Source organism: Ursus americanus, chromosome 14 (assembly GCF_024610735.1).
Source record: "Ursus americanus isolate L20-20 chromosome 14, mUrsAme1.1.p, whole genome shotgun sequence".
Classification (NCBI taxonomy): domain Eukaryota; kingdom Metazoa; phylum Chordata; class Mammalia; order Carnivora; family Ursidae; genus Ursus; species Ursus americanus.
In genome coordinates, this window is record NC_142140.1 from 45898527 (window position 1) to 46015883 (window position 117357).

Here is a 117357-nt window from a genome sequence, read left to right on the forward strand (position 1 = left end):
AAACCATAAGGAAGCTGAAGGAAGGGCAAGGAAGTTCAGATTTTTTTCCCCAGGATGGTCATTCCAAAGCCTTTAGACTGGTCAAAAATAAGTTCTTGTTACTGTTACAGACTACAGGTGAACCGCCCTTAGCTTTGGGGGCCAAGCAGCTGGGAAATCTAATCTCGGGCTGGTTAGCCTGGGGGATAGGGCCAAGTGCTAGGCCCTCAGAGGACAGAGCCAGGGGCCAGGACCACACACAAAGCCACATAGCACAGTGGTTAGAGCACGGACTCTGGAGGCAGAGGGTCCAAATGACTCCATCAGCTACTCTCCGTGTACCCACCTCAGAAGACTGCTGTAATGTTTTAGGATAACAGTTGTCACCCAAGGCAATTCTGTCCCCCAGGAGGCAGTTTGGCAATGTTTAGAGACACTTTGGTCAGCACACCTGGATGCTGGGGTACTACTGGCATCTAGTGGGTAGAGCCAGGGATGCTGTTAAACACCCTACAACACACACAGGATGGCCCCTCGCGAAAGAGAACAATCCAGCCCCGCGTCAACAACGGTGAGGCTGAGAAACCCTGTGTCAAGGAGTAGGGAGCACTTTCGTATTTTAGCACACAGTAAGTGCCAGGTACGCGTTGACTACTGTTATTAACCACCGTGGAGTTTCCAGCCTCCTGCCTCACCAGCAAATCCTGATTACCAGCTGCATGCTCTGCATGCCCTGCTTCAGAGAACGTAGTGGCTTTGCAGCCCCATTCATGCTCAACCTTCAATCAGTCAAGTCCCGCTTTAGCTGGCTCTGTCTCCCCCTGAGACCAAGGTCTCCTTGAGGGTGAGAACCCAGGCTCAGCTGGTGCGGGGCTAGGCAGCGCTTGGCTCGGAATAAATCTGTGCCTTTGAGAGGACCTGCTGTTGAAAGACCCAAACATCATTCTAGGTGCCAGGAACATGGCAGAGAATAAAAACAGACTGAATCCTTGCCCTTGTGGATCTGAGGCTTAAGTGGGGAGGGGGGTGGGGAATAAAGAAACATATCCAGCAGGAAGTTTTTTACCAGTGAAGGGATGTAACAGGGTTTTGCAACAGGGTAGAGGGGAAGCTGCTTTCTGAGTTGGGGGTCAGGTGGCCAGTTGAAACCTGAAACACAAGAATAAACGTTGAGTCACATTATACACCTTCAATTTTTGTCAGTTGTACCTTAATGAAGCTGGGAAAGAAAAGATGGGATGAGTGAATGAAGAAATGTATTTTCACAAATCTGAACCACACAGAAAATACTCTGGCTGGTTCCCAAAGTCCAATACAAGTGTCCAAAGTCTGATACAAATTACCTTGGCCTGGTAATTTTAGATGGCACATGGAGGAATGTTTTCAATTCATTTTCTATTTTATGAATTTTATGTATTTATGTTAAATGAGAGATTGGTTTCGACTTATAGAAGAAAAAAAATAGACTCACCCTAGACATCAAATCTATAGCCTTGTGGGTATAATAAAAGTTACATAAATTTTGCTTAAAAATAAATAAGTCTTGGGGCGCCTGGGTGACACAGCGGTTAAGCGTCTGCCTTCGGCTCAGGGCTTGATCCCGGCGTTGTGGGATCGAGCCCCAGATCAGGCTCCTCCGCTATGAGCCTGCTTCTTCCTCTCCCACTCCCCCTGCTTGTGTTCCCTCTCTCGCTGGCTGTCTCTATCTCTGTCGAATAAATAAATAAAATCTTTTAAATAAATAAATAAATAAATAAATAAATAAATAAATAAATAAATAAGTCAGTCTTGGGGCACCTGGGTGGCTCAGTTGGTTAAGCATCTGCCTTTGACTCAGATTGTGATCCTGGGGTCCTAGGATTGATTCCAGGATTGGGGGGGATGCTCAGCAGGGAGTCTGCTTCTCCATCTCCCTTTGCCCCTCCCCCCCACTTGTACACGCTCTGTAGCTCAAATGAATAAATAAAATCTTTTTTTAATCAAATAAAATAAACCTTCAAAGGAAGACCACTGAAAGAAAACTATTAAGTAATAAAAAGGTAGTACATAGAGCAAAACCAGTGTCAGATGATTGGGAATGTGTAAAATTTCCGTATCAGAAGCCATCTGTCTGGATTAAGACAAAGATGGAAGATGAGGTCAAAGAGTCCCAAATTCAAGTTTGGGAACTATTGGGGGACCAATCACTCTCAAATTCCAAAAAACAAGGCACGGCAGAGCTCAAAACTTTGAGGAAATTTTAAAGCCAGTGTAAGACGCCCACTTGTCCTGGTAGGTGATAAACTTGGCTGATGCCTGTATCCCTCTTCATTTCAGGAATGTTCTCTCTCCCTGGGTGTTGGGCCATCCATGAGAGTAAGAGAGGGCAGTGTTTCTAAGGGAAAAAGGGGCAATACAAATAATTGAAGCTTTGCTGCTTGAAGGAGGCAGAAGGGAAGGCTACGTGAAGGATGTGACATCCGAGCTGGGACTTGAGAGAGAGGTTGGATTTCAACAGATGCAGAAGAGGGGGTGGGGCTTGGGCACAGAGAAACCCGAGGGTGTGGCTGGGTAGGTGGCTCTCTCTGGCCTTGGGGTGTGAGAGGTGAGGAGGGGTACAGGAGCGGATGTGAAGGGCCTTGAAAATTAGTCCAAGTGGCTGAGGGTTGATCTGGCAGGCAATGGGGGGCCATGGATGGTGCTTGAACAGGGGAGGAGCCCCCTCTAATTGGTTTATTCTAAAGCACATTGGAGCTTATTGATTTTGTTAGGGATGTGGATTATTTTAAAGATTTATTTATTTGAGAGAGAGAGAGAGTACATGAGTTGCGGGGGGAGAGGGGCATAGGAAGAAGAGAAGCAGACTCCCTTCTGGGTGCAGAGCCCAACACAGGGCTGGATCCCAGGACCCTGAGGTCATGACCTGAGCCGAAATCAAGAGTCAGAAGCTCAGTGGACTGAGCCACCCAGGACCCCAGGGTTGTGGATTTTGGGGGGATGTGGAGAACATCTGCATTGGTGGCTGGCTGGATGTGGGGTTTCAGGCAGCAGAGGAGGAGAGGAATAGAGTAGAGGGGGGGTCAGCCCAGTGTCTCTGCCCTCAGAGAGATGGAGACAAGGAAGGAGAAGCAAGCAGAAGAGCCTGGGGATGAGGAGTCACTGAAAGTAGGCTTCCTAGCCATGTTACATTGGGCAGGTCACGCGGCCACTGTTAGCCTCCATCCCTGTACAAAGAAAATGGAGGCGATGACCCCAAGAGGAAGTGGTGTTTACAGGGTGCTCGGCCCCATGCTCGGCACAGACCAAGAGCCAGACAAACATCAGCACTTGGAGTGTGTGGTTTGATGTGGACTATCCCAGCTGTTCTCAACTGGGGCAGATTATCCCCCTAGGGGACATTTGGCAATGTCCAGAGATACTTTTGGTTGTCACGTTGTGGAGGGGGAGGACCTACTATAATGCACAGTGCAGCCCCCACCCCAGAGAATGATCCCGCCCCAGACGTCAGCAGTGCTGAGGCTGAGAAGCCCTGTCTGCCAAGGAGAGGCACCAGGAGGCCGCTGGGCCCATCATGAGAAGTGCATCTCTGAGTCACCTGTCCTGGGAAGACACAAACGCCCAGGGAGTGGATCAGTGAGGTCACCCGGGAGGCGGTGGACAGAGAATGGGCAGACAGAAGCATGGATCACAGCTGCGTTTAGAGAGAGGGCAGGCAGAGGCATGGAGCTGGAGGGAGAGGTGAGCCACATCTGGGAGGTTGAGGAAAAGCGGTAATAGATACAGTCACCATCACCTGTGTCCAGAGGCCAAGGCACCCAGGGCCTGGGAAGGGACAGGGCTCTGTGGTTCCCAGGCACCAGAGTCCTCTGCCTGGTGACAACCAACGAACTATAATCTAAGTGGGAGGATAAAACGTGGAGGCAGTGGCCAGATTAGGGAGATGGTACCAGAAAAACGTGTGGAAGTGGACAAAGGAGGGGAAGGAGTGGGGGGAAGAGCTTTTCCCGGGCCTCCAGAAGCTCACAGCAGACTTTTTGGGGGCAGAGACAAAAAGAAGAGCAATCTCCTCCAACACTGTTGGTGAAGATATAAAATGGTGCAGCCGCTATGAAAAACAGTGTAGCGGTTCCTCAAAAAGCTAAACATAGAATTGCCATATGAGCCAGCAATTCCACTCCTAAGTATATAACCAGAAGAATTGAGAAGAGGGATGCAACGTCCCTGCATGTTCATATGTCCACACATACTCAGAGCACATTCACGGTCGCCAAAAGACAGAAACAACCCAACTATCCACCAACGAGAAATCAAGAAACAAATGTGGTCCATCCGTATGGTGGAATATTACTCAGTCATAAAAAGGAATGAGGCCCTGACACACACTACTCCATGGGTGAACCTCGAAAACATCATGCTGAGTGAAAGAAGCCAGGCACAAAAGGTCACACATTCTATGACTGCATTTCTGTGAAATGTCTGGAAGAGGTAAACCCATGGAGACGGAACACATTAGGGATGGCCAGTGACTGGGGGAGGGGACAGTGAGGAGTGAAGCCCATATCCAAGGAGAATGAGTGCAGGAACTCCTCTTGCGATGATGGAAAAATTTTGGAACTAGACAGCAATATTGTGCCTGTGGTTGCACAATATTTGTGAATGTACTAATGCTGCTGAATTATATGCTTCAAGATGGTTAACTTTATATTATGTGAATTTCACCTCAATAAAAGAGAGAGAGAGAGAGGGAGTTCCAGCAGGAAACAGAACATGCAAAGGGGGTAATTTTAAAAGAGTTTAATAAAAACACTATTTCAAAAAGATAGCGCAGCCAGGAACCATTACCACCCCAGAGCCCTGGGACCTGGGGCTATGGGGTGAAAGCAGTTGCTGGAACCTGACTTGATAGGGCTATGTGCCGAGAAAGGACTGCCTGGCAAGAGCTGTTGGTTGAGGGACACAGGCAGCCTGCATGGACCACACAGAGGAGGAGATGAGATATTAATACCTGACCTCAATTTCCTCCCTCCCTCCAATGCCTGCTGTGGCTCCCTATTGGCCTAACCCAACCGGAAGCCATAAAGCAAAGGTTGAGTGGTCCATGCAAGTCTGCCTCCCAGGACACAAAACAGAGGGCAGAAGGGTGGAGACAAGGCAGAAGATAATTCAGAGATTGGAAGCAAAGACCAGAGCAGTTCTGGGGTGCGGGGTGAATGAAGAAGCAAACAGCCCCTTCCAACTCATCACTCGCCACACTCTTGCTCGCTGCCACTTGCAGCCATTCTGCCAAACCCTTCAAGGCCAGCTCTCCCACCTCAAAGCCTTTGCACATGCTCTTCCCTCTGCCTGGAATTCTATTCCCTCTCACCTGCTCAGCCAACTCCTACCTCTCCTTCAGGTATCAGCTCAAAGGCCATTTTCTGAGGGCTTCCCTAACTCCTGGGCTCAGTTCAAGCCCACACTCGATGCAGCCACAGGCCCCGTGTGTCCTCAGCCACAGCAAACTCGCCCTTGGCATGGTTTGTTTAGCTGTGAGCTCTGTGCGGGTAGACAGGCTGTCTCGCACTCCCTGCCTTTTCCCCAGCCCCCGCTGGCCCAGAGCGCGTTTTCATTCAGCAAACACCAAGCTCCCACCAAGTACCAGGCGTTGTTCAACAGTGGAGATTCAATAAAGCATGACTAGAAACACATAAGCAAAAAGGTTATTCTGTGGGGTGTGCTGTGGGGAACGATCCCGCGAGGTAAGGGGGTGAGGGGCGGGGGGCGGGGATATCTTTGAGCAGAGACCAGAGGCGGGACCGTGCCTGAGCCCAGCGAGGCCGGAGCCGAGTGAGCGAGGGAGAGAGTGGGAGGAGACAAGGAGCTGGGAGGCGACCGGACTGATCGTGCCGACTGGGAGGCACTTTGCGTTTTCCTCTGGGGAAGGGTGGTGCCGCGGAGGGTTCTGCCGACGAGGATGCTGACTTCGCCGGAGCCTGACTCCGATTTCACCGGCTCCCTGCGCCTCTAATGCGCCGACGAAAGGGGGCGCCAGAGCGGCGGGAGGAGCGAGGGGAGGAGGCTGTGGCTCGGGACCCGCCCAGCCGCCCTGGAGGGACCGCGTTGTGAAAGGTGTAGAATCGGGGGTTTGTTTAGAGGTGACGGAACTTGCTGACAGAGGGAATGTGGGTGTGAGCGAAGGAAGTAAGTAAGGGGTGACGCCAAGGGTTGGGGCCTGGGCCACATCTAGGCTGGCGTTTGCAAGGGAGGAATGGAGACTAGAGGAGAAGGAAGGAGAGGATGGAGAGAAAGACGGCAAATGGGAAGAGAGGGAAAAGAGGAGATGGTCACAATAAGGAGTCAGGTGGGGGCAGGACACCCCTCGGGGCCGGCGGCGGGAGGAGAGGCCCTGGTCCTCAGACGCTAGAGAGATGAACACACGTTCCCCCTAGAATTGGGGGTTGCTGCTGGGGAGCAGGGAGCTGGGAGGACCGAGGTGGAAGGACACTGCCCTGGGGTGGGTACGGGCGGAGGGGGTGGGGAACAAGGTTACTTCTCACCAGGTATGGCTGGGGAGGTGTCCTTCCTGGGCTCTGCCTGGAGTGACCCAGCCCCCTCCCTTCCTCCACACACACCTGTCTCCATTTCCCCAAGTTGGTGGGGGATTAACCTCCAACACCCTCCACCGGGGCCCAGGGACAGGGGATCTGCGAAGTGCAGGCGAAAAGGTACTGCTGGCATCAACGATACCTCATTCCGACTTCCACTCAGCCAATCAGATTCCACCCTCCTAACCCTCAGACCATCAGAGTCTGCCTTCCCTTCTTTCGCTCAGACACGCCTCTCCCGCTTCACAGACAACTAGACTCCACCTTGGTGCTCCTTAGACAGATTGAACTACTCACCCCTCAGCGAATCAGGCTCGGCCCTCCCCACATACCTCAGCCTATCAGAAACAAGTCTTTCGTCCCTCGGCCGATAAGAATGCCCCTTTAGAAGAAGCCTGTGGGTGTCTAGGCCAGGGTCCACCACTTACCGGATCTGTGGCATCTCTGTGCCTCTTCCTTTTCAGCTGTAAGCTGAAGGTGCTCCTCTTCCTTCTTTCGTAGGGTGGGCCTGAGGCTCCCACCTGAAAGTGATCTCTTCCTAAATATATGCTGTGTAACTATGTGTTATTATTTCTCCTCCCTCCCTCAAGTCCCCCAAAGCTGTTTCCTCTGCTGGATTGCCCCTGCCTCCCGGACCCAACCCTATTTATCCTCCAAAACCCAGCAGCAACAGCCCTCTCTTCCAGGAACTTTTCTTTTTTTTTTTTTTTTAAAGATTTTATTTATTTATGTGACAGAGAGACAGCCAGCGAGAGAGGGAACACAGCAGGCGAGTGAGAGAGGAAGAAGCAGGCTCATAGCAGAGGAGCCTGATGTGGGGCTCGATCCCATAACGCCGGGATCACGCCCTGAGCCGAAGGCAGACGCTTTAACGACTGCGCTACCCAGGCGCCCCTTCCAGGAACTTTACTATGCCCCCTTCCCAAGCTGTACCCAGCGGCCCCTCTGGCTCTTCCAGCTAACCTAGTCATGACCACGTGGGGTAGTGTCTGGCTGCACTGTCCCCGCTCCCCGCCAGCGCCCCCTCCCCACCCCCCCGCCGGACCCCCGTTGGAAATCTCAGAGCCCAGAGCTTGGACCTTTATGGGGCCCCAAAATCTCCCACCATGAGGGTGGGCACAAAATATTGGTGTCATTTGAATACCTGCTGACCAACTGAGTCAATGAACAAATCGATTTCAATATCGATCAGCATTGGACTCTGCGAGATCATTAAAACCCTTAAAAATCATAAAAGATGAGTTCATCTTTTCAGGAGAGGCTTGGAGCCATAGTTTTCACCAGATTTGGTGGGGGAAAGGGGGAGATTAAGCACTTTGTTTTACAAATTGGAGTCCCAGAGAGAGGCAGTAACCTGCCCAAATCACACAGGCTGGTAGGAACAGAGTCAGGAATTGAAGTCCTGTGGCCCACCTGAGGAGCTTCCCAGGACTTGGAGGCTGAGCATAAGAAGGTACTCATCCTCATGATCCAGTTTAGGAGGGAGGAAAAGTCATATTTATAAGAAGAAGCCCAATGGTCAGTCAGTTGAACACCTGAATGCCCTGTGCCAGGCACTGGTCTTAGCCCTGGGGATGAGGCACTGAGCAGGACAGGTCCCTGCTCCCATGGAGTTTCCATCTGAGTGGGGGAGGTAACGATAAATAAATAAATGCATAAGAGAAATAAACAAATGAATAAGATACTGTCAGGTAAGGATCTTAGTAAATAGAATGAGCTCATAAGGAGGGACCGGGAACCTAGTTTACATAGGTGGTCAGGGCTAGGCTTCTAGGAGGAAGTAATGTGATTCAGGAAGTGATCCCTGAATGATAGGAAGACATGAATTGGAGCATTCCAAGCAAAGTGAGCAACAAGTGCAAAGGCCCTGGGGCAGGATGAGGGTGGCATCCTCAAGGAGCAAGAGGCCAGTGGGCTGGAATAAGGAACCCATGAGGAGAGGAGATTAGAAGGGTTGGTAGAAGCCAGATCCTAAAAGTTCTAGTGTATGCACCGCAGAAAGGAGAGGGAAGGGAGAAGGGTGCCCCACAACAGAGGGACCAGTAGGAGACGATGCCTGGAAGCCAGGAAGTGCCTGGCCCGTGCCTGTTTGGGGCACCGGAAGTCAGCCTGCCTCCTGCTGTGCTGATACAAACTGTAGAACGGAGAGGAGGAGTGAGTGGGTTGGGGCAAAGGTGACCTGCATCAGGGAACCAGTTGTGGTTCATGACCACAGGCTACCCCAGGCTGATTCAGCAAGATTCTGTGTTGTCAAAGGTCAGCTCCCCAAAGCACAAAGCAGCCTAGCAGCAAATTGTCCCCAACCCCGGAGGACCTCCCTTAGAAATTTCTCCTCACTAGCTTCCAGAAAGGTTAAGCTTCAGAAAATTTCTCAAAAATGCTTGTAGGGTGGATCCAGTCACCAACTGCTGTGTGACTTTTGGCAAGTTACTTCACCCCCCTAGGCCTCAGCTGACCACTTTTTTGTCTGTTTGATCCACTGTAAATCAAAGGCATAATACAGGTACCACCCCCTGCCTACCCTAACCATTCTGATTCTCCACAATAAGGGAAGGGCTTGGATTATGACCATTTACAGGTAGAGGGATGGAGGCTTGGAGGAAGGAAACAACTTGCCCAAGCTGAGAGTTGAACCCAAATCTGTCAGATTCCAGAGATGGGGAGACTCTGGAGGTTCCAATCTTAAGCTCCTCCTTAGCAAGTGTCCAGCACCCAGTGGTCACTAAGCAGACAGTGGTTCTTCTGATGGTCATCAGCCTCAGGATGGTGTGGGGCCACCTCTCCCAGCCTCAGTTTCCTTGACTGCCAAATGGGGACTCAGAATTCTTCACTTGGAATTCTCTCTTCACCAGCTTTGTGAGGCAACAGATATAACGTGTTCGGTGGTCCCTCAAAAAGTTAAACTTAGAGGTACCATATGACCCAGCAATTCCACTTCTAGGTGGAGACCCCAAAGAATTAAAAACAGTGTTCAAACAAGTACCAGTTCACACACATTCACAGCAGCACTCTTCACAATAGCCAAATGTGGAAACACCCCCAAGATGTCCCTGAAATTATGAATGGATAAACGAAATGTCCTATATACACGCAAAGCAATGTCATTCAGCTGTACAAAGAAACGGAGCCCTGACACACACTATACAACGTGGACGAACCTCAGAAGCATTACACTGAATGAAAGAAACCAGTCACCAAAGCCACGGAGTGTACGCTCCCATTTATATGAAATGTCCAGAATAGGCCATTCTTAGAGATGAAAAGCAGAGTGGTGGTTGCCAGGGCTGAGGGGAGGGGAAATGGGAAGTGATTATGTAATCAGTACGGAGTTTCCGTCTGGGGTGATGAAAATGTTCTGGAACCAGATAGAGGTGATGGTTGCACAACACTGTAAATGTACTAAATGCCATTGAACTATTCTCTTTATAATGATTAATTTTACGTTACATGAATTTCACTGCAATAATAAACACATAGCAAATAAATAAGTGGTGGGAAGTGGGTTGATATGATTTTATATCACTGATTCCTTTGCTAAAGCCATGAGATAGACACATGATTATTGTCATTTTAGAGTTGGACAAATCAAGGCACAGAGGGGAGGTGCTCCACCTGGGGAGTGGGGAAGACTAAGTGGGATGTGGGGTCTCCCTGACCTCAAGCAGGTTGCACTCCTCTGCCTTGGAGCCGTGCAGGTGACAGGCACCCACAATGAGTTTACCACCCTTGGGCACAGGTGACTCAGCCAGAGGGCAGACAGCAGAACCCAGGGTATTGGCCAGCTTGACCTGGTTCTTTTTCCCCGGCCCAGGAGGAGACAGCAAGGGAGGCCCAGGGCTTAGGAGCTGTCCTTTATTCAGATAGGAAACCTGTTATTGTCACCTGTCCCTGCCCAGTCCTGTACTGAATGCCCTAAGAAGACTTAGCCGTGGAGCCAGATCTCACAAAGCTCGAAGTCTAGAGAGTATAGAGTTGGACACAGACACTCCCAACCTCTCAGTATCAGGGCTGAGCCAAAGAAAGGAGCCTGGAGCTGGAAAAGCCAAGAGGAGAAAGCCAGGGGAGAGGGGAAGGCCTCCTGGAAACCGGGATATTGGAGATAGGTTTTGAAGAATGTATAGGAGTCTGTAGGAGTCCACCAGAGTGAATGAAAAAGTTTCACTAGTGGGAAGGCAAAGAGATCTAAGCCCTGGGGAGGAGAAATTGATAATATCTGGCAAAATTGTATGTGCATTTATCCACTTAGGGCAATATATCCCAATGACTCCCTTGCAAAACAAAACAAAAAAAGATAAATGAACATGGCTTTTCATAACAGCACTATTTAAAATATCAAAAGACTGGATATAGCCCATAAGCCCATCAATAGGGAATGGTTGAATAAACCAAGACACAGCCACATGATGCAGTCCTATGCAGCTTGTAAAAAGGGATGAGGAGTATCTATTCTGGCATGGAGAGATCTCCAGGAAACAGTGTTAAGCGGAAAACAGGGAAGTGGAGACTATATATATATATATATATATATATATATATATATATATACACACACACACACTAGTGTTTTTAAAATGGAACAATGGACCATGAAAAAATTATAAATGATTACCTGAGGAGGAGGGAAAGAACATGATGAAAGGTAAATGAATAGAAGCTAGATGTTTCTCTATATACCTTGTTTTGTTGTTTTGACTTTAGAACCATGCAAAGATCTTACATAATTCTAAGGTAATACTAGACTTAAAAAATAATTCCCTCGCTTCACACCCATTAGGATGGCTATTATAAAAAAGAAAACAACAAATGTTGGCAAGAATGTAAAGACATTGGAACCCCTGTGAACCACTGGTGGGAATGTAAAATGGTGCAGCCACTGAGGAAAACAGTCTGGCAATTTCCTAAAAAATTAAACATACAATTACCACATGATCCAGCAATTCCACCTCTGGGTATATACCCAAAAGAAATGAAAGCAGGAACTCAACTCAAGCAGATATCTGTACACTCTTGTTCACAGCAGCACTACTCACAATAGCCCTAAGTGGAAACAACCCAAACATCCATCAACGAACGAATGAATGGATAAACGAAATGTGGTCTATCTCGACAACGGAATATTGTTCAGCCTTGAAAAGGGAAAAAACGGGGGCGCCTGTGTGGCTCAGTCAGTTGCGCATCTGCCTTCAGCTCAGATCATGATCCTGAGGTCCTGGGATAGAGCCCCACATCGGACTCCCTGCTCAGCGGGGAGCCTGCTTCTCCCTCTCCCTCTGCAGTTCCCCCTGCTTGTGCTCTCCCTCTCATTCTCTCTCTCTCAGATAAATAAATAAAATCTTAAAAAAAAAATAAGAGTCCAACTCTTGATTTTGGCTCAGGTCACGATCTCAGGGTCGTGAGATCAAGCCCCGAGTTGGGCTCCCCGCTAGGTGTGGAGCTTGCTTGGGATTCTCTCTCTCTCTCCCTCTGCCCCTCCCTTCCATTCATTTGCTCGCTCTCTCTCTCTCTCTCTCTCTCTTTCTCTTTCTCTAAAAAAAAAAGGAAAAACGTCTGACCCAGGCTACAACATGGATAAACCTTGTGGACATTATGCTAAGTGAAAGCAGCCAGCCACAAAAGGACAAACACTGTATGATCCCACTTATATAAGACCCCTAGTGTAGTCAGATTCATAGAGACAAACTAGAATGGTGGTTGTCGGGGGCTGGGGTGGGGGAGGGGAAGGTCATGTTTGGCGGTTAGGGACAGAGTTTCTGTTTGGGAAGATGAGAAAGTTCTCAAGATGGATATGGTGATGGTTGTATAACAATGTGAATGCACTTACTGCTTCTGAACTGCGCACATAAAATGGTTAAAATGATAATATTTATATTATGCATATTTTACCTCAATAAGAAAAAAGTAACGTGGCATTACCTCATTTGAAAGACCCAGCTGCTCTAAATTGAATTTGTTATAATACAATATTTCAGAGATATTTTTAAACAGAAGGGTGGAATAGTGAGATGAATTTTTCAATAATCATAACAGATTAATAATAATAATTACAATATTAATCCTGTTATTTTAGAGGTTTTCTAATTACATAATGTTTCTTGTTGCACATTAGTGCATAATCTTATCATGAGGTGTTGTTTTTATTGTTGTTGCTGTTGTAAGTTAAAACTTCCTGCGCTCAAAAAAAAAATTCCCTAAAAATTAAAATTTCTGGTTAATGGTGCAAATGTGCAGAAACTATTTCCAGTGACGCTATAGCACAGTAATTTGATAGCACACCCACAGTGGGATATGCCCAAAGGCAGAAAAGAACCAGAAAGAGCAAGGCTTAAACCGGCTTTCAATAATCATATTGTTTCAGGCACTGTTGGCACATTACTCGAAGATTGATATGTGAGATTGTGGAATGAAGCAAATTGAGAATTTGGATTTTCAGTGTGGGAAAAAGAAAATGCAGGCATAAGATTGATCCGTTTAAGTAAAAGCTATATAATTCTGAAGAGGAATTTGGAATCATCAGCACGAATTCATGATGTATTTTATTTAAAAAATGGTACGGGGAAGGGCCCCTAGGTGACTCAGTCAGTTAAGCACCCAACTCTTGATTTCCGCTCAGGTCATGATCTCCGGAGTGGTGAGAGCAAGCCCCACGTCTGGTTCCACACAGGCCACACGGCGTGGAGCCTACTTGGGAGTCTCTCTCTCCTTCTCTCCCTCTCACTCTGCCCCTCCCACCCTCCGCTCACGCCCACACCCTCTCTGACTCTCTCAAAAAAAATTAATAAATCAATAAATAAGTAAAAAATTAATTATTATTTCTGTCCAGTGAAAAGTCCTAGAAACAACTAACCCAACAGCCATGAGCACCCTTATCACCTTGATGGCTATTTCTAAGTACCACTTTCCAATCAAAGGAAGAAGGCTCCCTGGGGAAATGGTTGATTCCCAGGCCTGTGGCAGGAAATGTACAAGATATTCCTGGAATATCTTGTTACATCATAAAGCAAGAAACAGTCCTGTCAAAAGAACTCAGGAGTCAAAGTGAAGAGGCTCCCACTGGCCAAAGAAAGGATAATAATTTGATTATCAGTAATGATTATCAGTAATGATAAAAAAAAAAACCCTGCAACACGGGGCGCCTGGGTGGCTCAGTCATTAAGCGTCTGCCTTCGGCTCAGGGTGTGACTGGTATTGAGCCCCGCATCGGGCTCCTTGCTCCGCTGGGAGCCTGCTTCTTCCTCTCCCACTCCCCCTGCTTGTGTTCCCTCTCTCGCTGGCTGTCTCTCTCTCTGGCAAATAAATAAAATCTTAAAAAAGAAACAAACCCTGCAACATATTCACACATTTCAATAGTTTAAGTCCACAAATTTGTAAAAATAATGTGGGGAGAGGGAAATCTCATTATCTACCTTTGGAGGATGTTAAGGAGGTCAGCAATGACTTTGAAAACCAGGGAAGAAAAGATATCAAGCATTGATCTTGTCTTTCCATGTGAATTGTGCCACTGGGTAGCCAAATGGTAGATGAGAGGATGTTTCTCCCTCCAGAGGTATTCCAGCTAATAAATGAACAAGGAATAAATCATCCCAATATCACTCTGTTGTAGCTGCTAATGGATTAACAGGTCTAGGCAATGATCACCAACAGCAGAGAACATCACAGAAGAGAGACAGCAGGTGGCAGTTATGGAAGAAATAAGATGGCTCATGAGTTGACAGGTGTCAATTCCATGATGGATACATATGGGGATTCATTATGTAATTCTCTCTACTTTCGAATATGTTTGAAATTTTCTGTTTAGAAAATAATGGTTAAAGCCCTTTGCCCTGTGTCATTCTCGCAAAGCAGGGTGACAACAGCTAGGAGCCGTAGGCTCTCAGTAAATATTCCCCAGGGTGTACCAACATCTGGCCCCATTTACCCCACACTCATTCTTGGCCTCTAGCATACCGCCGAGGGCTGAGCTCAAGATTTCACTATAATATCTCATGTCCTCAGTTACAAAACTCCCTCCTCTCCAGTTCCAGGTGTTGAGAGCTTACATCTTACCTCTATTCTAAGATGCAACTGAACTCCGTCAGGGACGGTGGAATCACCCCGGCTGGAGGCTGTGGGGTCATTGGCTCACACCCACAACTTTGCTTTCCCTTTGGCAAATTGGGTTCGACCAATTCTTGGGGCTGGCCCGCCTGGCTTCGGTGATCTGGATGTAGTTCCAGACTCGCTGAAGGCCCAGCCCTCAGGCCCAGCTGGCTGCTGTGGGGGGCAAGGCCAGCAGGGAAGTCTTGGCTTGGACTAGTGCCCCAGATGCAGAAATAATACATGTCCGTGAGTCCAGACTCATTAGGAAGCGAGACTCCGACCATCACAGATTATCCTGTGGGCTGGACCTCTGCTGGGGAGGCTGGGGCCGGTGGGTGGGTGGGCAGAAACTACTCGTTGCGTGCTTTCCACATGCAAGGACAGTCCTCAGCACATAGGACCACCTCATTCAGCACCCCAAATAACCCTATGAGGTTGGTACTATTCTCCCATTTTAGAGAGAGACAAAATGAGAGTTAGAGATTAAGCCACTCACTCCAGCTAGTAAGCGGCAGAGTGAGAATTTGAACTTGGGTTAACCGGCTCAGCAGGGGTCAGCAAACTTTATTAAAAGTCCACATACATCTGAGGGAAATGAAATCACTATTCCAAAGAGATCTCTGCACCCACATGGTCACTGCAGCAGGATTCACTATCGCCAAGACATGGAATCGACCTAAGAGTCCCTCAGGGAATGAACAGAGTTTTTTAAAAGGTGGCGAATGTAAACTAGGGAGTATTATTCAGCCATAGGAAAAAAGAAGGAAATCCTGCAACAATGTGAATGGCAGTTAAGGGCATTATGCTAAGGGAAATAAGCTGGACAAAGACAAATACCGTGTGATCTCACTTATACGTAGAACCTAAAAAAAAATCAAAAGAACTCATAGAAGCAGTAGAGTAGTAGTTGTCAGAGGTTGAGGATGGGGAAATGGGAAGACGGGTCAAAGGGTACAAACTTCTAGGGGTGCCTGGGTGGCTCAGTCGTTAAGCGTCTGCCTTCGGCCCAGGGCGTGATCCCCGCGTTCTGGGATCGAGCCCCACATCAGGCTCTTCTGCTGGGAGCCTGCTTCTTCCTCTCCCACTCCCCCTGCTTGTGTTCCCTCTCTCGCTGGCTGTCTCTCTCTCTGTCAAATGAATAAATAAAATCTTTTTTTAAAAAAAGGGTATAAACTTCTAGACAGAAGATAAATAAGGTCTGAGCATCTAATGTACTGCATGGTGAATAGTTAACAGGACTGTATTGTACACTTGAAAGTTGCTGAGACAGTGGATCTTTTTTTTTTTTTAAGATTTTATTTATTCATTTGACAGAGAGAGAGACAGCCCGCGAGGGAGGGAACACAAGCAGGGGGAGTGGGAGAGGAAGAAGCAGGCTCCCAGCCGAGCAGGGAGCCCGATGCGGGGCTCGATCCCCAGACCCTGGGATCAGGCCCTGAGCCGAAGGCAGACGCTTAACAACAGAGCCACCCAGGTGCCCCCAAACAGTGGATCTTAAAAGTCCTCACCACACACACACACAAAAGATAACTAAGTGAGGTGATGGGATGTCTTAACTAACCTTATTGTGGTAAACATGTTGCAATATACATAGATCAAATCATCATATTGCACAGCTTAAACTTTACTCAGTGTTACATGTCAATCATATCTCGATAACCCTGGGGGAGGGGGAAGCCATGTACCAAATATTTCCGTTTTGCAGGCCAGATGGTCTCTGCTCGCCAAGAGACAACTCGGCCATGGTAGCATGAGGACAGTCATAGACAATACGTAAATGATGGGGGAGGATGTGTTCCTGTGATTTGTTTACATACCCTTGTGTATTTGTTTATTTACGTAAACAAATGGTGGCACATCCAGACAATGGAGTATTATTCACCCATAAAAAAGAATGATTCACCATAAGAAGCACCGAGTCACACCACAACACAGATGAACCTCAGAAACGTTATCCTGAGTGGAAAAAAACAGCCAGACACCAAAACTCACATAGTGTCTGATCCCATGTACGTGAAACGTCCAGAACAGGGCAAACTCATAGGGACAGAAAGCAGGTCAGTGGTTCCCAGAAGCCAGGCGATAATGACAGTGACTGCTAGTGGGTACATGGGGTTTTATTTCAGGGTGATGGAAATGTTCTGGAACTAGACAGAGTTGATGACTGCACAACATTATGAATGTAGTATGTGCTATAGAATGATACACTTTTAAATGGTTCATTTCATATTAGGTGAATTTCACCATGAAAAAAACCCAAAAGCAAAAAAATAGATCGTCTACAAAACAGACGGCCAGCCCAGTCATTGGCGGACTCCTGCTCTATATCCCTTTGCAAAACCCAGAGCTGAATAAAACACCGCAGATGTATAAAATCTTAGCTTAAAGGCCCACACACTGCAGTTTTTATTATTAATAATTATTATCAGGGTCTTCATGACTGCTTTTCTGCTTACCAAAGTGAACATTATTAACTCTGACGTTGGCCCCAAGCCCAGTCTTGCCCCAAGTTCCTCTTCCTCTGGCCCCTGGCCATGATACCACCTTCACTTTGGATCCACAGCCCAGGGCTCTGTCTGTCTGTGTCAATGCTACCTCCATTAGAGCTGTTCCCAGGCCCCGGACAATGACTATTTTCTTGAGACTAGTGGTCTGTCTGCAACCTGGAGGGGCCTTGACCTACCCTGGCAGATGGTCCTCATGAGGTGTAAGGGAAGCAGGGGTGGGGAGTGGTGATTCATCATGGGAATCCCAGCCTTTCTGCTAACTCCCAGGCGCAGCACAGACCAGGCACTTTGGTGTGTGGGTGTCTGCGCATGTGTGTCTGCACGTGTGTGTGTGTGTGTGTGTGTGTGTGTGTGTGTGTGTGTGTTTCACAGCCCAATCCCCAACTGACCCCACATCCTCAATCAGGCCGTTTGTGCATTGAGCAATCCCTCCCTGCCACCCACCTGTTCCCTGTCCTATGCCAGATACTTCTAGGCACCCTAAGAGGACTTGGCATCTCCCAGTTTGGGGGAGATAGAACTGGACAGAGAAACGCCTAGCCCTGTATGGATGGGTCTGAGTCAAAGGGAGGCACCCCAGGATAGAGAGCCAGGATGAGAAAAAGGGGAACCAGGAGTAATCCGGGAGGCTTCCTGGAGGAAGGGTCCTATCCCAGGACACAAATCCCAGACCGACTCTAAGGGAAATGCTGGCCAGCCATGACATGCCCCTGGCTTGAACTCTACCTAGACTCTGCCACCAATTCCAAGCTTCAAAAGGGAATCAAGGCTGTCCGGATGGCTGGCCCAGGAATTCTTGGGTGTGAAGTCTGCAAACACTTCCCATGTGAATTACTCTGACCCTGACCCAGCCACAGGATAGACGAAACCTGTTTCACCCTTGGAGCACTCCCCAGGTTCCAGCTGTGTGACCTTGAGCAAGTTACTTAACCTCCCTGAGCTTACCTTCCTGCTGCGTAAAATGAGCATAAATGGATGGTGACATAAAACGGGAAGGGTCCCCTGGGGCTGCAATCAGTGGGAGCCACAGAGGGACAAACCCAGGGTCCCTAATGCCAAGGCAAGGTCATTCCCAGACCAGGTGGACACTAGGTGGGGATCTCCTCAGCCACTCCTCCACATTCTGAGCACAAAGACAGGTCAGGATTCCTGATTTTGACTTTCACCTCTGGCTCCAATATGCCTCAACACAGGGCTGTTCCTGATCCTGTCTTTCTCTGAAAAGTTGGTATTTTGTTTTTCATGGATTTTTTGCATTCACTTTGGTCTTTTAAGATATCACATTAAAATATGACTTGATGACAGATTTTTAGCACCACCTTAAATTTTGCACCCTAGGCAAATGCCTTCCTCTCCTCACTCAGTTCTCCCACCAGATGGACACACAGTCCAGGCAGAGCCCACCTCCCTTCCCTGTGCCCCTGTCCCCAAATCCTTAGAAACTGGAACTCAGAGATTTCCTTGGAATCCCCTGGGGAGTGGCCTCCGTTCCCTCCCTACCAAGCCCCTGACTCCCTGAGCCCCCACTGTGTGATGCTGGATCCCCAGAGACAGGGCACTCTATATCTGTGAAAGGCCCCCCACCCCCACCCTGGGGAATCCCAGATTTGGCTCGACCTGGGCATTCCCTGGCCCGCCCAAGGCCTGCCCCATGCTGAGTCCCCAGCCTGGTGGGTCTCCTGGAAACTCCCCAAGCTGGTTTCGGGGTGGGAGGCCCACAGTGAAGCAATTCCCACCACAGCCCCAACCCCTTGGGGCCCATCCCACCTGACTCCGGAATAAAGGGGAGGCAGGTTCATTTCTACAGGACTCAGCCACCCGCACCGCACGGGAAAAGAGGAGGACCCCTCACTGTCAACCCAGGTGAGCCCAGAAGCCAGCTCCTGGGACAAAGCCAGGGTCCTGAATGCTCCGGCCCAATCCCTGCTCTCAGCTACCTCTGGTTGCTTGGGACCAGGACCTGGAACTGGGTCAGAGGTGACAGCTCCTGATCAGAGCAGGCCTCAGCAAACAATCCCCAGCCGCTGTACCCACCCTCTGCCTGAGCCTGTGTGCTGACAGAAAAGAAAGCAGGAGGCAGTACCAACCCCAGATCGCTCCTTCTCTCCCCTCCCCCAGCACAGCCGGTCTTACCAGTTTGGCGGGCACCTGAGAGTCCCCTCTGGTGGCCAGCTGCAGCTCCAGAACAATAATTATAGGAAGGGGTAAGGCTTGCTGGACTGGCCTCAGTCTACCTCTCTTGGGAATGGGCAGTGTTTGTTGGAGTCTAAACTACGTGGCCTCCAGACCCCTCCGGGGTTGGGCCTGGCTTGCTGACCCTCGACCTCAGCCTGGGAGGGACAAGATAGAATGGGGGAGCCCCTGAAATCCAGATGACCTTGACCCGGGGCACTCTGTCCCCATGCTGCCGCTACCTCCCGCCCACAGCTGTGCCAGGGGCAGCCGTGTCATTCACCGCTGGACTTTGACCATAGCCAAAGGCGCCACTCAGGTCTCCAAGCCTATCTCCTTCCAGTTCTGCCAAGGTCTCCGCTGAGGTCAACTGGACATGTCCCTCGGAAGCTGGAACCCCACAATGGTGGCCCAGCGTGTCCTCTGGATCCTGCTCGGATTGCTGCTGCAGCTGAAACCAGGGACAGGTGGGTCAGGAGGCAGAGACCCGGGGCCCGGACCCAGTTCTGTAGGAATGTACCGCTGCCCCCTGTGTGTCCAGCCCTGCATAGGCTAAGGCTGGAGACCCCAGGAGGCCCCTGTCTCAAAGAACCTCCAGTCTCCAGATACTCCCCACAGGGTCAGAACAGGAGCTGGGGGAAGGACTTGGGGCCAGAAGAGCAAAAATAAGGAAAGTTTCCTGGAGGAGGGGGCATAGATTTAGGACAGGATGAAGGGAAAAAAATTTTACTTGTTAGAGAAACAGGAAAGGGCATTTTAGGCAAAGAGAAGAACAAAGCTATAAAGGAATCATAGTGCGGACTATCTGGAGAAGAACCTGGATTCTGGACAGTGTAAGGATTAAAACTTCCTGGATTCAAATCCTGCCTCCGCCACTTCCTAGCTGTGTGACCCCAGGCAGATGATTCAACCTCTCTGTTCTCATTAGGGTCGTTGTGAAGATTAAATGGGTTAAGTTATATAAGTCACCTAGAATGGTGCCTGGCACGTAGTAAATGTTTCACAAATGTTAGCTATCATTCAACATCCCACCCAGCTCTGAGCCCAGCATTCTTGGGTTCCAGGTTCAGCCACTGACATTTCCCTCACTGGGCACAGGCCCACTCTCTCCTCCCTGCCCATCCTTAGGGACACTTTTCCTTCTAAAATCCCCCCAACTCCAACCCATCGAGAAACACTGTCCATTCCCCCCCCTCAAAACACCTGGGAACTCTTCCCATTTTTGTCCATCCCACTGCTACCACCCTGGCTTCGGCCACCTTCATCGCTTACCCCCACACTGTCTCTCCTTCCCTACTCTAGCCTCCCTCAAATCCACATGGTAGCCACAGGAGCAATCTTAGAATACCAACCAGGCCATGTCTCTCTCCTGCTCATGAACTGCCACGGCTTCCCAGTGCTCACTGATCATCTAAGCTCTTTAAACCAGTTTCTGTGCCTCAGGACAGTGGTGGGGATCACAGGTTTGTCCAATGAGGAGCTGGGGGCACTGAGAAAATGTGGAAACAGCAGGGGGAGGAACAGAGGGTGCTGGGTCACTGGGCTAATGTTGTCCCTCCCCCAGCAGCAACCCTGCCCCTGCTCATGGACTCTGTCATCCAGGCCCTGGCAGAGCTCGAGCAGAAGGTACCAGCCACCAACACCAGCCACACTGCTTCTGCATGGCTGCTGTTCGCCCAGGACTCTGGCCGCCACGATCTCCTCCATCACTTCCTGCTGGAGGGGCGGACTCTCCAGGCCACCAAGCTGGATCCCCAGCAACTGAGCCCAGAGCTTCTCGGCCTGACCAAGGACGTGGCCCAACATGGTATTCGGGGCAGGCAGGAATACGGAGTGGTGCTGGCACCCGATGGCTCAACGGTGGCTGTGGAGCCTCTTCTGGCGGGGCTGGAGGCAGGGCTACAGGGGCACAGGGTTGTACACCTGCCCTTGGACAGCACAGCCACGCCTCTGGAGGCTGGAGCCACCTTTCCAGACACTGGAGCCGTGGTTTCAGATGTAAGAGCCACATCCCCAAGACTCAGGGATGGCCCCCCAGATGGCACCTCTGCAGAGGTTGGAGCCATGCCTCCAAATATTAGAGCCACAGATCTAGATGTCAAACCCACCTCTCCAGGTGTTAGACTTGGCTCTCCAGATGTCCCAGTCACCGCTCCAGATGTCCAAGCCTCTTCACCAGGTGCCAAAGCCAGGTCCCCGACCACTGTGGACAGTCTCCTGGTGGTCACCCTGGCCAGAGACCTGGGTCTGGCCTTCCTCCAGAGCCCTCAGACCTGGAGCCATTCAGGCCTGGGGACTGAGGGCTGCTGGGACCAGCTATCTGCCCCCCGGGCCTTCACACTCTTAGACTCCAGGGCATCGCCAGTCACCATGGCCTTCCTCAATGGGGCCCTGGATGGGGCCCTCCTTGGAGATTATCTAAGCCGAACCCCTGAGCCACGGCCACCTCTCAGCAACCTACTGAGCCAATACTATGGAGCTGGGGTGGCTGGAGATTCAGGACTTCGCAGCAACTTCCGGCGGCAGAACGCAGCTGCTCTGACTTCAGCCCCCACCTTGACCCAGCAGGTATGGGGGGCCCTCATCCTGCTACAGAGGCTGGAGCCAACACACCCTCATCTGCGGGGCATGAGCCAAGAGCAGCTGGCAGAGGTAGCCACCAATGCTACCAAGGAATTCACTGAGGCCTTCCTGGGTGAGAAGGGCCCCCCCCCCCGTGACCTCCCCCCTCACAGATAGACACTTAGCCTTATGTGGTCAGGGGGATCCAGGACTGGAGGATTCCAGAGGGGGAAATGGAAGTTCAGGCTGGGGAGCCAGGGCAGCTGTACAGGTAAGGAGACGCTAGATTTGGGTCTTAAAGGATGAATAAAAGCTCACCAAAAAAAAAAAAAAAAGGAGTGGGGGAAGGTAGAGGGTATTCCAGGAGGTGGGCTCAGCATATGCAAAGGCACAGATGTTCAAATGGAAGTTCAGCCAGTTACTCCTGTGCATCTTTAGGGAAGTTGCTTCACCTCTCTGAACCTCACCTTGTTCAGTGAAGCCTGGGAAAATCATTGCTTCCTCTTGGACGTGCTGGGTGGGTTAAGAAAGATGAAGCAGGTAAAGCAAGTAGCACACAATTAGAGTACGATAAATGGGGCTGAGATTCCTCTTTTCTCACTGTGGCCGTCCCTCCCCAGAACTCAGAGAAGAACCAGCTGGAGAGTGTCGGGTCCTGGATTATAAAGGGCCTCAAAATAAGAGCTAAAATTCTTGGGGTTCATCCTCAAGGTGATGGGAAGCATAGCAGATATTCCAATAGGATTGAGATGCTGTTAATTTTACTTAAGTTAGATCCCCATGGGGGCCGGTGTGGTGCGAGATAGAAATGGCCTCAAATCTGGAGCGAGGCTGGTGGGATGGTCCACATGTGCACTCTAATGGGGGTGCAGGCAGCAGGCAGCAGGCAGAAAAACGTTGGCTGACCCCAGCCGTGGACTCCCTTCTCCGCAGCGTGCCCAGCCATCCACCCACGTTGCCGCTGGGGCGCCGCGCCCTATCGGGGCAGACCCAGGCCGCTGCAGCTGCCACTCGGGTTCTTGTATGTGCACCACACATACGTGCCCGCGCCACCCTGCACGGATTTCGCGCACTGCGCCGCCGACATGCGCTCTATGCAGCGCTTCCATCAAGATACTCGGGGTTGGGACGACATTGGCTACAGGTAAACTGAGCCCGCAGGCTCCCGAACCTTTTAGGGTAGAGCCTGGGTGGGCGGAACCTGCCCCAGGGGGCGGGGCTTGGATCGGAGCCAACGGGGTAAGACGGAGGAGGAGCTTGGAGATGGGTGGAGCCAAAGGGGAGAGGGGGCGTGGCCCCGACGCCGGTCCTGGCTTTAGCAGTGGGATTCTTGGGTCTGGGGTAGGTACTAGGAAAGGAGGCAGGACCTGAGAAAGGAGCAGGACCCGTGGTAAGAGCCGGATCTGGGTCGGAGCATAGATGGACTATGACCTAAGACAGAAAAGGTCTCTGAACTGGGCAGCAGCTGTACTTGAGACAGTGTGGAAAGGGCTGGGTAGAAAGGGAGTGGCCAATGCTGACGGACAGATCCAGAGAAACTGGATAGTTTCTGCAGTGGCAGTTGGGGAGTGGGAAGAGGAAGGACCGGGCAGAGCCAGAGCGACCAGGCTGGACTTGGGTCAGAGGTGGCCATTGGCTCAGGTCCAGAACTGGGGTAGGGGACCAGATGAAAGGCGGGGCCTCCCTCACCCCGCGTGGTGCCTGTTTCCTCCTCCCCTCTACAGTTTCGTGATAGGCTCAGACGGCTATGTGTACGAGGGCCGCGGCTGGCACTTGGTGGGCGCGCACACGCTCGGCCACAACTCTCTCGGCTTCGGCGTGGCCTTCGTGGGCAACTACACTGCGGAGCTGCCTGCGAAGGCTGCGCTTCACACCGTGCAGGACGTGCTCCCTGGCTGCGCAGTGCGCGCTGGCCTCCTACGGCCAGACTATGCACTGCTTGGCCACCGCCAGCTGGTGAGCACTGACTGCCCTGGGGACGCGCTCTTCAACCTGCTGCGCACCTGGCCGCGCTTCGCTGCGGTGAGTACGAGACCCCTCACTACCTCAACGTGTGGCGCATCTTTCCGCACAAGTTCAGAGCGCGGCCTGACTCCTTACTGTAGCCCCTATGCCCACACAGCCTCAGCCAGGCTCCTGGTCCCCCTTGCAGTCCATCCATTCAGGCAACCTAGGCTCCGATTTCACTTGTTTTACTTGGAACAAGCCCCTCTCCGCTGTCCGCCTGTACAACGTCAGCTCAGCCCTGACCCAGCCAGTTTGTCCTTTACCCAGGCCCAACACCTCTGCCCTCCCCCAAAAAAGCAGGGACTCTGACCCTACAGCAGCCCTTCTGCCTACACAACGTCACCCAGACTACCCAACCTTGGCCTCACTCCTGTCCCCTACCCAAAGGGCCCTCTGTCCACACAACACTAACTTAGCCTGTGACCCTCAACAGAAAACCCCTCTGCCTGCACAACCTCTGTGAGCCCCTAACGCTGTGCTGCAGTCCTCTGCCCAATCTCAGCCCTGAGGAGGCTTGCTCAGCCTCAGCCTCCCTGACCCCTGATGACAGCTTTTATGAAGGAGCAATCTATGTCCAGCCACCACAACCTTGGCCTGATGATCCCACCCAGCCCCTGACCTCGATTACCAAAACATCTCTGTATTCACACCTGCATAATCTCATGTTAGCTGCACACTGCCACACTGTTTGACCTGCGCCCTGACCAGCAGTCAGTGTTGTACCCTCCCCCTCACTTTGTCCCCCACCCCCACCCCGTCCTCTTCCCTATCCAGGGTCCCACCGTGACAGGGGCAGGCCCCCACTCCCCAAGCCTCACACTCCCCTGTCCTTTCTTTCTTTCTTTCTTTCTTTCTTTCTTTCTTTCTTTCTTTCTTTCTTTCTTTCTTTCTTTTCTTTTCTTCTTTTTTTTTTTTTGATTTTATTTATTTATTTGACAGAGACAGTGAGAGAGCACAAACAGGGGGAACAGGAGAGGGAGAGGGAGAACCAGGCTTCCTGCTGAGCAGGGAGCCCAATGAGGGGCTTGATCCCGGGACCCTAGGATCATGACCTGAGCCAAAGGCAGACGCTTAACCATCTGAGCCACGCAGGAACCCCTCCCGTCTTTTCTAGAATGTGAAACCAAGAACAGCCAGGAGGGCCTCCAGGAGATTCAAAAGGAAGCCACCTCCAAAGATCCTGCCAGCCACAGACCTCCAATAAAGAGACAGTGGAAAGAAAGCCTGTATCTACGCATCATCTGTGTTTGCACACGTTGTCTTTTTTTTTTTAAGATTTTATTTATTTATTTATTTATTTATTTATTTATTTATTTATGAGAGAGAACGAGTGGCGGGGAGGGGCGGAGGGAGACGGAGAAGCAGGCTCCCCACTGGGCAGGGATCCTTGACAATTCCAGGACCCTGGGATCATGAGCTGAGCCAAAGGCAGATGCTTAACCTGCTGAGCCACCCAGGTGCCCTGCACATGTTGTCTTAATTCGTGTTTGCCTAGAAGCAAACTGGAGACAAGAATTTCAGTGCAAGTAGTTTGGGAGGTGAAGCTGATCCCAGGACATATCACTTGGGAAATAAGGAAGACAGGTAGGGAAGGGAAGGCAGCCAGGAAAGGGTACTTTATCAAGTAAGCTGGCACTGAGGGGATGTGGAGCTCAATCCCACTGGGGACCTCTGGGGGACAGTGTAAGAGACACACCTCAGAGTCATATTGATCCCAGGGAGCTGGGGTATTGATCCTCCAACCCTCATCGTCATTAAGGGCTGATCTCAGGGAGGTATTAATTCTCTGGCACTTTGGGGCTGCCGCTTATTGTATGGGGAGAGTGGACTCTATCGTCAGAGAAAGACCTCCAGCAAAAATGCAGGGAGTTGGGAGAGGATCAGCATTCAGCGAAGCAGGAAAGGCTCAGGGATACATCGGAACATGGGGAAAATCTATGAGTGTGTGTGCAGTGAATGGCTCGAGTACGGTATGAAGGAGGTGGGCATACCTAAGGTGTGTGCATCTGTGTGAACATGTCCAGTTCCAGGGAAAGGTCTTTGGCCCTCATGGAAGATCCTACTCCTTGGAACAGGTTATAGAATGTGTAAGGCACAGGGCAAAATGAAAATGCAGGGCTCCTTGTTCGAAAAGCAGGAACTTCAAGACAGCAACAGCAAAGCATTAAATCGAGCACAGTGTGGTGCCCTTCTGAGTGTGGGGGTCCTGGATGACTGCCCGGGCCACATGCCCATGAAAGTGGTCATCCTGTGAATTCTGGTCATCCTTGCCTTTGCACAAACTGTTCCTCCTATCTGGCATGCTCATCCCACGGTCAGCTCCTTATGCTTTGGGCCACAAGTGTCACCTCTTCAGGGAGGCCCTCCTGGATTTTTCCACTTGTGCTCAGCCTCTGCTCTAGTCTATTTTCCTCCACGTCCTCCTCACCAGCTAGAAATGTCCTGCATTGATGTTCAGGATCTGTTTCCCTCACTGGACTGTGAGCTCCAGGAGGGCAAGAACCAAGTTTGTTTAGTTCCCTGTGGCTTCTCCAGCACCTAGTACATAGTAGGCACTCAGGAAACATTTATTAAGTAAACATAGGCTCCCATTATGAACCTTCTGGAGCTAATATTATCATCTTGTTGTACAAATAAGGAAACCGAGGTTCAGAGAGAGGAAGTGACTTGCCTGAGGTCACACAGCGAGAGAAGGACCAGCTGGCACTGGAACCCACTCCTGGGCCAGGATTCAACTGAGTCTCATGCTGACTCATTCACTTCTTAGAACAGCATTTGCCCACCTCTTTTTACAAGTAAACACTTATTGAAGTACAACAGAGATATAGGAAGATACAGGAGAGGGCACTGAACTGTATAGCTCAGTAAATTTTCACAATAGAACACACCCTGTAACCACCACCCACCCAGTTCAAGAAACAGGACATGTTTAATGTGTTATGTGACTTTCACCACCATTAGGAAAGAAAAAAAAAAAAAGATCAATTCCGAGAAGCTTCCCTCGTGCTCCCCTACCCTCTTCCAAAGGAAGATAACATCCTGACTTGTTCCACACAGTTTTGCCTCCTTTGCGACTTTATATAAAAGGGACCACATGGTATTGACTCTTTACCGTTTGTGATTCATCCAAGTTCAATCATCCCGCGGTTTGCTCATTTCGTTGCTGCATGGCATTCCACTGTGGAAGAGATCACAATGGATCTATTCCACAGTAGATAGATACTTGGGTTGCCTCCGGTTTGGGGTTATTACAAGGAGCACTAGTGGGCACGTCTATTGGGTGTAACCGCTGGGCCAGAGGAGAGATGTATGGTCAATGTTAGGAGATCATGCCAGTATTCCAACCTAGGTGAATTGATCTACACTCTGCCCAGCAGTGGAGAAGAGCTTCAGGTGCCCTGTATTCTCACCAGCACTTGGTCAGTCGGTACCCATTTTGCAGAGACGGCATCTGAGGCTCAGAGAGAGGCATTGCTGCCCCCTGGTCAATGAGAGATTCCGGGTCCTGCTCTGTCACCTCCTCTGCCTCCCGCATCCTGCCCCCACTGTGCCCTCCCAGCCTGGCTGTGGGGTGGGGTGGGACAGACAGGGTCACGTGGAGTTGCGTTCAGCGGGAGGAAGCCAGGCAGGGTGAAGACGGCTGCCGATTTTGGGGCTGGTCGGGGAAATCAAGGTAAGGGAGGGAGTGCATGTGGCCACTGAGGGGGTTCCCTGGGGGCGGAGCTGAGAGTGGGGAGGGGGGCAAGATGAGGACTGCATGTGGGAACACCCTGGGCAGAACTGTCACCCTCTTGTCCCCCAGGAGAACCCCCGCCATGGACCCGCCATCACCGCACAAGGCCTCCCAAACCCAGCCTGCAGCAGCTTCGTCCCTGCTAACCTCCTACCGCTGGCACACAGGGGGCGATGGGGAGAAAGTAGCTGGAGGGTCCCGCTGGGGCCGACTTGCAGGCTGGGGGAGGGCGCTAAGCCACCAGGAGCCCGGGGTCAGCAGCCAGCCTGCCTCTCGCTCACTGTTCCGTCGCGTCCTCTCTGCGCCCCCCAAGGAGTCACGCACAAGCCGCCTTCGCCTATCCAAGACCCTCTGGGGAAGGCATAAGAGCCTGCCGCTGGAGCCAGGACCAGAACCAGAGGCCCCAGGTACATGGTTCCCCCACCCAGGCTGGGAGGCCGGATGCTGGTTTTGTCTGCCTCCGGAGCATCAGCCCTACAGACACAGGAAGTTGTGGGGAGTGCAAAAGCCCAACAGGAAGTGGCTGGGGCCCAGCTGCCCTCTTCCCTCTTCCCCCTCACACAGGGACTGAGGGGTGGGGGGAGTGGCCAGGGACCTGTGGGCTGAGGGTCCATCCTGGGGAAGGGAGAGGGAAGAGACTGAGGGTGGTACTGTCCAGATGCCAAAAGGCTCTTGGCCCCAGTGGGTCTCTCCTCATATCCAATAGCCCAGGCTCATTCTCTCCTGCCCGGATCCCCCTCAGCCGCCTCCTGCTCTCCTGCCCTCTGGACTCCGTATCTTCAGTTTCTCCACCTCTTTGAACCTCAGCTTCTCCATCACTTAAATGGGGATCATAATTCCTACCTTAAAGCATATATTATGTCATTCACTCATATTCATTCATTCATTCATTCATTCATTCAAACGAGGTCTGTTGGGCATTTATGACAGGCCAGGCCTTGATTTAGGCACTAAGGGCACAGCAGTAAACAAAACAGATGAAATGGCCTGCCCCATGTAGCTCACAGTGTAGTGGGTATGACAGACAGTAAACAAGTAAACCAAAAACGACAGATGGGGCTATTCCATAGAAGGGTCTAGAAGAGTAAGGGATGCCATGAAGATTGGAGTTGAGGAATGTGGCACTAGCCCAGGGCCCAGCATGCCTTAAGTGATCTATTAACAAGTGGAGTATTTAGTCCCCTGATGGGAAAACGATAGGACAGACAGGTGATCTGGGAGGGTTGATTTAGTCCGTCTATTCCAGGAGGCTTATTTCCCACTGTTCATATTCCCATTTTTCAGAGGCATCCCTTCAATCCCCTCCAGGGTATCAGGTATTGCCCACTCCATAGGATCCAGAGAGAGTTCTCCAACAAGCAGGACTGTTCCTCCCCCCCCTGCTCAAACACCTCCCATGGTTCCCCATTACCCCCAGGATAAAATCTCCAATTCTCTAACTGGCACCCAAGGTTCTGTACCAGTCTCATCCTGGATCTTCCCCTTCTAGCCTCTGAGCCCACTGGGCCCTTCCTGCCTTTCCTGGGCCTTGCCATCTCTGATGCTTTGCCCAAGCTGTTCCTACCCTTGTCCCCTCCATCTCTGTCAAAATCCAACATGCTGTTCAAAACCCAGTGCAAACCTACTATCTCTGGAGGCTTTCCCTATCCCACTGCACCACCACCTGTCCCTACCCTTATCTTTTTTCTATTCCTTTCTCAAATTTTGAATGCTTTCCACCTTAGATTAGTTATTTATGTAAAGAACCAAGATGCTGTCTTATTGTTTAACCTCTTGGACTTACCTACCTACGGTCTTATTTAAGAGAAGATGTTTACGTCTGAAGCCCAGGTCAACCACTCACAAGCTGTATGACACTGGGCAAGTCACTCAACCTCTCTGGTTTTCAGTCTCCTCCTTGGCAAAATGGGGGTGATAATAGCCCTTGAATGGCTTTGGAGGATTAAATGAGAGAAGGCATGTGGAGCAGTGAACCCAGTACAGGGCACACGTGTCCACTACCCATGGCCTGCGGGGACAAGGACAAAAGAGGGGTGGAAACTGGTCCAACAACAACCCGACATGGCTGCTGGGTGGGTTGGGGTTGGGGGGAGAGGAGACACCTGGGAGGGAACCCCTGATGAGCCTCTGTGAATGGAGAGGGTACTCTGAGGGAGAGGAAAGGACTCCCAGGTTCCCAGCACCTACTCCTCTACCCAGAGCCTGAGCCAGAGCCAGAGACACCTGCCCCACAGATCCCTGAGGCCCCCACACCTGATGTACCCATCTGGAACATTGGGGCCTTCACCCTGCTCGATGGGAAGCTGGTGCTGCTTGGGGGTGAGGAGGAGGTGAGAAGGGGCACAGGGGTGAAGGGAGGGAAGAAGAGGGTGGGAAGAAGACAGAAGGGGGGGAGGGGAGGATAATGGAAAGTGTCTGCCTCTCCTTCTATCTGCCTGCGTGCCTCCCCTTTATGACTACCCACTTTTACGGACAACAGGGTCCTCGCCGGCCCAGGGCAGGGAGTGCTAGCTCTGAGGGCAGCATCCAGGTAGCCATGGGGGCCCTCAGGGATTCAGGTAAGTTTCAGAGGTGAGGAGGGCTGGGGCATTTGGGAGCATGTCAAGTGGGGCAGAATTCAAGATGATCCCATCCCCCAACCTTCCACCGCTGACTACCTACAGATCGGATCCCTGGAAAGACTGAACCAGAGGCTGCTGGCCCCAACCAGGTCCACAACGTTCGGGTGAGGCATTCACTGGGAGGTGGTGGGGAGAGCAAAGACTCTCAGACCCTCAGAGATGAAAGGGGGCTCTTACTGGGTGATCTTGGACAGGTCACTTTTTTGGCCTCAGTGTCCCTATCAGTCAAATGGAACTAATGAGAGAAACCCGCCCCAACCAGGGCTGTTTATGAGAAGTCAATAGAGAATGCAGAAAAGCATAGGATTGGTGCTTTAGAAAAAGGAGCTGCTGGTTGCCTTTATTATTACTGCTAATACAGCCTGAGCTCGTGGCCCCCCCAAACCAGCAAACCACCCAGGACATCCTGGGGGGAAAGAAGTTGAGGAGGAAGAATAAGATTCTGTCCAGCTGATATCCCCCTTCCCACAGGGATTGCTCAAGCGGCTGAAAGAGAAGAAAAAGGCCAGGTCAGAGATTGGAGCCAGTGCCTCCCAGTATGGGTAAGAGTCTCTGAGGGGCAGAAGGGGCTGGGATTCAACATTGCCCCCTCCACCTCCACCTGCCTATCATTCCCACCTTCACCAAATACCTCCTATAGCCCCCTCTGTCTCCTGCCCCATGTTGAGCAATGCTGGAGCCACCCCTCGCCTGAAGGGTGGGGGCAGAGTCTAACACACTAACTCTAAATCAGGAACTAAGTCAACCCCCTGGGCTGGGAGTGTCAGGGAAGGGACCACTCAGCTGAGATCTGAAGGATGGATGGAAGTTCGCCAGGCTGAGGGACAGGAAAAGCATTCCAGGCTAGGAAACAGGGTGTACAAAGGCCAAGAGGCCAGATGAAGTGACAAAAAGAAGGCCAGGACCACTGGAGTTCAGAGAAAGGAGTTAAGTGGAGGGAAATGTGGTCAGAAGGTGACAAGGACTGTACTGTATAAGGTAACACAGGCCACCATGAGGAATTGAGTTTTTATCCTAAAAGCGATGGGTTCAAGTCCAATTTAGGTTCAAGTTCATCCTGGCCTCCCTCCACCCTTCAAGCTATGGGGGGTGGGTTGGTGGGGAGGAGGGAAGAATGACCACTTGTTCAACCGTCCCCTCCCAAGAACCCCCAGTGCTCTGGGATCTCGGGAATCGTTGGCCACCCTCTCTGAGCTGGACCTGGGTGCCGAGCGGGATGTGAGGGTCTGGCCACTGCACTCCAGCCTCCTGGAGGAGCCCCACTGCTTCCAGGTAAATGCAGACAACTCTCCACCTCACCCCGACCCTTTGGTTCTACCCTTGGCCTAACCGCACCCTTGGGTCCCCATCTCCAACAGGTAACGTGGACGGGCGGGAGCCGCTGCTTCTCTTGTCGCTCCGCCGCTGAGAGAGACCGCTGGATCGAGGACCTTCGTCGCCACTTCCAGCCCAGCCAGGTCAGTACAGCAAGTAAGTTGGACGTGGAGGTCCCGCCCACAGCCCGGGTCCCGCCCTCTCCCCAACCCAAACCCCCGCCCGCGCCCTAACCCTGCCCCTTTGACACACCTGCCCGCTAACATCTTTGCAACACTCTGAGACCCTCCTCAGCTTCCGTCTATTAACAGCCGCTGATAAAACAACCTGGTCCCTTCTATTCAATCCTGGACCTCTTTGCACCCAAAGCCCCGCCTACCAGGCAAACGCCAAGTCCCCATCCCGCAGCTACCCCAACATATCCTGGAGCCCGGAACTCTCCGCGAGAGCCCAGAAAAGCTAGTGGGCTTTCGCAGAACCACCTTGAGAGCGCCGTGGCCCCTGTCTTCCCCCAACGGCCCAGCGATCTCCCTGGGGACACGGTGCCCCACGTCGAGCACCGACGCGTCCCCCAACCCACTCCGGTCCGCAGGACAACTTGGAGCGGGAAGAGACGTGGTTGAGCGTGTGGGTGCACGAGGCAAAGGGACTGCCCCGAGCGGCGGCGGGGACAGCAGGCGTGCGCGCCGAGCTCTGGCTGGACGGCGCTCTACTGGCGCGCACAGCGCCGCGGGCTGGCCCGGGCCCGCTCTTCTGGGCCGAACGCTTCCACTTCGAGGCGCTGCCGCCGGCGCGTCGCCTGTCGTTGCGGCTGCGCGGAGCTGGCCCGGGGGGAGCGGCGCTAGGCCGCGTGGCACTGGCACTAGAAGAGTTGGGCGTCCCCCGCGCTCCCGCAGCTGGTCTGGAGAGCTGGTTCCCGCTACTCGGGGCTCCCGCAGGAGCCGCGCTGCGGGCGCGGATCCGGGCGCGGCGCCTGCGCGTGCTGCCGTCCGAGCGCTACAAGGAGCTGGCGGAGTTCCTCACCTTCCACTACGCGCGCCTCTGCGGGGCGCTGGAGTCCGCGCTGTCTGCCCAGGCCAAGGAGGAGCTGGCGGCTGCCATGGTGCGAGTGCTGCAGGCCACCGGCCGGGCGCAGGTGCGGCGCTGCGACGGGGCGGACCCGAGTGACCAGAGGCTGACTGATCGCTCGCTCCGGGGAGCAGGGTGTGGGGGGACCGGTGGCTCAGGACCCCGGCGGCACAGACGAGGGGCGTGGCACGATGAGGGGAGGGGCCTGAACTGAGCTTCTGGGCTGAAAGATTTAAATTCCTGCTGTGTAGGCTGGAGGTTCCGACCTCGTGAGCCCTAGCAGTGAGGACCCGGCCCCAGCACCAGCTAGGAGGGGGCAGGGCCTGTGTCCCAGGTGTGAGTGATTGCCCAAGAGCTCGTATTCCCCCTGGCTCAGTCAGCTTCCCGCTCAATGTGAACCGCACTGTCCTCAGGCACTGGTGACAGACCTGGGCACCGCAGAGCTGGCACGCAGTGGAGGCCGTGAGGCCCTGCTCTTCCGGGAAAACACATTGGCCACCAAGGCCATCGATGAGTACATGAAGCTGGTGGCACAGGATTACCTCCAAGAGACTCTGGGTGAGCCAGACGGTGGATGTCAGAAGCCATCTGGGAGGGCTAGGAAACCCCAAGGGGGAGATCTGGGAGTTCCTAGGTAACCTGGATGCTGGTAGTGGGTGGCACCTTTGGGGGTGCTGGAACCCTGGAGGCAACTGGGGGCTCCCCCAGAGATGTTAGGTGTCTCCGGAGGAAGCTGGAGACAAAGTTGGAGGCTGAGTGTGGTGGATTCTGGTGGTCACAGCCCTGGCCTCTTGTCTGTCTGTGCTGACAGGGCAGGTCGTGCAGCGTCTCTGTGCCTCCAGTGAAGACTGTGAGGTGGACCCCAGCAAGTGCCCAGCCCCAGAGCTGCCACAGCACCAGACCAGACTGCGACACAATTGTGAGGAAGTCTTCCAAAACATCATCCACTCCTACAAGTGAGAATCAGGACCCCAGCACCTGAGCCTAGCCCTACTTCTCAGCCACTGTGCTAATAACCCTGACCCCCAGGGTTTCCAAATAAAAACAGGATGTCGGGTGAAATGGGATGCATGCAACATTTGGGACATACTTATACTAAAAAATTATTCATTTTTATCTGAAATTCCAGTTTAACTGTCCTGAAGTTTTGTTTGCTGAATCTGGTAACCCAATCCCCATGTCATGTCAATTTGGGGTTATTGACTCCAAGTAACCTGGGACCCAATTCCTTGTCCTCTAGCTACAGGAGACCCCATACCTTAATTCCATGCTACTTGACCCCAGTTAACATAGGACCTCAATCATGACCTCTGATTCCAGGTGATGCTAAAACCCCCGATCCCATGACCCTTGATCTTAAATGACCCTGTACCCCAAATTCCATGCAACTGATCACAAGAAACCTGGGATTCCAATTCCTTAAACTCTGACCCCAGGTTAACCTCTATGTTCAGTCCCACGTCACTTGGGACATCAATACCATAATTTCTGAATCTAGATGACTCTGTAACCTCAAGCCTATCCTACTTCATTTTATGTAGTCTGGCACCCCAATCTCATGTTCCTTTATAGCTACCTCCCAAGAATATGGACTGTATCCCCATGTGAACTTGTATCCCCACCTCCCAGATTACTGACTCCAGCGGTCACCACAATAACCACACCATAAATCCTGACCCCAAACATTATTATCCCCAATGTCTCCAATCCTGGAACCCACAGTTCAGGTGATTCCTGACTTCTGACCTTAGGACCTTGATATGAATATGACCTTTATGTCCATACCCTCCCCCTTTGACCATGGCCTCTTCTGCCCCAGCTGGTTTCCGGCAGAGCTGGGCACCGTGTTCTCAGGCTGGCGAGAAGCATGCAAGGCACGTGGCTCTGAGGCACTGGGCCCCCGACTGGTGTGTGCCTCTCTCTTCTTGCGGCTCCTGTGTCCTGCCATCCTGGCACCCAGCCTCTTTGGTCTGGCACCAGAGCACCCTGCACCTGGCCCAGCCCGTGCTCTCACACTGATCGCCAAGGTCATCCAGAACCTCGCCAACAGTGCCCCGTAGGTGCCAGGAGGCTGCGGGGGGGCATGCCAGGGCAGTGGGGTGGCAGATGCCTGGTCTGACCCATCCGATCCGACCTTTGCCCAGGTTTGGTGAGAAGGAGGCCTACATGGGCTTCATGAATAGCTTTCTGGAGGATCATGGACCAGCCATGCAACGTTTCCTGGACCAAGTGGCCATGGTGGATGTGGATGCAGCACCCAGTGGCTACCAGGGCAGCAGTGACTTAGCCCTCCAGCTGGCAGTCCTGCACGCCCAGCTCTGTACCATCTTTGCTGAACTTGACCAGGTATGGCCAGAGCCCAGGGTATGGGGTAGTAAGGCAAGAGGGCAGGGAGCCTATGGTGCTAGAGAGCTTGCTTACTATCCTCCCTACATGCCCATCAGGCAACCCGTGACAGCCTGGAACCGCTGCCTACCATCCTGAGAGCCATTGAGGAGGGCCGGCCTGTACCTGTGACTGTGCCGATGAGACTCCCACCACCCCCAGCCCAAGTTCACTCCAGGTAGCCTGTCTGCCTCAGGTCTGGCCCAGTTCTGATGGGTTAGAGCAGGGGCAGGACCAAAGGCAAGTAAAGGGTCAGACCCGGGCCAGAGGAGAAGACAAGATCATGTCAGGGGTCAGGAACAGCAGTCACCTTGGGATTCACTGTCAGAAACTGTTGCATAAAGGTAAGAGTCTGGAGGTGGGGTCACCCAAGGGATCAGAGAGAGAGAGGGGTTCACAGTATGGTTAGAAGGCAGGTACTGGATCAGATTGGAGTCCAAGATTGGGATCGGCCATTGCAGAGGTCAGGGAGAGGTCACTTTTGGGGTCACACGGAGAAAGTGACATTGTGGTCAGTGATGAGGGTCAGGTTTCAGTGAGAGGTTGTGGATGGGGTCAAATCAAGGGTTAGATCGGGGTCAGATATTAAGATGCACCATCAAGGGTCAGGGACAGGTTCATATGATAAGCAGAGGTCAGGCCCAGGGCCAAGTGGGTCAAGGATTATAGGTAAAGTCATATGGTCAGAGATCAGGGACCATGGTCTGTGAGGAGGCGGAGACAGGATCAGCTTAAGGTCAGAGGTCAGGGACAAAAGAGGGGCCAGACAGGGAAGGAAGAGGGTATCCCTGTGAGCAGAGATCAAACCCAGGGTCAGATTGGAATTAGAGGTTACGGAGATGGTCATGTCAAGGGTCATAGAGAGGACTGTATTGTCAGAAGTCCAGGACACGGTCAGAGATCAAAATGTGATTCCATCAGTGACAAGGTCACATAGAAGTAAAAGATGAGAGGTGGAATAATTTCTGGTCAGAGGTAGGTTTGGGGGTCAGCTCAGGGGCCAGTCAAGGATCTGAGCTCTCCCATTCCACCCCCAGCTTCTCTGCAGGGGAGAAGCCAGGCTTCCTGGCTCCCCGGGATCTCCCCAAGCACACCCCTCTCATCTCCAAGAGCCAGTCTCTACGCAGCGTTCACGGCGCAGGGAGTTGGGCGCGACCGCAGCCAGACGAAGAGCGGCCCTCGCGCCTGCCGCGGCCCGTGCAGCGCACGCAGAGCGTCCCGGCTGGTCGCCCCGCTCGTCGCCGCCCCTCTGCAGGGCCCAGACCACGACCCAAAAGCTCGCTACGCACGGGGCCCTCTCCCCGAGGCCGGCCCTGGACGGGGGCCTCAGCATCGTTGCCTCGGAAGCCGTCCGTGCCGTGGCAGCGCCAGCTGGACCAGCCGCGGGACAGAGACCAGACGCTGGGCACGCACCGACCCGTGGGCAAGGTGAGGTCCCGCTCAGGTCTGCACACGGAGGGGAATGACGGGACTGGAGAGACAGAAAGCCAGGCAGGTCTGGGTTCAAATGCAGACCTCGCTGCGCTGTGTGACCCCGGGCCTAGTGCAACCCTCTCGGAGCCTCAGTTTGCTCCTCTGTAAAACCGGAGCGAGGTTTCCTAACCGGGCAGGGCAGTGAGGAGGCAGAGCGCAGGGGACAAGGAGGTCAGGGTTTTTCGGGTAGAAGATGGGGCGGGACGACGGGTCAGGTTACAGCTGCTCCCTCTCCACAGTTGGCAGAGCTGCAGTGTGAGGTGGCCGCCCTGCGCGAGGAACAGAAGGCTCTGTCCGGCCTCGTGGAGTCGCTGGGCACCCACCTCCGCGCCTTGACGGAGAAGCAGGAGCAGCTTCAGGGCCAGCTGCAAGACCTGGACTCCAGGCTCCGCGAAGGGTGAGCCCCGCCCCCTCCATTAGCTCTGCCCCGGGTGAGCCCGCTGTAATCACATCTACCTTGGCCCCACTTTCATTCAGGCCCTGCCTCTCAATCACACCCAAATCACTCCTGGCAGGCCACGCCCCCTTCCAGCACCGCCCCAACACACCTGTTTCGCCCCTCCCCTTAATCAGCTCCGCCCACCTCAGGTCGCTAGCGAGTCCTACCTTCCAGGCCCCACTCCTCAATCAGGCCCTCCCAAACAGGTTGTTCCCGGGCCTCTCAGTCTGGGCACACCCTCATCCCTATCACCACCTCACTCAGGACCGCCCAAGCCCCGCCCTCAAGAGTTGGTTGGTCCTTTCATCCCAGCCATTCAAGGCTCTGATTCAGCCCGGGCTTCAAGTTTATATAGGCCCCGCCCCCTAGCGTGGACAAACCCCGCCTCCACTCCAAGCCCCGCCCCCCAGTTCCTGGCTGTCCAACCAGGAGCTGGAGGGGAGTTTCTCAGCCTCTGACCCTCCCCGCTTGCCCCCGATCCCCACAGGACCCCGCAGTCGGATCCAGGGCGTGGTGCTCCAAGCAGTGAGGATCACAGGCTTAAAAGTCTGGTGAGACCCCTGCCCTAGCCCTGGGGAAGATCTGGGCGGTGAGGGAACCAGGGTTAGGGTGCAACCCTCTCCTGGCTCTGAACCCACTGCCACTGCCTCTCCAGGAGCGCCGCCTGGCAGAGATGGAGAGTACTCAGGCCCAGCTGAGGAATGTGGTCCAGAGCCTGCAGCTTCCCAGAACGTCAGGATCCCGGAGCCAGCCCCTACCCCTCAAACCACCCTGCATCAACGGAGATACCACTTGAGCTGCCCACCCTGTCCCACGTGATCCGGGAGCAGATAGCCGTCTTAAAGGCCTGTGCGACCCCTGCCTCAGCCCTACGTGGCCTCCAGTGGGGAGTGGAACCCTACTGCCAGCTAGTCTGGCACTGGGAGGTTACCCAGTAAAATTTTGATTTCAGTAAAATGGATGGATTTTTTTTTTGTTGCCAATCAGAAAGCATCCCCCTCCCACCATTTAAGTCTCCCAATTTCTCTCCTAATTGGAGGTCTCATGGAAGAGACAATATAAGGAGATTCTCACCAGCTGTGTGACCTTAGACCTTTACCCTCTTAGATCCTCAATTTCCTCATCTGTAAAATGGATCTAAAGTTTCTTACACAGTAGAAGACCCACTGTTTAAGGTGTTCAGTAAAAGGTATTTGTCATTGTTAGGGGCAGCACCTGCTTCTGATTGAAGCCCAGGCCCCAGGTGAGAGCACCTTCCTAGGCCCCCAAATCCCACACCAGTTCCCTCATGACAGGGAGAGCATGGGTCTGGGAGACAGATGAAGGAAGGGGCAAATAGGTGTGGAGACGGTTGAGCTCTGTAAGTGTTGGCTGGGTAAATGAGTGGGCATTTGAATCATGTGAACTGATGGGTTAGGGGTAGGTTGAATGGGACAATAGGCAGATAAATAGATTAGCATTTGGTGGAAACTTGCCCTGGTAGGTGAGTAAGTAGGCGGTTAGCTGAGATAGTTATGTCTGCCTAGAAAAGCCTGGTTCACAGTAGGAAATAAATATTTGAGTTAATTAAGTAAGTGGTTACATACATTGTATGAATATTTGTTGGGGTTTCCTGAGACTCTTCAGCTAGGCAGTGGGGAAACAATAATGAGCTAGGCAGACAGGACTCCTGTCCTCATGGAGCTTACACTCTAATAGAGACAAGTAAATGCGCAATCGAAGGATGGATGTCTGCATGGCTGGGTGGAAGGATGTGTGTAGGGATGGGTGGATGCTTGCTTGGTTGTTTGGACATGTAAGTATTTACTTTGGGTGGTGGGTGGATGGGCAGGTAGATGGAATGTGGATGGGTGGGTTGAGTGGGTGTTCAGATGGGTGGATGGGAATTTGGGTGGGTGGCTAGCTGGCTGACAGGACCAGATGTTGGTTGAGTGCTGGATGGATGTGTGGGTAGACAGAAGGTGGATGGGTGGTTTGAGTGGGTGTTTGGATGGATGGGTGGATAGCTGGTTAGTTGATTGAATGGATAGATGAGTGGTTGATTGGTTGAGTGTGTGAATGAATGGGTAGGGAGATGAATGGGTGGTTGGACATATGGATGGGTGGTGGATGGAAGAAAGCGACAGACCTGTTATGTATTCATGATGAGGTAGTTCTGGAGGCTGTGATCCTTGGGATTGGGTGGACCTAGGGCATTGGGGACCCAGGGCAGCTCTAGGGGCATGGAGGTGCTGAAGTCCAGTGTGGATAATGAGAAAGGAGGGAGAAGACTTGTGGTTGGAAGGTAGCTGATTAGGGGCAGGGAACCTAAGGATAAGGATTGGCTGGGTGGAGTTTTCAATGACCTATAAATGACCCATGGGGGAACTTCTCTGCCCCCTCCCCACTCTTCTGGTGCTATTAGCAGGCCTAGCATTGGAAGAACCAGTAGGGTGATGAGGAACGATTGGGGGCAGGGGGACAAGAGTGTTGTCATGGAAACAGACCCTCTCCCTGGACTCTCAGGCCGCGCGGCCCCTTTAAGGGTGACCCGCCTGGCCACTCCCAACATGGCGGCGCGCCCGCTGACAGCCCCCCCCCCCGGGCAGCGCGGGGGGGGGGGATAGGGGGGGCCTGGACCTCCCCATCATGGCGGCGCGGCGGGGCTGTCGCGCTGAGGTCACGGCGGCGCGCCGGGGGGGCGGGGCGGCGGGGGGAGCGATTTAAAGGGACAATGTCCCCCGAGCGGTGGAGGCGGCGGCGGCTGCGGAGGCCGCGGCACCGGCACCGGGAGCGGCAACGGCGGTAGCGGCTGCGACGGCCGCACCGAGGAGGGGAGCTTCGAACCCCGGCGCCTGGCCGGCGGCACCGCCTCCCCGGTGAGGCCCGGCCCGGCCTGGGGAGCCCGCGGGCGGGGCGGAGCCGGCACGGGGAGGGGGAGGCCGGGGCCGGGCCGGGCCAGGCGGGACCCCCCGGGGCGGGGGGCGGGGGCGGGGCCTGCAGGGGCGGGGCCTGGTCGGGGGCGGGGCCGTTCCGGTGGCGGGGAGGAGCGGGGGTCTTGGGGCAGGTGTCCCCCCACCTCCGCGCGTCCCACGGGGTCTCCTGCCCCGAAGTGCACGGGCGGAGGGAGCGTCTCCCGGACCCTGGCCCAACGAGGGGTGCGCTGGCGCGGCGCCGCCCCCTCCCCTGCGACCCCCGGGGGGCGTCCAGGCGGGAGGCCCCTTCCCACGCTGCCAAAGTGCTCCGAAGTTGCGGTCCCGCCTGTTCCCTGCGGGCAGTGCCCACCGGGTGGGCACCCGCAGGTGCTTCCTCTGGGCCTGGGCAGGGACCCCCGCCACGACTGCCAGGCCAAGGACTGGCCCCCTGGGAGCCCCCAGGCCCCCGAGGGCAGCGCCTGCAGCCAGGCCTGGAGCCCGGGCCCCGCCCCGGTTGCCTGGGCCCGGTCTCCCCACCATCTCCCTGGGGAGGGCGCCTCATTCCTGCCCTTCACTTTCCGCGTTACCTTGAAGGTATTTATAGGTGGAGAGGACAGCACCCACCCCCCTACACACACACACGGCCTCCCCAGGGTCCTCATTTCTGGACCAGGAGCCCCATCCATCGTTTTTGGCCGCAGACTAGAGAAATCTTGGGAGGGTGGGATGGAAGAGCCCAGGCTGGGTATGCATGAGGGGTGATGTTGGGGAGAAGGGAAGGGGTTAATGCTGGGGTCACTTGAGGCTGTGAGGGTGAAAGGGTTAATGAGAACCCTGAGGTCCTGAGGAGATGGGAGTTGGAGTGTGGGAAAAGTGCAGAGGTGATGATGGGGGCACTTGGGATAGTGTATAGGATCAGAGTGCAGAAGTGGCTGGGATTCGTGCTGAGGCATGGGCATAGGAGATGCATGTGCATGGAAGCGAGGGCACAATTGGGAAAAGTGCAGCAGTGTGTGAATGAAGGGAGGCACCTGGGAGAAGTGATAGGATTAATGCTGGAAGAAAACAAGGTGCATGAGTTTGCATGTGTAAAAATGGGGTAAACTGAGGCAGTACAGTACAGGAGCCGTGTAAAGAGGAGTTATGAGTGGGCAGACTGGGACATACTGAGGATAAAGGCCATCTGGGATATGATGCATATGGATAGGGCCTCAGCACCGTTTACTTAGCTCTCCTGGGCTGGGAGGTAAACTGAGGCACTGAGCAGCAAGGGTGAGGACTGGGGCTTCAAGGAAAGAGAAACTGAGGAAGCATCCCTTTTCCACCTCCCCTAAGCACCTGTCTCTCTGCCCCCAGACCTACAATGCCTTGCTGAGCCAGCCCAGCAACTGAGTGGAGCCAGGCAGAAAGCATCCATGGATGGGCCCCTGGCAGGCGGCCTGGCCGCCCCAGATCGTCCTCGTGGCCCTGAGAGACTGCCTGGCCCAGCACCGAGGGAAGACATTGAAGGTGGGGCCGAGGCTGCTGAAGGTGAAGGTGGCCTCTTCCGGTCCACCCATTACCTGCCTGTCACCAAGGAGGGACCCCGAGACATTCTGGATGGCAGAGGTGGCATTTCTGGTAAGAGGATGGGCCCTGTGGTCCTGGGGGAGCATCCAACCTGGTCCCTGAGGTTCAGAGAGGGCTAGGTCACCCAGCCCAGCAGGGGTTGAGATGGGATTCTGATTCTGCTTGAGTCCGGAGCCTTCTCTTTTTACTCAGCTTATTTTCCCATTCTATGGTTGTGAAAACAGAGGCCCTGGGAACCAGTGACCTGATGAATGCCCCCCCCAAGTGGGTGGCTAGGAACTGGGACTTGAACTCGGGTCTGCCTAGTTCCCTCCTCTGGGCACATTAATTGGGTCCAGGTGCCCAGCTTAGCACCCCAAGCATCTGGCCCTGAGAGCCCACTTATTCCCCAGGCATACCCCATTCCCATCAACCTATCCCAGCTCCCTCTTGCTGCAGCGTCTTGGGGAGTCCTGCTCCTGAGCCATGGGCCAAAACAGCTTGTGCCCTCTAGTGGCCGGGGAGAGACTGGTTAGTCAGGGACACCAGCTACCCCTTTGTGCCTCGGTTTACTCAGTAAAAGGAGATCTCACACTGTCCCCACCTGGAGATTTGTTATTCATTCATTAAATACTCAGCAACCACCATGTGTCAGGCTGTGTTCTAGGTGCTGGGGATACAGCCATAAACAAAAGAGTCAGAACTTCCTTCCCACAGAGGCCTGACATTGTAGTAGGAGAGACAGACAACAAGGGCAGGTAGGGACAGGTGTCTCGAAGGTGTTAAACAGAGTGCCAGAATCATGCCCGGAGGACCTGGGAAACCTCCCTGAGTGGGTGGAATTTGAGTGGAGCATTCAATGAATGGTGGGAAAGACAAGCCAGGTGGTGGGAACAGCAGGCGCAAAGGTCCTGTGGTGAGGAGGAGCCTGGTGTGTTCAAGGACCAGGCAGGAGCAGCAGAGTGGTGGGGGCAGTGCAGGCTGATGCGCCAGATGTCCCCCTTCATCTGCTTGGCCTGCCCTACAGGCCGTGGTTTCCAGGAACTTCTATGTACCTCATCAGGAGTTTCCTACGTGCCAAGCCCTCTATGTGATCATCTCATGTCATTCTTAAAAGATCCCTGTGGGGTAGCTTCAGTATAATCATCCCGTGCTAGAGATGGGAAAATTGAAGCCTTGAGGGGTTAAGTAAGTTGCCCATGGTCCCACAGCTGGCTCTAACCTGGCTTGACAGCCCTCGTCTTTAACCACCACCCTGGGTCAAGGCATCCTTGACCTGCCCCAGCTCACCCTTAGCAACACGCATCATGTTTAGATATTTTCAGAGCACCTTCTTGGGGCCACACACACACTCCATCCTCACCTTCATGGACCCTGCCATCTGGTGCTGGGGAGACAAACCAGCCACCAGGTGTTAGGACATAGTCGCTGGGGCTGCAGTGGGTGAAGCCCAGCCGGGCCCAGCCTGGGGGCCATCTGGAGTCCTGGATGAGGAACAATGAGTTAGACAAAGAGGGCAGGGGGAGTCTCGGCATCAGGCTCTACCTAAGCAATGGCACAGAGGTGATGGGTAGTACTCAAAGGTGTTACACAGGAGAATGACAGGGTGAGAGTATCAGCTCAGGGAAACTTAGCAACCCCCTCCTCCAAACCATGAGTAACCAGGGCCCAGAGATTGGCAGGACCATGTTCCAGGCCATGCAGCTGGCCAGGGCAGGCCTGAGACTTTGATTTTGTGAGGACCCCAGGGAAGCAGGGTCTGGGGTCCCAGAGTCCTCTCTGGGTCTAATTCTGAGGAATTGGTCACTTCTTCTCTGCCGGGCAGAAGCCCAGGTCTGGCAAGAGAGGGTGAAGGTAAGTAGGTAGGTAGGTAGGTAGGTGCGTCCTCACTCGCTCTAGGGAATCAACCAGGCTCCATGTGCCTGGGGAGGAGGGGAACGTGGCGGCCAAAGGGGGCCAGGCCTACCCTTAATGATGTCCTTGAGCAAATGGGGGCATGGGACAGGGATGGCTTGACCTGGGTGGGGTCACAGCCTGGAGATTAGAGGAGGGCCTAGGCTTGGGACACAGCGCCCCCCTCTTGGCCTGCTCGACCCCCCTTCCTGGCTCGGGCACCTGCCCTAGGAGTCTTGTGATGCCTATAAATAGGAACAGCCTCTGGGGCTGCTGTTCCACCCCAAAGTCTGGGCCCTCCCTTACCCCGACCCTGCCCTCGGAGACCCCCAAGGGTACCCCTAGAGCGGCTTCTTCCCAAGTTCTCTGTCTGGACATGGACGCTTCCACGGCCTTCTCTGTCCTCCACTATGGCTATTGGCTTGGAGCCCCCACAGCCTCCATACAGCCCCCGCCTGATGCTTGGCCTCTCTCTCTCTGGCCTCCTGGGTGCAGCCAAGGCGTTGGGGGCTGAGACGGTCCACATGGATTGATGAAGTCTGGTGCGTGCCTGGCATTGGGACCAGGGGTCAGGGGACGAACGACATGCTATTTCCGCCCTTGTGTGGGGCCCCAGGCTGGGGAGGAAATCAGAACATGGAGTGAGCAGACCTGAGGCTCTCAGTCCAGCCTCCAGCTTCCAACCTGGGATGCCTCCGGGCCAGCCCCAACCCCCATCCCAGGCACTCTCACAGCCCTTCCTTCCCCCCACCGACGCATCTCTGGATGGAGCATGTACTGTGTGATCTTCTTGGCCTCCGTCGCTGGCCCTGCAAGATGCGCGGTAGCTGTTCCTTTATACAGAGGAGGAAACAGGTGGGAAAGACGTGCCCTTCGGTCACTGCTGGGCCTTGAACTTGGATCTGTCTGCCTCCAAAGTCTAGATTCTTGGCCACACTGCCAAGCTGCCTGGCTTGGGGTTCAAGCTGCTTGTGGATACCCTTCTCATTTTCCCTCTCTCATTTTCAAATCCTCTCGGGGGCCCACAGATAGCAGGAGTCTATGAGGGCCCTTTGGCATGGCCACGGCCAAGGGCTGCATCCAGGCACCTCGTCTGACCTGCAGGGACTTCTGGATCCCCGCCAGCCACGGAGGCCGCTGGGCAAGCCCCCCAGCCCCCAGGTGTCTTGGACACGGGGCCCTGCTTGGCCTGCTTCCTCCAAAATGCTGCCACTAAAAATAGGAGCCTCGCTGGAGCTGCTCAAAGAGGCCAACACAGCCCCCTGGCTCATGGAATCCTTAGACAACGCCAATCGCAGAATCAACGAATCTGGGACGCCCAGAATCTCGGCAACTGGGGTCCCAGAATCTCAGAAGCAGGACGCCCACACCCTCAGACTGCACCTTTAGGCTGTGCAGGGGCTTGCTGCCACTGAATGACTTGCCCTCCCCCCCCCCCCGCCCTTAGCTGGTCCAGGCCTTGCTTTCCCAACCCTCACACCTTCTCCCACATCCACCCACCCTGACACTCGCCCTTGCATTCAAGTGTACCCCTGGCCTGGCCCTAATCCCCATCAGTCTACTCCAGGGGGCCTCAGATGGGGGCCTGCAAGGGACGCTTTGGCCACGTCTATATAGACACTTTTGGTTGTCATGACTGCAGGGCTAGGGCCCCAGGGGCTACCAGCATCTAGTGGGGAGGGGCTGCAGATGCCATGTGGCATCCCACAGCACACGGAAAATCATCCAACCCTCCGTGCGGTAGTGCTGAGGCTGAGAAATAACTCTAGACAGTGCATCGCCACCCTCACCTTCCAGAGGCCATGTGACGGTCACAGACCTTCGCTCTGTAGAAAGACCCTCAGCCAGTGACCATGACTTTCTGACACCTCCCCCCACGCCACCCCTGATGGCACTTTTAATGCTTCTGGCTCCTGACAGTCAGCTCTCAATTTCCTGGGCAAATGAACCGTGGGGGATCGGAAAAAGAACTAGCCCTGGCCCTCGCCCTCTTTCTGGACCATCCTCCAATTGAAGCTAATCCAACAATTGCATCTGTCAGGCTCTGGACGGGGCGCAATTCCCCCCGTGTGTTAACCTTGGCCCAGGCAGTTGGCCTGCACCCCAACTGGCACGTTCACCCATGTCAGGCGAGTGTGGCGGGCAGAGGAGGCACAGGCCAGGATTCCTGTGGTCGCTCCAGGCATTGGCTCCACAGGCGGATAATGGAGAGTTGGCTCTATCTGTGTGAGGGGTCCCAGGAGGGGATTTGATTCTAGGACTTAGGCCTGGAAGGGGGCCTGAGAAGCAAGGACAGGCCCTCTGCAGCTCAGACTTAGAGTTCCTCGCTCATCATCTGGCAAGCATTGGTTGAGCACCTGCTGTGTGCCATGCACTAGGATGCTACAGTGAATGAGGCTGAAAAAGTCCCCACCCTCAGGGGGTGCTTATGTGCTAGCTGGGACGCAGGCAGGCAGGCATCCACAAGAGAAACCAGGCGATTTCGGAGAGTGTGAAGAAATGGAACAGGTGACAAGAAAGAAAGTCATAGGGGCTCCCTTTGGTCAGCCACCAGGGAAGGACTCTACAGATGGAAGAAATAGCCAATGCAGAGGCCCCGGGGCCAGAAAGAGTTGGGTGGGCTTGAGGCATCAAGAGGAGTCAGGACAGAGCGAGTGAGGGGCCAGGAGAGGGAGTGAGGCTGGAAAGATCAGCAGACATCCCACCTCGCCGGGCTTTGTAGCTAGTGGTTGGGAACCTGGCTTTTATCAGAAGTACGATGAGAAGTCAGGTGAGTTTTTACCAGGGTGTGATTTTTAAAAATCACCTTGGCTGCTGGGTGGGGGCAAAGAGAGGAGGGTTGAAGGCAGGAAGCCCCAGGGGTCCCCCCCCAGGAGACTCCTCCAAAGAGACCCCTTTCAAGGCTCAGGAGTGCAGAGGCCAAAGGCCTCTCAGAGAGGGGTGGGGAGCCGGCTGGGCCCTTCCGAGGTGCCCGGCAGGGCTCCCTGAGCTGGGGTGTTGTGAAGGACCCCGGCCAGGAGGACCCCAGCCCCTCAGGGTCTCCCCTCTCTGTTGCAGACGGGCAGCCCCATCCCGGCCTCAGCGAAGCCCTCCCCCGTGCCACCTCCGCCACCCATCGGATCAGCAGCTGGTGAGTGCCATGCTGGCCCTGACCTCAGGGAGGGCAGGGGGGCAAGCAGGATGTGCCTAGGCCCGAAGGAAGCCCCCTGGGGAGTGAGAAGGGGAAAGGAGGGAAACAGGAGGCCAGGCAGGAGGAGGTGGCTCCCAGCAGGCAAGCGCCTGGGCATGTGCAGGGGGTGGGGAAGACTGGGATGAACACAGACAGTCAACTCTCATTATCCCTGCCAGGAGCAGGGCCAGAGGAACAGGAGCCTGAAGGTTAGACCCTTGGAGTCCTGTCTCTGCCAGGTGACCCTTAGAATGATGTCAGGCCTCTCTAAGCCTCAGTTTCCCCATCTGTAAAATAGAGTCCCTAAGATACATCTCACAAACTGGCCTTGAGGACCCCAGGGAGGTTGGACAGGAGTCAGAACTGACAGCAACGGTGACAGTAGCGACCCTTTAAGTCTTGGTGGGTGCTCATATGTAATAAGTGTTGCGATGGGCTAATGATAGTTCCCATTTGTTGAGCACTTGCTGTGGACTAGCCTCTTGGCAAAGGTTTGCCCCACTGAATCTTTGCCATGGCCCTGGAGGGGGGGTGGTCCTGTTGGTATCACACGTCACCAGTGGGGCTGAGAGAGGTGACCCCGTGATTTCCGCTCTGCCTCTCGGTAGAACCCATTTCTGCACCTGTTGGGTAGGCATGATCGATAGCCCCTCTTACAGGCAGGGTCCTGAAAATGAAGGGAGATTTATCAGGAACAGGCATGATAAGAACCCACGTTGGTTGTGGGCTTACCAGGAACCAGGCATCTGGTGAAATGAAGAATTTCCCCAGCACGGAGTTGTGTCCTCTTCTCCCTACACTTCCCGGGGTCGGGGTCAAGGTCCCCATTTGAAGTGTTGTAGTTGTGACCATTTAAATGAGCACATACCTCACGTGAACTCTTCTTTGACTGTGGATATGAGAAAGCTCCTTAGATGTTGCATAAAGACACAGAGGCTCCTGGTTTGGGGGACTTGTTCCCATTTTTAGGATTGGAAAACTGAGGCTCAGTGAGGTTGCTTCGCCTCCCCCTTCCCCCAAAGGAGGTCAGGGTCCTTGGGCCAGAGGCTGAGCAGGGTCCTTCAACCACTCCTGACTCTGCCCTTCCATGAGGGGAGCTGCAGGGGAAAGGGCATTCCCCTGAATTGTTTACGCCACAGGGTTGCACGAAATTTGCTGGAAAGTGAGACTAAATGAACTAAATCACCCCAGTTTGGGGAAAACCTCTTGGTCTTATGCAGCTGGGGTACAGATCAGAGCGTTGGGCCCTCCTGGGGGACAGATGAGAGTTGACTGTGCCACCAGACTTGAGGACATGCCTTGTGACACTGGTGTAACCCCTGATGGACCCCGCACACTCTCCCACAATACAACAGGGCTGGGCTACATGAACAGGTGCGTCCTGGGAGCTGAATGTGGTTTTTGGTCCAACGGCTCTGGAAGGGCCACATCCACTCCCCCTACCTCCCCGCCCTCACCTCCACACTCCCGGCCCCCCTGAGGTTGCCCTCAGGCTGGGTCTATGGGGCTTGTCTTGGACTGCCTACGAGGACCCCCTCCCCCACCCAAGGAAGGGAAACTGAGGCCCATGGCTAACCTGTCCCCATTGGCACTTCCTTGCAGTTGCTGGGATGGAGGCAGCCTGGACTTCCAGCCGGGCTCCCCACCACCCCACCTCCTGGGCCACTTCCCCGGCCCCCCTGATGGCCAGGGGACCTGGGAGCACTCCCTGGTCCAGGAACCCAGGGAGGGCATCCCATCTGAGCGGAGGTTCGAGGACTCGGTCATTGTGAGAACCGTGAAGCCCCACATTGAGCTTGAGGGATCTAGAAGGTTCTTGCACCATCAGGGTGAAGCGAAGCTCTTGGAGAAGGCCCCCCGGGGCCACCCCAGGTTCGACTGGCTCCGAGATGCAGAGGAGCAGGCCCCACCCCAGGAAGCAGGGCTGCACATGGACCTGCCGCCCCAGCCCCTGCCCCTCACCTCCTTCAGGACAGTGCTTGTGCCAGTAGAAGATACCACTAAGACGCTGGATGTGACAGTGGTGGACAGCAGAGAGCACCTGGCAGACCTCGAAGGGCTGGCTCAGCCGTCCGAGTGGGGCCTGCCCAGGTCGGCCTCGGAGGTGGCCACGCAGACCTGGACGGTGAACTCAGAGGCATCCGTGGAGCGGCTACAGCCGTTGTTGCCCCCGATCCGGACGGGGCCCTACCTGTGCGAGCTGCTGGAGGAGGTGGCCAAGGGGGTGGCCAGCCCGGATGAGGATGAGGACGAGGAGCCAGCCGTGTTCCCATGCATCGAGTGCAGCATCTACTTCAAGCAGAAGGAGCACCTTCTGGAGCACATGAGCCAGCACCGCCGAGCCCCGGGCCAGGAGCCGCCTGCCGACTTGGCCCCGCTGGCCTGTGGGGAGTGCGGCTGGGCCTTCGCCGACCCCGGCGCCCTGGAGCAGCACCGGCAGTTGCACCAGGCCTCCCGGGAGAAAATCATTGAAGAGATCCAGAAACTGAAGCAGGTCCCAGGTGATGAGGGCCGGGAGGCACGGCTGCAGTGCCCCAAGTGCGTCTTTGGCACCAATTCCTCCAAGGCCTTTGTGCAGCATGCCAAACTGCACGTGCATGAGCTTCCAGGCCAGCCTGCCAGGGAGCCCTTTGGGGGCGGCAGCGGGGCTGGCAGCCCAGGCCCTGATGCCACCACCCTCACCTATCGACCCTACCGAGCCTCCGCAGGGCTCAGTTGCTGCGTTTTCTGCGGCTTCCCCGCGCCCAGTGAGAGCCTGCTCAGGGAGCACATGAGGCTTGTGCATGCCCAACCCCACTGGGAGGAGGATGCCGAGGCTTTTGAGGAGGACCCTGCCAGCCAGCCGGGCACCAGCCAGGATGCATATGCCCGCTTCCCTGATGCTGCTGAGGACTACTTTGGCAAAGCTGAGCCGCTCTTGGCCCCCACGTGGCAGGAGAACCCTGCTGGATATGACCCCAGCCTGGCCTTTGGCCCAGGCTGCCAGCAGCTGGGCATGAGGGATTTCCCACTGTCAAAGCCACTTCTGCACGGCTCAGACCAGAGGCTCCCAGGAAGGCCAGCCTTGCCCTCACCTCTAGCATCCGCCCCCTACTCCTTACAGCCTAGTAGAAACAAGAGCGTGGTCCACCCACAGGGGCTCCCAGCCCAGCTGGGGGACCGGAGACACCCTTGGAGCGAAGAGGAGGAGGAAGACATACCGCTGGCCTCAGAAATGGACTTTTCCCCCGAAAATGGGATTTTTCCACCCCTAGCTACCCCTGGCCTCATCCCACAGCTGGCCTTGGACCTAAAGCGGACTTTCCGAAAAGCTCTGAGGGCAGCCGAGGCCTCGCGGGCACAGCAGCAGCAGCTCCAAGGGATGGTGCCGCTTGTGCTGGTGGCAAAGCTGGGGCCACAGGTCATGGCTGCGGCAACCAGGGTGCCCCTGAGGCTGCAGCCTGAGGAGCTGGGGCTGGGGGGCGCCCACCCTCTGGACTTCTTGCTCCTGGATGCGCCGCTGGGCGGCCCACTGGGGCTGGACGTGCTCCTGGATGGGGACCCGGCGGTGGCACTGAAGCACGAGGAGCGCAAGTGCCCCTACTGCCCTGATCGCTTCCACAACGGCATCGGCCTGGCCAACCATGTCCGGGGCCACCTGAACCGTGTGGGCGTCAGCTACAATGTGCGGCACTTCATCTCTGCTGAGGAGGTGAAGGCCATTGAGCGCAGGTTCTCCTTCCAGAAGAAGAAGAAAAAAGGTAGGGCGGCTTCGCTCCGGCACCCACCTCCCTCCGAGGCCCAAGAGACGCACAGCTGGGCAGCCGAGTTCTGAACCGAGCAACCCTCACTCTAAATCCTCCCATAGCACCAAGCAGGGGGAAGTCAGGGCCTCCCCTTCTGGAAGACTGGGAGCCGCGGCAAAGGCCACCGCATCGGTGCAGGTGTGGGGACGCCCCAGTGCCCTGGCCCTTCCAGCAGCTGGAGGAAGGAGTATGGGCAGAGGAGGCAGCCCCAGGCAGGGAATGTCACTGATGTCTTCATTGGACAAATATTTATTGAGAGAGGTCCCCTCTGTTCTGGGCACTTGGGGACACAGCAGAGAACAAAACCGCAGTCCCTGCTCTCCTGGAATTCACGGCCCAGTAATAGGAGTGTGGGACCCTGGCCGGCTTCAGAACCCCCGGGGCAGCCTGTGAGGTATGCAGATTCCCAGGCACCAGGGTTCTGATTCTGGAGGTCTGTCTCCAACACGAGTGCCCTGGGTGGTTCTGACGCTGGCAGACATGGATCCCACTTGGGGGAGGTGCTGGTGTGGTGTTTGAGAAAGAGTGAGTGAGAGAGAGAGAGAGAGAGAGAGAGTGTGTGTGTGTGTGTGCACATGTGTGCGTGCACTGGGGGTGTCAGGGGGCAGACAGCCAGAAAACCAGGCACTTACAATGGTGGTGACCATTGGGGCTGTGATGGGGGAAGCTGGGGGCTGGGGAAGCCCAGAGGAGGTCCCTGACTCCACCTGGGGGCATCCAAGCAGGCTCCCAGAGAAGAGCATCCTATCCATTTGGCCATGTCTTCACTCAACAAAGATTTAATTGACAGCACTGGAATGATAGTGAGCAAAAATAGGCATGTGCTCTACACACGAGGATAGTAATTGAACACTCAGCCGAAGGATTGCAAATCCACCACTGGAGAAGGGTTTCTGAGGGTGGAGGCCCTGGTGCTGAGAGCTATGTGAGGGGAAACCTGGAAGGTTAGGCAGAGAAGGCTTCCTGGAGTGGGAGGATGGGAGGATGTGTGAGCACATGGGAGCTGATGCAGGCAGGAGGGTGAATGGCAAAGGGAAAGGGAGGTGTCCAGGGTCACGGATGGCACTGGCTGTGTGATCTGTGGAGGGGGAGCAGCCCCGGGAACAGGGAGGGCTGGGGCCAGAGAGTCACCACTCCAGGCAGTCCATGTCCTTTCTCCCTCCACAGTGGCTAACTTTGATCCAGGCACCTTCAGCCTGATGCGCTGTGACTTCTGTGGGGCTGGCTTCGACACCCGGGCCGGCCTCTCCAGCCATGCCCGGGCCCACCTACGAGACTTTGGCATCACTAACTGGGAGCTCACCGTGTCACCCATCAACATCCTGCAAGAGCTGCTGGCCACCTCGGCTGCTGAGCGGCCCCCCAGCCCCCTGGGCTGCGAACCTGGTGGGTCACCTAGCAGCTTCCTGACCTCTCGTCGGCCCCGCTTACCTCTCGCAGTGCCCTTTCCACCCACCTGGGCTGAGGACCCTGGGCCAGCCTACGGAGACGGTAAGGAGAGAGAGTGCGGATTGGGTAGGGGCCCTGACCCTTCTCAGGGCCCCATCAGAGATGTGGGGGAGGTGGAGGGGGTAGCCACTCCGCTTTCCTGGTAGTGTTTCAAGTCACTTTACAAAGTATGCTGACAACTGTCCTTACAACTGCCCTGCCACTTAGAGGTTATTTCTGTTTTACTCAGGGGCTGGGTCAGGGCTACTTCTGGATCCAGTTCACCCCTGCCCTGCCTGATAGTGATTTTAACACACGCTTACTCAGCTCTTACTAGTAGCCAAATATGTTCTAAGCACTTTACCAACACAAACTTATTTACATCCTCACAACAGTGCTATAGGGCAGGTGTTATTATTATCCCCATTTTACAGATGAGGAAACTGAGGCACAATGAAATTACTTAACTTGCCCAAGGACACACAGCCAGAAGGGGTGGAGCTGGGCTTTGAAACCCCACTCAGGTCAGGCTCCAGCATCTTTGCTCTTAAAAGTGTCTTTGGTCTAGAGCAGCGCTGTCTGATAGAACTTTCTAAAATGGAAAGGTACTTTAAATACATGTTCTGTAGGTCACTAACGGCCACATAGGGCTATGGACCACTTGAAATGTGGGTAACGCAAGGTTAGTTGTAATTCTGTCAGACGTTGCAGAGCTAGAGTCTACATTCTGGATTTTTATTGGGGCCTACTTTGTCCAGCAGCATTGATAACCCCTCCCATAACTGAGTGCTTGTTGTATACTAAGGTTTCATCTCATTTATGCCTCTAAACCATTCTGTGGGGCTAAGGATTGTTGCGTTCCTGTTTTGTGGATAAGGAAACTGTAGGTCATCTGCTTTCCCACATAGCCACAAAGCAGCAGAGCTAGACTTCTGAACACCATGTTTGGTGGTCTCTCCATGGAGGACAGCTTGGGAAATCCAGAAGTAATATTTTGGTTAAGGAGCCTAGGGCTGGGCACCACCGAGGGAGTGGAAAGGTGAAGTACCCAGCCTTGAAAATCCAGACTTTGTAGGAGCCTTTACTGAATCTCAAAGCAGAGAACTCGGCAGTGAGGAGTAGGTGGGCTCTGGGGAATGGAGAAGTTCCTGAACAGGGGGAACTGTCCAGGAGCAGCTTGGGCTGGGGTTTCCTTCTGTTTCTCCTGCCTGGAGCTTCCAGGGTCCTACCTAGATCTGTACTCTGAACTCCGCTGGACCCATATGCAAGCCCCCTTATCAGTGAAAGGCACCTGAGGGTCTGCAAAGTGGAGAGTGGTGCTATTAAAGCCCCCTGTCCTCCTTGGACAAGGAGACCGAGTCACAGAAAGGACATAGTGGCTGACTGAAGTCACAGTTTGGAAAGAGGTAGAGTAGGGACATGACCTCAGGTTTCTTGCCTCTGCTGAAGGCTGCTGCCTGGGCATTCAGCTCACATACCTGGCTAGCTTTGTGGTATCTCAGTCGCGGCTGCGAAGTGGAGCTGGCTCTGAGGACCGCTGGGGGGTACAGGAGGTAGTTTGTAAGCTACAGCCGTGCCCTCTTCTTTTTTTGTCTAGAGTGTAGAGGCCTGATTGTCAGGCTCAAACTCCTTACTTGGCACTGGGTCAGGCCCCCCAGGGATGGCAGCCTGTGTCCAGCAGTCAGGTTCAGCTCTGGTCAACCTGTTTCCACTAGAAGACCAATGCGGCAGCCCTTAGTCAGTGCTGACAGAGACGGGCAAGACATTGGGGTGTCAGCATTCAGTCTGATACTGTCCTGGCCTTGTCCACGGGTGCGGGGGGCGGGGGGGCGGGCTTTGATCAGGCTTTCGGTTAACACTTGGTGGGCCGGAAGGCTGTTAATGAGTGGTTTGGAAGGTCCTGGAAGCCTTGCCTTGAGGAAGGATGTCCAAGATTAAGGCTAGGTCTGGGCACCGCCCTGCACCGTTGTTCTTAGAAGCATCTCCCACAGCACTAAGTGGGCCGTAGGGGGTGGGGCAACGGTCAGATTCTGGCCCCATTCAGCTGTCAAGGAACAGCGGGGGGCAATCTGTTTGGTGTTGGGGAGAAGCAGGTGGTGCCTGAAATGGGGTGCCGGCGGCGGTCGTGTGGGAAGTTCCATAGGATTGCGGGACAGCGCCGGCGGGGGCAGGGGGACATTTGGATACCAGGATGATGTGGGATCCTCATAGCTGGGATCTGGTGTCTTCCAGGATCTCCGACACGGAAGGGAGAATTCCAGGATAGGGAATGGAAAAGGATCCCGGGGCAGGTCCTAGCTCCGCCTGTCGGGGCTCCAGGAGCCTGGATGCTGTTAAGGCAAATGCGTGTGGTCGGAGGATTCCCATTTTAGCCTTAAGGGTGTTCGGGGTGGGGGGAAGAGCGTCCCGTCCAGTCCAGGCCAGGGGTGGGACTGCAGTTGGCTGCCGCGCTCAGCGCGGCGTGCGTGCTTCGGTGAGCAGGGGTGCGGGCCGCTCCCTGAGGCTCCAGCTCCACCCACCCACCCACCCCAACCCCCGGACAGCAGGGCCGGGACAAATGTTTCGCTCGCTCACGGCGTTCGGCGCTCGGCCGGCCGCCCTGGGCGCGCCCCGAGGGGCGGGGCGGAGCGGAGCGGGCTCAGCGGCGGCGCTCGGCGCTCGGCTGCTCCCGCCTGGGGCGGCCGCCCCGCGTGCGCCGGAGCCAAGATGGCCGCCTCCACCGCCCAGTGCCGAGTGACAAAAGCGGAGAGCAAGGCGGCGGCGGGGCCGCGCGCGGGGGGCGCCCGGGAGCGCGCGCCCGCTGGGGCGCCCCCGCCCAGCCCCCCGAGCCCGGGCCCCGCGGCCGTCCCCGCGCCGCCGCCGCCGCCCCCGCCCCCGCCGCCACCGCCGCCGCCGCGGGACGGGCCCAAGGCCGAGCCGGAGCCGGGGCCCGGGCCGGCGCCCGCGCCGGGTAAGAGCCCGCGCCGGGGAGGGTGCGGGGAGGGCAAAGTCGGCATTCCGCCCGCCCCCTGCCGCCGCCCCCGACGCCCGCCGTCCAGTCTCCGGGACTCCCCCTCCCCACCAAGGCCCTCCCGTCGCGCGGGCCCCGGGCCTCCTGTCGCAGCTCGTAGGGTCCCGGGCTTCAAAAACACTCTCCGCCGCTGCTCCGTGGGACCCTCACCCCGTCTGACAGATGTTCCCTGTTACCCTTGGAGCCCTGGGAGCGTCCCTCGCCACAGTCTCGATCCCTCCGGCGCGGAAACCCACTCCAAGTCACTTCAGACACGGTCCCTACACCATCTGACAGACGCGCCCACTCCACCCGGCGACTTTGACAAAGTCCTCGGTGTCCCGGGCCCCGGTGGCCCCCCCTGCCTGCCTTCTCCTTGCCTCCGTAGGATTCAAACTGAGCAGAGGACCTGCATGGCTTCTTGCCCCTAGCAGTGGACGACTCCAAAGCCCCATCTAACACACAGTTTCTTCAGCCTCAGAGCTGTCTCCATGCCCTGAACGCTAAACCTGGGGCTCCCAGGCCACCCAGGCCCCCTTCTCTGAAAAATTAGACTATAAAAACATACCTTCAACTCCCTGTTCTCATACACACCTCATTCAGGGAAGCTTCCTGACCTGACGGATGCCTCAGAAACTTCCTAGAAAGTTCTGTGATTCCCACTTTTCCTGTCTCCATTCAGATCCCGGCTGATCCAGACTCCCAGTTCTCACCTTACCCCACTTAGGGCTCAGCTTGTGATTAGCAGACTACTGCGGAGCCCCGAGTTCTCTCTGCAGCCCCAGCTGTCTTGTCTGGTGGAGGTTCCCCACAAGTCCTGTGGGGTCTCCTTCCTGTCCTTGGCTCCTCATCTCTGCATTGCTTCTCTGGCCTCTGACTCTGGCCTTCTCTTACTGGATTCCCCTTTTGACTGCAACCTACCTGCTCCCAAGACTGACATCCTCCCCTGCACAAGTTCTGCCCAGAGAGATATTTTGTCAGATCTAGGATGGGAGTCACTGCCCCAGCCAGTGTGTGTTCTGGTGGGTGGAAGGTGCTCTTAGTCAGTGTGCAGCCTTGACATCCTGGTGCTGGGAGTTTGGATGGAGCCTCTGTTCTCATAGGGTGAGTTGCCACCCAGAGTGAGAGCAGATGCCAAGGATGAGGAAGAAGGCTCCATGCCCCCCACTGTCAGTCCTTATGGGGGTAGACAGCTCGCACCCAGCCTGGGCTGAGCTTGTCTTCCTAACCTCACAGGCCTGGGTTCTGAGGAAAACACAATGGTGGCCATGGACTTGGGCTCCCCCCCGCTCCCCAAGAAGAGCCTGCCTGTCCCTGGGCCCTTGGAGCAGGTGGCCAATCGGCTGAGTAGCAAAGTGGCTGCAGAGGTTCCTCATGGCAGCAAGCAGGAGCTGCCAGATCTCAAGGGTGAGTGACCCAAGTGGGAAGGTGAGGGAGCTGGCCAGGCTGGTCACACTTACAGGGAACTCTTGGGCCTGGGGTTAGTATGAGGTCAACAGCTTTCTCTTTACCCGAAGGCACTAAGGAGACATCTGGTTGTCTTCTGTCCAGCTTCTGCTGCCCTGGGCGAGCATGGCCTTGAGCTGTACCCTCACTGGGTGGGGGAGGGGCATCCAGGGAAACAGCCTGGTTTTCAAGAGTTCACACTCAGACCCAATTCATTTGCTGACTTTGGCCCTCATTAGCTATGTGATCTTCTGTGTGATATTGTCTCGTCTGTACGTTGATATTGAGATCATTATTGAGTGGTTGATAGGCACTGTGCTAGACTCCAGGGATGTGAGAGAGCAGAACAGGCCTGGCACTTGTCCTTGGAGTCATTGAAATTGGAGAGCAGGGAGGCAGAGAAGGAGACAGGCAGTGATAAGGGCTCTGCGGAAAAGGATGTAGGGCACCACAGGGACTGTGGCTGGGCCTTCCAACCCAGTGTTTGGGGCATGAGTTGAGCTGCAGAGGCTGGCTAGGACAGCTCTGGGAACCGTGTGACTGGCAGGTCAGTGTTTATGTGAACACCTGTTGCCAGGACACCCTGGTATGTTGGATATCCGAAGGCGTTCTACTGGCTGGACCACAAAAGGGCTCTGCCTCCTGCTGTGTGCCCTTGGGTACAACTCTTCCCTCTCTGAGACTCAGTTTCCTTATTTGCAAACTGGACAGGCTGATTCCTGCCTTACTAGGGTCATTTTAGGGGTCAGGGAGGCTTGCAGGGAGCCTGGGTGTGTGGGGTCCTGGGAGGAGGAGAAGTGGGGAGGGCAGGTCTTGAGGGGCCTCACAGCCAGCTCTCTTGGCCTCCATCTCGCCCTCCAGCCCAGAGCCTGACCACCTGCGAGGTCTGCGGTGCCTGCTTTGAGACACGCAAGGGCCTGTCCAGCCACGCGCGCTCCCACCTACGGCAGCTGGGGGTGGCGGAGTCGGAGAGCAGCGGTGCCCCCATTGACCTCCTCTACGAGCTCGTGAAGCAGAAGGGCCTGCCCGACACACCCCTCGGGCTGCCCCCAGGCCTGTCTAAGAAGTCCAACTCACCGAAGGAGGTGGTCGCTGGGGGCCCTCGGCCTGGCCTGCTTGCCTTGGCCAAGCCCTTGGATGCCCCTGCTGTCAACAAGGCCATCAAGTCACCTCCCGGCTTCTCAACCAAGGGCTTGGCCCACCCGCCCAGCTCCCCACTCCTCAAGAAGGCACCACTGGCCCTGGCGGGTTCCCCTACCCCCAAGAATCCTGAGGACAAGAGCCCCCAGCTGTCCCTGAGCCCCCGGCCAGCCTCCCCAAAGGCACAGTGGCCCCAGTCTGAGGACGAAGGGCCCCTAAACCTCAGTGAGTGCGGGTCCCGGGAGCTGAGGGAGGTCCTGGCACCGGGAGGGCTGCAGAGCCCAGGGTGGGAACAGTGGGGACTACAGCTCCTATGTCCTGGGTCCACTGGGTCAGAATATTGATCAGAGCACCATGTCTCCTGTTGGGCTGGCCATGCAGCATATTATCATCTGCCTCCCACTATACTTTGCTGTTCTTCCCTCTGGAGGCCTGGCTGTGGCTGCTGAGCCTGCCAGAGTCATCCTCACCACTTAGGGGCACTCTTGGCCTTCTCTGAGCCTGAGAGTTGGGTCAGTGAAGGTAACCAGAACTCCTGTGGGCCTGGCTTCCCCAGAGGGGCATCTTGGTTCCTGCAGGCAGACAGGTGATCCGCCTGGCAGGAGGTCCTGTAGTTGGCCCTGTCTTCATATCTTCCTGGCTGTCTGTGCAGAGGCACCTCTACTTGTGCCCATGGGTGGAGCCATACCTCCTGGGCTGCCTGTGGGCATGACACAGAAGGGTTTGGGAAGAACCACCCCCCTCCCTCCCAGGTGCAGTGATCAGATTTAGCATGGCTTCTCTGAGGAAGTCAGGCCTTCCCACACATTTGTTTAGCCTGGGGTGAGCCCAGGGTCTGGCCCCCTGCCCAGTGGGGCACCCCAGTTGGCACCTCATGTTCCCATGAAGCTGCTTCCATTGTCTGCTGTGCTTTCAGGAGCAAGGCCCTGAGCAGGTCTGCCCTTGGCTTTTTGATGGTTGGCAGCTGGGTGAGGCCCCTGCTTTGCACCCACACAGCTCCCACAGCTGGGGTCCCGGGGAAGAGTGCCTGGGAGCATCAGATTGTGCCACTAGAATTTGGCCACCACCTCTCCACCCCACATCCTTAAGCTCTCCACATTCACCTTGATGCGAAAGGGCTAGGCAGGGAATAGGACATTCTGTTTCCCAAAACCTCTTAAAATAAACCTACGGCACAAGTCTTGATCCCCGATCGGCCTGGGCAGCCTTGAATCATATCAGGTCTTCCTGCCTCAGTCCCCTAGGGCCGGCCAAGGTGGCGGCCGTGAACCCCCCCCCCCTGTGTTTTGTCTCCGCAGCTTTAGATAGTGACGGGGGCAGAGAGCTGGACTGCCAGCTGTGCGGTGCCTGGTTTGAGACCCGCAAGGGCCTGTCCAGCCACGCCCGTGCCCACCTGCGCCACCTGGGCGTCAGCGACCCGGACGCCAAGGGATCCCCCATAGACGTGCTCCACGGGCTCATCAGGAGGGACGGCGTCCAGATCCGCCTCCCACCCGGGCGCGGCACCCTGGCCCAGCTGGGGCGGCCTCCTCCCACCTCTCCGGCCCTCTCCTTGCTCCCCCCCCCACCGCCGGCCAAGAAGGCCAAGCTGAAGGCCGCGGGTACGGCCAGCCCCTGGGGGAAGCAGGACCTCTCGGCCGCCACAGCCGCCGGCATTTTCTGGGCCTCTGATGTGGAGCCGTCTCCTCTCAACCTCTGTAGGTTCTCGCTTCAGCCGCTCCCTCCTCCCTGCGGGCCCTGGAGCCCCTCCCGGGGGGGTCACAGCCCCCTCCCTACTCCTTTCCTGCTGGGGCAGGGAGTAGACAGGGGCCCTTCGCAGTGGGCTGGTTCTGCCCAGAGATCTTGTTGGCAGTTGGCTGCTAGGCCCTCTTTCTTGGCCTTTGACTTCCATGACTATGACCTTCCCTGAGAATAAAGGCCAAGGGTGGGGTGCTGCCTTTTGGTGTGGAAAGTGTCCATGGTTGCCCCTGGTCTGGATAGCATTTGGCACTTAGGCTACTACTTCCTGCCCTCTTGCCCACATCCTTGTTGGGACCCGGGACCCGCAGAGCTGTGGAGTCTTGGTTCCATCCTCTGCCAGGACCAAGGGCCCATGTGCTCTCTGGAGTCTCCCCTCACTCCTGCTGAGTGTCTGGCCCCCACCCCACTCCTCAGTTCCCTCGCTTGCACCTGCCCTCCACCACCACCCCAGCCTGTGGGCATGCTGCTGCCCATGCCCAGCCGACCAGGAGACCCACAGACAAGGATGCTAATGATGCCCACGATGCTAATTACTCCTTTCTCCTGCTGCAGCCTCGGGCCCAGAGCCAGCTCGAGACATCCGCTGTGAGTTCTGTGGTGAGTTCTTCGAGAACCGCAAGGGCCTATCAAGTCACGCACGCTCACACCTGCGGCAGATGGGCGTGACCGAGTGGTATGTCAACGGCTCACCCATTGACACACTACGGGAGATCCTCAAGAGACGGACCCAGTCCCGGCCTGGTGGCCCCCCTAACCCACCAGGGCCGAGCCCGAAAGCCCTGGCCAAGGTCGTGGGCAGTGGAGGTCCTGGCAGCTCACTGGAAGCCCGCAGCCCCGCAGACCTTCACCTCTCACCCCTGGCCAAGAAGTTGCCTCCGCCACCAGGCAGCCCCCTGGGCCACTCACCAACTGCCTCTCCTCCTCCCACGGCCCGGAAGATGTTCCCAGGCCTGGCTGCACCCTCCCTGCCCAAGAAGCTGAAGCCTGAACAAATGCGGGTGGAGATCAAACGGGAGATGCTGCCAGGGGCCCTTCATGGGGAGCCACACCCATCAGAGGGTCCCTGGGCGGCGCCACGGGAAGACATGGCCCCCCTGAACCTGTGTAAGTGTGACCCCGGGGGCAGGGCAGTAAGAACAGGTAGAGGGGTCTCCCTCCGCCCCCCCCCCACACACTTCATGGGTACCCAGAGCACCCAGGGTAGAAATAGAAGGGAGGATACAGAGGTCCAGAGAACAAGGGGTTAGCTGTGCGTTCTTGCTATGCAGACCCCCCAGCTGAGCTGCTGCTTGATTCTCCATCCACATTGGGGAGGCAGAATTGTGCCATTCAATGATGCCCAAAAGATTTTACCTTTTGGGCCATCGTCAATTGATTGGTAGTGTCTACCAACCAGATTCCTAGGGAGAAAGATTGGAGGAGTCAGTTAGTGATGTCTGCCACAGTCAGGAGTATAGGGACTGGAAGTGGGAGGCTGCAACCTCTTCCTGACATTCCTGGTCGCTAAGTGTTTGGCATTTGGAGCTAGGTTCAAGTTAAGTGCTCAGCTCTTACAATCCAGCAGTATGTGACCTTGGGCAAGTTTCGTCTTTCTGGGGGTAGAAGATAAGCATGGCCTGAGCTCTGTATAGTTCCAAAGTGGTATAAAGCACTTAGCATGGTGCCTGCGTAAATGAAGCCGTGTGTATACCATAGTCGGTAGTTGTACTGTCCCTGTCACTGTTCTTTCTGTTTGAGTTGGCTGAGGTCTGTGCTGAGCAGGTGAGGATGGCCCAGGCCTCTGCCTCAGTGCTCAGGGGCATTTCATACCAGCTGTGTGCCACATGCTTGGAGCTGCTCCCTCCAGGTGGAGGTTTCCATCTGCATTTTGTGGAGGAGGAAACTGAGGCTCAGAGGGGAAGTGGTTTGCCCAGTGTAACATAAGGGGCCACAGCCAACCTGGTGTCTGAGCCCAGGATCGAGGAATTGCTTGCTCCTCAATACTTCTCAGTGTCACAGGGAATCATCTTGAAGCCAGCTAGAATTTGAGGTGACAGAACAAGCAGAAGGGCTGAATGTACACAAGGGCCCCTGGAAGCGGATGAGGGAGCGGGTCATTCGGGTCTGGGGCTGCATGGACGGGACAGCCAGGCACTTAACATTAGCCTTGGGCTTGGAGGCTTCCTGCCGCAGCAGCTGCCTCCTTCTCCTCCCCTCCCTCCACTCTGGACCCCCTGCAGCGTCCCGGGCAGAGCCTGTGCGTGACATCCGCTGTGAGTTCTGCGGTGAGTTCTTCGAGAACCGCAAGGGCCTGTCGAGCCACGCGCGCTCCCACCTGCGGCAGATGGGTGTGACCGAGTGGTCTGTCAACGGCTCGCCCATTGACACGCTGCGGGAGATCCTCAAGAAGAAGTCCAAACCGTGCCTCATCAAGAAAGAGCCGCCAGCCGGAGACCTGGCCCCTGCCTTGGCTGAGGATGGGCCTCCCACGGCTGCTCCTGGGCCTGTGCAGGCCCCCCTGCCACTGGCGCCAATGGCTGGCCGCCCGGGCAAACCAGGAGCTGGGCCGGCCCAGGTTCCTCGAGAGCTCAGCCTGGCACCTATCACTGGTGCCAAGCCCTCAGCCACTGGCTACCTGGGCTCAGTGGCAGCCAAGCGGCCCCTGCAGGAGGACCGCCTCCTCCCAGCAGAGGTCAAGGCCAAGACCTACATCCAGACCGAACTGCCCTTCAAGGCAAAGACCCTCCACGAGAAGACCTCCCACTCCTGTAAGCAGTGGGTGGCAGGGTCCTGGGAGGGCATCTGCTGGGGCCTACAGGGCCTGGCAGTGCCACGCACACACTGACCCCCAGCAGGGGCCCATGGCAAGGCCCCAGTGGGAGGCGGGACTGACTCCTGACCTGGGCAGGGCCTTCTGGGTACTCTTTGTTCGCTTTGGGCTGGGACTCAGCAGCACCCCCTCTGCCTGCAGCCACTGAGGCCTGCTGTGAGCTGTGTGGCCTTTACTTCGAAAACCGCAAGGCCCTGGCCAGCCACGCGCGGGCGCACCTGCGGCAATTTGGCGTGACCGAGTGGTGTGTGAACGGCTCACCCATTGAGACACTGAGCGAATGGATCAAGCACCGGCCCCAGAAGGTGGGGGCCTACCGCAGCTACATCCAGGGCGGCCGCCCCTTCACCAAGAAGTTCCGCAGCGCTGGCCACGGCCGTGACAGCGACAAGCGGCCGCCCCTAGGGCTGGCACCCGGGGGCCTGGCTGTGGTGGGCCGCAGTGCTGGGGGTGAGCCAGGGCCTGAGGCTGGCCGGGCAGCTGACAGTGGTGAGCGGCCTCTGGCAGCCAGCCCACCAGGCGCTGTCAAGGCCGAGGAGCACCAGCGGCAGAACATCAACAGTGAGTGCTAGTGGGAGGGGGTTTTGAGGGTGGGGGTGCCTGCCACTGGGATTCTCCACTGTGCATCTGCCCTTAGTCACTTCCCCAGTTGCTCGCCTGTTCTCGCATCTGGGCACCATGCCACCTGTCCTGAGGCCTAGGCAGCATCCAGTCACCAGCTGTCCTGTCTTACAGTTCCCCACAGCCTCCACCCCTTGCTTGCTAAAGGCAGGAACCTTCCCAGGAGTCTTGCCCTCTGGCTTATCTCCTATCCCTCTCTTCACCTTTCCCCACCTCAGAATTTGAGCGCCGACAAGCCCGCCCTCCAGATGCCTCTGCGGTCCGAGGGGGCGAAGAGGCCAATGATCTACAGCAGAAGCTGGAGGAGGTGCGGCAACCCCCGCCCCGGGTCCGGCCGGTCCCCTCCCTGGTACCCCGGCCCCCCCAAACATCACTGGTCAAATTCGTTGGCAACATCTACACTCTCAAGTGCAGGTACGCAGCCCCTTGGGTCGGTGGGGGAGAAAGACCACCCACCTGGGAATTAGTCACCCAGAGCCTCTGAACAAGACAGGTTGGTGGGGGCAGGAAATGTAGCCTCAAGGACTGCCTTAGAGTGTGGCTGAACGCAGGCTAAGAGCTTCTCAACAGACAGCGGCACCTCAGAGCATTAAGCTGGGACCCTGAGGGTTCCAGTGCTGGCTCTGACACTTAGCAGCATAGTGACCTTGAGCAAGGGCTTCCTGCCGCATGTCTCAGTATTCCCACCTATAAAATGGTGTTGGGAACAGCTATGCTGTGAAGATTAAAAAAGTTGAATATATATAAAGCACTTGAACTATGTCTGACACATGGTAAGCACTCAACAAGTGTTTGCCTGATTAAGGAAAGTACAGGTCTTAGTTCATTTTTACCAAAGTCCAGGCGTACATCTGAGGCCAGGAAACTGGCTCTGAGACTTAAGGTGGCCTGCCTCGGGCCAGATAGGCCAAGTCAGAAGTAAGATTTGAACCCAAGTCTTTGGAGCCTTGAGCTCAGGTCCTGGGCCCCTGCTCAATGAGGCCTCCCTTGGGACCTCAAGCGTAGGGAGTTGGTGAGTTGGGTGCATGAGCAGGGTGGCTGTGAGTTAGTGCCTGACCCCCTTTCCCCAGCTGCTGTCCTTCTGTCCTGGAGCCTGGCAGGGTGGGGTCTGCCTCTCTGGGCTCTCTCCCCTCTCAGATCACATGCTTCAGTCAGATGGCAGAGGTACTTGGGAAGCCCCATGGCACTTTCCCAGCATCAGAGCCAGCAGACTGCCCTGAGCATAGAGATGGGGGTCATTAGGGGACCCTACCTTGATCCTGGAATGGGTACAGGCAACTGTCCATGTGGAAACATCTGGCTTCTGGGTCCCCTTCCCTGAAATCCTGGGCTGGCTCTCTGCACACTGAGTAGCGGCAGTGTGGCTGGTGCTCAGGGACGTGGGCAGGGCTACACATCTGCCTCTCCTCGTGGCAGTGGCCACTCCTCTCTCTTTCTCTGTTCCTCCACACAGGTTCTGTGAGGTGGAATTCCAGGGGCCCCTCTCTATCCAGGAGGAGTGGGTGCGGCACTTACAGCGGCACATCCTGGAGATGAATTTCTCCAAAGCGGACCCCCCGCCTGAGGAGCCCCGGGCCCCGCAGGCACAGACAGCGGTGGCAGAGGCGCCCTAACACAAAAGCATTCCAAATTCCCTCTTGTGCCACCTCTGTCTCCTCTTTCTCCTCCGTCTCTTCCACCCTCTCCTCCCTCTTTCTTTTCCGTTTCCAAAGGAGCAAGCCAAAACCTCAAACCGGTACCCCTCGGGGGCCGGGCACACTACAGCCGGGGCGCCAGGAGCCAGCTAGCGGCCCTTCCCCCAGCCCGAGGGCTCTGGGGCCACACACAGAGCATCTTCCTTCAGCCCATGCCCACCTGGTCCAGCAGGGGGAGAGGCCAGGTCTCTTGTGGTGGCAGCTGATCTGGTCAAGGGGAGGAAGGCCAGCGCTCCCCCGCATCTAGCAGCCAGGCAGGGCTATGTTTGCCATCCGTGGCCATTTGCAAAGACCCCAAAGACCCCTGTCTTGGTTCCCTCTTGCCCCTGTGAATATCCTCTCACACATGCATACACACATACACGCACACACAGACACACAGGCACGCACATACACACATGCACGCACGCACCTCGTAAGACCCGGGATCTGCCCCAGCCCCCCAGTTCCTGAGTCAAACGACCACATCATGCCACGGTGCTTGCTCAGGGGAAGGCACGCTCCCTCTGAGGGCCTGTTGGGGCCTGGGAGCCCCCCACTGAGCCCATGATGCCACGGAAATCCTTATTGGCCGCCCCCCAGAGGGGCCTTCCCAGCCTGGAAGAGCTCAGAGCTGACAGCTGCCTCCTGCCATGTCAAGGCCCCCCAGAGCCTTGGGGGACTCCGGGGCCCAGGAGGGGGTGGGGATGGGACTCTCCTCCCCCACCCCACTCCCCTCCCTCTTTTCACTGTTGCTTTCTATGTATAGCTCCCTAGACCTTTCACTTTTTTAAAAACGCGTTTTGTGTAGAGAATAAGGAACGTGGATCTTTTTATTTTGCAATCCTGGGCCAGCTAGAGACCGGGAGCTGATTGACCTTTTAACTTTTTTCAGTGGCCACATTTTGGTTATCGATGTACCTAGAAGTATGTAAATTAGATTAAATTTCTCTTCTGGAAACACCCCGGGGCAGGCAGCCAAGGTGTGTTTTTCTGTCGAGTGGACAGGCTGGCATCGTCTGGCAGCCGGGGCTGGGATCGAGCCGCCTCCTCCCAGAGCCCCTGGAGGCCCTGGGTTTTCCTGTTGGCTGCCAAGCTGACCAGACTCAGCTGGGGATGAGCCCAAGTTCCCAGCTGTTGGCCCTCATTGGCATGGTTGGTGGGGGGCTCTGGCTGGCTGGCTAGCTGGCTTGCTGGTGAAGCGGCTTCTGTGAGCAGAGGAGAGGAACCAAGACTCTGGGCAGCTGGTCTAGGAAGGGAGCCAGGATGAAGTGATGAAGCTGGAAGGGCTCTCCAAGGGCAGGAGCTGTCCAGTGAGGGTGTGGGGGACCTGCGGGGGGAGGGAGAAACGCACAGTTGCTGGCAGCCTTCAGAGAGCTGGGGCCAGCCTGCCTTCAAGACATGTGACTTGTCTGGAGACACAGGCACCCTGAACCCGAATCACACGAGGGGAAAAGGGAGTTGCTGGCTCCTTCGCAATGTTATTTATTTTCTCGCTCTGCAAATGTTTATTGAACATTTCTGAGATTTTAAGAGATTTTGTTGGCTGCTCCTTCTTGTTTATTGCATGTGGTTTTTCAGCTCATCATTTTCACTTCAATGGCGAAGGGCTGGAAAGTGGGAATAACCTCATGGAGTATAGACAGCAGAGGCCTCCTCTACCCCCAACGCTATTGCCCCAGGCCCCCCACCATGCCCCTGCCTGGAAGGGACAGGCTAACAAGCTGTGATAACATGTGGTCTTGGCCTGCACTCTTGGCTTTTCTGGTCCTGTGAGGTCAAGGCACACATCTCGCCTGGTGGAGGAAGGACTCAACCACTTCTGTCCATCCCACGCTGTGAGTGGGCATGTCTAAGACTTGAAAGCAGGGAGGGCATCTCTTGGGATGAGAGCTGGCCCATAGGCACTTCCCCTTTCAGCTTTTTATAAATTAGTTATAAAAATATAAAAGTGATGGAAGCTGGATGTAAAAAGTTCAAAAGGCACAAGACCTTATAAAGTAACATGGGAAGTTCCTCCCCACCTACACATGCAATGATAGCTGTGTAGGTCCTCGAAAGGGTCGCACACAGTTCTTAGCTTTTCAAAGGGACCTTTTCCTAAAATTTTGAGCATGCCCCTTCTCAGGCCATTCCGTCTCAGAGGCAGAGCATTGGATGTTAACAAAATCACCCAAATGAAGGTAAAATGATGGCTGTGGTGTGTGCCAAGAAGGAAGAAGTGTCTGGGGGCTCAGCTTTCATTTGGAGAACAGGCAGGCATCTCTGAGCGTGACACTTCAGTGAGCCCCGAAGCTGGTGTGCACATTAATCAGTTTTATGTGCTTCATATTTGGAGTTTCTCAACACATCATTAGCCTTGTCCATGTGGCAGCAAGTTCTGCATAAGCCATTTTTAGGGGAGGGGTTGTTTTATTAAGATATTTTATGGAGAATCCCAACCATACAAAAATAGTAAAATGAACCCTCATCTACTTATCAGTTACCAACTGAAGACCACGCTCTTCAGCTGTAACCCTTCCACACCTTCCTTCCCTTTCCCCATCTGAATTATGGTGAATCACATAGTTGTCATTATGTGACTTAATCTCAACATTTCAGTCTTTCTCTGAAGGATAGGGACTTTTAAATATGCCATTATTGCACCTAAAGAGATCGACAATTCCTTAATATCAAGAAGTCAGCAACATTGCTCCTACTTTAAAACAAACTTTTAAAGTAAAAACATGTACAAGCCATAATTGTACTCAGTTTGATGAGTTTTCACAAACAGATGTACCATTTTCAGTGCCTGCAGCTCTGTAAGGTCATCTCTTCGAAGTTATGAGATGTCTCTGAAAGTGGATTCCATGCATCCAGTGAGGATGCTGAGGACACAGGGCTGGCCCCGGGCTGCACTATTACAGGATCTCTAAAGTCCTGAACGAACCAAGAGGGTCTTAGGAGTTCAAGCTTTAACTTAAGTGCCAAGGACCTAGGCAAGTCATGAATTCCAAGCCTCACTTTTATCTTTTAAATGGGAAATTCTTTAAAAAGGACCTTGCAGGTATGACGGAAGCATTTGAGATAAACATATGAATGTATTTGTTACATATACCACATAAACATGCTATATAAATATATCCGTTATCATTATTTAACGATTAACAACAAAAGGTAACATTTATTTAGTGCACCCGGCACTGGACTGATTTCTTTACATACATTATCTCATATGTTTGAACATGTGCCCAGCATCTTGTTTGGCGCTTAGTTGTAATTTTCACTCCAGCATGGCCATGCCGTGCTCGTTTTTTTGGAGCCGAAGGCCAGAGAAGTTAAGAAACAACGTAGGCTTGCACAGCACCTCGGTAGCAGGGCCGAGACTGGAACAGTGCCCTGTGCGGTGGTTCCGGCTCCCTCTGGCGGTCCTCCAGGGCACCGGAGCTCGGCCCCAAGCCCAGACGCGCTTGGGCCTCGGGTCTTCCCGTAGTACACAGCTCCGCCCCTTCGAGTTCTGCAAGATTCCGTCTCCCGGCCTGCTTCTCCCAGCCAATCATCGTGCGCTTGGGATAACGGAGGGCGGGGCTCTCACGAGATCGGCAGCATCATCAGTCTCTAACATGAGGATGGGCTGGGATAGGCAGCGCTCTCATCCAATAGGAATAAGGCTAGAGTCCGACGCGAGCCAATGAGGCCGGGAGGTGGGGTTCGGTTGTGTTAGAAGGGGTCCGGGGGATTGTAGCCGCTTTCCCGGCGTCGGACGTGTCGGACAGCTGCCTGAGTCTTCGGGTGCAGTGTTCGCTGCTGCCATGAGCTATACAGGTGGGCCCGCAGGGTAGGGGTCGGGCTTCGGGTGGGGAGGGACAGGGACGTGCCAGAGCCGCACCGTGCTCGCCCGCACCTCTCCCGGGGCCTGGACGCTGCCCTCTCTGCGGTCACAAAATGGCGCCGCGGGTCTGTCGCCTCAGGTTCGCCCCGCTCACGCCTTGGTGCCTCAGTTCTTTGTGCTCGGGCCTCGCGTCCTGGCTCCCGGACGCCGAGGTCTTGGCCTTTGTAGCCTGTGTCCGAGGGCCCTGGCGTGAGCGTCTGCGTTTTCTGAGCCCATCACCTCCGCTCTAGGTCCCGTCTCCTCGTAGCTAGGAACCTCAGGCTGACCTTTTTCAGGCCTTAATCCTTCAGATCGGGCAGTGGGCTAGGCTACCATCGCCATTGCCGCAGCCTCCTCCGCGCCGTTTCCCTGCAAAATGCCGCAGCTACCCCCCCCCCCCAGCCCCTTTGCCTGTCCCAGGCTGGGAGAGGTGCCAGACTCCAGGGCAATGAGCGGGGGAGCCTTGGGCCCAAGGGGCTGGGGCTGAGCCTGAACCTTGAGAGGAATGACCAGCTTTTCCATTAATTCATTCACCATCTGTCAGAGTCATCGCGTCAGGTGCTAACAGGCAGTGGGATATTGACAGGAAATCCTCAAGCAGCTTATGGGCGGACCTTAACAGGAAAACCAATGAATGTAGGATACACTCCCCGGCGCACCGAGCGCCGAAGGGCTTGCTTCTTCTTTAGCGGGGGTGGGGTGGGGGTGGTTGGGATGAATGTAAAGAGGTGACATTTGAGGAGAGATCCGGGTGGTGAGGGAGTTAAGGATATCTGGCCCGGGGTGCCATTGGCATAAAGGCCCAGGAGCAGAAACCGCCTGGCTTGTTAGAAGATCAGCTAGGAAGGCCAGTGGGATTTGAGTAAAGGGGGAAGGTGGGTGATAAGGTCGGAGAGGGGGCCCTGGGCTATGCTTGGACGGTTGTGAATTAACCCTGGAGGAATTTGAAAGGCCGCCTGGGTTTGCCTTGGCAGTAACACATGAAGCTCTTCAGCCGGGAGCCATAGACTAGGCCTCCCCTTTTGAGGAGGGTATTAGGCTTGAGCAGGTATGGTTGCTGGGTAACCTACATTCTACTTGGAATGTTCAGGACTGACAATGGAACTGGAGCCTCTGGGGCTGTTCCATAGGCTGTTTTATGTTAGCATCAGCAAAGAAGTAGTGCCAGGCGTCCCTCCTCTGGGCCCCAGGTGAGGAGCTTGGCAAGAACCCTAGTTTTTCAGGGAACCATCCCTTACCCGAGTGGTTCTCATCCAGGGGTGATTCTGCCCTCCTGCCTCCACCCCCAGTACATTTGGCATTGTTTGCAGATGTTTCTGATTGTCACATCTGGGAGTGGAGTTCCTACATCATCCAGTGGATAGAGGCCAGGAATGCTGCTAAACATCCTATAATGCATAGGGCGGCCCCCACCACAATAAATTATCCAGCCAGGAGTATCAGTAGTGCCAAGGTTGGACAGCCTTGCCCCAGCCTTTCTGTAGCTTTTCTGGTTCAGGAGAAAAGTCAGTAGGGTTGTTGCTGACATCTCTGGAATTGAGATGTAGTCCTTTTCACCAAGTCTTACCGAGAACTGGAAGACAGTTTGTTAGTTTTTAGGGGCAGGACTGCTGAAAAAAACAGAAGATGAATGGTTGGGTGCTGTGGAGTAGCTTAATAATGGGGCATTTAGATCCATAGAAAAGGGAGACTGAGTTAGAGAGGTCACTAATGGCCAAGTCTGAATTTCAACTTCAGTTCTTGTAGGCTTTAATTCTTGGCTCACTGACGGAACCAAGATAATGAAACAATGATTACTTTTTCTTTGATCTTGATCAACTAAAAACCACAGCAGCTTTATAATGTGAGTCTTTCCCTTTTAAGAAGCAGACCATTAAAGTAAAAACATTTTAAGTCACATTTAGAACAATTTATTTGCCTTTAAGGAGGCGTTCTGGAAGCCTTGAAGCAAATGTTACCATTATTATCAAGCGTAGGAGGTGATTAAAATAATTTATCTTTTTGATAATTTGTCCAGCTTTTGAACCTAGTCACTTTATGTGTACTTAGGAAAGGGGGCTCCATCTCTGGCACTGAGGGGAAGGATAGGAGCAATGGAAAAATAGGACAGAAAAATCCAAAATCAGACCTTCAAACTCTACCAAACCTTTTATAAGAACATTGATTTCACAGTTTGTGTTGGGAATGTGTAAGTTGTTTAGCTGAATGGTTCTGGCTTGGGATCTCTCAGGTTACATTTTGGATGTCAGTTGGGACTATGGTCATCTGAAGGCTTGATCCGGGCTAAAGGTTTCGCCTCCAAGATGACTCAAACTCCCATGGCTGGAGGGTTGATGCTGGCTATTGGTTCCTCACCATGTGGGCCTCTCCACAGGCCTGTTTGAAGGTCCTTACAACATGGTGGCTGTTTGCTCCCAGAGTGAATGATCTAAAAGAGAACTAGGCAGAAGCCTTGAAAGTCCTACTCAGTCATTTCTGCAATCTTACTGGTTACACTGGCTTCCTCTCTTAGTTTGGCAATTTTAGGAAGCAAGAATCAGTAGAGGCCATATTGGAGGCTGGTTACCACCAGATGGTAGAGGTTGGAGTCAACCTAACCTCATTCCAGTTGTCCTCTTGTTTTTATCACTTTCTGTCATTTCTTCAAAGAATCCCCTTTCAAAAAAAGAAGGAAAAGAATAACATTGAGAAGCTTTGTTTATTTTTGAGTGAAAAAGATGTCACAGTCTAACCAAGAGGGAGGGAGGGATTATGATGTGTAATTATCTTAAATCCGTGGTTTGACCCTTAGCTTTCTAGGGACAAACACTTATTTTATTTTTTCACCCAGAGCTGTTCAGGCTGGTAAATCAGACCAAGAAGAGAAGGATTTATGAGCCAGATAAGAATTTATTTATAATTGAAGCATAACTTGCTAAAGAAGATCCTGCTCTGGAGACAGTATTGTGCAATAAAATGTTAACATGGGGAGGACAGAACTAGAGCAAAGGTTGCCATTGACCTCTGAAGGTTTGGTGGATTGTCTTTCCTTTTTTCCAGGGAAGAATGAGGGCCCCTCTCCCTTGAATAGACATAGATTCTTTGCAGCTTTCATACCATGTTCCAGTTAGTATTCCTGTCAGGGTGTGGTGGTTCCAGCTGCAGCTGCAGTATGTATAAACCATGTTACCTGAAGTCTGGAGCCATTTGCTGGTGGCTGTATTGCTGAACAAACAGGTTTCCGGAAGCTAGTTAAGCAAACAGTGAAGAAGGTAGGTATAGGGTACTAATTTTTACACTGTGGGGCCTCCCCACAAGTGAACCGTCTAAAACGTGCTTTCGGTGTTTCTTGTGGACATTGTTCAGGATGTAGGCATCTTGGGAAGGTCCTGGGTCCCCGGAGGGAATCCATTATAACTTACCCTCCTTAACTAGGGGAAGGTAAAAAAGGTTAGTATGGATACTTTTGCATTTCTCCTTCCCCAGGGCCAAGTCTAACTCAATTCCCTCCTCTGGGAAGTAAAGATAAAAGTGTAGGTCTGCTGGTCTTTACTTGAAACCCCTGGAGCTGAGTATGTTTTGGAATTCTAGCTTGAGAGAAGGACATTCCACAATACCCCCATTGGGGTCTGGCGCATCACCCTGTAATTAAATGCGTTATTTCTTTACTAGGTTGGGTAAAGAAAAATCGTAATTGTCCTCACAGGTCAGTTTTGTCCCACAATGAGTGTTGGCCCCACATTTGAGGAGTACACTTGGTTTTTAGACGTTTTGGACTTGGGAACTACAGGGTAAGGGATCTTGCCGCTGTCGCCTTTGTTGGCTGTTATGAGGATGAAATAAAATAATGCAGATAAAGCTCTTAGCACCCTGCAGGGGAAACACTTTTTCAATGTTAGCTTCTGTTGTGGTCATCTTTGTTGCTATGGTCCTAAAAGATGAGCTAGAGAGACTGTCAACGTGTGAATGCCTGCCCCATGGGAGGCACTTGGTGTATGCTTTTGTTGTTTTTTTGTTTTTTTTTTTTTTTAAAGGCAGCTATTAAAGGCACTGGCTTTAATTTTTTGGTCATGAATTGGCTCTGATGAGAACAGGCAAATATTGCCTCTTATGGAATCCATCTTAGTTTCAGTGCTAAGGGTAAATAATTTAAAAATAATGTTTGTAAATGTAATTTTAAAGGTAGTGTCAGGGTTTATAATTTAAGAGCAATAGTTTCTTTCTTTCTTTCAAGATTTTATTTATTTATGTGACAAAGAGAGACAGCGAGAGAGGGAACACAAGCAAGGGGAGTGTGAGAGGGAGAAGGATGCTTCCCGCCGAGCAGGGAGCCCGATGCAGGGCTTGATCCCAGGACCCTGGGATCATGAACTGAGCCTTAGGCAGATGCTTAACGGCTGAGCCAACCAGACGCCCCTAAGAGCAATAGTTTCTGATAGAGGTTCAAGTTTTCCTTATTTAGTACTAATTCATCTTAAGTTGAGAAATAGTTTGAGGGACACCTGGGTGGCTAAGTCAGTTGAGTGTCTGCCTTCGGCTCACGTCATGATCCCGGGTCCTGGGATGGAGCCCCGAGTTGGGCTCCTTGCTCAGCAGGGAGCCTGCTTCTCCCTCTCCCTCTGCTGCTCCCCCTGCTTGTACACACTTTCTCTCTCTCAAATAAATAAAATCTTAAGAAAAAAGAAATAGAGAGTTGAGAAAATAGGAAATAGTATGCATACGTATATAACATTTGTTCAGTAAAAACATGCTCACCCCAAGTAATTGCATTTAAGAGGTAATTTTAATACACACATTTTTTTTTTACGGGAAAACTAAAAAGTACAAGGCAGTTTCGGTTTCAAATCTAGGGGGAGGGAAGGGGTAATATTTGCCTTAACATCGTTCAGAACCAACCCCCATCCTGTTTGAATTGGAGGCGGCTCACCTTTCACTCATTTGATATAAGTATTTTCCTCATTTAACTGAATAATTTGGGCACTCATTTATTGAAACTGAATACTGGTTTAAAATGTTTGAACATTTTTATCCACTTCTGGTGTAGCAAGTTAAATATAGCCTCTCTTTTCATTGCTAATATGTTCTGGAGGTATAATTAAAGTGCTGAGAAGCTAGAGTTTTTGGAGGCTTTCCATTGAGGGGAGGGCCTGCTAGCCAGTCTACACTGAAGGGTAGTCTTAGGTCATCTCTACGTGTCTTCTTTTGGGAAATTAACCACACTGTGCATACATTTAGGCTTTGTCCAGGGATCTGAAACCACTTTGCAGTCGACATACTCAGACACGAGCGCTCAGCCCACCTGTGATTATGGTAAGTGTGGGCCCCTGGGAACCAGAGGGTTAGTGCTCTGCCTTCTAGTGGCAGAGCAGCCTCATATCTTCTCAGTTGCCTTTGACTCTGCTCTCACTGTCTTGCTTGTCCAGATGCAATCTTGTGTAAAACGGTGTGGTGGGCTGTTAGAATAGCATGTGCTTCCCTTGGAGGCGGTAATGGGAAAGATGTCTGCTTACTGAGCAAGCTGGAGTTCTTAGAGCTGTAAATGATTGGTTCCTTTGACCCTGTAACGTGTTGCTAGTTGTTAGAAGTTCATATGGTCTGTGACAAAGGTCTGGCTTCACAAAATCCCCTTGAGGGCCTGGGAAGGAGAGTGACCAATCAAGAGTCCGAAGGATTGGTCTGAGCAGAAACCAAGCCATCAATTTAGCTTCAGGGTAGTATGTGGGATGTGTGTGTAAGAGAAGCTGCCTGTCCGAATCTAGCAGGGTTTTTAGAGACAGACCATCTCAAGCCAGCTGGCTCCTCACATAGAGTTGAAGGAAAATGTCCGATCGATTTCTCAGTCATGATCCGACACACTAAATCTCTAATTCAGAAGTAGCCACTCAACAGAATCCATAGATGACCTCTTGGTATGCTCTGGCAACCCCTAACTGCCAATAAATGCTGATCTTTCTGTGGTCTGTGACCATAGGTGTCTGTGAGAAGAAGCCCTCTTTGGAATTAATAAGGATTATGCTTTGCTTGCTGAGATGGGTAGCTTGTTGCACTACTAGGATCTGAGGAGAGACCGAGCCTACACTGTGACATCACCTCAAGAGTCACTGAATAAATGTACATAAACACCCTGAAGTATTAGCAGCTAGTCTCAGGGGGAGAAGGAAACTTAAAATGTTTCAAAATTGAGTAAGGAGGTATCAGGTATTTTCTAAACGAAGAGAAACTTGGTGTGTATGGCTTCCCTATCTTGCCCTGTCTGCCTCACCCCTTTTAATCAAATAGTAGTCCCAGAATGCACAGTTTTTTTGAATTCTCCCTCTGGTTTACATAGTCTGGGTGCGAGCATTTTAGCAGATGCGCCATTTGCAAATCTTTTCTCCCAGTCTGTGGCTTGTCTAGTCTCTGGTCAGTAGTGTCTTTCAAAGAACACAAGTTCTTCATTTTGATGAAGTCCTATTTATCAGTCTTCTCTTTAATATGTGGTGATTTGGGGGTCCCGTCTAAGAAATTTTTGCCTAGGGGTGCCTGGGTGGCTCAGTGAGTTAAGTGTCTGCCTTCGGCCCTAGGCAAGATCCCAGGGTCTTTGCCCCTATGTCAGGCTCCTTGCTCAGCGGGGAGTCTGCTTCTCCCTCTGCCTGTGCCGCTCCCCCTGCTTGTGCTTGCTCTCACTGTCTCTCGGATAAATAAATAACAAAAATCTAAAAAAGAAAAAAAGAAAGTTTTGCTTAACCCGAGGTCACCAAGATTGTCTTCTGAGTTTTCTTTTAGATGCTTCCTAGTTTTATGTTTTCCATCTGTTCTGTGATCCATTTTTAGTTAGTATTTCTACAAGGTATACAGTATAGGTCAAGATTCTTTTTTAACTTTGTGGAAAATCAATTGAACCTATATGTGTGGGTCTGTTTCTGGACTCTTAATTCTGTTCTGTCATCTGTGCATCTGAATTTCCTCCAGTACCAGTCTGTCTTGATTACTACATAATGAGTCATAAAATCAGTTAATACAAATCCTCCAGGTTTATTCTTTTTCCAGAATTGACTTGGATATTTTAGTTCTTTTTTTTTTTTTTTTTTTTTGGCATATAAATTTTAGATTCAGTTTGTCAATTTCTATAAGAATTCCTGCTGAGATTTTGATTCTGATGGCCTTGAATCTGTGGATTCGTTTGGGAGAATTAACATGCTAACGATATTAAGTCTTCCTATCCACGAACACAATGTCATTCGATTTATTTAGATCTTTGATTTCTTTCATTAGTGTTTTGTAGTTTTCAAAACACAGGTCCTTCACATAGTTTGTTAAGCTACATCTAAGTATTTCATATTTTTAGTGCCAAGGTAAATGGTATTTTTAAAAACTTTAGTTTTCAGTTGTTCATTGCTAATTTGTAGATTTTTATATATTGACCTTGTAATAAATCTTGCTGTGCTCACTTATTCTTGTAACTCGTATAGATTTTTTTTATGTAGGTAATTGTGTAAAAGAGTAAAGACAGTTTTGGGGCACCTGGGTGGCTCAGATGGTTAAGCATCTGCCTTAGGCTCAGGTCATAATCTCCAGGTCCTGGGATCGAGCTCCATGTCAGGCTCCGGCTCAGCAGGGAGTCTGCTTCTCCTTCTGCCTCTGCCTCTCCCCTGCTTGTGCTGTCTCTGTCTCTCTCCCTTTCAAATGAATAAATAAAATCTTTAAAAAAAAAAAAAAAGAATAAAGACAGTTTTATATTTCTTTCTGGCTTAAATTGCAAGAGCAATATAACAATATTTAAATAATATTTTAGAAAACAGTCAACTGCGATCCCACCATTTTAATACTTTTGTCAGCCTTCCTGTTCTAGGTAGTTGAATAATTTATAGGGGGATAGAATTGTGTATTCTGCTTTATTTGCTTATTGTTAGAAGCATTTCCTTGTACTGCATAAGGCTTAATGGATTCTTTTTTGATGCCTCTATGAGGTATGTCACTGAGAAGGTAGGCTGTAACTTCCTTGAAGTTGAACATTTACATTGTTTTATATTTTTGTTCTATAAGTTTTGCTTACTGTGACCATCTCCTTTTCTCTTCTTCTGTTTGTTTTTCTCTTATTAAAAATATTACATCCTAGGGCACCTCGGTGGCTTAGTTGGTTAAATGTCTGCCTTCGGCTCAGGTCATGATCAGGGTACTGAGATCAAGCCCTGCATCGGGCTCCCTGCTCAGCAGGGTGGCTGCTTCTCCCTCTCCTACTCCCCCTGCTTGTTAAATTATGTCCCTAAAATTTCCTGTGTCAACACTGGTCTCATCCCCCTCTGGAGGTGGAAGTGAGCTCTGGTGTTCTTTTGGAAGGGGCAGGTCTTGGTAACTCCCCAGGCCTCATAGTGTAGATAAAGGTTTCCCCTTCAAGGGACCTGCCTGGGAAGCCCCTCTTCAGGGAGTCTGAGTTGCTCTGGGCATAGCAACTAGCACATGGAGAGTGCTTTCCGAGTCCTGTCTGTCGCAGGGCCATCACCTACCTGTCCACTTGTCTGTCCTTGTGTTTACAGAGTTTAGTGTCCATTGCTGCTTCCTTGCTCTGTTCTGGCAGATTTTTGGCAGCTAAAGCCCTGGGGTGCTCATAAGGAGAGCCCCAGTGGGTCTGCCTTTGCTTCCCAGTCCTGTCTCCTTTTGAATAGCTAGTGTCCACTGTTACTGGTGCAAACACCCACGTGACCAGGCTCTTGTTAGTTGATGGGACTAAGTGTGTATTATTCCTTGGTTGCCTCTGGCAGCCTCACTTCTTGCCTGTCAGAACTCCTCTTTTGCCAATCATCTTTTACATGATTTCCTGCTGCCGGCCGTCCCTTGCTGCTTTCTAGTTAGAAGTGTCTCCTTTAACAAACAGTGCTCTGGGCCTGAGCAGTGCCCAGCACTGCCGGCCTCTGCTCTTATGTGCTCAGGATGATAGTTGTTAAATAAAGGAATGAATGAGAAGCTTCTGCTTTGATTTCCCCAACCAAGAGGATTTTTGCTTTGGATTTTTTTGCTTGGAGCCCAAGGTGCATTAAGCATAACGGTCATCTAGGGTTCTTTGCTGGTTTTTGACACCTCCCCATTCTGTTTATGCACTGGATTGAGGAGGAACCCAACTGTAAGACCTACCTTGGCCTGCCCCTGTCCTTCTTTTCAAGTTTATACACTCTTGCTCTCCTGTGACTGGACTCTGCCATTCATCACGCTGCCATCTCACTGAGCTTTGGTCCCTGCCCTGGGATGAGCATGTCTTGTCTGTCTGCAGAGTAGGGATAATAGGGAGTAGGAGACAACTCTGGAGTCTCACCAGAGACACTGGGAAAGTTCTGGTGGACTCCCCTGGGCAGGAACCATGTTTGCTTGACTTGGAATTTCCCATTTGGCTTTGCACTTTGTCAGTTCTCACTGGCTTTATGTTCCTGAAGGGATGAAATTTTCTCATGTGCTGTGATACAATCCAGAGCATATTTAGTTTATAATCCAGATTGTTCTCTCAATAGCATTTCTCAAGCTGGGAATTGTCTTGTCCTTACCTCTGCTGATGTGTTTCAGCATAGCATACACGAGATTCAAGGGCTTGGTGGCCCTCCCTGTTAAGGCATACACTTGGGGGATTAGGATAGTCAGCTTCTCTTGGGGCGCCTGGGGTCCAGTCGTTAAGCATCTGCCTTCGGCTCAGGGCGTGATCCCAGCGTTCTGGGATCGAGCCCCACATCGGGCTCCTCCGCTGGGAGCCTGCTTCTTCCTTTCCCACTCCCTCTGCTTGTGTTCCCTCTCTCACTGGCTGTCTCTCTCTCTCTGTCAAATAAATAAATAAAATCTTTAAAAAAAAAAAAAAAGAGGATAGTCAGTTTCTCTGTTCCAGATGGCTTTTTTGGGGTGATTTGAGTGACATGATTTTCGTAATGGATGTGGGCTCTGTGCTGAACTTGTACAGCATAGTCTGTGTGAGGCACCAGAAACCATTCTCCTCTTCCTCTGATTGGTGCTTAGCAGGAAGTGGGGATAATCTAATTTTGGCTCCTCAAGGGAGGAGAATGAGAGCCAAATTCCTCAGCTGGCAGTGTTGGCAAAGGGAGGCCCCTTAAGTAGCAGACGGTCAGAGCCACAGAAGTTCAGGCGCCAGGGCACGGGATGACCTGGGTCGTTTATGGAATGCTCTTAAGCCCAGGGCTTTTCAGGGGAGGTTCATTCTTCTGTCACCAGTCAGATACTGGGAATCATCATCTTCATTTGTGCCTGAATTAAGCTCTTGTTGTATTATAATGAATCGTAGTTGTAATTGCGCTTTTCCTTTTTGTAGGATATGGAACTTGGAACTCTGGGACAAACAGAGGCAAGTATTCCTATGATTGTTCTCCTCTTCCTTGGGATTGAACTGGTTGTATGTTTCTTCCACTGCCAGGCTTGCCCAGAGTGTATCGGGAGGTGCCTTTGGGGGCCCCGGGGTCAGCTACTCTTTCATAGGAGGTCCTGGGCTGGGACCCACCCAGCAGAATGACTAGGCCCACCCAGCCTCAGTTGGCTAGGGTCCCCAGCTTGTCACTGTGACAGAAGATGTCTTTGTCTCTCTGTCTGTCTCTCTGTCTGCCTATCCTTTCCCTATCCCTGCCATCTCCGTCTGTCCGTCTGTCTTCCTCCTTGCAGGCTATGAGAACTATGGCTATGGCTACGGCTATGGCCAGGATAACAGCACGAACTATGGGTATGGTATGGCCACCTCAAACTCTTGGGAAATGCCTAGCTCTGACACAAATCCAAACCCTAGTGCTGCGGGTAGCGCCAGTGCCGATTCCGTTTTGTCCAGAATTAACCAGCGCTTAGATATGGTGCCACACTTGGAGACAGACATGATACAAGGAGGCGTGTACGGCTCAGGTGGAGAAAGGTGAGTGGGTGTCCGCCCAGGGGCTGAGGCTGTGCCGGGGCGCCTGCTGCCTGCTGGCACCTCCCTCTCTGACCCGCCTCCTGTGTCGGCTTCCTCTCTCCTTGCTTTGCTCTTGGGGCTCCCAGAGACTCCTCAGGGGCTGCTGTGCTTCCCTTCTCTGGCCCGGGCCCCCTCTCTGCTCTTTGCAATTGCCTGGTGGCCAGTCCCCCACCTTGTAGAGAGAGGAACAAGCCCCAACTGGGCCAGCTTCACTGTATCCTCTGAATAGCTCTTCTCGGGACCAGTGTTAAGTGGCCCTTCCCTCTGGAGACAGCCGTTTGGAGTTCTCATGACACTTTGTATCCCACACGCTGTCAGGGCAGGACAGATTGGGTTGGACATGAAGCAGGGCGATGAGCCTTTGGGGCTGACCACAGCGAGCTGGGCCGTCCCCACAGAAGAGACAGAGCAGATGTGGACACTTCCAGGCCACACTTCTGAGCCTGACAAAGGTGTGCCTATTGGGCCTCAAAAGTGCCTTTGTGAGGAGCTGTTGTCGTCCTCATTCTTGAAGCACAAGAAGTCACACTCCTTGCCTGAAGGCACCCAGGAGTAGGTGGTGGAACTGGGCCTGCCTCCTAGATGTGCCATGTTCGTAGCATCATGCTATGGACATTTGTTTGTCACTGTCTATAAACTGGTGCTGGCTCAGAAGTCCTTGTGCCCCAGTGAGAGGTTTCAGTGAGGAGGGCACGTGATGGCGTGGGGCATCCTAATGGCTCCAACTGACAGATGGGAGGAGAGCAGAGAGTAAGGAGGGGTCGAGCCGGGCACTGATGGGTTCAGGTGAGGTCCCAGGGCCACTGGGGGCAGAGGCTGCCAAAGGGACTTGGCATGCATTGGCTCTCTGGCAAGCAAAAAGGGTTGGGGGGGGGGATCCCCAGACATACCCCATGCCCTCATGCTTGGCAGTCACTGCACTTGGAGCTGAGGCTGCTTAAGGCAGAAGGGGCTTGGCTTTTGGCTCAGTGGCTGTGTGGACCCTGTTGGTGCTGGTGCCAGTTGTCTGTGTACCTTCTTGCTACAGCCTAGAACTGGGGCACAGGGGTGAGGGAGGGCTGACAGCTGGGTAGTGCTGGCTACTTCTCCCATAGCTGCTGGCACTTCTTGGCTGCCCAGTTTTGCCACAAGGGGCTTCTGTGTCTGTGAGATGTGTGGGGACCAGGGTCTGTGGGCTGTACCCACTGTTAGAAGAGCTTTCTGCGGCGCTCTCTTTCTCCTGGGTGGGGGAGGTTTGGCCTGCCTTCCTAGTTGCTATGGAGGGTTTGATCCCACAAGGTTGATATGATAGAGCTCTTTCTCTAGACCCTAGGCAAAATCACAGTGACTTTCCTGGGAAACACTCTCCACTTTGTCTCCCTTCTCCTTTTGGGTGGTGAGGGCCTTTGGAGGATTGGAATTTCCCTCAGCCAAAAGGGATGAGACTAGCACAGGATTTCTCGTGGGCATCATCGGTCCTGTTGGACAAGCATTTGTGTGCTTGACTGCCCACATACCACAGGACGCTGGGGTGCTTGGCTCTGCCCCCCCAAGGAATAGCCTTGGGCATTGTGGCTACCACAGATATGTACGTGTTTCCAAAGGGCTAAGGGCTGCAGGGTGTCTCTGCCCCTACTGAGACCTACTCCATCCAGTTGTCACTTTTTCTTTGGGTCCCCTAGCTGGTGCAGAGGCTCCGGAGAGGACTTTTTATTGGCGTTCCTGAACATTGAGCCTCTCTGGCAGGGTGGCGTAGATGCTAGAGTAGGACTTCCTGTCCCCAGGACAGGGAGCTTTGGGGAAAGGCAGGAACAGTAGGCTCCACCCAAGGGTAATGGGACCTGAGGGCATCCCTGATGCTTGCCACCTGCTTCTGCAGATATGATTCCTATGAGGCCTGTGACTCGAGGGCCATTCTGAGCGAGCGCGACCTATACCGGTCAGGCTACGACTATGGCGAACTTGACCCCGAGATGGAAATGGCCTACGAGGGCCAATACGATGCCTACCGCGACCAGTTCCGCATGCGTGGCGGCGACACCTTTGGCCCACGGGCTCAGGGCTGGGCCCGGGACTCCAGGAGTGGCCGGCCGATGGCCTCGGGCTATGGGCGCATGTGGGAAGACCCCATGGGGGCCCGGGGCCAGTGCATGCCTGGTGCCTCCCGGCTGCCCTCCCTCTTCTCTCAGAACATCATCCCCGAGTACAGCATGTTCCAGGGCATGCGTGGCGGGGGCGCCTTCCCAGGTGGCTCCCGCTTTGGCTTCGGGTTTGGCAATGGCATGAAGCAGATGAGGCGGACCTGGAAGACCTGGACCACGGCTGACTTCCGGGTGAGTAGAGGAGGCCATCCCTTCTGGCCCCTGACTGGGTGGAACGAGGAGCGTGGAGCCACCTGCCCTGACTCAGCTCCCTCTTTCCAACCCAGACCAAGAAGAAGAAGAGAAAGCAGTGTGGCAGTCCCGATGAGCCAGACAGCAAAGCCACCCGGACGGACTGCTCAGACAACAGCGATTCAGACAATGGTGAGCTGGGCACTGGGCTATCGCTTCCTGCCCCCTGCCCTGTGAGGCTCCTGGGCTGAGCTTGTCTCTTTGTACTTTTCAGATGAGGGCACTGAGGGGGAGGCCGCAGAGGGCACTGAAGGCGCTGAGGCTGTGGAGAAGGGCTCCAGAGCAGTAAGTGGCTGGGCTCTGTGCATTGTCAGCAGGTGGGGCCTGTGAAGAGCAGGCTGGCTGAGCCCCTGTGCTGCAGAGCAGGGCTCTCCACGGGGGCCACAGGCTATCCTGGTCATGCACGTGTGAACAGCACAAGGGTGGTAGAGGTCTGGTGGAGAGAGCACAGGCTGCAAGCAGCCACCCAGCCGGAGGCCAGGCTTCTTTATCAGAAAGTGGTAGAATGAACCCCCCGTGCAAGGGCTGCTGCGGGGTTGTGAGGCTTTTGGCCTAGTGCCTGGCACTTAGCAGGACCTTGTCATTCAGAGCCATTACAAACAACTGTACACACTTTAATCTGGGATTTTTGAAATGGTGTCCTAGGAAGGAGAAGACGAAGAGGGAAAAGAAGAAGGCAAAGAAGAAGGCAAAGAGGATGCAGAAAAGGGTGAGTCTTCTGAGCGGCTTGGATGCCGGGGAGACTCTTCCAGGCACTCACAGTTGGAGGGATTCAGCTGAGGGCAGGGTTGTGACAGAAAGGTGGCCAGCATTGGTTTTACCTTCCGGTGGGGGCAGCAAGCAAAAGAGGGGGGAACCACAGGCATACTCCCTGCCCTTGGTCCTTCAGTAGTGCACAGTTCCAAGTCCTCAGTGGCTGGTGTCTGAGCTGGGACCCTCGGTGCAGTTTTTACGGCTCTGGTTTGCGTGTCCTCTCCCTTAGCGCCTCTCCAGCCCCTGTTGGGAGTCCGTGTCCCCCTACCTGAATGATGAGCGCCAGCAGGTACCTATCAGTAAATCCAGCCTCAGCCCACTGTTGCCGCGGTGCGCCATGGGGGGGTGGGCTGAGCCCTGTGAGCTTTCGGGTCTTTACCTCTGGGGGCTGCACTTAGGCCTCAGCCATGGCCTCCCTGCATCCCGCTACCTGGCCCCTCTGAACTTGTGCCAGTGTCCCCACCGAGATGGCTTCTGTTTACCTTCCAGCCTCCCTGTGGCCCTCTGCAGAGTACGGGTGTTCTGGAGAGCGGTGGGGTCAGCCTGTGTCCTCCCCTCTTCAGGACCTAGGCCCAAAACGGTTCCCTGCCCAGCCCAGGGTGCCCAGCCCTGCTCGTGTCCAGAGTCCTTGTTCGGACGGCTGCTCTCAGAATGGACTGTCTGGAGTAGAAGGCGGGTGATCCAGCCGGAGGCCCCAGGCCTGCCCTGACCTAGTGGAACCAAGCCAGTGACTGCGCTCCTCTGTTTCCACAGGGGCCCTGAGCACCCAGGATGATAGTGGCCAGATCAAGCGCAAGTTGCAGGCAGGCAAGAAGAGCCAGGACAAGCAGAAAAAGCGGCAGCGAGACCGCATGGTGGAAAGGTAACCGGCTTCCCTCCACTCCTTTGCCTCTGCCTCACTCTGGGGCTGCCGCCTGGAGAGCAGGGCCATAGCTCTGCCGCCTCGCCGCCCTCTGGCCTCCCTCGGGAGCTGCCACCTGCTCGGCCGTGCATGGACCCTGCTTCCCGCCAGGCCCAGCTCCCAAAGGCCTGACTCGTTCCCCGCCCCACTGCGGCCGCCTGGCGACCGCTAGCGTCTTTGACCTGAGACCCGACACTGCTCGGCACCGTTGCCCAGAAGCTCCAGCGCTAGGTCACTCGGCGCACGAGCCCCGAGGTGCACTGGGGGCCTGATGCCCCTGCGGGAGGGGGCCAGCTCATCAGAGACTCAAGGTCCAAGGCGCCTGTGCCACCCCAGCTAGCTGCCAAGAGGCCGCCGCCGTGCCCAGGAGAGATGGCAGCACCTGTGGGCTGTGGCAGCCTCGGGCCTGCCCTCTGCCCTGCCCGCCGGCCCTGTCAGGCCGGGCCTGTCTGCGGCTGAGCCCTTCACGCCCCTTGGTCGGGTCTGTCTGCCCTCAGGGCTCCCGCACTGGCGCTTGCCTCCTCCTCCTCCGCCTCAGACTCTTGCTCTTGCTGGACCTTCCTCAGCCTCGCCGGCGCCCGGCCCCTGGGCTCTCCAGACAAAGCTGACCCCGTGGCCCAGATAAGGACGTCCGGCAGAGGTAGGGACCCGCCCCGAGGCCTCGGTGGCGGCTGGCCTCCTCCGCCCCTTGCCACGGCGGCCTGCTCCAGCCCAGGCCCCAGACCCCGGGCTTCTGCTGTGGACACCAGGCCCAGACAGAGCACCTCGCTCAGGTGACTCCAGGCTGCCCTCTGGCAGGCCAGGCGGGCGCCCTCCTTCCAGCTCAGACTGGTCTCTTCTTGGAAGAGGAAGATGAGGCAGCAGGAGCCCAGGCCTGCTTGCCTCCCATCCCTCCCGACACCACCCCCAAGCATTCTGAGCAGAGGATGGGCTGGGCCTTTCAGTCCCCCAGACCCAGAAGGAAGATGCAGCACCTTTTCGGGCCCTGCCTCGGGACTGCGTACTCCACTCTGCACCTCAGGGCCACCTGGCTCACGCCAGGGCATCCTTCCTTCCGGTCCCCAGCTGGGCCAAGTGCACACGCTCGTGCCCAGCCTTGGTAGAGAGGCCCACCGGCAGCCTTCCAGCGACTCCTTGCCTGTTGCAGCAGCTGCTGCCTCGGGTTTCAGCCTCCTGTCTGGGAAGGAAGAGCTCCTCCCCTGCCCCCACGTTGCAGTAACTGCAGCCTGCAGACTTTCTGTCCCTTTCTACTCCCGACCCCACTGGTCCCAGCCTGTCCCCCTGCTGGGACCGCACTTCAGAGGCCCGTGAGCAAGGCCTGTTTCAGGGCTCGAAGCTGGGTTGGGTGAGGCGGCAGCACCGCTCCCTGGGACCCTCGAGGCCTCAGCCCCTTGTTTCTTTCCTGTGGCAGGATCCAGTTTGTGTGTTCTCTCTGCAAATACCGGACCTTCTACGAGGAGGAGATGGCCAGCCACCTCGATAGCAAGTTCCACAAGGAGCACTTTAAATATGTAGGCACTAAGCTCCCTAAGCAGACGGCCGACTTTCTGCAGGTGAGCCTTGGAACAGCAGCACGGTTGCTCTTAGCTTCTCAGACCCCTTGGAACATAGAGCAGCCCGCACAAATCTTGATATCTCGGTATCTTTGGCAGGAGTATGTTGCCAATAAGACCAAGAAAACAGAGGAACTCCGGAAAACCGTGGAGGACCTTGATGGTCTGATTCAGCAGATCTACAGAGACCAGGATCTTACCCAAGGTGAGGAGGTTCCATCCCACTCCAACCAGGCAGAGACTCAGCCTGCCCTCCTCTGGTTCTCAGAGTGGGGTCACGACACCCCTCTGTTCCCCCAGGGAGGGTCAGTGAGAACAGCCTCAGGCCCACGTGGAAATGGCAGGGCGAGGTGAGGAGCTGGTCTGGTGTTTTCCCTGAACTGCTGGGTCTGTCTTACAACTGGTGGTGACCCTCCTTCTCCCCCCTGCAGAAATTGCCATGGAGCATTTTGTGAAGAAGGTAGAGGCAGCCCACTGTGCAGCCTGTGACCTCTTCATTCCCATGCAGTTTGGGATCATCCAGAAACACCTCAAGACCATGGATCACAACCGCAACCGCAGGGTGAGTGGCCACCAGTGCCCTTCCGCCATCCTGTGGGTTGACTTGGGGGGAGGTCCTGGGGTCTTAACCTCTGCCTGCCTGTGAGGAACTGCAGGAGATGTGGTGGGGCAGGCAGGTGTGGACATTCTGGCAGTGCAATCAGTGCAGCTACAGGGAGAGGGGAGGGAAATGAGGACTCTGCCTGGGAGAAGGTGGCATTAGAGCTGGACCTTTAAGGCTATGGGATATGGGGACCTCCGTGTGCATAGGGACCACCAGCCAGAATAGGTTCAGAAACCCAAGAGGAAGTGTACAGTGTGAGTGTTGCTAGAGGAGGGGTTCATGAGGGCTGGGCTGAGGGGCTGGGCTCACTCCTATAGGCAGCAGTTTTTCAGTTGGGCACTAACAGGATTAGAGTTGGTGTGGAGGGAGATGGAGAGGGGATGGGGGGGGGGCATACGAGGAACTGCTGCAGTACCAGGATACAGGAGTGCCTCCACTTTGGGAGTGATAAGAAAGGCTGGACAGAAGAGCTGTTTAAGGAAGTGACCAGGAGTCTGGGATGTCTCAGGCCTCTGGCTTGGGTAACTAGGTGGACAGAGCTGCTGCTAAGAAAAGAGGGTAGGGATATGGTACAGGGAAGGGAGCGAGTCTGGCAAGAAGGTGAACAAATTCAGTCTTGTTTTCGAGTTAGCCTCAGTGCCTAGCACACAAGCCAGAGGAGGTGTTTTTTGTTTGAGGGGGTGACCTGCTGGGTTGAAGGTGGCTGCTGGAGGTTTGTTCAGGGTGGGGGTGTGCTGTGCAGTAGGGAGAGAGCTGAGGGGTCCAGGACTGGGTCTTGGCCAGGAGAGGCTTGACTGCCACCACCCGGAGGAGGCGGAAGGGATTCACGTGCAGATGATGGCAGCCGGGGGGGGCACAGGAAATAGCGTTTCTCACCCTTTCTCCACGGCCATCAGATTCATCTCTGGTCTTCTGGATGCACTGATTCTCAACAGTGGGATGGTAGTAGGTGGTGGAGGAGATCTCAACACCAGGTTCTGGAACTAGGATCTGACAAGGCGGTAGGAAGAAAGCAGACTGCACTGCATGATATTAAAATGTGGAAAATCTAGGTGAAATGAGTGATAGCCAGTAAAACATAAACTCAGATTGATCCTAGAAGTTTGAAAAAAGAAAAAGCCATAGCTGCTAATAGAGGGGTACAGAAGGGTGAGGAAAGATGGAAGATACTTAGAAATTAGAAAGCACCAGAGGTTGTTGATTTATAGAGATTTAATTTAAATACTGTATTTTTAGAGGTTCCAGAGTGTAGAAATGAATGGAAAGCTTCTAATTATTATTTCTGGTCACAGCTTTATTGAGATATAATTCATATAGCATACAATCACCCATTTAAGCTATACAGTGCAATAGTATTTAGGGTATTACAGTTGTGCAGCCATCAGCACAATCAATTATAGAACATTTTTATCACCTCAGAAGGAAACTTGTGCCGTTTAGCTATCACTCCCTAACCTCCCCCTCTCCCCCGTTTCCCCAGCCTTAGGCAACCACTAACCTATTGTCTATCTCTGTGTATTTGCTCATTCTGGGCATTTCACATAAATGGAGTCACGTAATACATGGTCTTCTGTGATCAGCTTCTTGCACTCAGCATGTTTTCAGGGTATATCCAGGTAGCATGTGTTAGAACTTCATTCCTTTATATGGCCTAATCATATTCTCTTGCATGGATTCATTAATTTGGGCATTTGGACTGTTTTCACCTTTTGTCTATTATGAATTATGCTATTACAAGCATTTGCACATTTGTTTACAAGTTTTTGTGTGGGCATATGTTTTTATTTTTCTTGGGTATGCATCTAGAAGTGGAATGTCTGGGTTCAATAGTAACTCTGTTTAACTTCTTGAGGAACAGCTGGATGTTTTCCAGAGTGGCTGCACCGTTTTATATTCCCATCAGCAGTAGTGTGCAGGATCTGATTTCTCCACACCTCTCTAGCACTGATTTATATGACTTTCTGATTCTAGCCTTCCTAGTGGGTGTGAAGTGGTATTGGCTGTTTTTTGGTTTTGTTGTTTTTTTTTTAAAGATCTTATTTATCTGAGAGAGAGAGAGAGAGAGAGAGAGAGAGAGAATGAGTGGTGGGGAGGGGCAGAGGGAGAGAGAGAGAAGCAGACTCCCCACCAAGCAGGAAGCCTGACGTGGGGCTCGATCCCAGGACGCTGGGATCACAACCCAAGCCAAAGACAGATGCTCAACCAGCTGAGCCACCCAGGCACCCCTATTTTTTATTTGGGTTTCCCTAATGACCGTGATGTTGAGCATCTTTTAATGGTTTTTTTGGCCATTTGTCTATGTCCTTGGAGCTGGAGAATGTCCTATTCAGATCCTGTGTTCCTTTATTAATTGTATGGTCTTCTTGAGTTAAAGAGTTTTTTCTATATTTTAGGGGTGCCTGGCTGGCTCAGTTGGTTAAGTGTCCAACTTCTGGTCTGGTTTCGGCTCAGGTCATGATCTCAGGGTCGTGAGATCAAGCCCCATGTTGGGCTCCGTGCTCAGTGGGAGTCGGCTTGAGATTCTCTTCCTCTCCCTCTTTACCTTCCCCTCCACACCCCCCCCACTGCTGCTCTAAAATGAATGAATGAATGAATGAGATCTTCTTAAAAAAAAAAGTTTTTATATATATTCCAGATACAAATCCTTTCAGACCTACAGTTTACAAACATTTTCTTCCAATCTGTGAGTTGCTTTCTCACATTCTTGATGTGTCTACAGCACAAAAGTTTCATTTTGATGAAAACCAGTTTATTTATTCTGTTGGCTTATGCTTGGGGTGTCATGGCCAAGAATCCATTGTTAAATCCAGGGTCACAAAGATTTATCCTTGTGTTTCTCATGAGAGTTTTATAAGTTTTAGCACTTTTAATTTGAATCTTTTGATTCCATCTTTTTTTTAAATCCAGTTTGACTATCTTTTGATTAGATTGCTTAATCCATTAACATTTAATGTTATTACTGAGATTATCAGATTTACATCTCTTGTTTTATTCCCCCTTTACTGGTTTTGTTGTTGTTGTTGTTGTTGTTTTTGTCTTTTAATTTTTTAGTGTAACATTTTAATTTCCTTAATGATATATATATATATTTTTTGGGGGGGGGTGCTGCATTTTTGGGGGGCATTATTTTCTGAGTAGTTTCTCTAGGCCTTTATACATATTAACTTTTCAGAATCCTTTTCAGATATAATAACTTAATTTTAGTGGGATTGAGTTACTCCTATATAGCTCTCTCAATATAGGAGATTATTGTGTTATTACTGTTGTACATAGTATTTTATCTGTATGTGTTACAATCCCAGTAACACCAAGGCAATAGTATAATACACTATCATGACTACTTTATGTAATTTTATGTCTTTTAAGGAAGCTGACAGAAGAAAGGAGAACAATTATGTATTTCTAGTTTTTGTTATATTAGCCTTCCTATTTCTCATTTTTGGTTCTCTTCATCTAAGTTTTTTCTGTGGTTTTAAGTTACCATCTGTAGTCACTTCCTTATTAGTTCAATATAGCTTTAGTTCCCCCACCTTCTTTGTGCCGTTATTGGCAAACATGTTATATTTCTATATGTTATAGGCCAAACAATATGTGTGTGTTTGTGTGTGTGTGTGTGTGTGTGTGTGTGCGTGTATTGCTTTGTACAACTTTTCAGTCAGTTGAGAAGACAGGCAAAGAATTACACGTTTGTAGTGTCTTTTATAATTATTTTTATTGGTCTTTCACGTGGATTCGCATTACTGTCTGGGGTCACTTGCTTTCAGCCTGAAGAACTTCCTTTGGTATTTCTTACAGGGTCTGATAGCAGCAGACTCTCTCAAGTATTCATGACTGTGGAATGTCTTTATTTCACCTTCATTTTTAAAAGATAGCTTTGCTGGGCACAGGAGTCTTGGTTGATACTTTTTTCTTTGAACATTTTAAATATGTTATTTTGCTGCTTTCCAGCCTTGTTTCTCATGAGAAGCCAACCTTTAACCTTATTGGGATTCCCTTTTTCTTTTGCTGCTTTCAACATTTTTCCCTTGTCTTCAGCTTTCAGCATTTTTATTATGATGAATCTTTTTGTGGATCTCTTTGTATTTATTCTACTTGGGAGTTTGTTGAGCTTGTTGGATGTCTAGATTGAAGTTTTTCACCAGATTTATCAAGTTTGCATGCATTTTTTTCTTCATATATTTTTTTTCTGCATCTTTTTCCTCTTCTGGTGTTTTCATTATGCATATGTCAGGTCCTCTACTGGTGTCCCAAGGTTGTCTGAGAATATTTTTCTTCCTTTGTTCTCTGTTTTTCAGATCATATCTCTATCAATCTATAGATTCTCTAATTCTTCTGCCAGTTCAAATTTACCATTAAGCCTATCTAGTGAATTTTTCATTTCAGTTATTGTACTTTCAAGCTCCAAGACTTGTATTTATTTCTTTTTTATAATTTGTCTCTTTACTAATATTCTGTATTTGATGAGACAGTGTCATCATACCTTTTCCTTCTTCCCACCCCCACCCTAGTCTTGTTCCTGTATTTGCTTATTTGTTTAGTCAAATTATATTTTGAAGTCTCTCTCATCCCCACAATGTGAAGCCTTTGCTAGGGTGCCTTGGAGGAGGAAGCTGTGGGCAAGTGCACAGCCACCCTGGGATAACAGTGGTTTTGACTGATAGGGTTCTCTCTCTCTCTCTCTCTCTCTTTTTTTTTTTTTTTTCTTTCCCAGACTAAACTTCACTATTATAAACTATACAAATTGTTGGCTGATTGCTGTGTTGTTTTCAGCAATGCCTTGAAGCATTAAATTGCTCTTCAATCTGATCCAATTAAATAAATCCAGGCTCTTTTATACTTATACGGATTATTTTTGAGGTCATTGTTTGAGAGTTCTGAGCCCTGGCGGCTCTTCTTAGCTGTGTTATTGGTTCTCTCTGATAATGGGGGCAGCTGATGGTTTAGCTTATATTAGTATCAAATCTACTGGTCTCCTTTTAATTGCCTTTCCCCACACCCTCCACTGTTTTGAGAGAGCCCTCTGTCTTGAACTTCCTTACACACTTGTGAATAAAGTAAGTTCCTTTGGAAAGAGATTCCGGAGCTCACTGTCCTAAGGCCTATCTCAGGGTAAAACCTGAACCTGGTAGCTTTTCCTCACTCAATGTTTCTTCATTTGCTGTATGTCTTTAGGACTTTTTCCCTTCACTTTAAAGGGTTGTGTCATTCTGTAGTCTTCATCAGTTTCACTAGGAAGTAGGTTCACATAGCTTCTCAAGTTGTCATGCTGGAAGTCTATCCTCTGATGTGTTTTTAGGAAGATTTTTAAACGTTAATTTCAAAAATCTGGTAAGGATAATGCCAAAATGAAACTGTAGATTAGTTTATTATTTAAGAATGAAATTGCTACCAATCTGGTAGTAATGCAAGTGTGTACTACACTATAATTAAGTAAAGTTTTTTTCTGGAATACAAGGATGGTTCAGTAAGAAATTAGCAACAGTGTCAGTATGAAATGCTGGAAATGAAAACTTTATATGCAGATAATGTTATTATACTCTTAGAAAAGCTGAATGATTCCAACAAAATGGTCTTAGAATTAACACAATGTGATAAAGGGGTAGAATTCAAGATAATATCCAGAAAGTAATAGCGTTTCTCCATTCTGGTAGTACCCAGTTAGAAATGAAAATGGGGAAAAATCTACTCACGGTAGCCACAAAGTGTATAAAATAACTAGGAATATAGATTTAAGAAGAAGGGTATGGAATCTTAAAGGCCAAGAATAGGAAATAAGAATTCAATGAATACAGGAATATATGGTGTTCTTCATAGAAGACATAATAGCAGAACAAAACAAACACAAATCTCCCCATATTAATGTGGCCAGTTCATGGGATTCCAGTCATACTCTGGGGAGGGGGACTGGATGAAATTGTTTTAAAGTTTATGTTGTAGAATTAAGTCTAACAACAGTCAAAATTACAGAAAGGGTGGTAACTGAGTTCAGGGAGTTGGTTTAGCAAATATAACTTTTTTCAAATCCACTGCAATTGAAAACAAAAAGTGACATTGGTATAGTAATAAGGCGGTGGAACCAGAATAGAGTCTAATGAAAGATGCCAATATGTTTTGGAACTTAGTAATTGTCAAAGTCAGTACTGGTTCCTTATCTGAAACTCTAGGGCCAGATGTTTTCAAATTAGTTTTTGGATTTCAGAACAGCTACATAGTAATGATAACTAACATCTCTAGTGGGACTGGGGAAAATGACTTGTAGTTGAACCATCAGTAATACCTCAAATGACTTATATAAGTGGGATAAATAAAGATGGTATAAAAACACAATGGAGGGACGCCTGGGTGGCTAGGTCAGTTAAGCGTCTGCCTTCGGTTCAGGTCATGATCCCAGGGTCCTGGGATCGAGTCCCACATCAGGCACCTTGCTCAGCGGGGAGCCTGCTTCTCCCTCTGCCTGCCGCTCCCCCTGCTTGTGCTCTCTTTGACAATAAAATAAAATATAAAATAAAATAAAATAAAATAAAATAATAAAATAAAATAAAATCAATGGAGCTTAGGCGAAAACTCTTCCTCTGGGTTTCAGATTTGTGGAGAAGGGATTATTATAGACCTATATGTCAATTTAATGGAGAAACAATTGTTTATCTCATTAATTTCTGGAAAAAAAAGCTGGACCTCTAACCTCCTACCATATTTTAAATTCCAAAAATAATAAATGTGAAAAATAAAAGAGCAAAATTTAGAAGATTGTTTACCTTGAGGTTACAGAAAGCTTTCCTGAGCAAGCCAGGAAACCCAGAGGTCATGGAGAAGATGACCTCCTAGAAATGCTGAGCAGGTGGCCCCGTGTGTCAGATCACTGATGGGTAGGGAAATGCCAGGAGAGGCCGCATCCTCCTTTTTTCATTGCTTCAACCACAAAAATAGCCAACAGTGGTAACATCTGATGCTGCTGAGAAGGAAAAAGGATAACTACATTGTTTTAATACAGGTGGAGGAAGCCCAACTTACTACAACTTAATACGACTTTTTTGCAGAGTACTGAGGTACCATCACTTTGGGGAACCTGTTGGGTAGCACCAACATGGAAGTATTTAAGTTTATTCCAGTGGTGTTTGGTTCTAGTAGCAAAAATCTGGAAACCATGTAAGTGGACTTCCCTTGGGAGCTGTCTGTACATCTCTGTGCCTACAAAGAGGGGATCATGTGTTGGCAAGTAAGGAGGTGCAGAGGAAATGGTCTGACCTAGCATCCTAATTGTGCATCTTTAACATGTTTCATTTTGAGCATGCATGAGGGCTATCCATATTTTCCCCAAATAGTAGAGAAAATTGAATAAAGAAAAAAAGGTGAAGGTGGGAAAAGGAAACAGAAACATCAAGTGAGAGGATGATGTAAAGAGCTGCCTGGGGTGCGGTAGTAGGCTTCCTGGGGGTGGGCTCCCCCATGCCGACCAAAATAGCTTTTATCATCTTCTTTCAGCTTATGGCTTTATACATAATTATCTTCATAATGATGAAAGTGAGATTTGCCTGTACTTATACCATTGAGAAAACCACTTAGCATTTCAGTGTAAATCCTTCCACACGAAAAGGCTCTGGCACACTGGCTCATGACACACCTTTCTCAGCACACAGGGGGAGATGAGCCCTATTTTTTTTTTTATAAGATTTTATTTGAGAGAAAGGGCGCACGCGCATGCACGCAAGTGGTGGGGAGGGGCAGAGGGAGAGGAAGACTCCCCATTGAGTGCAGAGCCCCACATGGGGCTTGATCCCAGGACCCTGAGATCATGACTTGAGCTGAAGTCAGTCGTTTAACCAATTCAGCCACCCAGGGGCCCCAGAGATGAGCCCTCTCTTAAGGACTGTATGGTGTTCTTTTGAATGTTTTAACTACTTCACAGAACTTTCAGGTGCTTTCCAGTTTTTCACTACTGCAACTATGTGCATGAATGTTTCCAAGTCTTAAACTTAGGATAGATTCTTGTAAAGAATTACTGAGACAAACTTTTGAGACAAACTTTTACTTCTGATACATTTTATCAAACTGCCAGAAAGTAAGTAAACAATTGACCCTGTCACCAGCAGGGTAGAACGGTCTCTCTTCACTCTTGCCACTTGGGGTATAATTCTTCATTCTGGGAATTCTATGGGTTAAAAGGAGGTTTACCACTTAAATGTACTGTTTGACATTTGTACCCCTGCTCTTATCCTCCCTGTTGATCCTAAAGAGTTCTTTGCATATGGGCAGTTGTTTCTTGTTACGGGTTGCACCTTTGGCTTTTAGTGGGTTTCCTAATTTGTGCACTGTTTGTAGTTTTTATGTAAGCACATCAGATTTCTGCTGTACAGCTGTAAAGACGTATGTCTTTAATCAATTCCATACAGTACGTATGGTGTGGAAGAATGGAGCATTCGAGCAAAGATCAGATCAGGTCTTGGCTCCGTGCTTGTAGAGTGGCCCTACGCTTGTACCCAAGGTACACTTGTGCACTTTCAGCACGTGGTTAGAGTGCTTGGCTGTGTTGAGCTCAGGGCAGGGGGGGTTGGGAGGGCTCCGCAGATCGGGTGGGTTGGTGGAGGGGGGCTTTCTGGCGCCCAGAGCAGCCTCTCCAGCCCTCCCTGCCTTGCCTGCAGCTCATGATGGAGCAGTCCAAGAAGTCCTCGCTCATGGTGGCCCGCAGCATCCTCAACAACAAAATCATCAGCAAGAAGCTGGAGCGCTACCTGAAGGTGAGGCGCGCAGGCCCCTGCCACTCGGCCCGCGCGGGTCTTTCCCTCCCTTCAGTGTTCGCCTCCTTCCCCACAGGGTGAGAACCCGTTCACCGATAGCCCCGAGGAGGAGAAGGAACAAGAGGAGGCCGAGGGCGGCGCCTTGGACGAGGGGGCGCTGGTCGAAGCGCCAGGGGGCGCGGAGGGTGCAGAGGACGCCGCGGCGCAGCCCCCCGTGCCCCCGGAGCCGGCCCCCGGGGCCACATCCCCACCACCGCCGCCGCCCCCCGAGGAGGAAGAGGAGGCCGTGCCCCTGCTGGGCGGGGCGCTTCAGCGCCAGATCCGTGGTATCCCGGGCCTCGACGTGGAGGCCGACGACGACGAGGAGGGTGGCGGGGGCGCACCGTAACCCGGGCCCCGGGCGGGCAGGACCCGCATGGCCAAAGCTGCAAGCCGAGCCTAATAAAGCTCTTCCCATCCCACTTATTTCTCGTTCGTTTGTTGCTGTGCAGCACAGTCGACGTAGGAAGGAGCGGCGTGCGCCTGCGCACGGGACCCGGGCAAGGGTGGGGGTGCGCCTGCGCACTAACGGCGGGAAGGAAGAGGAAGGCGCCTGCGCGCGGTAAGACTCCGTGGCCGGACCAAAACTCCCAAGATGCTGCGAAAGCCAAGCCCAAGCAACCGGAAGGTCCGCTGGGGCGGGTACGCAGTGAAAGCCAGCCAATGGTGGTGTGCGGAAGGAGTGACGTGTGCTCCTGGTCTTCCAGTAGCAGACGGTGGAAGGTGTGTTGAGCGCATGCGTTCTGTGGCAGCCTAGAAAAAGGGGCTGCTGGCGGGCCGAGCTGAAGACATGGAGCAGGGCTACGGAGGTTCGTTTGGGTGGCTCAGTGCGGGATGGGGCGGACAGGCGCTGCCTGGGCAACGCAGCCACTGCTGCGTAGAGGGCCGCGGGCCCGGACCTACGCCGGAACGCGGTTACTCCAGCCCGACCCAGCGGAGAGGAGGCCGGGGCGCGCGCGCGCGCTGTTCATTGGACCTCGGAGCCGTCACTCCCGGGTCGCTGCGTGCGGATTGGCCGGCGAGGCTTGAGGAGGCGGGCGGGGTTTGGCGGGCAGACGCTGCGGCGGGCTTCGGGGGGCGCCGTGGGCTGTCCTGGCCGTTTCTACCCCTCATCCCCGGCGAGGCTGGGCCGGTCGACCCCGCCGCTCGGAGGCCCGCCTTCCACTTCGGAAGACCACAAAATGGCGGCGCCCGGGGGCGGAGCCACAGCGAGAGCTCGTGGGGCGCGGGGTCCGCTGTTGGAGGCCGGGGGAGTTCGGCTGCCTGTCTCCGGGCTGTGGGGCTTGGCGGGGGCCTGCGCGCGATGCACGTGGTCCGTCGCGCCGGTCCCGGAAGCCGTCCCGGCGGCGCGCGGTTGGACCTTTCACCTCCAACTCCGCGGTGCCGCGCAGTGGAGTTGAGCGCGGCCCCTGCAGGGGTCAGTCTCGGCGGGCTCCTGCCCTGTGCATGACTCCTGTTGGCCTAGGACAAGACTTGGGGGGGTCAGGTGTAGGATATCTTTCTGTGCAAAGTTGGAAACCTGATGTTCGGGGGGGGGCGGCGGCTGGAGATGGCTGAGGGCTGTGAAAGAGGAAATGTGCCCCTTGGGCCTCGGGGCCTGCGGCAGGACGGATCTTCTCGAGCGACCCGGTGTCAGTGTCCAGAATCAGAGGTTCCTAGGAGGCTTTTACTCTGTGCTGGAAGCCAAGTGTGCCCGCAGGGAGAGTCGAAGTTTGGGATACGTGGGGTAGGGCTTGACCAGGTGAAGTCCTTATCCAAGTATATGAGGTTGGAGAAGCAAGCAGTCTGATCTTGGCTGCAGCAGCTAGAGGAAGGCACAGATCTTGAAAGGAGACAGTGTTAGGATCCACCAGCAGGAATTGCAAGGGAGGTCCTGAGGCGCACGGTGTGCTTGGGTGTCTCACCCTGGCTTTTCCGGTCTTTTCTGCAGTCCGACCGCGTCTCACAATTCTTTGCCCGCTTCCCACCAGATTTTTCAGAGAGTAATCCTGCCCCATTCACGCCCTGAGCACGAAGAGGTTTTATTCCCCTCTCTTCCTGTCTGCCAAAACCCTTCAGGCTCAGTTTAGATAGTGGGGCCTCCCTGAATCCTTCTGTAGCTTTGCCACCTAGAGTTATTTCTCAGGACTTGCTGAGCCTTGACAGTTGTTCTCTGGGTGTAGGAGGCACCTAGATCTGAGGTCATGTCCCTTTTCTTCCATTCTCCAGCTCCATGATCATGGGCAAGTGACAGCTACTTGAGCTTCTGGGTACAACAGGGTAAATATTACCCATCTAAAGGGGTGTTGTGAGGTTATGTGATTAGTGTATGCTACTTAGACCAGTGCCCCATAGTTGTGCCCCTTCTACCTCACACACATAGAAGGCTGTGTGGCATGGGGAGACTGTAGTCTACAGAGGGCAAACATCAGCAGTGTGTCTTTGGGTCAAGTCCCCTAACTTTTAACCGTTAGCTCTCTCATCTCTAAACAGCATTCAGGGACACTCAGTTCCTGTCGTGTGTCAGCACACACTAAGCAGTTAGCTAGTGGCTTGGGTTGTTCTGGTAAGAGAGGCTGTATTCCTGTTCTGTAATGTTGGGGATTGTTGACAGGTGTGGATAGCCGCCCATGCCCAGCTTTGTTTGGGGTTCCAGGGACACAGAAATGAAGAGGGCCCAGACAGATGTTGTCACGGGAGTCCGCGGGGGCAAGGGAAGCCATCACAGAGAGGAGTGCAGCCCGGATAAATTAGGCCAGGCTGAGGCCCGGGGACTTGAAGGCCCAGGGGACCATTGGAGGGTCCAAAGTCACAAAGAAGTGAGGCCTGCAGAGGCACTGCTGTCATCTCCAAATTCTGAACTTTGTTTTTCAGTTATGGGGGACTTAAGGCTGCTTGGTGAGCCGAACTGCCCCAGGGTGCGGACACAACTGTGTCCTGCTGGGCCAGCTGGCAGTTTATCCTGTGTTCTCCTGAGTTGCAGACTGAGATGTAGGCCAGAGTCTGTCAGCAGGCCACCAGCAGAGCTGGCCCCAAAGCCTATTCACCCCAACTCTTTTCTGCTTTGACCTCAGGCGGGTGGAATGTGGTAATGCAATCAGCCAGCTACGGAGGACTTTTAGAGGGACAGTGCTGTGGTTCTGCTGCCTTGTGAGGCTGGCACCGAACCCTCCTTCAAGGCAATCGCTTTGGCTCCTCGGAGCACCTCAGAAGCACCTGTTGTCTATTGTGACAAATAGGATCCTCACTCACAGGTCTTCTCTTCACAGGCTATGGGGCGTGGAGTGCTGGACCCACCAACACCCAAGGTAAGACCTTACGGGGAGGCACGGATTCCACCCCCACAGGTCTGATCTGAGGTACTAGCGTGACAAACCTAGGGACAGTGAACTGTAACCTGGAGAGGCTGACAGGAGGACTGGGGCTAGCCCGGGGATCCGGAGACCCTTTTCTGTAAAGGGCTACATAGTAAAAATTTTTTTGGTTTTGGGAGCTACACAGTCTTTGCAATGTGAAAGTCACAGAGAGGTTTATAAAGAAATAGATGTAGTTGTATGCCGGTGATATTTACTTAAGGGCACTGAAACTTGCATACCATATAATTTCCATATGTGATAGTCTTTGCTTTAGGAATTTGGGTTATTCTAAGTAAATAGCCAAGGGTATAATGAAAGATTTTTATGATTAATAGACTTTATTTTTTAATAGTTTGAGACTTATGGGATTGAGTAGATAGTACAGGATTCCCTGTGCTTCCTCTGCTTTTCATCCCAGGAGTTTCCCTTATTGTTAATATTTTACATTAGTAGGATACATTTATGGTCAGTAACAAGTCAAAGTCGGTACACAGTTATGATCCACAGTTAATAGTCATTGGTTAAGCAGTTCTGTGAGTTTTGACAGGTATGTGAAGGGTGCAGAGAATGCATTTCATGTCATGAAATATTCTTTTTTTTTTTTTTTTTTTCCATCTCCAACTGTTTAAAAAGGTAAAAAGCATTCTTAGCTTTCTGGCCCTACAAAGACAGGCAGTGGGCTAGATTTGGCGTGGGGCCTGATTGCTGCCCTTGCTCTGGAATCTGGATCACCATGCTGCCTGTGTTTGAAGGACCAGAATGTCCTCTCTGGTGGTGAGGTTTTCTGCTTTTTGCCAGCATTTGTTCCAGGGGATGGGATAACGGCTCTCTTTGTTTTCTGAACCTGGAACTTGCCCCTAGCACCACTGGGGGTGGTGGAGTCACCTTTTCGCCCATCACCAAGTTTTCCAGGAGGAGTCCCTCCATGTCGCTAGGGTACATAATTAATGTCCCCTTGCTCAGTTGAGTCGGGGACACGATTTTCCACTGATGTGTTGTCCGTGTTAGTGGTGCCTGAGCTCTGGCTACTGTGAGAACTGGCACTTTTGAAGGGCTCTGCCAGGGGATCGGGCCTCTTGGCTGGTGGCCCAGGCTGAACACTTCCTGGGAATGCTGCAGCGTCCTTTCTGCTTGTCCTGCTGGGGGAGGTGAGGCTTGCCTACGAGAGAAGTCTTGGTTATGCTTAGCTGAGTGCTCCGTAGGAAATGAGTTTTACAACTAGTGGGCCCCGTCCATTTCTGGCCTTAATGGACAACCAGGGGTGCCTCCCACAGCACTGCCACAGCTGCCTGTGGCTCTGGACCTGCGGATAGTGGACTGAGGTGACGATTGGAGGGGCTGTCTCAGGTACCTTCACTCTGTATACAAAGTTCTTGTGTGTTTTTGTTTCCTCTAAGGTGCCTATGGAACTGGTGTGGCCAGCTGGCAAGGTAGGCCCTCGGGGTGTCTGTGGGTGGGCAAGATGTTCCTCTGGTCAGCTACCCGGGAGGGCTGGGATACAGGGACCTCCCATCCCCATCTCCCATTCTAGCTGCGCTCGTTGCTCTTCTGAAGGCTTGGCAGGTCCCGGCATTCTCAAGGAGAACTTGCTAGAGGCTGGGGGTTGTGCTTGTGCTCTGGGAGCAGCAGCCCCCACTGCCACTCGTGGGCTCTCAGCCACCTCTGGCTTTGGATGGGGAACAAGACTCGGATCTGGCACGGGAAACCCACCACTCATTGCCGGGGCTGCGCCCCTGCCCTTCTCTTACTGCCTTTTGGCAGGTGGTGTGCACAGTACGGGGTGATACCAGCAACATTTGGTTCCTTGACGCTCTTCCTTCTATATGGGTAATGGGTGCTCTCCCCAGACATGTCTGCTGTAGACTAACTGACCTTGCGGCTTCTGAGTTCTGATTTGGCTCTTCCTCCCTATGGCAGGTTATGAAAACTACAATTATTATGGTGCCCAGAACACCAGTGTCTCCACAGGAGCGACCTACAGCTATGGCCCAGCCTCATGGGAGGCTACTAAGGCCAGCGATGGCCTGGGAGCTGGGGCCCCTGCTGTGCACATGGCCTCTTACGGCCCAGAGCCGTGCACCGACAATTCTGACTCCCTCATTGCCAAGATCAACCAGCGTTTGGACATGATGTCCAAGGAAGGAGGCAGGGGCGGGAGCAGCGGCGGTGGGGAGGGCATGCAGGACCGGGAGAGGTGATTATGGACCTGAACCCTTCCCTGGGGATCCCCCCCCCCCGAGCTTTGTGCAGGTGGCAGTGGGTACCCCCTCTTCCGGGGAGGGCTTTTCCCAGCTCCCTCCTGAGTGTGAAGTAGATGAGTCGGACAGTTACTGGGGCAGAGGCATTGTAATGGGACTAGTTGGTGTCCAGGGTGGTGGAGCTTAGGTAGACTACGCTAGTGCTAGACTCCTTATTTCTGCATCAGGTACCTGTAGACCCTCTTTCTTGTTCTTGTGGCCAAGGGCTCCATGTACCTCATTCAACAGTGTTCAAGGGGGTTTGTCGTGCCTTCTGAGCATTTAGGAGGCCTGTGTGGTAATATGGTGTGCTGTTCTGAATGTAGAGAAGCCAGCCTTGCAGGAAACTTGGGCTTTTACCCGGAGTGTAGTGACAGTTATGCTTCCTTTGCAGCTCCTTCCGCTTCCAGTCGTTCGAGTCCTATGACTCCAGGTCTTGCCTCCCTGAGCACCATCCCTATCGCCCCAGCTATAGCTACGATTATGACTTTGACCTGGGGCCTGACCGAAATGGTGGCTTTAGCAGTCAGTACAGCGACTGCCGGGACCCAGCCCGTGAGCGGGGCTCCCTTGATGGCTTCATGCGGGGCCGGGGCCAGAGCCAGGGCCGCTTCCAGGACCGGAGCAACCCCAGCACCTTCCTGCGCAGCGACCCTTTCATGCCGCCTGCAGCCTCCTCCGAGCCCCTGTCTGCTCCCTGGACCGAGCTGAACTATGTGGGTGGGCGGGGCCTAGGAGGCCCCTCTCCCAGCCGGCCACCGCCTTCCCTGTTCTCCCAGTCCATGGCCCCTGACTTCGGTGTGATGGGCATGCAAGGGGCCGGCGGTTATGACAACTCGGTGCCCTATGGATGTGGCCGGTCACAGACCCGGATAAGGGATCGGGTAAGCCGTCAGGAAGTTCTAATCTGCCTTCTTTTCAGACAGCTGTGTGGAGGCAAATTTGCATCCTGTTAAGATTCACTCATTTTTAAGTGCACAATTTGAGTTCTAGTAAAAATGTGCAGAATTGTGCAGCCTTCACCACCATCTAATTTTACAACATTTCCATCAACTGGGAATGATGCAAACCTCTGCCATTAGCAGGCACTCCCCGTCCTCGCCTCCAGCCTTGGGAAGTGCTGATCTGCTTTCTGACTTTGTAGAGTTGCCTCTCCCAGACCTTTCGTTCGAATGTGATCATATAACACATGGCCTTTTTGTGTCTGACTTCTTCCGCTTGGCATGAAATTGGGGGTGGCGGCAGGCCTCAACTATGTCATCTCCCTTTGTTTTCTGAAAGATCTTTTCTGCCTCTGTTCTCTGATCTTACAACCTTTCCGTTCTTCGTTTCTCTGGGGTATCTTAATGGTCCGGGTAAGCGGTACACCAGATGTGCTTGTGTCTGTAGCCCAGGCGGAGAGGGTTTGACCGCTGTGGCCCAGACGGCATGGGCAGGAAACGGAAGCAGTTGCAGATCTACGATGAGCCGGATGCCAAACTGGCCCGGGATGACAGCGAAGGAGATTTTTCTGAAAACGGTAGGCCCTGGGTGGGTGTAAGATAAGTCTGTTTCCTTCTTGGTGCTCTGCCTGCCCATACATACCATGGACAGGTGTCGAACTCAAGGGTGGCATGTGTCACCCACGCTCCCGAGGCCCCCAGTGCACTCAGGACAAGCGTGGTCACTCTGGACAGTGAGCCTGGGAGGGTGAAACAGGGAGTGGGCCAACCCCCAAGGGACTGACTTTCCCTCTTCTTTGTGTCTGGTAGATGATGGAGCTGCTGACTTCCGGTCAGGAGATGAAGAATTCAGGGGTGTAAGTCCATCTTCACTGGTCACCCTTCTTTGTTTCTCTGGTGTGGGATTTCTTTACTTTCGCCTCTTTCTCCCAAGGAGGCAGGAACAGCTTCTGTGGTAGACTTGATTGCTTTGCAAGTGGATTTAATAGCCTGACTTGCAGCTGGTTTTCTAAGTTTTGCACTCGTGACAATCCTTCCCTTCTTGAAAAAAGCCCCAGCCCTCTCTCCAGCCATTCCCGTATCCTCAGTGATGTGAGTAGCCACTTGCATGGTAAGTGCAGTGGACTGTGTGGGCTGAGGCTTTCGAACATGCACTGAAGACTCGCATCCTGCCTACTCTGTGCTGGTGCTCAGCTGCCTCCTCGTCACTCAGCCCTTAGAGCCAGTCACAGGAGACAGGCATTTACGGTCAGCTCTGAGCCATGACCACTCACGAGCACCGAGGTGGTGAGCCTTTGCCGCCCCTGCAAATTCTGATCCACGTCTGGGGTAGGGCCTGGAGACCTGGGTGCATGAAGGCTGCGACCAAGTGCTTCTGATGGTCAGATTACAGGGAAGGGCCTCACTTGCTCCCTGTTTGGTTTGCTTAGATCTTGAGTCTGGGAATCTCTGTGTCTGCTGCTGACTTACCGAATCTTGAGCTCAATGCCTAAGAAAAACGGGCTGTGTTCCGATTTTCAGTTAGATGCATCGTTTTCAATCTACACCTGGTTTGTTATAGCCTTTGGTAAATATGAATAGATGGCTGGGGAACATGATAAAGCCCCTTTTCGGTAAAGAGTGATGGAACTAACATCCTACCAGTTGGGTTTTCTTGACATAGAGCTGATGGATGGGCTGTTTGCACTCCCATGTGCAGAACTGTGCAGGTGCTGTTTGCCAAGGGCAGTTCTTTATCTGTAGAAAGAACCGGAAAAGGGCCAGTGACTTTAATAAAAAAAGCACATTGGTCATTATAGAATCTCAGAAGGCAACCAAGAGAAGTGATAGGACACACTCACCCTCTCCCACTGCCCTGGGACCTCTCCTGACACATTGTGACCAGGTGGTGGCAGGGTGCTGGGTCGGTTGTGGAGTTCTGGAAACTCCACCTTACAGTCCGACTTCGTGTGTTCCCTTTTTCAGGAGGACGAATTCTTCGACCCTGGGAGGCAGAGAGGTAGGCATTGCTTGGTGCCCCTTTGAGCTTTCCTGTGTCTGCTAAGCTCCCATCCGGGCTGGCCTTCTGAGCAAGCCTGGGGCCTGGATGGAGGGACTGGTGGCCACTGGGTGGGCCTTGGCTGTGGTGCTCACCCTGAGGCTTCATTGCAGTGCTTAGAACAGCACTTGCTGGAAACAGGTCTGTTTGCCTCACTTGATGGCAGGCTGTGGAGAGGGGGGGAAACCTCATTTCTGAGGTTGCAGTAGTAGGGAAGGGAAACAGCTTGCAGTAGTAGGGAAGGGAAAGTCTCAGAAATGCAAGAAAGAAAAGAAAAGGCGCTCTCCAGCCCGTCTTCTCTATTACCTGCTTGCCAGTGCAGGTCCCTGTACTGTCTTTTCCTGGGCTTCTTTCTTTTCACAGTTCCCTCGGTTGCCAGCCCAGGCTTGTGCCCTCATCCTCTGGTGGGGATGTGGCAGCGGCAGTGCTCCCTGCTGTATGGGACGGAGTTCAGACACCTGCCCCGGTTGGGAGCTGGGGGTGGGGGGAGGGAGACCTGTCAGGTACACCCAAACCCAAGATCCTCCAGAGACTATCCTTGCTCAGCAGGGCTCACCGGTGCCCTTGCGGGGGACCTAAGAGTCCAAAGCAAGTGGCAAGAGCAGAGCAAAGTTAAACCTTTCCGGGGGGCCATGGAGAAGCAGCCTGAGACAGCGTGGCCTTGAGCTTACCCAAAAACCATTTGTTTCTTTTCATGTTCCCGTGGGTCTGTCCATAGCGGGTTTTCCCCAAGAATCACAGGCTGGCTCTTCGTGGCTCTGCTCCCGTAAATCTGCAGGCCCCTGGCTTACATGCTCCTTCTGCTGTGTGTTCGGGCTGAGCCACCCCGCCAAGGTCCTCCCACCTCGATACTGAAGCAGTTATGCCTATAGCTTGGGACCACGCAGAGCATTTAGCGGCTCGTGCAGCAGGGCAAATGCTAAAGCAAAGGTGACATGTTTATTGCGCACAGGTCCTGCTGCCTACCCGGGATGACTTTGCTATTAAACAGCAGTAATAGTTTCAGGCAGTGACCTCTTGCCAAAAACCCCACACGCCCTTTTGAGAGGCTTCTGAGCAGCGCACGCCGGTCGCCATCTTCGTGGGACAGTCTCGTGACTGGCATCAGGGGTAGGGGTTACAGTTCAGATGCTTATCCAACCTTTCCTCAGTGTCTGGCCCTGGCCCTGAGCCACAGTGGCCTGGCCTGGCCTCAACGCTGGGGCGCTGGGCTGCACGGCTCTCGGAGGAGCTCCTGCACTGTCCCCAGGGGACCACGGAGGACCAGTTGGTCTCTTCCCACTTTTGTTTCTAGGACTGCTTCCCTTGTAGCCCTGGGACGGCCCTAAATGGACGGTTTTTGTGAGTGGAAGATAGAGTTTGGGCCAGCAAGGACTGTCATACCTGCTGAGGCCCTAGTTCAGAGGAGGCTGACAGGACAGTCCTCATGGTCCACCTAGAGGTGGGACGGAGGGCAGTAGAGTGGCTTGCTTTATTTTCTGAGGCCTTCCAGCTGCTGCCTCTTTATCTGGGAAAAATTGCTTCTCTCTCTCCTTAAGTGGGTTTGGGAGAAGACCCAATGGTAGGGCACTGGATTGGAAAAGCAGGATAGGAAAGGACAGAGAGCAAGCGGGCCATGGTGCGAGTGGGCTGGGCGGGCTGGGCCCTGGCCCATCCCAGCCTTATTAGGCCACGGGGGGCAGTAAGGTGACTCCCTGGGAACTCTGAAGGGTTCTCATCAAAGGCCCATCCCTGTTGGGAGCCTTTGACAGACTATTGGTGCCTCAGGGTGTCCTGACCCTGCCGTGTATGGAGGCAGCGGCGGGTATGGGGTGTGGTGGCTGAGCTGTGGCCCCCCATCAAGGCCCTGGTGCTCCGCTCCTCTGTGGGCTTCTCAGGGTGTCTCGAAGGAACTTCTCTGTTGCAGGAGAGAAGGACGATGAGGATGATGAAGTAAAGAAGAGAAGAGAAAAGCAAAGGAGGAGAGACCGGATGCGAGACCGAGCAGCTGACAGGTGAGGAGACAGGCAAGGTGGGAGATTGGCCAGAAGCTGAGCACTGTCAGGGTTCTCCAGAGCTCAACCGTCTTCACTCCACAATGGGGGAGCAGCCGGGTTTGATCTGCCTCTGGAGTCTGTCAGGAAATCCGAGTCAGGGGAAAGGAGATAAAACTTGGGAAACACAGATGGCATTCTGTTCTTGCCAGTGGGTCTCCATGGCCCACATGTGTCCAGCAGGGGGCTCTCTTGCTCCCCTGCTCCCCTGCTCCCCTGCCCAGAGCTTCCTTGTCCCTGGCTTGTATCTGTCACCCCAGACAAGTGAACTTCATTCAGCAGAGCTGCTAAGAAGGTGCTTTGGGTCCCTTATCCAAACGCGGACCACCTCGAGTTCAGCATGGCAATTCTACGTGGATGAGTAATACCTTATGAATTTTGTCTCTAAATAGAAAAAGAGTTGCAAAAGTGCAAAGGGTGTTTGGTGTGACCACACCACGTGCCTCTCTGTCTTTCCAGTGATCAGGTGACTGCTGACTAGAAATGTAAACCACTGGTGGCTACGGGAGCCCTTGGTTGCTTAGGTCTCGACCACATGTGGTGGTTTCTCTACACACACACTCTCTTCCTGACTTAAGGGGAAATCCTTGCCCTTAAGGCTCAGATGGGGTGGTGCTTTTCCTGTGCAAAGAAATGCAAAAAAAAAAAAAAAAAAAGTTAGCCAAAGATCCGACAGTAGAGGCAAGAAAGCCAGGAACCGGAAGGTCAGAGCTTCAGGGTGTTAAACAGAAAGTCACCAGAACACTTTTTTCGAACAAATGAATACATGATGGCTAGATGAGATTATCTTCATGCCCCAGGAGAAATTAGATGACTTTTTCTTCAGAAGGAATGTTTAGAATCCACCCTAGAAACAGAGGGTCCTCAAAGAGACTTGGAGAAATTGTCACAGGGTAGGTAAAGATGCAGCAGGAAGTGTGAACCCTGAATTTCTTTGCCTGCTGCCTGATAACCTGTTCGTACACAGAGGGCCCCAGAGCTCGCTCTTTTCACTCCTCTGTTGGGGGTCTCTGCAAAAGAAGCAGGCATCGGGAGCCAGCAGAAGTCTGAGTTGGTAGATGAGGAGTCCTGAGTGCCACGGGGCCTATGCCGCCAGCCCAGATGCGCCAAAGCATCCTCGGCAGAGCTGAGGGAAGCAGCGCCCCACTGAGGGGCCATAGGGCTCTGCGGGCGGCTCTCCCCTTGCCGTACAGCATGATTGCATTTGTGAGGTTTTGAAAGTACGCAACGAAGACATCCGTTTTTAGCCATAGAGTTTGATATGATGGGTCTTAAAGTTGAGCACTGTGGAAAAATTGATCTTGGGTTTTTGAGTTTTAGATTGTGGAAGGTCTTTAGAAATTTCTCCCTCACGTTAAAATGAGGTTCCCATGTTACCCTGGTGGCTGCAGAAAGAAGTTACAGAGTTAGGTACTACGCCCCGCCTCAGAGCAGTGGTCTGGGGGCCTTTAGGGAATCCACAGTTTGGAAAGTCTCCACCTTAGGGTGTTCTCTTGTGGGCCTTTGGGCCAGAAAGACTGGTGTGGCGCGTGAATCATTTTCCTAGAACACTTGCAAGATCGCACCCCCATTCTCAGGTTGGGGAGACCTGGGGCATCTGCTATTCTGATGCCCCACGTGAAGTCAGAAGTCTTGGTACAGAAATTGCTTCCCTGTTTCCATTTCCGTTCCAACCAGAGATGAGCTGGCTACTCCTATGTCACTGTTCTTTTCATCTTCCTTCTCCAGGATTCAGTTCGCCTGTTCTGTGTGCAAGTTTCGTAGCTTTGAAGATGAAGAAATCCAGAAGCATCTACAAAGCAAATTTCACAAAGAGACACTGAGGTTTATCAGTACCAAACTCCCCGACAAGACAGTGGAGTTCCTCCAGGTAAAGCACACTCGGCCTCAATCACAGTATTTCCTGATGGTCCTCCAGGAATTGAATCCTTCACAGAGAAGGGAAAGGGAAGGGAAATGAGGCCTGGACTTTCCAGAATAAGAGTGTACAAGTCCCAGGTCAGAGGGAGAGCCGAGCTCTCTGGCCATTGTAGTTCCTATGAGTTCCGCCCACGGAGCTGCTTAAACAGCCGTCTTCCCGTCCTTGGGGCAGCTGAGACAGGGCTGTGCTCTGCCGAGGGCTTGGTAGCCGCCTTGGTGAGCTGCCTCTGGTGCAGCTGAGAGATAGGCACACACACCACACTGTCCTCGTATCATTCCTTCTCCTCTAGGAGTACATCGTAAACAGGAATAAGAAAATTGAGAAGCGGCGTCAGGAGTTGATGGAGAAGGAAAGCACGAAACCCAAACCAGATCCTTTCAAAGGTGAGCTGTGGTCTTGGGGCATGCCATTCCACGTGCCGCTAAGGCATGCACGGCTGGGGGCAAAGCCAGCCCAGGGCAGGGCTGCTGAGAATGTGACAGGAAGACCCTCAGGCAGGGCACATAGTGCTGGACAGAGCGTGGCTTAATGAATGTCACAGCTCTGCTGGCAGCGTGTTGGACTGATACGAAGCCTTCTGGTGTTTTTTCCTTCTTTGTGTAAAGAAAAATGATGAGAGGGATGAAAACAGTTGAAGAATAAAATCCCCAGGTGTGGAGGTACTTCTGTCTGCACACTCCTGCTGGAGGGCAGGTGGGGGCCCCCACAGATTCTGTCCTAACCTGGTCCTTTGGGACTACCGGGAGAAAATGGGGGCCCTTTTGGGAGGCAGGAGGAGAGCATCACTTGCCTGCTGTCCCAGATTGGACCAGACTTGGGTTGTACCGACAGGGATTGGCCAGGAGCACTTTTTCAAGAAGATCGAGGCCGCTCACTGCCTGGCTTGTGACATGCTGATCCCCGCGCAGCATCAGCTCCTGCAGCGGCACCTGCACTCGGTGGACCACAATCACAACCGCAGGGTGAGTCCCTCCTCGGGCCGCGCCAGGAGGGCCCCTGCGGCGGCGGGCCCCGGCGGTGGGGCTCAGAGCCTTCCGTGTCTGGTGGGGAATGCTAGCGTCTTCAGGAGCTCTTGACAGTCCACTGAGTCTCTGACTTCATTGGTGGGTTGTAAGAGGCATCCCAGTTTCTGCTAAGATGCAAAAAAACGTGTTGCTTAGGGTTGACTTAAATAGAGTAGCTGAAGTTCTCCTGGTTGAGAATGTCCCCTGTAAACCACACAGGTAAGTTTCCCGGTGGCTGACAAACTGGATTTCCGGGGAGTGGAGGCTGAGGGCCATTCAGAGCACCGTGGCCTAGGGGAACCAGAGTTAAGAACTTATTTGGTCCTAATTAGCTGATGGGGCCCAAAGCTAAATGTGTAGCTCAGGATATTGGCAGACTTTTTTTTTTTAATGGTCAAATCACAGACGTTTTTGGCTTTGCAGGCTACGGGGTTTCCAACACCTGACGTCTGCTGCTGGTGGGCAAAAGCAGCCAGAGTCCGGTTGTGAAGCATGGGCGAGGCTGCATTTGGCCTATAGGCTCTGGCTTGCTGATCCCTGGTTTGGTGCCTGTCCTTAGTCCTGCCCAGGCATCTACTAGTTTATGAAAGATCATCCAGAGAGCACTAAACTAACAAGGGATTATCGTTTGAATGGGTCAAGCTCTAAAACAGCCAAATGTTTGCAGCATTCTTTCTGCTGCTGCTGAATTTACTTGTAAGGTCACTGCAACTCAGAAAACTGAAAAGAAGAAACTTGCCCTTCTGCCATACCGAGCCCACACAGCACCTGTCTGTCTGTAAGTGTTCTCTTGCCATCCTTGAGCGTGCACATGGGACCTGGACGTCCGTGGGGTGCCTGTGCTCTCATCTTTTATCAGACTTTTTTACGCTGCCTCACAGTCCCGGTTTTGGTATCCCTCCAGGGCCGCCTCTCTCTCATGATTGGAGTCTGGCATCTCAGGATTTGCCGCAGTGAGGAGAGGTGGTAGTCCTCGTTCTGACTAGGGCTGATCCCAGGGCAGCTCAGGGCAGCCTGGCTGGTTTGTTTCCGTGCTGCTCTGGGTGCACCATGTGTAAAAGTCCACCTTGCCTTCCCTCTGCAGTTGGCTGCTGAACAGTTCAAGAAGACCAGTCTCCATGTGGCTAAGAGCGTTTTGAACAACAGACACATAGTGAAGATGCTGGAAAAATACCTCAAGGTTTGTGCTGAGGAGTGCAGTGGACGGGAGAAGCTTCTGGAATGCAGGATGGACTCTGCGAGTGTGGAGTTGCATCCGGAGTGCAGTATTTAGCATCTCTGAGTCTTTTGAAGAATGGGCGGGTATGGGAATGTATCGGGGTGGGTTTCCTGCGACTCCCCGCTCGCCCAGGGTCTGGGCCGTGGTCCTGCTTGATCGGTCTGCATGGTGGTGAGGGCTCACCTCGGATAGCCATGAAACATTGAGCAAGGGATGCTGAGGTGCTTACCGGGCAATCCAAGTTAGATGATGGTGGTCCAGGAAAGAAGCCAAAAGGAGGTTTTGCTGGCAGAGAGAACGAGCCGTGAGCCCGCAGCTCAAGGGGGGGGAAGAGCAGGTGGAGCCACAACTGCTGAGCCTTAGTGACTGGAGCAGAGTATGAAGAGCCCCAGAGAGGGCGGCCTGGAGGGGAGTCCGACTGGGAGAGCCCCTGGTTCCTCCTGGGAAGTCCACTGGGTAAACGCTCGGCCCCAAACGTCCGCGTGTGCGGCGGGTTCTTACGCACCAGCACAGCCCGACTACGAGAACCTGTCTGCCCGCCTCTCAGTTACTAAATCCTTTAGTATTTGACGCTTCATGCCAGCCATTAAAGGGGCATAACCAGTTTAAGAACCGTGACTGGTCAGTGTTTTTGTTTTTATTTTATTTTACTATCTTTATTTTAAAGTTTTTTTTTTTTTTTAAGTAATCTCTGCACCTAATGTGGGGCTCCAGCTCGTGACCCTGAGATCCCCTGACTGAGCCAGCCAGGCACCTCCTAAATGCTGTATTTTAAAACCTATTTCTTAATCTGCTAATGATAATGTTTACATTTTCTGTCTTTCTTTCTTTTTTAAGATTTTATTTATTTACTTAGGTGCCCCATAATGTTCATATTTTCTAAACTAGAGACAGTTTTGCCTAAGTTCGGCTTCTGAGAGTCAGACTTGGAGTCCGTCCTGACTGGTGTTCAACAGCTGTGTGGCCTTGGGCAACTCGCTGAGTCTCCTTTCCTTATCTGCAGAATGGGGCACCCTTGTAACCAGGGCTGTGTACGTAAATGAAACTAAAATTTAAAATAGTCTAAACTTCCTGTTATGAAGCTTTTTTGTTTCAGTTGGGTTAAGAAATCCTAGGTCTTTTTGAACTTTTCTTCACCATTATATGCTTGAATAAAAAATGCAAAATGGGGGCAGTTGTATTAAATATTTGTAAATGGGGCCCCTGGCTGGCTCAGGTGGTTCAGCGTCTGCCTTTGGCTCAGGTCATGATCCCAGGGTCCTGGGATCGAGCCCCGCATCGGGCTCCCTGCTCAGCGGGGAGTCTGCTTCCTGCTCCTCCCCTCCATGCTCGCTGTCTTGATCTCTCTCACTCTCTCTCTTTTTTTTTTTAAAGATTGTTTATTGGTCAGAGAGAGCACAAATGGGGAGGGAGAGGGAGAAGCAGACCCCCCACTGAGCAGGGAGCCAGATCCGGGGGTCGATCCCAGGACCCTGGGATCATGACCTGAGCCGAAGGCAGACAACTAACTCAGCCACCCAGGTGTCCCCTCTCTCTCTCTCAAATAAATAACTAAAAATCTTTAAAATAAAGTTAATAAATTTTTATAAATACTTCATTCTAAAAAGCCTTTGAATGAGCACGGAGAAGTACATCTTTTAAAAACCAGTTGTAAGTATCAAAATTGCTAGTATTAAAAACAAGAATAGCCCCTGATTCTGCTTTCCCCATTGTGTTCTAGGTCCTAGCTAAGAAAATAAAAGTTAAAAGACAAAAGGTGCAAAACGGGACACCTGGGTGGCTCAGTCAGTTAAGTGTCTGCCTTTGGCTCAGGTCATGATCCAGGGTCCTGGGATCAAGCCCCTTGTTGGGCTCCCTGCTCAGCGGGGACCCTGCCTCCCTCTCCCTCTGCCTGCTGCTCCCCCTGTTTGTGCTCATTCTCTCTCTCTCTCTCTCTCTCGCTATCTCTGTCAAGTAAATAAAATCTTTTTTTAAAAAAAAAGGTGCAGAACGGTTGCGGTGAGCCTATTCTGAGACGCCTTTTCTGAACCTGAAGGCGCCGAGCACCCATGGGATGCCCTCACCTGCTGTCGTGGGAAGCGTTTCTCTTGTTGGCTGTTCAGCATAGAAACACGGGCTCCTGGCAGCCTGGGCCCCCTTCGTTCTCTCCTTTGCACTGACCTGTTGCTCTTCTTGGCCAGGGTGAAGACCCTTTCACCAATGAAGCTGTGGATCCAGAAATGGAAGGGGATGACAATTTAGGGAGTGAGGAGAAGGAGGAGACGCCCGAGGAGGTGGCCGCGGAGGTGTTGGCCGAGGTCATTACGGCAGCCGTGAGAGCGGTAGATGGGGAAGGAGCGCCGGCTCCAGAAAGCGGTGACACGCTGGCCAAAGGAGAAGGCCCCATGGACACGGCCCAGGCCGCTAGCAGTCCCCACCCGGAACAGCCGGTGGAAGTGGAGACAGCGTGTGGCGTGGCCTCCGAGAAGGGCGGCGAGGAAGCGGTGGAAGCTGAAGTGCAAGCCCCAGCAGCAGACGAGGGAGACGCCGTGAGGGTCGAGGCTCCGGTGCCAGCCCCGGCTGTCGCGGAAGCGGGAGCAGAACAGACCGATGCAGAGCCCAAAGATGTCGCTCCCACAGAATGACCCTCCTCCGTGTTGCGAGGGGTGCGTGTCATAACGCCTTGCTCTTTCTCCTTTTGTTTGTAAGCAGAACTAGGGTATATGTTACTGGAACATGCTGGAAACTTTGGTGAAGAGACCCAGCCATTTCCTTCAAAAAAGTGTACCTCATGGGCTTGTCTTCTATAGACGTGTATGGCTTTCTGCCGTGGTTCGAAGGCTGCGGAAGTTGTACATCCCGCAAATGGCTGTGAAGTCTCTACACTGCAGCTGGAGTAATAAAGTTGGGTAACTAGAGTTGATGGTATTTTGCTTGTTAAATACAGCAGCTGGCTGAATGCCTATTTTATTTTATTTTATTTTATTATTTTATTTTATTTTATTTTCTGAGAGCAGCTTAATACTGGGATGCATCTTGCTTTATACAGGATTTTTTTTTTTAAGTTCTAAGAATTTGCTTTGGCTTCGGTTTTTTTACCTGCTTTGATAGCGTACTGCGTATGGCGTGTGAGCCTCATAAGACGTAGCAGAATCTTGTGACCGCAGCGTTGGTTCTGTCCCATCAGTGAACTCTGCTCAAAGGCCTCATGAATCTGATAGACCTGCACCCTTGGAAACCCTCCCACTGGCCCCTCAAGAATGAGGTCATTTTGCCTAGGGCATTATTTTCCCAATCTTGAGTCTTTGGTGAATCACCTTTATAGTTTGGAGTTATTTTGTCTTTTTTTTTTTTTTACCTCATTTGTGTTTCCCCTCTGTTACTTCAGGGGTTGTTTTTGTTTTTCCTTTAAATTGAGTTACTACTAAACTATATTTAAAAAAAAAAACAAACAAAAAAACTTGGTGTCACTCCCGTGAATGGAAAACATATAAATTGCCATAGATAGATGCTATCTGTAAGAAATGAATATAGTGAAATAAACACATTTCAGATAAATACTTTTCCTTTGGAGGTTTCTGGATCTGTGGGAAAGGAAAGCTAGCACGTGTTAAAGGGTAGCAAGCAACAGTTACACTTTTCATATAATCAAAAGAAGTGGAAGATACTTCCCCCTTGAAATGATACTGTTGGGTCTGTTTTCCCGGCAGACCCTTGAACGGTCTCATTTGGGGAAGCGTTGGCCCGAGGGAATTTACTAGATGGTAGAAGACGAGATGAGCATCTACCGTGCACCAGGTACTAACCCGTGATAAAAGTAAGAGATGGGCCCTGCTCTCAAGGACCTTTACTGGAGATGTGAGATGAATATTTATGAAAAGTCAGTATAAGAACTAGAAACAAATAAATTGCTCAGTAAGCAAGAAAACGATGTCTCTGGATTGTTTGTGCCTGTCGTCACTCCCGTGAGGTAGATGTGCCTTGGTCACAGGTTGTGCGTGCCCTTCGAGGTTTCGTCTCTTGAGGCAAAAAGGTTGGTGGCATTGAACATCCATGGCCTCAAGGATAACAAAATTTTGAAACTGCTCTGTTTTGTTTCTCTTGTAAACATAATCCAAGGCCTATCCTAAAACTGACCTATTTTGGCGTGGTTGAATGTGAAAGGATGCGAATGATTTTACTTCGAAACTTGGCTTAAGCCAGGCCCTCATTCCCCAAGATGGGAGGAATTACGTGGATTGCACAAAGGGATGCCCTTCTGTCTCCTGAGGGGACAGGAATAAACTACAAGCTCCCTCACTCCAGTCGTTTCCCACTTGCAGGGGAGAAACCTGGAGGGAAGCTTAAGTAATTTTAGGGTCATCTATCAAGGATGTGTAGATGACCCAAATTAATACACAGATCTGTGAGACACCAATGGCAATGAACTTTATACAGAGCACTTTTATTTAAAAAGGTTTAGGGGAGGGCGCCTGGGCGGCACAGCGGTTAGGCGTTTGCCTTTGGCTCAGGGCGTGATCCTGGCGTTGTGGGATCGAGCCCCACGTCAGGCTCCTCTGCTATGAGCCTGCTTCTTCCTCTCCCACTCCCCCTGCTTGTGTTCCCTCTCTCGCTGGCTGTCTCTATCTCTGTCGAATAAATAAATAAAATCTTTAAAAAAATAAAAAATAAAAAGGTTTAGGGGGTGGGGCACCCGGGTGGCTCAGTGGGTTAAGAGTTTGCCTTTGGCTCAGGTCATGATCCCAGGGTCCTGGGATTGAGTCCCATATCGGGCTCCCTGCTCACAGGGGAGCCTGGGCTTCTCTCTTCCCTGTGCGTGCTCTCTGTCTCTGTCTCTCTAGTAACTAAATAAAAAATCTTGAGGGGGGAAAAAGGGTTTGGGGCACCTGGGTGGCTCAGTTGGTTAAGCAGCTGCCTTCAGCTCAGGTCGTGATCTCAGGGCCCTACAGCAGGCTCCCTGCTCAGCGGGGAGTCTGCTTTTCCCTCTCCCCCTTCCTGCTCGCACACACTCTCTCAAATGAATAAAAATCTTCAAAAAAATAAAAAATGAAAAGGTTTACAGAATTTGGCAATTCCTGCTATTCCCAAGGAGAAAGATCTTAGAAATGGAAGCCTAATGTCAGCTTCATGTAATCCTATTGTGGGCCTGTGTGATTGCACTGAGGTTTTTATGAAATTAATTCAGTTGCTAAAGGGTAGACACCACAGTGTAATGAGCAAAGTGCTCATTAGGAGTACGTCAGGGGCACCTGGCTGGCTCAGTTGGAAGAACATGTGACTCTTGATCTTGGGGTTGTAAGTTCGAGCCCCACATTCATTGCATGTAGAAATTACTAAAAAAAAAAAGTAAAAGAGTGCATAGTCTGGGGCGCCTGGGTAGTTCAGTCAATTAAGTGTCTGACTCCTGATTTCAGCTCAGGTCATGATCCCAGGGGCGTGAGGTGGAGCCTGGCCTTGGGCTCCTTGCCCAGCATGGAGCCTGCTTGGGATTCTCTCCCTCTCCCTCAGCCCCTTCCCCCTCTCAAAAAAAAAAAAAAAAAAGTGCATAGTCAGTATTACTAAGTCCTCTCCAATTAAATTTTGGACCATAAAAAGCCATTTCCACTGCCCAACAAGCTGGCTAAAAGTGGTCCTTGCTAACTAGAAGTGTGGTCAGGAGTGATTAGACAGGCACAGTGAAGTTCAAGCAGAACTTCAGAACCCACAGTACAAGAGCCTTTTAGCATTTTTTGGTAGGAGCCTCCTTGGACGTTTCGTAAACAGATGGGTATAGAAACCCCACGGTGTGGCTTTATGCTGATTTAATACCGATGGCTCTTGGATCATTGCAAAACTTTGGGGGGGGCTGGGTGGCTCAGTGAAGCGTCTGCCTTCGGCTCAGTTCGTGATCTCAGGGTCCCCGGATCGAGCCCCGCATCAAGCTCCGTGCTCAGGGAGGAGTCTGCTTCTCCCTCTCCGTCTGCCTGTCCCCAGCTCTTGAACGCTCTGTCTCTCTCTCACTCTCTCTCTGTCAAATAAATAATTTTTTTTTTAAGTATTGGGCCACTTCCTTTATCTTTTACAAGGACACTGAGGCCGATGGGGTTGGTTTTCAACAAGCATACTTACTGTCTACGTACCTCCTCTCTCCTCTCAAAACACGTGGTACAGGATAAATTAGAATTCAGCTTGGGGGACCATATGGTGGGGTAGGGGGCAACCCACTCTCACAGGGTTGGTTATCTGAATTGAATGAGATAGTAAACATTTGGCACTATTGACAAAAGTGGTTTGATAAGCTCAGTGTTTTTTCTTTAGAGGTAAAATTCCTGTAATGAAATGAGCCATTCACCACTTTATTTAAAAAAAAAAAAAATTGGGGGGCGCCTGGGTTGTGCAGTCCTTAAGCGTCTGCCTTTGGCTCAGGGCGTGATCCCAGCGTTCTGGGATCGAGCCCCACATCAGGCTCCTCCGCTGGGAGCCTGCTTCTTCCTCTCCCACTCCCCCTGCTTGTGTTCCCTCTCTTGCTGGCTGTCTCTCTCTGTCAAATAAATAAATAAAATCTTTAAAAAAAATTAAAGCTTTTAAGTAATCTCTGCACCCAATGTGGGGATTGAACTCACAACCCCAAGATTGAGTCACTTGCTTCACAGACTGAGCCAGCCAAGCACCCCTCCGTTAACCATTTTAAAGCAGACAGTGCAGTAGCATCAGGTATACTCACAATGTTGTGCAAACACCACCTACAACCGGTTCCCAGACATTTTCCTCCCCCTAAAAGGAAACTGCATCCCCATTAGCACTAAGCCCATGCCTCCCTCCCCATCCCCTGACGACCAGTAATCTGCTTTCCATCTCTGGATTTCTTTGGTCTGGATGTTTCATGTAGAGGGAACCATACAATACACGACCTTTTCAGTATGGCTTCTTTGACGAGGCGTGATTTTGAGGCTGATCCACGCCAGAACCTGGATCAGTACCTGATTCCATTTTATGGCTGAATACTACTCCACTGTATGCATGTACCACATCTGTTTACCCAGTCAGCCAGTCATAGATACTCGAGTTCCCACGTTTTGACCACTGTGAATAGTGCTGCTAGGAACATTCTTGAACAAGTATCCGAGTACTTGTTTTTAATTCTTTGGGATATACACCTAGGAGTGGAATTAGGTCATATGGTAATTCAATGGTTAATTTTTTGAGGAACTATATTTTCCCCCACAATAGCTGCACCATTTTACATATCCATCAGAAATGTACAAGAGTTGCAATTTCTTCACATCCTTACTGATACTTTCTCCCCCCACCCATGCCAGCCATCTGAGCAGGTGTGAAGCAGTATCTCATTGTAGTTTTGATTTGGATTTCCCTGATGACTACTGATGGTGGACACTCCTTCATGAGCTTGTTGGCCATTTGTTTACATTTGGAGAAATATCTATTCAAGTTCTTTGCCTGTTTTGATTTGTTTTTGTTTTGAGAGAGAAAGAGAGAGGTTTGGTGGGAGCGGCAGAGGGAGAGGGAGAAAGAGAATCCCAAGCAGGCTCCACACCCAGCGTGGAGCCTGATGCAGGGCTCGATCCCAGGACCCTGAGATCATGACCCGAGCTGAAATCAAGAGTGGGACGCTTAACAGACAGAGCCATTCTTGCTTATTTTTTAATTGAGTTGTCTTTTTGTTAAGTTCTAGGAGTTCTTTATATATTCTGGATACTAGATGCCTATCAGATATGATTTGCAAATATTTTTTTTCCATTCTGGACTCTTCATTCTTTTAGTAGTGCCCTTTGATGCAAAAATTGTTTTCTTTCTCATCAAGTCCAATTTATATCTATTTTTCCTTTTGTTGCATGTACTTTTGGCATTTTTTTTTTTAAGATTTTATTTATTTGACAGAGAGCACAAGCAGGGGGAGTGGCAGAAGCTGGACTCCCTGCTGGTCAGGGAGCCCAATGTGGGGCTCCATCCCAGGACCCTAGGATCATGACCTGAACTGAAGGCAGCCGCTTAACTGACTGAGCCACCCAGGTGCTCAATAGAGTGGTTTCTTTTTTTCTTTTTCCTTTTTAAAAGATTCCATCTACCTATTTGTCAGAGAGAGAGAGAGAGAGCAAGGAACCACGTACACAAGCACGGCGGGCAGCAGGGAAAGGGAGAAGTAGGCTCCCCACCAAGCAGGGAGCCTGATGCCAGACTTGATCCCAGGATCCTGGGATCATGACCCAAGCCGAAGGCAGATGCCCAACCCACTGAGCCACCCAGGCGTCCCAATGGAGTGGTTTCTTAATTTCATTTTTGGATTGTTCATTGCTACTATATAGAAATACAACTGATTTGGGGGCACTTGGATGGCTCATTCAGTTCAGCATCCAACTCTTGACTTTGGCTCAGGTCATGATCTCAAGGTCGTGGGATCAAGCCCCGAGTCAGGCTCTGTGCTGGGCGTGGAGCCTGCTTGGAATTCTCTCCCTCTGCCCCTTCCTCTTTCTCTAAAAGAAGAAGAAGGTGTGGGGAGGAGGAGAAGAAAGAAATACAATGTATCCTGAAACTTTGCTGAATTTGTTTATGGTAGATTCTTTAGGATTTCCCACATATAAGATCATGTCATCTGTGAATAGAGATTGTTTTACTTCTTCTTTCTATATGGATGCCTTTTATATCTTTTTCTTGCCTGATTACTCTGGCTAGAACTTCCAGTACAATGTTGGTATCCTTATAACATTTCTTTTTAAAGTAACTTGTATACTCAATAATCTTTCTCCAAACTGTGAATTCCTGCAAATATTCTAATTCCAGCCAATCCATTTAAGTTGGATTCTTTGAATAAAGAACATAAAGGATATAATGTTTCCTTTTGGGATTCTAAGTTCATGAGTCACAGGTCAACAAGGTGGGTATTTAGTGCCTGCTTGGCCCAGGGTTGTGGATACACATACCAA

The 117357-nt window shown here is 52.6% G+C and overlaps 5 protein-coding genes across 15 annotated transcripts; all 5 read left to right on the top strand.

Moving 5' to 3' along the window:
• Positions 1–19623: 19623 nt before the first annotated feature.
• PGLYRP2 (peptidoglycan recognition protein 2) lies at positions 19624–25106 on the top strand. The gene is made up of 5 exons (XM_045778610.2): positions 19624–19764; positions 20865–21992; positions 22793–23003; positions 23584–23881; positions 24981–25106. The coding sequence occupies exons 1-5, from the start codon at positions 19674–19676 to the stop codon at positions 25068–25070; spliced, it is 1818 nt and encodes a 605-aa protein (XP_045634566.1). The 5' UTR covers positions 19624–19673; the 3' UTR covers positions 25071–25106.
• A 145-nt stretch (positions 25107–25251) lies between these two features.
• On the top strand, positions 25252–38559 carry RASAL3 (RAS protein activator like 3). Its single transcript, XM_087867199.1, has 18 exons — positions 25252–27539; positions 27669–28006; positions 29799–29929; positions 30079–30157; positions 30263–30324; positions 30692–30762; positions 31366–31492; positions 31579–31677; positions 32127–32669; positions 33016–33160; positions 33414–33558; positions 34422–34658; positions 34747–34948; positions 35047–35165; positions 36025–36415; positions 36700–36857; positions 37387–37450; positions 37555–38559. Exons 1-18 carry the CDS (start codon positions 27355–27357, stop codon positions 37693–37695), a joined length of 3237 nt encoding a protein of 1078 aa, XP_087723325.1. The 5' UTR covers positions 25252–27354; the 3' UTR covers positions 37696–38559.
• A 1041-nt stretch (positions 38560–39600) lies between these two features.
• WIZ (WIZ zinc finger) lies at positions 39601–65567 on the top strand. 11 transcript variants are annotated; one of them, XM_045778848.2, is made up of 13 exons: positions 39601–39757; positions 41150–41413; positions 46292–46364; positions 48006–50143; positions 51356–51679; positions 55842–56012; positions 56913–57416; positions 58490–58888; positions 59484–60035; positions 61151–61678; positions 61882–62301; positions 62580–62775; positions 63815–65567. In XM_045778848.2, exons 2-13 carry the CDS (start codon positions 41209–41211, stop codon positions 63972–63974), a joined length of 5670 nt encoding a protein of 1889 aa, XP_045634804.2. In that variant the 5' UTR covers positions 39601–39757; positions 41150–41208; the 3' UTR covers positions 63975–65567. The 11 variants fall into 11 exon arrangements, with proteins under 11 accessions (XP_045634804.2, XP_045634806.2, XP_045634805.2 ...); XM_045778850.2 differs by lacking the exon at positions 58490–58888; XM_045778849.2 differs by lacking the exon at positions 55842–56012.
• A 2135-nt stretch (positions 65568–67702) lies between these two features.
• AKAP8L (A-kinase anchoring protein 8 like) lies at positions 67703–94155 on the top strand. The gene is made up of 14 exons (XM_045778857.2): positions 67703–67838; positions 73099–73173; positions 78149–78181; positions 78493–78733; positions 80631–81084; positions 81180–81276; positions 81359–81429; positions 81790–81853; positions 82651–82759; positions 84210–84351; positions 84451–84556; positions 84783–84913; positions 93595–93690; positions 93767–94155. Exons 1-14 carry the CDS (start codon positions 67826–67828, stop codon positions 94076–94078), a joined length of 1944 nt encoding a protein of 647 aa, XP_045634813.1. The 5' UTR covers positions 67703–67825; the 3' UTR covers positions 94079–94155.
• A 256-nt stretch (positions 94156–94411) lies between these two features.
• On the top strand, positions 94412–111792 carry AKAP8 (A-kinase anchoring protein 8). The gene is made up of 14 exons (XM_045778856.2): positions 94412–94538; positions 96978–97016; positions 98462–98494; positions 98982–99258; positions 99696–100185; positions 100691–100820; positions 101053–101099; positions 102208–102241; positions 104187–104274; positions 106042–106183; positions 106524–106617; positions 107066–107196; positions 108323–108418; positions 110638–111792. The coding sequence occupies exons 1-14, from the start codon at positions 94520–94522 to the stop codon at positions 111079–111081; spliced, it is 2064 nt and encodes a 687-aa protein (XP_045634812.2). The 5' UTR covers positions 94412–94519; the 3' UTR covers positions 111082–111792.
• The last annotated feature ends 5565 nt before the right edge of the window (positions 111793–117357 follow it).

Coding starts and splice junctions, on each gene's coding strand:
- AKAP8 (XM_045778856.2), top strand. Junction 99,259..99,695: donor GGCATGCAGGACCGGGAGAG/GTGATTATGGAC, acceptor CTTCCTTTGCAG/CTCCTTCCGCTTCCAGTCGT. Junction 100,186..100,690: donor AGACCCGGATAAGGGATCGG/GTAAGCCGTCAG, acceptor TTGTGTCTGTAG/CCCAGGCGGAGAGGGTTTGA.
- WIZ (XM_045778848.2), top strand. CDS start 41,209: ATGGATGGGCCCCTGGCAGGCGGCCTGGCCGCCCCAGATCGTCCTCGT. Junction 60,036..61,150: donor CATGGCCCCCCTGAACCTGT/GTAAGTGTGACC, acceptor GACCCCCTGCAG/CGTCCCGGGCAGAGCCTGTG. Junction 61,679..61,881: donor CGAGAAGACCTCCCACTCCT/GTAAGCAGTGGG, acceptor CTCTGCCTGCAG/CCACTGAGGCCTGCTGTGAG.
- AKAP8L (XM_045778857.2), top strand. Junction 78,182..78,492: donor GAACTCTGGGACAAACAGAG/GCAAGTATTCCT, acceptor TCCTCCTTGCAG/GCTATGAGAACTATGGCTAT. Junction 82,760..84,209: donor CGAGACCGCATGGTGGAAAG/GTAACCGGCTTC, acceptor TTCCTGTGGCAG/GATCCAGTTTGTGTGTTCTC.
- RASAL3 (XM_087867199.1), top strand. CDS start 27,355: ATGAGAGATTCCGGGTCCTGCTCTGTCACCTCCTCTGCCTCCCGCATC. Junction 28,007..29,798: donor ACCAGAACCAGAGGCCCCAG/GTACATGGTTCC, acceptor TCCTCTACCCAG/AGCCTGAGCCAGAGCCAGAG. Junction 31,678..32,126: donor GCCACTTCCAGCCCAGCCAG/GTCAGTACAGCA, acceptor TCCGGTCCGCAG/GACAACTTGGAGCGGGAAGA.
- PGLYRP2 (XM_045778610.2), top strand. CDS start 19,674: ATGTCCCTCGGAAGCTGGAACCCCACAATGGTGGCCCAGCGTGTCCTC. Junction 21,993..22,792: donor ATTCACTGAGGCCTTCCTGG/GTGAGAAGGGCC, acceptor CCTTCTCCGCAG/CGTGCCCAGCCATCCACCCA. Junction 23,882..24,980: donor CCTGGCCGCGCTTCGCTGCG/GTGAGTACGAGA, acceptor CGTCTTTTCTAG/AATGTGAAACCAAGAACAGC.